The sequence below is a fragment of the Phocoena sinus genome, chromosome 15, assembly GCF_008692025.1.
Source record: "Phocoena sinus isolate mPhoSin1 chromosome 15, mPhoSin1.pri, whole genome shotgun sequence".
Taxonomy (NCBI): domain Eukaryota; kingdom Metazoa; phylum Chordata; class Mammalia; order Artiodactyla; family Phocoenidae; genus Phocoena; species Phocoena sinus.
In genome coordinates, this window is record NC_045777.1 from 57,166,045 (window position 1) to 57,289,034 (window position 122,990).

Below are 122,990 nucleotides of genomic sequence, written 5' to 3' on the forward strand. Positions count from 1 at the left end.
AAGCCCGGGACCAGACTTTTAACATAGGGTCCCTTTGAGGCCATTTGTGGCTCCTGCTTCCCTCCCCTGTTCTGCGTTCCAGTCACCCACAGCCAAGAGTGGCCCGTTCACCCCTTCACCCATGTGTCCAGACTCTTCCCCTGGCCTCTGGAAGGCCCTGCCTGCCCCCTTCTCTCTCCACCTATTCCTTCCAGCCCCATCGCTCACTCCTGGGTCTCTGTCACTTTCCCCAGGCCCTGGTGCCCCCAGGGCCTGGCGGGGACAGGTGAGTTTATGGGAGCTGGGATGGGGGAGCAAATCTCAAATCTCTGTGCCCAATTCCCAACAAGAGGTTTAATCCTTAGAATTCCTTCATGGCTACAGCACAGTAGCTTTTCTGTACTGCAAAGGCCGCTGTGCAGGAATTTGGCTAATGCAGGAATTTTGGCACTAGCTGCAGGACAGGAAGCCTCGGTTTCCACATCCAAACAGGGACCCATCTTAACAAGATTTTTAGGACTTAAAAGGATTTTTAGGATTTAAAAGGCCCCAAGTTGCAGGACAGGAATAGAGACGCAGACGTAGAGAATGGACTTGAGGATATGGGGAGGGGGAAGGGTAAGCTGTGACAAAGTGAGAGAGTGGTACTGACATATATACACTACCAAACGTAAAATAGCTAGCTAGTAGGTAGCAGCCGCGCATAGCACAAGGACATCAGCTCCGTGCTTTGTGACCACCTAGAGGGGTGGGATAGGGAGGGTGGGAGGGAGATGCAAGAGGGAGGAGGTATGGGGATATATGTGTATGTACAGCTGATTCACTTTGTTATACAGCAGAAACTAACACAACATTGTAAAGCAATTACACTCCAATAAAGATGTTAAAAAAAAAAAGGCCCCAAGTTGGCTTCTGAGCAGGATCCCTCCTGGGTACCATGTGGTCTGCCTGGGGGTGAGGCTGGGCACAGGATGGGCTAAAGGGCACACGAAGGGATTTTTTTTTTTTTTAATAATTTTTATCATGGGGCATTTCCCCTTGCTGTCTTTATCTTAAAAAAAATTTTTTTTTTCCTTTGGCCGTGCCGCAGCTTATGGGATTTTACTTCCCCGACCAGGGATTGAACCTGGGCCCTCAGCAGTCAGAGCCTGGAGTCCTAACCACTGGACCGCCAAGGAATTCCCCAAAGGGATTTTTTTTACTTTGCAAAATATAACAAATATTATTCCCTCATCTTTTCAATGAAAAGGAATTTCCTAGAGAAGGGGCAGAGAAGTGGGAGAATTAAGAGGCAGAGAAGAAAGAGTATGGCACTGACCTACATTTTATTCACTAAACCGTGGCAGCTGCTTCTCTGTTTTGTTTAGCGCCACCCGGAAGGGCAGTACGGAAGCCGAGGCCTGAGAGATGGCTGGTCTGCGTCCAGTAACTGGATGGGCAGCCGGAAACTAGGGTCGGCCTGCCCGGCAGCCTTCAGGTGGTCAGACCTGCTGCTGCGACGGCGCTGGCAGGGTGTGTCCCACCAGCCGGGGGAAAGGACCAGTCCGGGGACAGATTTCTCCAGATCTGAATGTCAGCCCCCAGAAGATGCCAGCAGCTGCCCCTCCACCCTGCCCCCATCCCCAGAGATGCCCCAGAGAACCGAGTGGGGCACTGACTCCCGAGGGGTGGCACTAGCTGCAGGACGGGAAGCCTTGGTTTCCACATCCAAACAGGGACCCACCTTAAGATTTTTAGGGTTAGAAGATGAAGCGTCTGACATAAACTAGGCATCCTGGGAACCAACTTCTCATTTGTAATAAATCAGAATGGGGCTCCAAGTGGACCCGTGTCGACAAGGCAGGTGGCCACCCCTCTAGGTCCCAAGTGTACTGATGGAAAGGGAGGTCAGGTGGGCCCACTGGCCACCACTCCCCAGAGGACGAGGTCTTGACCTGGGACTTGGCCAACCTGCAGTTTGGAGGACCACAGCCCTGCAGAAGCACCCAGGCCAGGCGGGCGACGGTCACGGGGCCTGGATGGCCCTGCCAGAACCGGAACAGGACCCGGACACGCCTGCAGAGCTCCAGTCCGGAGTCTGATTCTGCGCCTGCCAGGCTACTTGCCGGGTTTGACCTGGATTCCCAGAGAGGTCCACAGGCAGGAATATTCAGTGGCATGGCAAACGCAGTGCTGGCTGTGTGGGTGGTGTCCTGGGCCCTCCTCTACCGGTCTTTGTTCACCGTGGTCCATGCGCCGTCCACGAGGTCCGGCCCAGCTCCCTGGTAGCCCTCTGCGAGCCCACAAAGCCACCCCGGGCCACTCTGACTTAGACTGCCCAGCATCAGGAGAGACACTTGCCAACGTTTAAAAAAAATCCCGATTTTTGGCTTCTCTTGAAAACTGCGACGGTCCAGCTGCACAGGTCCCTGGTTCGGCAGATGTCGGGCTGTCCCCTTGGCCCGGCCCGTCCAGTTTCCATCATCCCAGGGCCTCCTCCTTCACTGCTTTGTACAACTTGACCTAAACCACCATTCCCATTTCGTAGCCTTGACGTCTGAGGCCTTGGTTCTGGGTCCCGAGACCTCATTGTAGACTCAGGCTGGGGCGCGTGGGACCGCAGCCCCATTCTGAGGCTTCCCCACGCTTCTGCTCTGTCTGCACCAACCTCTGGGGCTGGCCAGGAGGGCCCAGGGCTCCGGGGGAGGTGGCCACCCTGTCCCCCTCTCCCGCAGCTCTCATCTCAAAGTGGGGGGCCCCTCTTCCAGCAGGGAGGCCGGCTCGAATACCTGGAAAGAGGGAGCAGTGAATGTGGGTCTCAAAGCCAGCTCTGCACTCAGCAGAGGCCCTGAGAGCCCAGCCTGACAGATTAACTCAGAATCCCTGTCCTGGTCACTTGGGGTGGTCCGGATGCCTCACTGCCAGCCGCATGCGGTGTGCTCATCGGTGACAGCCACTACAGGACCACTGCCTGGCTGACCTGAGACACAGAACAGCTCCGCCGCGCCCCCTCCAGGAGTGGACGGGGGGTGTGACACGGCTGCAGGCAGGGCGCTGGGGACACCTCCCGCTGTTTCCAGCCTGGAGCAAGGTGGGCAGGGTGGCCAGAGGCGAGGAAGCGTCACAAGGCTGGGAGGGCACACAGGGGCCTGGCCGGACTGTCACCCGCTACCACCTGCCCGCCTGTGAAGGGGTGAAATGAACCAGCCCCCCAGCAGCAGCCCTGACCCTCTGCGGCCCTGGGTCTGAACAGACAAGGGCGCCTCCTCTGTACCAGTGGGAAGGGGGCAGGATTCAGCTTCAGGGGGGCTGAGTGTGGGTCCTCTCTCCCAACGTCTTATGACGAACTCAGAACATCCATCATACTGGGCAGGATCATGCCGTGAACACCCATCCCTGGATCTATCCATCAACAACGGTGCCTGCCCCTCGGGTGGGTCAGTGGCCCCTTAGAGCTGCGATGAGCTGCGACCCTGGGTCTGAACAGCTCAGCCCGCCCCTCCAAGGCTGCCGGAGGCCCAGGTTCCAGGCCTCACGGAATGAGCGTTTTATCATATATTAACTCGACAGCTCGAGGGAGCTGATCACTGCAAAGACACACAAAGCGAGGGAAATGTAGTTGGAACGCCTGAGCCACATGTGGCAATTTAAATCAGTGAAAACTCACTCTCTCTGCTACTTTAGCCACGTTTCAGGTGCTCAGCGGACACCTGGGGCTCGCGGCTCCCTCACTGGGCAGGGCCGACGGAGGACCCTCCACCCCAACGGCGGACATTCTATCGGGCAGTGAGCGGTCAGAACAAAAAGGCCGAGAGTGGCAAAAATGCCACAGCATCACCCACCCCCAAACGGGGGATCTACAGTTCCGTCTTGACATTTGAAATGTATGTTTGCAAATGCAGTTTGCTCTTACTTTCTAAAATGAGACCCTTTCTCCCAGCTTGCTGCTGCTGGTACAGTCATGACGAACCCAAGCCCCCCTTCAACGTTACCCTGTGGTTCTGGGGGCCTGAGGGGAAGACGCACCAGTCTTAGGGTCCAGAGCGAGCCGTGTGAAAGGCGGTCCTCTTCAGGTTGCACCCCTCCCACCACCCCCATCAGCTTTATGAACTCGGACTCCAGGCCGTAAGTGGGAAGGAATGGAAGAGTAAATCGCACACGCTACCTGCTGACCGTCCACGTTATGCAAAGGCCTTTGGGAAAAGCCATTTAATAACTCGACAATAAGTTTCCGTGACTTAAGACTATAATCAACCCTCAGCCAAAACCAAAACCTAAAAGAAATCAATACTTTAACGTTCGAAGTCGAGCACCCGGAGAATGACTTTCCGCGGGAGGGTGGGGCGGGTGGCGCTATGGTCACTGTGGGCACCTGGGCAGGAAGTACCCGCCGGGTGGTGAGCAGCCCAGGGACACAGTGCGCCAGGCGCGGGATGCAAGGCCACCTCCCCTGGGCCACGCCTTCCACCATTTCAGTATTTCCGGTCATCTTATTGTACTTGGCTCCTGCCCGGAAAAACTTTTTCTTAAGCTTAAATGGGATGAATCAGAGGCAAAAACAACCCCCCCCCCCCCCGCCAGAAAACCTCATTATAAACGAATAGGTTCCCCAGGCCTATTTGCAGGGAGAGCAGAAATCTCCCTCAACTTCCACGTCACTCACTGAGTTATAATTTTTATAGAAAATTTTATTCAACATACAACATTTTCCAGCAAAAAGGCAATATACAGGAAGAGTCGGTGTACACTGCTGCTACAGAAACAAACGAAAAATACTGGAAAAGGATGAAAAAAAGTGTCATCTGCTGATTCTATTTTACTGCACTCAAAACTAGACACGCAGCTGGCGTCAGCTCCAAAGGAAAAGGCCGGACTGAAAGAAAACTACACACAATGAATATCAACATCAGTGAAAGTCACTTAGATTCACCCGACAAAATGCCACCTCCTCCCAGTGGTAAATTGTACATGTTCATTCATTAAATATACAATTTCAATTTTCCTTTTTTTTTCTTTTTTCTTTAGCTTTTTTATACAAAGTCAACAGCTTGCTAACACCAGTGGGCATGCCCTCTTTGCTAAAAGGCCCTCCTTTCTTGGTTCCGCCTGTTCCGTTTTAAGGAGACAAGTCTGTTTATAATTTTTTCACCTGCTCGAACGAACTCTTGAGATCGTTAGGTTTGCCGAGAGGCAGCATAGTACACCTTAATTGTATTGAACAGCGTTTTCAATTTAATAAAAAGACCCCCGAAGTGTCTGTCAGGCCTGTATTCAGTGCATCCACTCTGCAAACGGGCTGCAGGACAGCGGTGGCTGACGGAAGGGAGACGAGTTTATTAAAAAGACCCAGGCAGCTGGGGAGACCGAGGAAGGGGCGACAATACACGAGTGAAGGAAAGAGCGCTATTTATTAGGTTGTGAGTTTCTCTGTTTCGCCTTTACAGATGCACAAAAAGTCATTGAAAAGTATAATTGAGGGAAAGACGTCAGACGAGCCTAAACAGAAGACTTACTAGCTGTGGGGCTGGCGGCCGGGCCCCGGGGCGGGGACAGACGAGCCTGTCCAGCGCCGCGCCGCACCCACCGGCCGTCCCCCGACACGCTGACAGCGCCTTGCATCGTGGTTACCATAAAATAACTCTCACTGGCATCCAAGCTTTATAAAAACACCTTCATTTTGCTCAAAAAGGGCATCAATAGATACAGAGAAGCCACACTGAACAGCCTCAACAAAATAAAATTAACACCAGCAGCAAATCCTCTTGCTGAAGACTTGGGACAGCGCTCGCACACCAGAGTTCTTGGCTGTTGTTAAAGGGCACACCCACCGCGGTCCGCCTCGCCCACCCGCCAGGGGAGGAAGTCAGTTATGGATTTTAATCGCCTTTTCCAGGTATGTGTAGCGACTCCTCTTTGGGGCTTTGTTGAAGTGGTCGAGCCCTAGCCAAGGCCGAGGATGAGACATGTTACCTGGCGGGGAGAGAAAGCAACTGAGACCACAGAGCCCAGGCTTGGGCCCCTGGAGCGAGTGCACCCCACCCCCAACCGAGGTCTCAGGGCTCCCAAGGGCAGCACCGTCTCCCCTAGGACCTTAGTTTTCTCGGCCATTGTGTGATGCCTGCCAAGTTCATCGGTCACAGGCTGCCGTTCCTCCCTGTTCTACAGATGAGGAAAACAAGGCCGACTCTCCCAGCTGGAGAAATACGAGGGCCGCCACTCGAACCCAGGGCTGCCGGCCTCCCGGCCCCTTACTACTTGCTTCTTCCCTGTGGGAGGGCTCTTACCAGGCTGAGGTTCAAAGTCTTTCAAGTTTACTTCATACTCATCTTCATTTATGTACTGGTGTCGGCCCATCATCACAATGGCAAATTTAAACTGAGAGACAAAAATCGAAAACGCCATTCATTCCAAATACTAGCAAAACTCACACGTCTGGCAAAAAAAAGTCAAGACTTTAGCATCCCGCCCGACAAATTACTCGCAAGTATCCAAGAAGCGCGTTACCTTTTCAAACTCCTTTTCCTGGATGTCTAGCAGACTCTGAATCCGCTTCATCACTTCTCTGAAATGCTCGCCCTGCGACGACAAAGGGCGCATGTGCTCACAAAGCTCATGCCCTCCTGTGCCGCCGCCTCAGGGAAGGAGCCCCACTGAGCAACGCTAACCCAGAGCGCGAGGGCCCAGGTCCCGACCCGAGACACTCCGTCTCTTAGCAGAAGGACGCCTCACCTGGTGTATCCTCAGCAAGAACGGGATCCCGAATGTCCCAAACACCTCTTTGTGGAAATGTGCCACTGTGATCAGCATCTCATTTTCCTTATCTATGTCTACCTGGTCCAAAGGTATTTCCTGGGGACACACATTTTTAACACAAGGGGTTGAGAAATTCAGTTAATGCAAACACAGTGTCACATTTTAATTCTTAATTCTGACTCACTCCTCCAACAAGGGAAGCTAGGTCAGATTTTTGCCAAAATGTCATGTTTGGGGCTTGTTAGAATAATTAAGAGTTTAGAGCCAGGAGAAATAGCTAAGCTTAAAAGAAAACTCTGGGGACTTCCCTGGTGGCACAGTGGTTAAGAATCCACCTGCCAATGCAGGGGACACCAGTTAGAGCCCTGGCCCGGGAAGATCCCACATGCCACGGAGCAACTAAGCCCACGTGCCACAACTACTGAAGCCTGCGCGCCTAGAGCCCATGATCTGCAACAAGAGAAGCCACTGCAATGAGAAGCCCACGCACCGCAACAAAGAGTAGCCCCCACTCGCAACCAGAGAAAGCCCGCACGCAGCAACAAAGACCCAACACAGCCAAAAATAAAAATAAATTTATATATTAAAAAAAAAAAAAAAAAAAAAAAAGAATCCGCCTGCCCATGCAGGGGACATGGGTTCTATCCCTGGTCCAGGAAGATCCCACATGCTGTGGAGCAACCAAGCCTGTGAGCCGCAACTACTGAGCCTGCGCTCTAGAGCCCATGAGCCACAACTACTGAGCCTGCGCGCCTAGAGCCCATGAGCCACAACTACTGAGCCTGTGCGCCTAGAGCCCGTGCTCCACAACAAGAGAAGCCACCGCGATGAGAAGCCCGCGCACCACAACGAAGACCCAACGCGGCCAAAAATAAATAGATAAATATTTTAAAAAAGAAAACTTTTTAAAAAAAAAACTATTTATTTATTTATTTGGCTACATTAGGTTTCTGTTGTGTCACGTGGGATCCTTAGTTGCGGCATGTGGGATCTAGTTTCTTGACCAGGGATCGAACCCGGGCCCCCTGCATTGGGAAGGCGGACCCTTAGCCACCAGACCACCTGGGGAGTCCCAAAACTCTGGGCTTTAAGAGACCAAATAACGAGTTGTTCCAGTTACTGTGGAAATCTCAGCAGTTTTAAAATAAACAGGGACCCAGTTTCTGACTAGATGTGCTTGATGATCCATACTTAAAATTAGTTTCTAAGGACAAATAAGTGAGATATCTGGAGTAGTAGAGAGTAGAAGGGTGGCTGCCGGAAGCTGGGGCGAGAGTCTCAGCGGAGCAGATGGATGGCGGTGAGGAATGTTCAACAACAGGAATGTGCTCACACTACTGAACAGTACATTTTAGGTTAGGTCTATTTTATCATAATAAAACATTCAATTTTTCAAAATCTGGCAGAATTATATTAACCTCAGGGGTCACTTCATCTACCGGCACACAAACACAACGACAGCCACCGCCAGGAGCCGCCGTGCTGCCTGAATAAGCTGCGGGCTGCCGCCCCACCTGCCGGGGCTCAGGAGCCCTTCCTCCCTGGTGCAGCCAGAGGGACGCTCACCTCTATTCGAAACGTTCGACTTGTCGCAGGAGATAAACATTCTAGGAGTTCGTCTTCTTGATGCACACCAATAATTTTGTAGCTTACGATTTCTAGCAGCCTGTGCAAAACAGGGAAGAGTGTGAACTATATACATTCATGTAAAAAAAACTTTCTAGGGCCTCCCTGGTGGTGCAGTAGTTGAGAGTCCGCCTGCCGATGCAGGGGACACGGGTTCGTGCCCCGGTCCGGGAATATCCCACGTGCTGCAGAGTGGCTGGGTCCGTGAGCCACGGCCACTGAGCCTGTGCGTCCGGAGCCTGTGCTCCGCAATGGGAGAGGCCACGGCAGTGAGAGGCTCACGTACCATAAAAAAACTTTCCAGAAAACTATTCGTCTGTCATTTTATTACAAAGCTATGAAGATTCGCTTGTCTTCTTATGAAGATTTGAAATGCAAAAGCAGGTATCCTTGGGGAGCATACAGAACACTGGCCAGGGACCCCCTCGGAGCATGTGTAAATCTTTCTTGCTATGGTTCCAAACTGGGCAGGGCTTGTGAAATGTTTCTCACTCTTTAGATAACGAAGGCCTCATTCTTTTATTAATTTTGTAAAGAAAACATTCCGGGAACCAAGTAGCCCCAAAGGCTGTTCCATCCTACGAGCTGAGTGTAAGACAAGGTGATAAGACTAGCACCTGACTCTGAAATAAAAACTGAACATCAAATCTGGGGCTTCTTTCTGCAGCTTGAACACTGGCGAAAACAGATGAGAAGTGACCAGATTTCTCAGACACAGTCAAGGCCCACGTTTTCCAGCTTCAGCTGATCAGTTTGCTTGAATCACTCTTCCTCTGCTTGGATTTTCTACCTGAATCTCCCTTTTGCACTACTGCTAATTAATATCCAGAGACACAGGGAGGGAAGACGGGCAAAAGAAAAGGATTAAATGTGAAGTATTTATATAAAGTGTTGCAAAGTATGGGCTGAAAGATGAGCATGGCAACTACTGCGGGGGGGGGGGGGGGGGGGGTTGGGGGCGGGGGGCACTGCGCAAGTACAGGGCTGGGCCAGGGCTGCCCCTGCCTCCACCTTCAGGATTTGGGAAATACTCGCCTAAGTTTCCCTGATGCCTTCTCGCCGAGTTCCACAGCCTTTTTACATTCCTCTAACAGGTCCCGGACACACCCGTGCTTGTCTGGATATAGTGTTATTTCCTAAGAAACGACAAGATGAAGGCTATACAGGAAACAAGACACACGCGGGGCCTGCTCGGGCCCCTCCCCGCCGACCATCACTCAGACCACCTGTCCAAGGCTGGCAGCCGCCCCACACCGCAGGGAGTCTAAGAAATGCCATTTTGAGGCAAAAAGCTCGCTATTCACAGGACAGCTTCTCAGGAATTTCTCCCCCCCCCCCCGAAAGGTCACTAAGAGGCTGTCCAATTCTCAGCATGGTGAGACAGAGGACAAGGACCAGGGTGGACTGTGTCATTTCAGCCTGACAGCTGCACACGGGTGACAACATGGATGGCAAATGTCCCAGATTTCCTCTCAATACCGGTAGAGCTAGACAGGTGAACGACTTGGGTGTCTGAGTAGGTACAGACTTTTCCAGAAGAACCACTTAATGTGAGGCTGTGTCGTCTGCAAAGGGCCCAGCGGAGCTGCCACCGGCTCCGAGGCCAAGCAGCAAGGTCCCAATCAGTCGGAAAGGGTCTCCCTGACACTGTCACTCTGCCTGAAGCCTCAGAGGTGGCGGCAGGGGCTGGGTGGACAGAGCTCCTCCCCCCACCGGGGTTCTCAAACTCTCGAGCCGAGCCGCTAACACACGCTACCGCTTAGGGAGCTTTCTTTGGTGGTTTTAGTTTTCAGGGTCTGGAGAAGAGATACAATACACAAGATGCAATAAAAATAAACACTCATACCATAGAAAAGACTCACCTCTTCCCTAAATTGGCTGTTTAACCATATACACTTAAAACTTCGCCTGTTCTCAAAGTCCGTGATTTTCATCTTAAGCTATTAAGAAAAGAGAGACTCATTTTAGATTCTCTTCCACAGAAACCCGAGCCTTCTCCTTATTACCCACGGTTACATTAATTTGGACTCATACCTGCTGATAGTAAAGTTTCTTAGGTTGTCTAGGCTTGAAGAACTGTAGAAGATCTCTTAAAGTACCTTCATAATTATGTCTAAGAGGATTACCTGGGCCATCCCTATAACTACACAAGAAAACAGCATATAAATAAAAGACTTGTTTATTTGCCTAAAACAAATATCCGTGAGTGAGCATAAAAGCAAACCTCTGGCCTGACACCTGGACTTGAAATTTGGACTCTGACTACTCCTGTCCCCAGGTCCTAAGTCCCTGCGTCTGTCACACCTGAACACTCTCTGCAAGGGTGACATGGCACACAGAAGCCGGGCCGGGCCAGGCCTAGCCAGACACACATGGGAGGGAGGTGTGTGGATGAGGTCTCTAAAGTAAGCCTGGCTTCAGATGAGGCTGCCAATTATTCTGACATCTTGGAGTAGCGTGGTCAAGATGTGAGTGGTGACAATTCTATATCTGAAACTAAGCAAGAAATGGCATGTCAGGTGAGGTGGCCGGCTACTTATTACATTAGTTCAGAGATGTCTGGATGAACTATGGAGCACATGCAGTCAAGACCAAACACTGGGCATCTGTGAGTGTGGCTCACCCTTGAGACTTGAAGAACTGGAGCAGCATCGGGTCGGTGTTGAGCCTCTGAGCAACTGTCTTTGCCACCTGGGGAGGGAGGGCCAGAGTCAGGGAGCAAGGTTCACATCCGGTGAACAAACTGCAACTTGCTGATACACTTTACCACTGATCATTTGCTGAGTGTTCTTAAAGAAACCTGTTATAAGCAGCCTGAATTTAAATGCCTGAAAAGTTACCATCTAACAGGAATAAACTATATTCCTTAGTACATCACCACAGGAACAGCGTATCTGAGGAAGAAAACCTTTTAAAGTGTTTTTCACTTTCATTGGGGAGGTCTGTCTGTAGATTTATTTCCTGAAGGCTTTTTTTAATGGTTCACACTTGGCATGTTATAACTGAAGCAAAGCTGCTGTTAAAACTATGATCTCTGAAACCAACTGATGCTAGGGGTCAAGAGGATTTCGAAGAGCAAGAAGACAGGGCAGTGGGTGGGGGTAGGCGAGTGAGGGGAAAAGAGCTTCCGATCCCCCGGCAACATCAACACCAACCCACTTGCATCAAGAACTTCCTCAGACAGTGGACTGCAACCCCTCCTCCAGAACCAAACCCATTACACAGCCTCATCAGCAAGCTTTGTAAAAAAGAACTGGGTCTCTCTGATATGGAATCTGAAGGGAAAAGAGCGTTTCATCAAATACCTGAAAATAATTCATTCTATTTGATAATGTAACCACAAATCCAGGATCATTGGGGATTGTTTTATCACAGAAAATCACGTCGACACGGTGGTAGAGATCTCTGAAATATTCCTTTGCAGTGGGTAATTCACTGTTATCATTTTCGGGGTCATCCCTGGGGGGAAAAACACAGACAATCAAAGTCCAGGCCAGGGTTCAGGCATCACCTCCCAAGTAACAGTGATGCTGAGCAGTGTGGATCTAAACTCAGGCTAGCATTTCCCGATGCTGGGAGCCTGCCCGGCTATCAAGCAAAGGCGATTGTGGACAGAGGTGTGCGCTGAGCCATGCACAGGGCTGGCTGCTTTCCGTTCCCGATCTCGCTCCCGAAACAGAACAGTGCCCTCTCGTTCCGCAGACAAGGGAAAGGACTCAGGATGCACTGCGGGGCCCACCCTGCTGGCTCTGCTGAGTCTACTCCCCGACCGGGACTTGATAGGTTATCACTTCCCTGCAAAGGCTGCAGGACCATGTCGCCGCTAAAATGTTTATTGCCTGGCCCTTAAACGAGAGGTCTGCCACCCCTGCTCTTGGCCACCGGGCCCTGCAGCCTCCCTGTGGTCAGTGTTCAGGGCTGCCCTGCCCTGGCAAAACGGTTTCAAGAGCAAGGAAAGGGCCGAGTGCGTCATCAGGCTGCCTTCAGACTGCACACCTGCCGGCTTCCACGCAGACAGATTAAAGTGATTACCCAAGTAGGTGCATTCTAAGAATTTCATGTTTTCAAGGAAAGAAAACAATCTTGCCCTTCCCTAAAGACCTCTGCCCTCCCGCTACTAGTTGTCATGCTCGCTGTAGACATTTTTGGGAAATGCATTCAATGAGGAAAATGCTTGCCACCCCTAATTCCAAAACCCAGAGAAGGCCAACTGCTGTCAACATTCTGTCAATGTCAAACAAAACGTGACTCAGGGTCTCTTCTGATATTAGTACAAAGAGATAACTTCAAAAAGTACGTACTTCTGAAACACTATAATGTCACCATCCATTAGCTCATCGAGGGCTTTATCAAGAGACACGTCATAGTCCTGAATTCTCTCTGTTAAATTCGGTTTAACTTCCTACAGTAAAAGAAAGGACATGGTTACAACGCAACGTCTGTCCAATGTTTAATACGGCCACACACTGTATGTATTTTCTCTATACCCAATTCCAACAGCCCTACAATTTTGAGTAAATAGTAGGAAATACTAGTAATAAGGATATAATAATCACTGACCCTAAAGAGGGAAACATCAGAAACGTACCGAGAAGATTCTGACTCAAGATCACCCGAGGCCCCATTTAGCTGTGGTCTTGACACAACAAATGCAGGGCTAGCAAAACATGCAGAAGTCGTCCTCCCCAAACCACTAACCATGTGCTGATTACAGAAAAATAAGGATCCAAACCTCATAGAGGATAAGACTAGTATCTTGGATAAATCCTGCTCTGTCACACATAACTGGCAGCAAGTCACCTAGGTTCAAGAAAAATGAAGAATTCAGAGCTGTGATACACTGAGACTTTGGCACAATCAACTCAGAAGGTGACTGCTGCCAGACTTACGTATTTTACATGATATTGGTGTGTAGATATGCCCACAGTAATTCAAGCTCCGTGTTTTGGGATCGTACATCTTCAAAAATAACATCACATCATCTACAAGGTTAAATAAACAGGCTTCGTTAGGATCTTCTGGCCAGTGCCATGTTAACAAATAGCAACGGAAACGACAACTCAGGGCACCTGAAAGTTACCGTGTGCAATGGAGCTTGTTAAGAGGCTGATCCTAGGTCTGAGGCATCATTTCTAACCTCAAACCCATGGGAAACACTGCATTTGAAGCAGGAAAGATGAGAATGCGTGCAGAGAATTTAGGAAACCTAGTTTTAAGACGTGGTCCTCACTAGCAGTGTTTTACCATCGAAGTATCGTTAAAGGTTGTGTCTAAGTCTCTGCCGGAGAAGTGACCACTTGAAGTAATACAAATAAGCAATCTTGGACCTACCTGTTTTGTAAATAAAGTTGCGCTGGAAGACAGTTCTTTTACCTAATCTCTGTAGCTGCTTAGTAGCTACAATAGCAGACCGAGGCGGTATGGCCCACAAAGCATGAAGTATTCACTATCTGGCCCTTGACAGCAACCCCTGCTCTACACCATCTGTCAAGTATATACAAGACCAGCGTGATTAGAAAAATGTGGAATGTGCTGGACTCCACGCTGCTGCCACCTTCTCACCTGCCAGGACGCTACAACCCACAGTCGGTTTGATTTGACTTCATCAAGAAGCCTTGAACACGGTGGATGTTTTGCGAGCATTTTGGGGATTAACAAGATTTCTTTGCAAGGGAAGAACACTTAACCCTGTGTGTTTAGAACGACACTCCGGGAATAAAACTCCACTCTCTGGAGGTGCTGGGCTGGGGGAGGAGGCACTCACGATCTTTATCAAACTTGGGTAACGTTGCTCCACTAGCAGCCAGCTCCGGATCAACTGTTTCCAGGAATATTGTCCAAGGGTTTTCATTATCACTGAGTTCAATCATCTATTCCCAAAAGAGATGCTGAGCTTAGAAGATTTTAATGGCTAAGTGAGAGTGAAAAACTATATTCAAGTACTGAAGACAAGATCCAACTCTATGTGACTGGACCGAGGGGGATACCGCAGGGCACACAGTGCCTGCCGCGCACTCCCAGACCAGACCAGACCGCCACACTCACCGTCTTGCTGCCGTCGGCCTCGTTATCCAGCATGGCCGGTCGTTTGGTGCCATTGCTCCTCGCCTGCATGGGCCACAGTCGAATCTGATCTTGAGGAAATCCCTGGAAATAATTAGTTAAATTAGTTGAAGCAAAATCAGCTTATATTTTAATTCAACATCAAGGAAATGATTCTATGATTATAAGGGGAAAAAAATCATGACTACAGCTCTCCCTGCTGGTGTGGACAACAGTGACCTGGCCTTCGGGATCTCTGATATCCCGGAAGTTCAAGCCCATTTTACCAAGGGGGAGGCAGGCGGAGGAGGGGGAAATTAGGGGAGATGCCAGAGGGCACAACCCGGAAGGGAAGGAACTCTGGTCCCAAGCTCACTCTCAGGTGGTGTCTGGACACAGTGCCTGCCTCCAAGGGCACGATCCTCCAGGGTCCAGTTATGGAAAAGGAGAGAGAACTATCAACAGGAGGACGGGTGCTCACCATGGTCTGAGAGAGGTTCTGGACAAACTCAGCAAGCGAGGAGTTTTTCAACACTTTGAACACAGTGTATTTCACTTTTTCTTCATCGTACATATCATTTCCTTGATGGCCACAAAACTGGTCCTCTGCAACAATCTGCAAATAGGGATGAAAATGCAGAATGGAGTTTACACCACTAACACACAAAAGAGAACCAGGTCAGGCTGATCGAAACCAAGGTTCAAATGCTAAAACTAAAAACAACTAGTGTTGGGCTTCCCTGGTGGCGCAGCGGCAGAGAGTCCGCCTGCCCATGCAGGGGACACGGGTTCATGCCCCGGTCCGGGAAGATCCCACATGCCGCGGAGCGGTTGGGCCCGTGAGCCGTGGCCGCTGAGCCTGCGCGTCCGGAGCCTGTGCTCCGCAACAGGAGAGGCCACAACAGTGAGAGGCCCGCGTACCGCAAAACAAAACAAAACAAACGAACAACTAGTCTTTTGCTTTGATGAACCTTCTACAGAAGACCCAAGCAGAAAAGCACCAAAATGACCAAGAACTAAATCAGGTACGAATATTTGGAAACCCTACATATTTCCATGCAGCCATTCTAAACTCATCCATAAACATCAACTAGAAATCCATCTGGATGGTGATCCCCAAACATGATAAAGCCAGGATGCACATGTACCTTTTTCTCCAGGTAGTCTATCAACTTGTTAGAACAAATGCCTGTTTTCCTAACTGCAACTAAATCATGAACCAAAACCACCTGGCAGTTCACCCCCCACCCCCACCCCCCCAGCTGCCAGAGCTCTCCCTGCCAGGCCTCATCTGGGTTCTGCTCGCCCTTCCTTCTCTGGTCCCCTGCATGCTTTATAAACACTAAGACACCGCTGCTCTGGCAGCCTGAGTACCTCTCACATCTAAGCCCATATCCTGAACTGGAAAGAACATTCCCAACGGTCAGGCAACTGGCCTGCAGTTCCTCAGTCGCACGCTCAGGGGGCTGCCCAGACAAGTCGCCGACGCCCTGGCCTGCGAAGCAGCTTCGTGCCTGCCCAGAGGCTGACCTGCACTTGCATGTAGAGATGGGCTTCCTGCCGCTCCTTCCGCTTCTGAGCCTCGATCCTTTTCTCTTCTTGTAATCGTTCCACCAACTGCTGAGGGATATCATGGTCGGTGACAGCTTGTAAAACCTCACCTGCAGGACAAACGCATCTTCCTTCACCTCTGTGCACTACGTCATCGCAAATAAAGCCACCCTGGGTCCACATCCAAACCCACAACCCCAATCCAGCTGCTTCCAGATGCTGCTGTAAGGCAGCATAAGCAGGCAAGTGTCTGGACAGGTGGCTCCAGCTTAGGTCCACTGTAACGTGGTATAAAATGCCCCAGCGGGCGAGGCTCAGGGCCCAGCCGCGAGCTCGGCACAGCCAGGGCACGACACACCCACTCCACTCACTGAGCTTCGACTCCCGGATGTAAACCAGCATGTAGGCGTTGGTGCAGTGCCGCACGGAGAGGTCGTCGTCGTGGCCCCCGTAGTTGTGCTCGATAGCCTCCTCTTTCGTACACCTGGACACCACGTCATCGTCAAACTTACACCACTGCAACGGGGAGCAGCAGAGATACGGCGCTTTGAGGAGCACACAAAGTAAAAGGCAGCATTCTCCGAAAATACATGACCTGCCTCAGGTGACCCTCACAAAACTCGCCAGCACTTCTGCCGTCCTCATCCCACATTCTGGAGAAATTGCTAATATCCGTCCATGGGCAATTTCTGTGATGTACTCAAATATCCTAAGCCTCAGCTTAGGCTCCATCTCTGTCCACTGTGGATGGAGTCGTTTTAAATGGCACTAACCCTACAGTTACAGGTTCCGCATCTGGTGCCACGAGGGCCCCGCCTTCAAATCCCCTCGGCATGAGCTGGACGGGCTCCACCTCGGCTCTGTTCCTCACTGGCCCTGTGGTGCTGGACACAGACCCCAAGACCCTCATCTGCTCCTCCTGGTGAAGATCACGTGATGGGATCCACGTGAACCAGGCAGAGACTGCGCATTACATCGCGCGGGGGCACGCGCAATAACACACAACCAATGCGGGCCCGTGAGTGCGGGCCACAGACGATTATTCTAAGTGGAAACTAAGTGCCTCATGTTAGATGTAAAGGGATCCTATAAGGTCCAACGTTCAATACTAATAACGGGATGTATATATCAAGTACAATCATAATTTACCAACCACCTTTAAAAGTATCAGGAACATACAGACACAGAGGCCAAGAAGGGATCCTTCACTATCAAGGCCAAGTCTGAAGCTGAGCGTAACTGAATCCCCTACACAGCATCACGTCCACCCTACCTCCTCCCCAGCACTTACTTTGCCATCCCCTTTAGGGTTTAGATAAACCACATAATGTCCACCATGATTATCTCCACTATGAACCAGGACTGCATGAAGAATATAATTTGCAGGGTCTTTAGGATCCGTTTTTTGCAAAAATTCATCAAGTGGTAGCTGTTCGGGGAACTCAAACCTATTTAAAATAAAAACATTTTAAGAGAAATCCAGGTTTCATTTACTCCTAAAATACTTCACCTTTAGGCTTTATTCCTTGTTAGATCTTCTAATTCATTGGCTCCTCTTTACTTGGAAAGGGCAGCTCCCACTCATCACAACAAATTATTCACACGTCAACAAAATCTGAAGCTTGATTTGAGAAAAATACCTATAAAGCACTGACACACCTAACGGAATTTTAAATTCCAGGATATTACATAAGTCAGTTTTTGTGACAAAAACACACTGACTTTTCTAGGCTGTGGATATTTCCGAATGTTGTCGTGAACGGGGGCGGCAGGGGGTGCTTGAGAGGCAGGAAGAGCGTGAGGTGGGTGCACAAGGACCGTGGTGCTGAGCAGAGCACGAGCCTGGGCGTGGAGGGGCAGCTGCCACCCAGCACGGCCCTTGGGAACTCAGGCCCGGCACTGCCAAGTGTTTTGAATGCCAGATGCCAGAAATCTGGACTTTTATGTGAAATCTCACGATCTGAAAAAATGTTGGCAACTAATTCCAATAAAAATAGAAAGAAAACCAAGGTGAGGACCCAACAAAGCACACCAGCAGGTTGGGCCTAGCTTGCAGGCTGCTCGTCTGTGAGGTCTGCTGTCTCAAGAGACCCCACGGAAAAGGGAAAGAACAGACGAGCAGGCCCGGCTGGTGGCAGGTGATATGATCGAGTCACACTCTCCGCCGAGTTTCAGGGGTGACTGACCAACCTCTAGGAGGCTGGTTATTGTCAGGCTGTACCCCCTGACCAAGGAGTACAAAGTTACTGCTCCAACTAATCAGGGTAAAAGTTCTGTCTCCTGAACCAGACAAAGCAGTGTGTGGTAGCAACCTTTTAACTGGTACTTTAAGGATCTATAAAACACCTGGAATGGGGGACACACCCACCTATGCCAGCATTCCTGAGGAATCTAGCTCATTCTATAAGCCTATACCAACTGAGAGATAACATATTGGAGAATCCTATGTAAACCAGTAGAGTAATAATAGCAAATGCCACTTCTGGGGAAAGCCAAGCCTATGCAGCAGAAAGTACCCTCTCCCCCACAGACTTCAGTCTGCCACAGTGTAGACAGAGGGGCTCCCTGAGGAGGAGATACGGAGGAAGCAGCCCCTGAAATTATCCCTTTAAAAGCACAGTTCTTGGGACACCTCGGCAGAGAGGAAATCTAAATACATCAGAGATGAGACCGAAAACAGAAAAACTAAACAAAGCACTGAGACTAACCCCCTAAATCAGGATGATGGGTAAATCTTAACTCTCACATCCCACTCTAGATTACCTATCGTTGATCTTGATATTTTGGTCCGTCTGAGGGTCATACATAAATCGCATCAGTTGTAGGTGTAACACTGGTGGCAACGTTAGGAATTTCACACCTTTCTCTGCTTCCTGAACATTGAAAAAGAAGCACAGGTTTAGTTTACCTCTACTTATTTCTCGAAGCAACAAAAGCAACAGCATTTCACAGCAAGGGTGGAACACGTTGGGAACTTCTGGTAGGGAGATGGGCACAGGGTGCCTTTAAAATGTTCTGTGTGGGGGATTTCCTCTTAGTTTGCATTATACTCTATCTTGATGTCCAGCGACAGGGGAACAGTGAAGTAAATTACAGCTCAGTCACTTGTTGCCCTATTAACACAGTCATTAAACACTACGAAAATTCTGGAGAAACACGGGAAAATCAAACGGAAAAGCAGAGGATTATGATTATGTGAATGAGGTGTGCCTATGGACACCAGAACAGAATAAGACGAGCACGGTCTGGGTTGGGAGAACTGCCTGTGACCGCCGTCCTTCCCCGTGAGCTCGGTCAGTGCTAACTGTTCACTCCTGCTTCTGAAGACCCCTCCGACTCGGTATCAGCAAGGCCCTCTGACCACCGTCACAGCCTCTGCCCAGGCGTCACCAGCCTCTGGGGCAAAGGACAGCCCCCAGCAAGGCCTCTGGGGGAGAGGCCCAGCCTCACTCCTCCACCCACCTCAGCCAGCTGAGTCCTCACTCAAATAAGCCTTCTCCAAAGCCAGTCACCACCAGGCCATTGGCGGCCCTCAGCACGGCTGTATTTCCTGTCTGGCCCTTCCTTCGGAGCTGTAAACCTTATTTCCAACGCTGGCTAGAACACACCCACCTGGAGGAACTGGTGTCCTAGGTGGCAATGTTCTCTGTTGTACATTAGCATGGTTAAGGAAACTGGGTAGTTCTGGGAAGAAAAACAAAAACCCAGGAACCTACTGCCACACAAAGGAATGGCACGGTTTTAGTACAACTTGAAATAATAATAGAAGAATCCTGTTTCTCAGCCACTGTCCATTGAGAGTCTGATTCTAAAATACATTTTGTTCACCCAGAGCCAAAAATATCCAGTGTGGATAAGGGCAATTCTGTGAGTTGACTCAAGTGTTTCCTAAGCAAACCAGTGGCATGTTTGCCAAGTAACTTACTGATCTACAAATCAGTGGCCTGACCAAGCAGGAGGACAGCAGGTCTGTGACCCACGGCAAAATGGGCTCACCAGCACCGTGTATTATAAATGTGCGAGCTTGGTAAACCCAGGATGGTCCGAAAAAAATCATAAATTAGTTGAGCCAGTGAGTCAAGGTTATGAGGCTGCAAGACAGACCTGGAGGGCTGGACCCGTGAGGATGCTGCTGACCCCCCAAGCAGCCTGACCAGGCCACAGTCCGGGCCCCTCTATCTGACCATGCACTGCCGCTTGTTTACAACACTCATTGTTCTGCCAGAGTTCCTGCGGGGCCTTGTGGAAAACAAGCAGGGACACCAAGTATGGAACAAATAACAGAAAATGCACTCCTCGTTCTGGAAGTCAGGATCCTCAGAAAACTGACACTCCACTGGGGCGGTGGGGGAGCAAAGCACCACCACCAGCCAAAACCAGAGTCCCAGTGACTAAGCAGTTCTATCTGTGACTAGGAGAAACTGAGGGAAGCTCTGGCACAGACACCAGTGAAGTAAGGGGCAGAGTTGTGGATGGAATTGGGGGGGTGGGGGTGGAGTACACGTGTCGGGTGATGGTTCTGCCTCTGGTAGCCAGGAGGCACAACACCTTCCCCACTCCTGCCTGTCTACACCAGCAACACGATCAGAGCTCTCTAACACAACGTCCAGACTGAGAAATAAAATCCTTCTGCGTTCTAAACACCAGCGGCATGTGAAAAGATACAAGTGAATGTTTAGTTCACAGTTAAGCAAAAGATCTGAAAACAAAGTTGAAAGATACAGCGGGACACTAGCACACAATATCTCCAAGTTACCTGCAAGCCATGCTCCCCGGCATCGTATTTATTGTCACCGTCTAGTTGTTCTACTGCCACGTAATCCACAAATGATTCAAATACTTTCAAGAGAGAAAGAGAAAAAAGTCAGCTGAAGTTATCACTAAAGCTTTGATTATAACATAGTCAATCAATCAATTCAGGCACACCAGGGAGGAATGTAAATAACTGTAGCTGTGAGCACAGGTCTGCAACTTCACTGATCCAGCAAAAGGTGTGAACTCTTAAGGCCACTGAGGGTGTTACATGATAACATGGAGTCAATGTTTTTAATAAACTTAAGTAATGTTAAAGTACAAATTTTAATCCAAACACTTATTCTAAAGTCGGTGCAGAAAGAGAGCAGGCATGTGGGAGGCTGAGGTGGGGGAAGAGGGAGAGTTTGGAAGGGGACACGGGCTTCTGCTGTGAGAGGGAGTAAGAGCGGAGGCTCCTGTGCACAGCACGGGGACACGGCTGATAACGCTGCCACGTGTAAGTCAAGTTCATTGACCAGAAGGCAGTCATGCTATCACAATACCTGAGCATACCAAATAACCATGATGAACACTTTAAACACCTTACGATCCTGTCACTTAAACCACAATAAAGCTGAAAAGGAAGAAGGAAGAATCCATCCAAGGATGATAGCCAATGGACCAGGAGGTAGAGTCTAGAAAGAGGTCTACACAGATGCGAAGGGCTCACTGCTGACAAAGGGGCAGCAGAGCACCTTTGGTCCACTCTGACCGTAAGCAGAAAGAAACTATTCTGGGTGGACTGTAAATAAACAGAAAAGAGAAAAAAGTAACAGATAAGAGAATTATCTTAAGACTTCAGGGCAGGTGTTCTCAAGACACAAAAAGCAAAGATTGATACCCTGGATTTCACTACAGTTATGACATTCTGTTAACCAAACGGGCGCACTGCAAGAGTGAAAAGGCAAGTCCCACGCTGGCGGAGAGCCCGAAACCCAGGCGAGCAGCAGCGAACACAGCCCGTGAAGAACTCGCGCGTTGTGGCCGTGAGGGAGTAACAGGAAGCGCACTCCCTCCCTTGCACTGGGCTCCATTACAAGGCCAACAACCGTATTCACACGCGGGACAACAGGCAGGACAGGACGTGGCCACTGAGAGCCCTCCAATGCCCCAGCTCACTGCGTGGACCTTCCAGGCTGCAGCGCAGGGCAGAGAAACCCCAACGGGCCCCAGAGTCTCCCTGAGACAGGGTGGGGATTTCAGGGGCCCGAGGCAGTGGCCACGTGCAGGATGGAGGGCCCCGGGGAGAGCCACGCAGGAGAGCCCCGGCGACATGAGAGGCTCCTTCTGGTCTTGAAGGAATCAGCTATCTCCAAATAACGAAATGTGCCCCAGAACAAAGGGTAAGAATATCCAATACCCAACAGGATAAAAATCACAACAGCTGGCATCCAATAAAAGATGACCAGACAGGCAAAGAAGCTGGAACTCACAGCCAGAGAAGGAAAGTGAATCGATGGAGACAGATCCAGAAATCACGGAATTATTGGACCAGGACATCAAGTTATTACGAACTACATTCCATATGTTCAGGAAGACACCCAAATTGCCAATAAGCATTCGAAAAGGTAAAATCTCCCCGACTTCCAGGGCAATGCAAATTGAACTCAAGATAGCACCATTCTCCCACCAAAATGCCAGTCTGACGACTGACGGCTCTGGAGTGGATGTGGAACAACTGCTCGCACCCTACTGGTGGAGCAGAAATGGATAAACTGCTTTATCTGCTAAGCTCGACATATACACACAGGCCCTACGAGCCAGCATTCCACTCACCGTAAATGCACCAGGGGCGGACACAAGACCGGCCAACAAGCCTCACACCTACCAGCCTCACACTGAAAACAACCCGAACACCCATCAAGGAAAGAATGGTTTCAAACATTTGTGTTATATTCCTGAAGTGGAATACTATAAAGCCATGAAAATGACCCATTACTGCTGCTCAATATAAGGATGAAGTGCATGGAGGCAACGCTGAGAAAAAGAAAAGAGAGAACAAGACACATACCCTACACGATGCCATCTACGTAAATAAATACCACAAAACACGCAAAAGTAACCAAGGAAAGAATGTCAGCAGGCCAAACACTGGTTTCCTGTGAGGAGGGGGAGGCAGTGACCAGGAAGGGCCACCATCTTGCTTTGCAAATGTTCTGTTTCTTGACCTGGGTGGGGTCACCAGACTGTGTTCACTCAGTACCTTCACCATTTGGGCAATTTTCTCTACACTATATTTCAATAAAAACCACTGTGTCAATGAAGCATTATACCAAACCAAATAATGAAAAGGTGGTGGTGCCATTATGTACACAGAACTTACTATTTTTCTTTCCTTTTATACTTAGCTGGATATCATAATAATCTTCTCTTCTATCAGATCGGTAGTCTACTTCTTTACACTGGATATATGACTACAAATAAGGAAAATAAGATGGCTTAAGCATTAACCGTCAAAACATTAGCATGTTTAAAATCTTTAAAAATCACTCTTTAAAACTGGTTATCACATACCACCATCTTGCCTCTGAATAATTTAGGTATGGTGCCTTCTACACACGTGCCTTTCATCTTATTTTCCACATTATCAAGCAACTGGAAGAGAAAGTTTTGGCTTTCAGAAAATGTTATGCTTAATTAACATACAGTAATTTGAAACGTGACTAGGAAATTTCAATGGTCAAAGAAATTCTAGACTATAAATATTATGACCTTTAGCATGCAATTATCAAAAAGATACAAAAATCTTCTTCCTTGGTTGGATATTTACAAAAATATCTACATGCAACAGTTGAGATTAACCCTCTACTATACAGCCTTTGGAATGAATTAGTAATCTGTAGTGCCTTTAGAAGCATTTTTTATATTCATTTTACCTCTGTGGAAAAGCATGTAAATTGAGCACTAAACTTAACTCGTATTGGTCCACACCAAGAGATTAATGAGGTTGAGCCTGTCAACAGGATTGACTGGTTTGTCCATGGATATTTAATGAACTGGATTCAATCCAGCTAGTGCTGCAAAAAAGAAAACACACCTTGCCCAGCCAATCACCTTGAATAGCCATTCCATGTTGTGTGTGAGTGTGAGTGTGTGTGTGTGTGTATGTGTGTATTTCTTTCATCACAACTGGAAGAGTGCGCGTCTGCTAGTGACTAGAGATGGTCTGGGGGAAGATGCCCCACACAGGTCTGCCTCAACCAGAAGTTCTGTGCCAAGGCGGGGTCTGGGTCTTATGCTACAGAGTAAGAACAGAAGTCACTATTCTAAAGTGAAGTGGGATCATCAGGACAGCTACTCAAGCCAATCTGTTGTTTCTTGGATTAATAACTCTGGTAATTATGCCAATTTAACACATTAAAAGTACACTACCTATACTATTCAAATTTAATTTTCCCTCACACTTCCCTATCGAATAATTTTTCAGTCTTTCTGGTTTTAAACTAGATACATGCTGTCTTTTCTTTCTAGCCTAGTTCTGGTCCTGAACAAAGATGGGCATAACTGGAATGATAGTGACTGAAGTAGGTCTGAGGTTTTACTTGGTAACAACTTCTGACAGTGCTTCAAAATATGAAATGTAAGTAGTAAACAATTACGGCTGAAAACTCACCACTCGACAGAGCTCTTGAACATCATGCTGCATGAAGCTATCTAACGTTTCCCACCTTAGAGAGAGAAGATGAATTTATATTTAAACTTCCAGATTTCAAACAAGAGTAAATTAACAAGCAACTCAGACTAAAAAACCAAACCATGTAATTAGTCATTATTCTTAAATTTTTATGAAGATTATAATTCAAAGACAAACTGAATTTTATCCAGACACCAAAATGTTCACAACTTTATACTGTTCTGAACATCTTACTGTAAGGGGAGGTCGTGTTTGCAAGTAAATGTACAGAAACTTGGAGACCATATGTTATCCTTTCCTTGACAGGTAAACCTAAGTGGTGAACTGCTTCTCAAGCAAAATTCTAAAAGCCTCCATTTCCAAAGAGGTCAAACAAAGGACACTGATAAAATGCCCTGACATACTCAAGTGCCTGAGCTCTGCTCTCAACCCTTCCCCGTCCACTAGCTCAGCCCTCGAGCAGCAGAATGGACAGGTCTCCCAACACATACCCGAACGACTTGGTCAGCTTCTTTGTTCCTACGGGCTTATCACTGTGCTGTAATTCATAGAACACTCTTTGCAATGCTAAAGGGACGCTTTTGGATGAATCGTCGCCCTCTGTCGGCATCATGTACACAGCCTAAAAGAATTGATTCAGAAATAAAAATGGAATTTTATGTGAAAGTATCATTTCTAACACCACAATGATGAAGGCAGTTGGGTAGGGCTTTTAACTATCCCCCCCCAAAGGGTCAAAAGGTCTTTTAAAAATCAAGACAGTGAAAAAAGAATTTAAAAAATTACTTAAGGCTCACCATCCAATGAGAACCACTTCTATTTCATACTTCTTAGAGCAGAGCAACATTTTTTAACTTAACGTGACTTTGAACAAAAGAGTTGATGAAACTTCAATGCTACTGCAATTAACCACACTCAAGTATCCCCAAGATATCATCCTATCTTGGTAATTAACGCTGCCTGGAAGAATGGTGCGAAAAGGACACGCCAGCAGACCAGCCAATGGTCCCCCCAACACCAGGAGTGTGTGCTGCCTGTGCTGCTCCCCTGCTTGCACGGCATTTCTAAAGGGCAAGTAACTATCCTCCGTTAGATTTTATAATTTTTAGAAGTTTTAGCTATAGTAAGTGAAAAATTAAGATTCCTGACCAGGAGTTTTTCAACTAATCAATTTTAATATAAAACTTTTCAAATGTTGCTGCTAATGACTTTCATATTTTTAAAAAAAGCTTTTATTATTTCTAGCCCAATAAAGTTAGGTTTGTCGGCTGTGGTAAACTTTTCATCACCTAAGTTAGCTTCACAAGCGTCCGAACACTGAGGAATAGAGCTATGTATAAGCATAAAGCAGGGGCCTCCCTGGAGACGCGGCAAGAGACAAGTCTGGTGATGGGGCTTTGCTTGCCCCTTAATACTTGAGAGAAAAGGGTGGGTGGAAGGTTGAGGGAGAGAAACACCATCCATTTACCTTTCGCAGTTGGTTTGTGAAAAATAAAGTCTGCAGCAGGCTGTTCATGTAACAAGTCGCTCCCTGATTCTTTAAACCGACATAGCCCGTGTGCTTCTTTGAATCCCACCTACAAGATCAGTTTGAGGTTGAGGGAAAACTGCACAGGACACCTCCTTGCTTCTGCAACGTGTGTGGGCGAGGGGACTGGGGGCCGGCACCTCACTGCTCTGCACCACCACCTCCTTCCCACCATCCTGACACGGGGTGACGATGGCCGAGCACCCGCCTCCAAGTGAATAACTCGTTGCCAGGCTGGCAGTTATCACACGGCTCCCTCCGGCAGTCACCAGTTTTGTCTGCTCAAGCACGTGGGCCAGTGCGAACTCAGCCCGGCACCGGAGAGGCGGCCTCCGCGCTGTCTGCTGACAGCAGCAGTGCCATCCTTTACCCAGAGCAGCACTCTCAGAGAGGAGTTCAAGTCTATTTCTATCAAACTGAGTCCCAGTGTGGCTCCCTCACACACACATCGGGTCACACGTGTAGTCAGCACAAGGCGGGACGGAAACAGCCGAAACCCCTCTTTTCTGTAGCGTCCCGTACACAGAGAAGGACAGGCATGCATACCGGCAGGTTCAGAGCTCAATTCCAAGAGCCGTTTCCCTTTACTCTGTTATACAGGTGGTTGGTTAGGAGAGAGAACAGTCTGTGCCCTCTCGCCCCCAACAGTTAACAGGAAGCAAAACAGCCCTCCCCAGCGCCATCCCTCCCCTTCTGTGCACGGTGCAAATGCGTGACCAGTGCTAGACATTTACTGTGAGTTCAGGCCAGCAGGACTCTGATGCCGGGGGTAAGAGGTTTTTTTAAGACTGAAACAAGATACCTGTTTTGATTGGTAAGTCTGAAAAACCCAATCTACTTTCTTAGTCAAAAGATGTATCATAAGCATAGGGGGAATGTTTTCTAAAGGAGGGGGAAAAACCCCACAAAAAGTTTAACTAGAAATACCACCTTTTTACCCCCCACTCCTGGTATCTGAATACAATTCAAGGGTATGTTTCAAAAAGGCTACTCAAGAAAAGCCTGATTCCTCTGATATCAGCCCAATGAATATGAAAACTAATCTTATTTGTTTTAAAATTTCCCAGGGCCACATGCAGGCCACCTTAGCCAGGACCTGGACTGAATGACTGCCCTTCTGGGCTGTTGGCTGCCCATCCCACCCGGGTCAGCCTACGCACTCATGCCAGAGGAGGGCCACGTGGGAAGAGAAAAAAAAACAGGAAGAGACAGGGGCGCCTACACTTGACTCCTTCCCACCTAGACTGCACTTTATTTCTTCGCTCCTTGGCCTTAAGAGTCCTGCTTGTCTACAACCTGATCCCAAGGCACCATCTCAGCCCTCTTCACACTCTCCTAGTGCCCCGCCCACCTCAAACTTCCCTGCCAGGTGTCCTTACTCACACCCTTCTCCCCACCTCCAATTCCCCGGTCGTTCCTTATCAATCAAGGACATCCTCAAGGACATCCGACACATTCTTCAAGGCCGACACCGTGCTCTTGCCCACAGACTGCCTGGACCCAGGGACGGAACCCTCTCCTCCCAGCGCCATCCACACCACAAAATAACAGCACATCTGCTGCTGCAGTTACTGCCGTCAACTCCTCTGCCCGAGTGGTCTTGGAGGTTCTTTGAGGACAGAAAACCATGGCTGCCTTGTTCAACATAATTATATTCCTAGAGCCCAGCAGAGTGTTTGGCACATAGAAACTGCTCAATAAATCCGCCACACAAAGGCATGAACGTGAAGCTGGCACACGTGCGTTGATCTGGTCTGTGTGCCAAGGGATGAGCACACAGAGGGTGCTTATCTGCTGTATATATGCACCTCTGCTCCTTTCACTAGAACTCACAACATCTCTTAATAGCATCCAATTAAAGGAAAACTTACGCAACTCCATGGGGGGCATCCGCCTGTACAAAGACTTCAAAAGTAACTTTGTCATCATCTATAAATCCTTTCTCAGGATCAGTCACTTCCTATAAAAAAAATAAGAATATCCAACTTGCATAAGAACCCGCAAATGCTCACTTCATTCCAAACAATTACCCTGTACTTACTTAATCGATTAAAATACTACTTTTTCAAAACACCTAAATTGTGCTTCTAGTTTTGCAGCGCTTTGGCTTGTTTTAAATAATGTTCTCTGAATGAAAACAGCAAAAGCTTGGATGTCTCCTGGAGGAATGGGAGGTGTCAGGGGCTCAGCATCCACTCATTAGGCAGGGTCTGGGGAGGCTGCGGAGAACCCACACGAGAGAGCTGAGCAGGGCGTTCCTAAGTCCTACTGGCTTCCACCTCTGCAAAAGCAGCCCAAACGAGGTGACTTGAGAATTCACTGGTTACAGGAAACCACCCTGCACTATGCCTGCCTCAGTATTATTTCTTTTAAAGGAAACCTAGCCTATCAGGAAAGCTATAAACTACCTTACAATGTTTGACCAAAACACTGAGATGAAGTCCTGTTGGCCGCTAAAAACCTGACGTAGGAAACGAGAAAACACGTTTTCAGTTACCTATCCAACTTACAAAGCAAACATTTTGATCCTAAAATGAATAGATGGATGTGAAGAATGGAGAATTAGGGAACAAAGAACAACGCTCAGATTATTCAGTCTGAGTACATTGTTACTTACACTCCAGGCCATGAAATTGGAAAATCCCCAATCGTTCTCTTTATGGAAGAACAAATGACTGATACGCCGGCTGAACGACTTCTCATCATCTCTGTAATTTATGATCTTCAGCACCGCTTGTGCGTGACAGGACCAAGACCTGTTCAGGGAGGACAATCTAAGCCTCAGTCGACAGATTTACCTGACTTTTACACAATTTTTAAAACAGCACACAAACCTCCCATATTTTTTCCTTCTATTTTTTAGATGGAACAAGGGGACACACATTATCTTTAATGGAGAAAAAAATGTGAAGAGGGTCTGGGGGTGCCCTTGTGTGGTCTGGAGTGATTTAACTCAATGCTTTATGTCTTTTTTTTCTTTAATTTTTAAAATTTTGTTTATTTATTTTTGGCTATGTTGGTTCTTCACTGCTGCACGCGGGCTTTCTCTAGTTGCGGTGAGCAGGGGCTACTCCTCGTTGCAGTGCGTGGGCTTCTCATTGCAGTGGCTTCTCTTGTTGCGGAGCACGGTGTGCTGGTTTCAGTAGTTACAGCACACGGGCTCTAGAGCTCAGGCTCAGTGGTTGTGGCTCACGGGCTCTAGAGCTCAGGCTCAGTAGTTGTGGCGCCCAGGCTTAGTTGCTCCGCGGTATGTGAGATCTTCCCGGGCCAGGGATCGAATCTGTGTCTGCTGCGTTGGCAGGCAGATTCCTATCCACTGTGCCACCAGGGAAGCCCCTATGTCTTTTTAATTTCTAAAAGTTTCACGTTTTTTACTGGTATCTATAAAATACAAGTGTTTGAACTTTAAATACTGTTCTTAGATTTCACAAGAGACAATAGCTTTTTGGTCATATAATAGTTCTAGTACCTAATACGGCTATTACTTGAATAGAAGAATGATGATAAAACTATTTTTTAGGTGAACAGACCTAAAGCTGTAGGCTCTACTAATAAGTGTCACTCCTGCCCCCCTCAGGTGCTGTGAGGCTTCCAGACCGGGCTGTATAGGGGGCTCTGAGCAAGGATGCCACCACCCAAGAATAACTGCAGGTGCGGTTGTTTGGGGCAGACCCCCAAAGGGCCCCTGGATCAACGTGTAAAATGTTTCAAAACCAGCTTAAAGTGAAGCTTTTATAAAGGAAGGTTTTGACTGAACTCATTAGACTGAGCTTTTTATAAAGGAATGTTTCGACTGCAGACTCATCAGAACAAGGGCAAGGGCAGTGTTGTTCCCGCGGGGATGCCGCTCGCTCGGGATGCCATCGCTGGACACGGGCTGCTGGATGTTTCCCAAACTACCGTTCAGGCTCAAGTTGTCTGTCAGACTAATAAAACCAATCCAGCCTCAACGCTCATCAGATCAGGTCATAATGTGAACTGAACACAAGAAGTAAAAACTTGGCCAAGGCCCTGACTGCCCCATAAAACTGGCTTCTTAAACACTCAAGTAAAGAGGAAAATGAAAGCTTTGGCAGAACAGCTGGAACCAGCGCCCTTTGGGGAACATCTTCATCAAGGGCGCCAAGGGCCACAATTGCGGTGGCAGGGAGACGTGGTCAAGGAAGTAGCTTTCCCGTGGGTTCATGGATGTGGAATGAGAAAGGGTGACAGTGATCTGGAATCCATCCCTTCAATCTCTCAACTGTGCTTCTGATAAACGTTGAACAGCAACACTCTGCTTTTTAATTTTAACTTTCTGAATAACCCATAGAAATTGGTTAACATACAGTGAGGATGTCTGCCTGAAGAATTTTCCTTAACTACAATTTCCCCCCCTAGCAGTTACTGGTAGAATAAGAAATACAGCAGTCAGCTAGTCCAGATAGGCCCTGATTCCATGTCCCACGGGCAGGTAGATTCTAACACACAAAGCTCAGTTTATTTGCAAGAAAAATATACACCTTTTCTAGTTTGGATATAGTACCTACCAGTGAGTTTTAAAGAGGGAATTGTATTTAATATAACTTAAAATCAAATGACTATGTAAAGGCAGAAAGGGAATTCAAAGAGAAATCCAAAATTCAAAGAGGCCAATTTGGCTTCCAATAATGTACTAGAACTACTTGCGGATTTGTAATTGCATCATTTAAACTGTCTTACGTGGAATCAGATTCAGCATTGCACTGGAGAAAGAATCCTACGCTTTTTTGGTGTGGTCTGTCTGGATAAAAGCGTGGCATCACCATAATCTTCCATGGCAGATTTCGCACAAAACACGGAGGGCTAAGGACCGACTCACTCAGTCTGCTGAAGCGCTCGACAGTGAACTGAAAGGTTGCCTCGGAGCGCCAACTCGTGTCTGCAAGAAAACACTTTGTCAATCACCAAGCCCGGCATTGTCAGACAACACTGAAAGCAGCACAAACCTGGGTTAACCATTCTATATTCAACTGCTAAAATCTAACCCTTTGGGGAAAGGATAGCATCATTTCCAATTTAGTAACAATCTAAAACTGTGAGATGACATATAGTTTGTGTAAATGAAATCCCAAACTCGGAAGGCTAGCAACACACACCTGCATTCCCCACCAGACGAGCTCAGTGTGATTAAGAATGTCTATTCTACTCTGTCTTAATTCCCAAGTAATCTGCAGTGAGGAGAGACTGGAGAAAAGGAGTAAAACTTCTCATGTCACATCTGTTCAAGGACAGGACTTGAGGAGGAAAAGAAAAGGGCTTGAGACTTGGGCTGAGTGTGGAGAAGAAACATGAATTTGCAGGCAAACAAGAACTTCCGAGGAGTGGGCGACAGCCATTCCTGGGAAGCGCAGCACTGTTTAGAGATAAGAAGATTCCTAAGAAGTTAGCTAAAAATAAATGTTAACTTCATTAGTTCACAATTTTGGTGAAATATCAGACTAGATTCTCTAAGGGGAATTATTTGAAAAAAAGAACGAAGAAACTGGCATTCCTTTTGACGTGAACAAAATGAACTATTAAATTTACTCAGCAAGACCAAAGGCCAATTTAAGAAATCAAGATTTCCTCCAATAAAATGCAAAGCACTGATACAAATTCAACTAAAAGTCACACTTGGAATTCCAGCTTTTTCTGTTGCTGACTATTCCTTTTAAGTGACCCAGGCTGTGGATTAGTTTTGACAAACCCAGCAGTGTCCATGCTTCTCCAGCTCTCCCCGTGAGGGGAGCAGCTGTCCCAAGGCCACCCGCCAACCTGTTACCGGCCAGCACTTTTATAAAATATAATAAAACTGCCGCAGGAAGGCCAAATTGCTATACAAGTTTCTAAGCGCTTCCTCTCTCTGTGCCTATCTCGTGGCAGATTGGGGACAGTTCACAGGCCCAGGGACCAAGGGCCACACTTGGTCTATAGAATAACAGGAAGGCCTTCTCTGGCTGAGAAGCAGGTGCTACTTTGACATCCCTGACCCCACGCACGAAGTGGGGTTCGCGGGTCTGTGCCCTCAGCCCGTCTCTACACTTCACTCAGGTCACTGCGGTGCAGACTTCTCCGCACACAGAACTGCCTCCGCTGTGACTGAATTTGTTCTTAAGAAAACATGTCCATCAGTCCTCATGAGAGGGTAGTATTCTTCACCAAAGAAATAAAACCCAAAAGGATGTGTAACAGCGCTTTTATCTTCGTTTAAAGGCTCTCCGTCCCCACCTTTTTTTTTTTTTTTTACTACCCGTAACCTGGCTCAGCTGCTAGCAGAGAGGCCCTCAAAGGAAGAGCAGCTGGATGGGTGCGTTTTGCATTCGAGGCTCCTCAAGGGGCAGGTATTACCCTCATCCCTTGCACGGATGAGAGTTCACGGAAAAGACAAGAAACTTGTTCCAGAGAATGAGGTCCAGAATGGCTGAGGAGAAGAGCGGGCCACTCCTCCACAGCCACACAAGTCATATTTGAGCAGCATCTAAACCCCACAAGGTAGGCAAGGGCAGGTGTTACTCAATTCCCACTTTACAGATGAAGAAACCGAGGCCTGCTGAGGTTAAGTGGCTTATCTCATCCAAGGTGTTAAGAAGTGAGCACAGGGGGTCTCAGTACCCAAGATCTGGACACTGAGCACAGTGACCCTGCCTCTGGTTTGTAAAACTGCCATCCTAGAGTTTAGGTGACCAAACGCAGAGCCCAATAAACCCGGCCTGCTGTACAGTGATGGCAGGACACACTCCTGGGACCTAAGGACATCATGTCGTAAGCCCCCCCCCCCCCAACTCACCTACTTGACTGTCAGTTACCATTTAGGTCTTTGTAGGATTACAGTTTTATACAGACAAAAAAATGATACACATTATAAATGCCTTTTTGCTCTTCCTCCCGACACTTTAGTCAAATTCCTCAATTAATCTTAAATATTAAATAGGACCACACGATGGTGAGCTCAGCACAGCAGGCATCCAGGAGCGGGCTAGCCCTTCAAGGCCAAGGCTCTGGGTCTTGAGCCTGGCGCCACCCTGGCCCCCATGTGCAGTTCACACTTGCTGAATCACACACTAGATGTGAGATTCTGCCTCATGTTCAAGGCACAGGATTATCTTCCAAAGTATGCTAATGAGGAAGTTTAACATGAGATTTCATGTGAATAAAAATGTCACCACCCCATAGCTCCAAGCTCTTCATACTGTGTGGCGTTGGTGGTATAGAGGTGAGCGTAGCTGCCTTGCAAACTCTTTATAACTAACTGAATAACTGAAAACCTGTATTAAATACCAGGTCAAGACAGGAGGGTCTACAAAAGAGAAGAAGACGTGAAACCCATCTCTGGCAGATAGGGCCAGCCTTGTTACCCTCCCCTAAGGGAGCTACATGAAAAAATGGGAGGAAGGTACTCGGGATTCCATGTACTATTTGTGCAACTTCCTCTGTATCTATAATTGCTTCAAAAGTTTTTTTTTTTTTGGTAATAGTAGTATACTTGGGATTATGAAGGATACCTTGTATCCTGCAGGATTAGTGTTTCATCCAAACAGAGACTCTAACCTGCCTGAACACCACAGAGCACTGACTCACCTACTCCAGCATCTTATCGCAAATGACAGGATGGCAAGCTCGTGCTACCTGCTGCCCTCAACACATCTTGTCAGAAATCTCGATAACCCACCACTTTAAGTCTTTTAAAAAAAATGGCGGGCCTGAGGTTTCCCCAAATGGTGCTCTTGCAGTAACTGTATCAAACATCGATTATTCATTCTAATACAAGTCTTTGCAAATCCTAGTTAATTCCCAGAAATAAGTTTTTTTCCACGGGTACCAACAATCACTCTCTACCTTTACTAAACATTTTTCCAACCTGTGTTGTTAGCCACTCAACTACTGTATAAGAAACTCCCCCTATAAGAAGGCCTCTCTGTACAAATCAGATTCTAACTCAGTGTTTCCCATACTGTGTGCCCTCCAAAGATGTTAAAAGGAGATTCAGCAAAAACAGATTCTAACGTTCAGAGGCTTGAGGAATCATTAACAAAAAAAGTCTTTTGGAGAAAAGATGTTAGGAGGCTGACAGCTTAGACGTACTTTAAGAAACATGCTTAAGCCAGCACTCCTCAAACTTCCTAGATTTCTGATCACTTTTCACAACGCACATATCCTGCCATTAAGTGTTTCAAAACACCTATCACTACTGGGAAAATGCTGCTGTAAACGAAGGCTTCTACTCCTAGAAACAGAACCATCTCCCTCCCGCCCCCCTTGCCATAGATAGGATCTTTCTCTCTCCTGACCCTGGGCCTTTCGAAAGGCCAGGAACAAAGCATTGCTGAAGATCACTTCTACTTTCTCCTGTAACGTGCTCTTCCCGTCTGGTAATTCGCAGTAGGAGCATTTCTACTTTTAGGTTCTATAGCACCCATTATTTACTACCAATAATTTAGTAAACTTTGCCTCAAAAGGCATTTTATGTACATTATGATCTCCTTATTGATTCTCAAATGAGGCAATCTGGGGCCCCCAGGAGACTCCTAGCCATGTTTAGAGACATTTTCGGTTGTCACGACTGCATGGGGGGGTGGGGGGTGGGTGACAGGTGACACTGCCATCCTACAAGGCACAGGACAGTCCCTTCCAACAAAGAAGGATCCACCAAAAAAGGCATCAGAGGCCAACAGAACCCTGCCCTTTTATCCACATCTGTCTCCTCCCAAGCCCTCCCCGTAAAAACACCTGGGGAAAAACGAGAATGAAATTGCTCTGTGGAAACCAGACCGGGAGGGCTCTGATTGGATTGGACCGCTCACTGCTCCAGGAGAGACTACAATCGATTCCTGACTCACGCCTGGTACATCAGACCTGGTCATGCCTTCCCAACTGCACTCTCTGAAACCTCTTTTGGCATCTCCGGGGTCTGAAATAAAACCAAGAGCCCAGCAACCAAGAGACCACACCCACACCGTTGCCCTCATCTGCGGTGGAAAGTGCACTCCACAGGTAACAAAGCAGCGGGTCAGACCACGCCTCTTTACCTTCCTCAGATATTGCCTCAGCCAGCTGCCAGGGGTAAACCGCACTGTGAGAGAACTCTCAACTACGGCTGCAGTTTCTCATGGAGGCTGAACTTTTGGCAGGAGGTCTGAACAGCAGTCCTTCTGGTGGTGCAGCCCGTGACTGATGGTTTCTTTCAACTGCCCCGTTACACCCCTGGGAAGGACACAACCCTCATGAGGATTGATGGACATGCTTTTGACAGAACATGGTTTCATATTACACTGCAAGATTCCAGGGGCTGCATCAAGTGATTACTGGCTGCTACCTTCTCATGATTTCGACCTGGCAAATGCACAGGTCACACAGTCTGATAAATTACAGCAAAGAAATAGCCTCGAAAGAAAGGCTTTCCTAGGCACAAAATGTCCATGCATGTACAAATGCATACACTTTCCACAGAGAAGATAAAGACCAAAAGTCAGTCTGGGGGACGAAGCCCAAAGCTCGATTCTGGTTTTGCACCTAACCGGAGTGGGGAGAGATTATTAGCTACAAACAACTGATATACTTGCTACAATAAGAATGCAATGGAAAGCCACGTTCCAGTGTCTAGAAGTATCGTGCTGCAGACGAGAAGGAAAGGACAGTAAGATATACTTGTGTTCTGAATACTAGGAGTGGCTGGAAAATTAATTGCAGGCCTGAGCAAATACCCATCTATTACAAACTCCTGTATTTCAACCTTCTCTCCTAGGCTGGGGAAAATCAACTTACCTTGAAATCTGTAGGCAACCTTGAAATTTGAAACCAAAACAGGCTCCTAAATTTTCCTCAGATACAACCTCCTGAAAACTAGCTACTCTTAAGAAACTCAAAGTACTCAAGGAAGAAATGTCTGTTTCCGACAGTTTTTTGCCCAATGCGCGTAAACAAAGCCCAGGTACTTACCGTCCTCCATGTCTTCCTCTGTGTTGTTGTGCCCATCACTCATGGCTACATTCCCGTTGATAACAGGGTTTTGAGTAATTCTTGGTGGGTCATCTGCATCTCCAGCTTTAAAGAAAACAAAGAAATTCCATGATTTTTACCTTCATGGCTTGAATTAGATTAAAAAATATATATATACTTGTACTTTGACAATTTCCAGTCACTATTAAGTTCCAATTGTGCCCAAATAATTGCACTTTAACCCAAAAAGTATTTACTGGTATGTTTACTAAATATAAACTTTTGTTTCTTTCAAAATGCTAAATGGGACTTGAAAACACATTACACCTCACAATAATCAGCTCCATTTGCAATGGCCTTTATTTTGACATAGGTCCACGGTTTAAAAGAAGAATTTAAAAAAGCCTTTGGCGGGATTTAGGATTTAAATAGCCTCTACTGCCCATACTTCACATTTAAATCCTGTCCTTCCAGCATGTCAGAATAGCTCACTGCAACTAATGCTGTTCTGTTTGCCTGTATAGTCGGCTTTCCTTGGCAAATCAGACACTCCAATAGAAATTAAGTGTCTCAACTACAAACAGGAGATGTGGTTTTTTAAATAGCTGCATAGTTGTGTCCTTGGACTCCAATACTCAGAGCCTTTACACCATTAGGATCAGCAGTCATTCTGATTCAGCACCATGGAGAGCACCCTCCCCTTTCCCCTCTAGACAAACTTCAAACTCCAATTGTCAGGTTACTTTTCTCAAATAATTCCTGAATATAAACCATCCGATTTTCCTTCTTAAGCATCTCAAAACACACGTTAGAAATCCTTGGAAGCTAAGAAACAGGTATTACTACTCAAATTTAGACCACTGCCACTCCTGATACTTTTGTTTTATTAAATATCAATATATACAGTTAATTAGCAATTGTGTTAAAAGCTGTCTATGAAAACATAAAATTTTAAACTGATCCCTCAACCATGACATCCTGACAGAAAAACTGGGGGAGGGAAGTAGGGAAAGGAGAAATTCCTTTTAACTAGCTTGAACTCTAAACTCTAAAAACTTATATGCTTAAAAAGCAAAATGAAACATTGGGTGCTTTGACAGAATTTCCACATTTACCCTCCTAAATTAACCATTTCAGGGAATTCCCTGGCAATCCAGTAGTTAGGACTCTGCACTTTCACTGCCGAGGGCCCAAGTTCAATCCCCGGGCAGGGAACTAAGATATCCTGCAGGCCTCGCGGTGTGGTGCCACTAAATAAACAAATAATATATATATATGCACATATATATTAACCACCTCAAACCATCACACAAAATATTTTATGAGGAAAAACCCTATGAAGGCCTTTGAAATAAACAGCACATTCCACCAACGGAATATTATGCAGCAGTTTTTTTTTTAAGGTTCTCAGTGTACCTATATGAAATGTTCTGAGTTATATTAAAGTTTTTAAAAATTAAGGTACCGAGCAATATATATCATCATATGCAACCCTTGCTATAAAAGAGACTATGATGGAATAAGAGTGTGTACATTCTTATTTCCCTTTATACCAATAAGCAAACACTGGGAGAACACAAACTAGTAAGAGGTTCTGTAGAAGCAGCCGTAGAGTGATTTTTCACTGCAGACACACACACACATCACATGAATGCACTATAAATCTTAAAGTAATTTGCTTGACGCAGGCCTGGTACTTTTAATTTAGTTCCTCAGTTCAAATCCAGCCTACGGCAAGAGCTTTAAAACATGGTCTATAATGCACGAATGCAAAAATGACAAAGGTTTCTCTGCAGGTGGCTCCTAAAAGGCAAGGCAAGTAGGGTTCTGCAGCTGAACCAGGTGCTCCTTAGCAATGTCCCATCTTTTACACACGATGGGTACACATTCCTGCTGGGCTGACCAATTTTCCACCCTTCACAGGCCTGGAGACGGTGGTCCAGGCTGGTGGCTGTGAAACTGCAAAAAGCTCCTGGTTGGCCCAGCATGTACATAAGGAACCTGTCCAGCAACAGGCCCTCCCAACCAACTGCCATGGGACCCTTGGAGAAAAGGTTGGCAACTCAAGTCTAGCTCCTAAGGGACTGAATATCCAGTTAAAAAAAGCTTCTCATAAAAATGAGTTAGTTCAACAAGAGGATTAAAAATTTAATTAAGACACGGTAAGTCCCTGGACCAGAATTAAATGATGAAAACGCCTGATACCACAATCTGTATTAAGCTTCCAGAAATATCCTAAATGATAAGGCTGTCTTTATCATCAAGGAAGAAGTGCAAGATTGGCACGTACATATATTTATCACTCTATATAGTGATCTTGTTCCCGAATTTTATATCCTGCCTAGTTGGAATTTTCCCAACGTATTAACTCTCATTTGGCCAAATATGAACTACAACACTAATTTTTTTGACACGCAACAGTTGCAAATACCAATGACAATATGGTATGCCTCAAACACAGAGACAAAAAGGTCTCTGATATACTTAAATGCCAAGGAGGGGAGGAGAGCAATTATCATTCCGAAATATATACATGACACCCAGAAATACAAAAGGAGTTCATTTCCATTACTCACGATTGGTAAGCCTTTTGACAACAACCTTGTGATAAGTACCAGAGGCCTATTTTAATATATATGTGGCACAAAATACCTTTTTTAAAGAGTGACTTAAGAAACACAAAAGGCTCCCTTGTTTAGTTACAAAGCCTGTATTTCCTCCTCTTTTACTGAGGATGCCTGTGCTTACATCCAGCTTTTCTCCCCACAGACTTCTGTTTGTGATGTCACAACCCAGAGCTACTGACCCCAAAGAACACTGGCCAATTGCTATGGAAATGATGTGGTGCTGATTTAGCACCTGAATCTCACTCCTGGATCAGAAAAATAGAAAATTCCAAATTGTTGGCCTTGACATTTTCTATCACTTCACAAAGATTTCTCAAACCTCTCCCCAAAAGGCTGGGTAGAGGGAACCAAACAACCCCATTAAACCCACCTCACGGTCTTCCAACTAAGAGTCTATATGCTGCCACCAGGAGGTACCTGGGCCACGAAGATCCAGCCATGCCCCAGAGTCACTCTCAACTCAGCCCCCCAGATTTCTCCTCAAAAGTCCCAACTAGTGGGCTTCCCTGGTGGCGCAGTGGTTGAGAGTCCGCCTGCCGATGAGGGGAACACAGGTTCGTGCCCCGGTCCGGGAGGATCCCACATGCCGCGGAGCGGCTGGGCCCATAAGCCATGGCCGCTGAGCCTGCGCGTCCGGAGCCTATGCTCCACAACGGGAGAGGCCACAACAGTGAGAGGTCCGCGTACCGCAAAATAAAAAAAAAAAAAAAGTCCCAACTAGTGATACAACCCAGTGAGCAAAAGCACGGCTCAGTTAAAAGGGCAGAACACATGGATTACCACAGAGGCCACGGGCCAACACTCGGTCCCTGAATTGGTCAAGCAGAGCCTAAGCAGCACATTTTCAGCCCCAGTCTACCAGTTCACCCTGACTTCCAAGTCAAAACCCCCAGACTTCTGCTTGGTCCTCCTCCTCTCCTCTCTCCTGGCATTGAATCCATTTTAAAGAATATTACATAAAATAGGGGTTATCAAGGTAAATTAGAACACTGATATCTTTCTGCAAGTCCAAATATACTGCAGAAGGAGTGTTCAGAAATGGCATATTGGTTCTGAAAATCCATCAGCGGTGTAAGGCCCCCACTCTGACCTCCTGATCCAAGCCCATGGTTCCCTGCCATGTCTGCATGGCTCTGCAGCAGAATCTTCTGGGGGGGGGGGAGGGTTCTCTTGGCCACATCAGAGTGACTGCACAGAATCTCCAGGAGCTCTCCCTCAGAATTCTTTTTTTAAAAAAAAAGCTCCCCACAAAATTAGGGCCAGAAGCATATTCAAACAACCTCATCAATTTATACGACCACCTTCAAAACAGAGTATCAGTGCGGGGGAAAGAAGTCTGGAGTTACTAGTTCCCTCACGTGTTGATGTAAGTTGCTAGTGGGGGAAACCAGGTGAGGGGTCCATGGGAACACACTCTACTAACTTTACTGTACATCTAAAATTAACCCAAAATTTCAAGTTTATTTTTAAAAAGAGAACATAAGAAACCCTCAAGCCTAAGAGGCAAGGAATATAGCTGCTATTAAACTTATACAGGAAAATTTTCGGCATGAAGCATCCATACAAGCATGTCTGAAATTCTCACATAATTAAAGGTAGAGAGAAAGGCAGCTTAGAGCTGAGATATGAAACAAAGTCTCCCACACAGACACTGGGCGGGTGCACAGAGCACAGCTCTTCAGGAGGGGCCGGCCTGGGAGAGAGGGCTGGCGTCTATGCTGGGGCAGGAGCAGCAGAGGAAACACTGGGCACGTGAGAAGGATCTAACGTCTGCTCCCAGGATTTCACAAATAAGTAACTCCCAAGTACTGGTCCCTATTGTGTGCTGGGCGCTGTATAAACATTCTCAGGCAGTGATCATAGCCTGGGATCAGGCAGAGTGGGGTGTTTACAGATGGACCCAGGGTCCCGGCTGGACTGAGAGGGATGTTGCCCTGGGCCTGTAATCTGTGGAGCAGCTACTCTCCTTGCTTTTCCTCCATGAGACAGGAGTGGCCCTTTCTTAAGGAGGACTGCTCACCCTGAAATAAAGTATGTTAGATGGAGCTCCTGAATGAAGCCAGAGGCACCAGTCAGGAAGAGATAAAGAAGGAAGTCCTGAGCAAAGAGGCACAATGCTGTGAAAAGTTCTTTAGCCACAAATACTTTAAAAATGCCTACTCTCACCCTTTTGCAAAATTATAGTGCAATATCACAACTGGGAGAGCGACAATATACTGACCCTCCTCCTATTCACTTGCATGCATTTCATGATGTGAGGTCTGTGTGTTCCCCGCTCAAGACACTGAGCAGCCCAGCACAAGGACCCTCAGGGGGTGCTTTTACAGCCACACCCCCCTCCCTTCTGTGCCCGCCCCAAACCCCTGGCAATGGCCAATCTTCTCCATATCCACAATCTGCCATTTGAAGAATGGACACAGCATGTGTAAGTAAGCTTACGGAGCACATTCTGACACAGCACAATTCCCTTGAGACTCACGTCAACAATGCATTCCTTTCTCCTGCTGAGAGGGTTCTGTGGCAAGGACATGCCACTATCTGCTCACTCAGATAGCGGCAACATCCGGGTTGCTTCCAGTTTGGAGGCATTACGTACGAATAAAGCAGCTGTAAACATTTTTGTACAGGTCCTGAGCAAAGAGACAGGTATTTTTACTTCAGGATTTTACAGAATGAATGAAATGCTCACAGAAGCAAGGCAAGGGGTGCAGTGATAAAGGGAAATAGTGACCTCCCTGCCTCTGAGTCTAAGTAGAAGGAAGGCATTCCCAATGTTCATGTACATACACGTGCACAAGGTACAAGCACTTTTACTATTCACAATACGCGGATCCCAATTCAGGATCCATACAGATATGCGTACATGGATTTGATTTCGAATAGCACCATACCATTATGTCATGATCTACTCACCCATTCCCCTACAGATGACTCTGCCCAGCCACCACCACCTCCTTTTTGGCCATCTGAGTGACACTACAAGCAAACAACTGTACAGTGATTTTGTCCTGCGGCATGCCGTAATAACTGTGTGGTCATCTGTCAGGGTCATCTCTCTCACACACTGAGCTCCCACAAGCAGTGCTCTTTCCCAGTGGCAAAGATCAACAACGCATCCAAAGCCACTACCAAGTGGCCCTGCACAGCCTCCTGCACCAAGTTCTCATGCTGCTCAGGAGAACTCTTCTAGCGCCATCACTTATTTTCAAGAATTCAGATATAATCGATTTCCCAATGTTCTGATCCTCAAAAAACCTGGCTCTAAGCTCAAAGAAGCAAAGAGACATCTGATAACTTGAAGGTGAGAGACAGAAGATGTACCACTCGTACTAAGCCCAGCTGAGAAGTAGAGCTGATTAGAGGGGGGGGGGGGGTGTCTGGTAAGGCTTCCACAAAAGCAAGGACCCACAGGTGTCAGCTATCACACTCCCCAAGAAACCAGAACCTCCCGGGCGTTGGGAAACAACTCTGGATGCCCCCAGAAAACCTACAATTCTGTGGGAGAACTCGATGGCTCTGTGTCAACTCCAGTCCCCTTTGGGAAAATCCTCAGGCAAAGCCAGGCCTTGCACAGACTGGGGAACAGATCCAAATCCAGTCCTTGGGCAGAACCTGGAGGGAACCAAGGATGCATATACCTTGTATGGAGCAAAATCGCAGGTCTGAGCCGTCTCTGCTCTCGCCCAGGTTTACCAGTCCTGGCAGCCGCTGGGTGGAAAGGAGTAGGTGCTGACCAGGCAGCAGGGCCCATTCGCCAACAAGCTCACCCCCGCCCCCCAGTCAGACAAGGACCACAGTGCCTGTGGGCCATGAGGAAGTGCCCAAGTGCTTTCCGGCCCTCAATCCCTCTGTGAAACCTCTTAGAAGTGGAAAACTGCAACTATGCTTCAAAAACATCATTTCTAATCCACTACTGCATTACAAGGATTTCATCCCCCACCCCCACCCTGGGCACACCGTATTTGCCTGCAATTACAGTAAGGAGGGCGACGTTCTAATGACTGTTTCCTAACACTGGTCTTCTCCACACACGACTAACTTGGGAGGTAGAGGCTGAGGCTGGGTGCCCTCTTCTCACAGGAGTCAGTCCCCCTACTTGCCAAGTGTCTTGATGTGTCAAAAGCAGGCTGTGCCCTGGGCTTCAGGAGGGAACAGATAAGCAGCCCTCACACAAGAGGGCTAATGCGACAGAGGGGAAAACAGCCACAGGCCTTGGACATCCGGGCCAGGACCAGAGAGTGAAGGGAGCCGGCTGGGCAGAGATCCTGAAGAAGCACATTCCAGACGGTTCCAGAGTGACCAGGAGCAAGGCAATGGGCAAGGGAGGAGGTGGGAGATGAGGCTCAGGTAGAGGGTGGGCAGGGCCTTGAAAATCTCCGAATGTTCACGTCAAGCCTATGTCCCACCAAACGAAGAGGAAACCACCGGTGGCCCTGAAAGCACTGTGACACTCAATAACAGGTGGGTCGGGGCTTCCCTGGTGGCGCAGTGGTTGAGAATCCGCCTGCTGATGCAGGGGACGCGGGTTCGTGCCCTGGTCCAGGAAGATCCCACATGCCGCGGAGCAGCTGGGCCCGTGAGCCATGGCCGCTGAGCCTGCGAGTCCGGCTCCACAACGGGAGAGGCCACAACAGTGAGAGGCCTGTGTACCGCAAAAACAAAACAAAACAAAACAAAACCAAAAAAAAACCCCAAAAAACAGGTGGGTCAGAACTGAGATGGTGCCGGTGCTTAGACCCTGGCTGCCAGCCCCAGGAAGCCATCTGATCAAGCCTGTCCTCATCATCACAGGCAGCAGAGCCCCATCAGAAGCGCCTCTGCTGCCCTGTGGAGGATGTGCGTGAGGTGTGGTTTTGGGCTATCTTGCCCCTGCCAAGTTGGCAGGGCTGCCTCCAGTGACTCTCTGAATTCCTTCGGTCATATTAACAATGAAACCGTCCGTGGCTTAATCAATACCACAATGGTGTTCTGGTTTTATTTTGATTTTTATATGAATTGGCTCCATGCCTGCCCCATGAAGGGAGCTGAAAGCCCACTTGCGGGTGGTGGTCCTGCCCTGGGGAGAGCCTGAGGATTCAAAGTAGACTCTGTATTGAAACCCGACAGTTAGCTCTATACTCTTAAATAATCCTGATTTAAATTAGTTATATGAAAATAAAGCCCCAAAGAAGGCCACGTATAAATCTGTGTTCCTTAAATAAAACTATTTGTTTGGGGTCTTCAGTTTGGCTTCATTATGTAAAAATCATCTGTTTTTAGAGGATCATGCTAACTGCCATCATGTCTGTCCCACAAACCATGACTGATGACTGAGTGAACACTGGCCGGGCATGGAGAGGGGTGTACACCCTGCACGACTGAGGAGCTTATAATTATGTCTGTGCTGCTTGCTTACACATCTGGTCTTATCTGCTATATTGGGTAGGGCAGTCCACTTGTGGAAAGGAAAAACAAGTCCCAGCAAGCCCAGCAGAGACGGCGCTGCACAGAAGCTACAGGATGAAGGCAGAAAGTATCAGCAACCCACAGGAGTCAAAGGATCAATATGCAGAACACACAGAGATCCTACAATCAAGAAGAGACAATGCAACTACAACAAGGAGAAATTCTTAAGAAATACAAATGACAAATCTGCTCAACTTTCCTAATTAACACAACACCACTTTTCATCTACCAGATTAACAGCCTCACATCACAAAATGGGTGGTGTCAAATGGCTAACGTCTAAATTTATAGTCAAATTATTCTCCCCAAAGGCAGTATTTACTAAAACCAAAGTCAAATATTCTTTCACTCAAAATGCCATTTCTAGATATCCATTCCAAAGAAACTAGCATACATGCCCAAAGATATATACAAGTATATTTCTTACACTGAAGCACCCATTTTTTACAGAGAAAAACTTAAAACATAAACGTGCATTAATTCTAAGGGCCATATATTGCATGGCGCCATTTATTCATATAAAGTGTCCAGAACAAGCACACCCACAAAGACAAAAGGCAGATCAGTGTTTGCGTAGAGCTGGGAGGGAGAGTGGAAGGGTGATGGCTAAGGAGTGCAGGGGTCTCTTTTTGGAGTGATAAATTGACTGTAGTGATGGGTGAATATATTTATTAAAAGCCATTGAATTGTATGAGTGAATTGCAGGATATATAAAATCTCAATAAGGCTGTATTTTTCGGGGGAGGGGGAGAGAGAAGAACTGGACAGAAATGGGCTATTCTGAGTGGGAACAAATAGTTCCACAAATCACAGCTGTCTGAGGGCCCGGCATAGTGAATGATGTGTACATTGAACAACTGAATCAGGTGTAAGTGTTCCATTTCCTACAGTATTTCTCTAAAAGTATTAAACCTTTTTAGTGTTTGAAAAACCCATTTATCTACAAAATTTATGTACATAAATTCACTCTACATTCATGTAGTTTTAAAGAAAGTAAAACTATATTAAGGAACAATGTCCACCAAGAGAGGAATCAATTAGCAGGATGTCCTTACAGAATGAAGGAAGCTGTACATGTGGACGGGATGAAAAACAGGACAACACCCATCGTACATTAAGTACATATGTTCACTGAGGGACGGAGTCTTTCTTGCCTTCTTGCTTCCATGTTGTTTTAATGTCTCAGTGAATATGTACTGCCTTTACAATAAAGGTAAAACCACCCACACACGCGAAGCAAAGCAAAGCACGATGCAGAAAGGCACAACCAAAGTACTGCGTAAGGCCTGACACCACCTCAAGCAGCCCATAAAGTCTGTACCAGTGGGGACTTCCCTGGCAGTCCAGTGGTTGAGACTTCGCCTTCCAATGCAGGGGGTACAGGTTCCATCCCTGGGGAGCTGGGATCCCACATGCCGAGACCAAAACAGAACAGAAGCAATATTTTAACAAATGCAATAAAAACTTTAAAAAAAAAGGTTATATCAGAGAAAGAAAAGGGTACAGCAGCTGCCCATTTGGGGGCAGGAGGGAGTAGGAACAAAAGGATCCCAGAACAAAGGGATTACCTAGATTATTTGTGACCTTGAAGGCCCTTTTACACCCAGGCAAATGGCAGCATCCTCTCTTAAATGCCTGGATTTTCTTTAGAACTACTTAAAAAGACAAGGAAATTTGGGGGCTGAGGATTGGGGTCAGAAGTAGAGGAGAGATTTTAAACATACTGTGACTGTGCTAACTAAAACTTTTAAAAACTAGTCAAGCACAGCCAATTTCAAATGAGTTCCTTTATTTGTATAAAGCCACAAACAGAACAGCCTAGGACAGAGGACTAAGCTGTTTCTGGTTGGTTGTTTTTCCCACGTTGGTGTCAGCAGACCACCAACTCAGGCCTTACCCTCCTTTTGAGGGGACCCACCTGGACTGTCAAGGAACACCTACTTTCAAAACCTTCTAAAAAACTAGTGGCCAAAGAAAGTGTTGAAAAGTTCCTGGGAGGAAGACTAGTTTCCCAGGTAAAGTGGCGGGAGCAGAAGACATATGGTGTTCAAGGGCTGGGAGACACAGCAACAGTGTCAGCTTTCCTGAAATTAATCGGTGTATTTGAACACAATTCCAATCACAATCCAGCAGAGTAAGTGAAACAATTTTGAAAAGAACACAGTTTGAGGAATTACACTACCTGATTTTGAGACTCACTATAAAGCTTCAGTAATCAAGATGGTGCTGTGTTATGTAGACACAGATCAATGGGACAGGAGAGTCCGCAAATAGGCCCATGTAAACATTACTACTTGATTTGTGACAAAGGTGTAAGTAATTCAATGGAAAGGGACAGCAGTCTTTTCAACAAACAGTTGGACATCCATAGGCAAAAAAAAAAAAAACCAAAAAAACCCCTCCAACCTCACACCTTATACAAATACTAACTGATAATAGACCGTAGATGAACATAGATTTAAACTTAAAAATTTTTAGAAGTAATCACGTGAGACATGGCCAAGAATTCTTAGACATAACACCAAAAGCAAGATGCATAGAAAAAAATTTTGATACACTGGACTTCTCTGGAAAGACACTGTTAAGAGAATAAACAGACATGCTACAGATTGGGAGAAAATATCTGCAAATCACCTATTGACAAAGGACTTATATCAAATATATAAAGAGCTCTCCAAACTTGACAGAAAAACAAAACAAAAAAACCCCAAATACTTGAACAGACACTTCATAGAGGGTATAGGGACGGCAAATAAATACATAAAAAGATGTGTGACTGTGAGCTATTAGATAGTTGCAAATTAAAACCACTACCCACCTACCAGGATGACTAAAGTGAAAAATGCTGACACTCGAGTGCTGGCGAGGATGAAGATCAATGGGGGAGTGGGAGAGGGCACCGGCACCTGGGAAGTACGTGGCAGGTTCTTACGAAGCATACCTCATACAACAACTCTACACCATCCGCTAGAGAAATGAAAACTCATGTTCACACAAAAACCTGAACACGGGTATTTATAATGGCTTCATTTGTAACTGCCCCAAACTGGAGACAACCCAGGTGTCCCTCCATGGAACAGAATGGAAGCAGCAATAAAAAGCAACTAATAAAAAAAAAAAAAAAAAAAAAAAGCAACTAATGATTAGGTTACATGCTGTATGATTCCATTTTCTCGACATCTGCAAAATGACAAACCTGTACGGGATGGGGAGCATGGCCATGGTGGAGACACGACCAGCACAGTGTGAGGGGAGGTTCTGGGTCCTGACTGGGGCAGTGGTTATGCAGACCACCTACACCTGTGCTGAAACTCAGAGCCATTCACCCCAAAGGCAAAAGAAAAACAACGAAAGAAAAACAAAGGAAAAAAACACCTGGAGGGCAGGGAGAATAAGAAATGATTTACTGACTCTTTAAATAAGCACTGCCTCGGGATATGGGTTCTGATCTTTAACCATTTGGGAAAAGAGAACTGAGAGAGCATAAAAGATATACAGGTCTGAGTCTTTTTGCCTCAGGACCTTTGTTCGGGTGGTCTTGTACACAAATGTGTGCATCATAGCTCCCGTTCTTTGAGGAGAGAGGGAGTCAAAAACGTCAAAAAGCCAGGAAAATGGGAGGTCAGACACACCCTTTGCTCCAGTAAACTCACATACATAAATAAGGTGTGCTACTTCATAAGCTACGTTTAAATTCAGACCAATTGAGCTTCCCTGGTGGCACAGTGGTTGAGCATCCACCTGACGATGCAGGGGACGTGGGTTCGTGCCCCAGTCAGGGAAGATCCCACATGCCGTGGAGCAGCTGGGCCCGTGAGCCATGGCCGCTGAGCCTGCGCGTCCGGAGCCTGTGCTCCGCAGCGGGAGAGGCCCGCGTACAGCAAAAAAAAAAAAAAAAAATTCAGACCGATTCCCAAAGAGTTCCTTCCAACTGTTCCACGCAAGCTACTGGAAAATGGAGAAAATGGGGGGAAAGACAAACAATAAACAAGTGGAATGCTGGCCATGATGGAGGAATAGAAAGCAAAATAATCAAAATCACAATTACCTCTGGTTTAAGCACGCTCTCCCTGAATTCTCACAAAATATCTGTTACTCATCTTAACAGGACCATCTTACATATACACCTTTAAGTGTGAGGGGGACCAGAGGACGATTTCCCATTGCAGGGGACCACTCAACACTGCCTGCTGCCCGTCCCCATGGCGTCAGCTGCTGCAGACAACTAGGCTGCCACTAGCTAATTATCATCCAACCATCTTCGTCCTCTGCCAGATAGTAGTAAGACTCTTAAATACAGGACAAAAGTCACTGCTCTCTTTGTGCCAGTGAGCTTTCTGGAGTTATAACTACAACCCTGTACCGAGTTAGGTAGGCTGTTACACACATGAATGTGGTATTTTAAGGACTTTTTAATGTAACTGTATAATGAAATATGCCAACATTTAAAAGATCTGTATAACTCTGTGAATCAGTATTTTCCAAATGACCAATGAATGGTATTAGAAATGCTCCATTCAAAGTACAAGACAACCCATTAAATTTTAATGTAACAGAGCACGTTAAGTTAATCATAGGGTTTCAAACTGCATGCTGTAATCAGCCTTAAGAAGCTACCAAATTTTAATGTAGTATGAAAGAATTGCCACAGTTACCTGAAAAGGCTATACCTCTGTAAGACTGGGTTTGCTTTATATTTCCAGTAAAATTTACACTGCAACTGACAGCACCAGATACGAGAATCCAGCTGTCTTCTATCAAGCCAGATAATAAAGAAATCTGCAAAATGTATGAACAATGCCATTCCTCATTAAATTTTTGTTTTAGAAAATATTTCCTATAAAAAGCATGCTAGGGACTTCCCTGGTGGCACAGTGGTTAAGAATCCGCCTGCCAAGGCACGGGGCAGGGGTTCGAGCCCTGGTCCGGGAGGATCCCACATGCCGCGGAGCAACGGAGCCTGTGCGCCACAACTGCTGAGCCTGTGCTCTGGAGCTCGCGAGCCACAACTACTGAGCCCGCGTACCTGGAGCCCGTGCTCCGCAACACGAGAGGCCGCCGTGATGAGAAGCCTGCGCACCAAAACGAGGAGTGGCCCCCGCTCGCTGCAACTAGAGAAGGCGCGCACAGCAACGGGGACCCAACGCAGCCAAAAATAAATAAATAAACAAAAAAAAAAAAAAAAAAAAACTTTCTGGAATCTTAAAAAAAAAAAAAAAAAAAAAAAAAAAGCATGCTAAATGTGGGAATGCCCTGGCGGTCCAGTGGTTAGGACTCAGTGTTTTCACTGCTGGGGACACGGGTTCAATCTCTGGTTGGGAAACTAATATCCTGCAAGCTGCAGAGCATGGCCCAAAAAAAACCCCAAAACAAGCAGTATGTTAAATGTGTTACTATGTACTGGTTTATTATTTTTAAATGAGTAACTAAGACTTTTAATTTCTAATTTGGCAAATAATGATAGCTATAACCCACCTACCCAGAAGCTCTTTGGGGTTCTCACCAATTTTAAAACTGTCCCAGGATCCTGACAACAAGAAGTGTAATAGGGACTTCCCTGGTGGTGCAGTGGTTAAGAATCCTCTTGCCAATGCAGGGGACATGGGCTCGATCCCTGGTCCAGGAAGATCCCACATGCCGTGGGGCAACTAAGCCCACGTGCCATAACTACTGAGCCCACGTGCCTCAAGGAAAGATCCTGTGTGCCGCAACTAAGACCTGATGCAGTCAAAAATAAAATTTTTCTAGAAAAAATAAATAATAAATACAAATAAAATTCATGGTGACTACTAACATTTTCCCACAAAGACTTATAGAAGGGCAGGTGCAAATCTAACCCTTTATAATGGTTACCAAAGTAGGTAAAATTAAGGTTATGTGGCATTGAACATGGTGGCATGTTCCAGTCCTATTGAAACTAAAATATAAAAATGCAATGCGTTCAATTATCTGGTAGAAACTGCTATTCAAGGTGTAGAGAATAGAATGCTCCCTGGCCTCAAAGTCTAAAGGGGAGAAGAGCAAAGAAACACAGTTCATTACAATCCATGCACATGGGCAGGAATCAGAGAGGGGCCTCTATTTTCATCTACCCAAAGGCCTTACCTCTGCCATTTTCACCTCAAATCCCCCAGAACTCAAATCCTAACCACCTGCTCCGGCCACTGCCAGTACTACTCAGGAGCCTTCCTGCTCCCCTGCCCCAGACATAATTGCTCTCCCCCACTTCCAGAGCCCTCTCTCTGCACCTCTCGTGGCATTCATCGCTTTCTATCCTGCATTAATTACATGTTCACGTGACCCATCTATATCCTGCTGACTCTCCCTCTGCAAAGACACCTATCACCTCTTCATCTCTGTAAACCACCCCCCAGCCCAGGGCCTGAAGCAGCGATCTGAGGCGAAGGGCCAAGTATGCGCTGTGCTGAGCCAGTTTGCGGAAACTTCTTCCCAGGTTTTTACAGAAGAAAATGCCTGGTTTTCTGTTATTCTGAACAATCCTCTCCAAGGCCGTCTTCTAGAAAGGCAAAGCTAAACCCAGTTCACAGGCTGGGTCTGGAGCAGCAACTGGCCGCTAGAACTTTCTGTGATGATGGAGAAGGTCTACAGCTGCGCCGCCCAATACGGAAGCCACGAGCCACAGGTGGCTATGGAGCCCCTGAAATAGCGCTAGTGAGACACAGGACCTGAGGGTTTACTTAATTTTACTTAAAATCACTTCAAGTCCCCAGAGACATGGTTTCTTGGCCCGTGGAGTAGGGGGTAGAATAGTCGCTTTCTGCTCTAATACAAAATTATGTGACCAAGAGCTCTCTGATAACATACCCAAAATGAAACCAGTATTTTAAGAACAAAAGGCCTTAAAAAGTATAGGACTTTTAACTTCATCAAAATAGAAATTTCAAATAATAGCCTCTGATTCCCAAGGAAATACTGGCTATACCAGAAAACTTCCAGATTTGTAGTACTGATTTTCCCTCTTCCCCGTAGCCCTCAAGGTAATTAATGACCAACTTGAGAATAATTCTGACGACTTTTGACAGCTCCCAGGGACCATGCCTGTAACATCACAATCCCCACGACCTGGGCATCCTGAAGGAGCCCACAGCCATCACAGCCACCACCAGGACCGCCTGTCCTTACCGTGTGCATGGCAGTGTATGAATCTGTGTGGCTGGCCGCCGCACATCTTGAAGCTGAACTAGTCACTTCTACGGATCATTTGCATTCTGGGTCGTCCCCCCTACTAGGATGCCCAAGAGTTACCTCGCTTATTTGCATCTTCTCCAGACACCCCAAATCCACTGGCTTGAAGGTCTCAATTTCGCCAACCCAGCGATGAATGCATTAGCAGTTTGTTTAAGTTGTATGTATGAATCTATCTCATGTTTTAAAACTCACTGTCAGGGAAAGAGGCCCAGAAGGAAGATATTCTGTGTGTGCCACAGAAACACCACCACGCAACTAGCTGGAAGTCAGTGAAGCGAGGAGACTGGCTGGCCTCTTAGGACCTCATTTCTTTCAACCCCTGCCCAGCTGAGCAATCCCGGGCTCTGGCACCTCCGACCCTGTTTTCCTTCCACCTTGTGGAAGCTGCTGTCTTAAGAAAGAAACAGATGATTTAGGCGACAGGGAGGAGAGGAATGCAGCTGGTCAGGACTTCAAGACACAGCAGGGGTACAGTCAGGTTGGTGCCATCTGTGTGGCCTGGAGGAGCCTCAGTTTGCTCATGTGCAGATGCAGGGTCATGAGGGTGAGGTGACAGGAGGACCTGAGGGGACAAGGTGCCTTGAGGTCTGACCCTGTAGCTCCACAGAACTTGGCCCTCTGAAATGCAGTATGCTTTCGCCCTGAGCCCTGGCAGACAAGGCTCAAGCCTTCTCAAGTTTAAATCTCTCCATATGCCCAGAGCCCTGAATGGTTTGCTTTAGGGATGATTCATTTCAGCTTAGGATCACATTACTGAATACCTGATTCTCAAAGAAGGGAGGCATCTACCTTTAAAAACACATCTATTTTGCTTCTGCCACCATATTCCACTTGCTCAAGTATAAGGTGGCCCCGGCTGATTTCGGCAGTGAGCTACTTTCTATATTCAAAGCATGTGGTGAGCCACACAAAAATCTTCCGACTGAGGAGCCCAACTGCAGCTTTGCCACTTGGGGTGGTGAGATAAGAAACGCGGGAGAAGGCAGCAGTTTAAATTAAAAAGCAGTAACAACGTCTTCATGACAAATAGTGTCCACTGACTATGATGAGACGCAAATTTCTGTGAAGCCACATGGCTTGGGTTCAAATCCCACCGCTGCCACCAACCCTGGGTAGGTTATTTAACTTGCTCAGCGCCTTGTTTCACTAAGCTATAAAATGGGGATGATGCTGCATCTACTTCAGAGTTGTGGTAAGGAGCCAATGAGTTGATACAGACACAGCCCTCACGTCCAGGGGCCTGGCCCAGGGAGGGGTAGCTGCCAAGCTCTCCCAGCCTCTACGCAGCTCTCTAAGGTTCAAGGCCAGTTTACTGGACACCCACCTACTGCTTCTTACCCACCTTCTTGGATTATTAGTTTTGTTGGCTGCTGAACAAATTACCACAAACGTACTGGCTTAAACACCACACACTTATTCTTTTATAGTTTTGGAGGTCACAAGTCCAAAATGGGCCTCACTGGGCTAAAATCAATGTGTCAGCAGGGCTGGCTCCTTTTGGAGGTTCGAGGGGAGAATCTGCTTCCTGGCCTTTTCCAGCTTCATTCAATGCCAGCAATGGCCTTCTCACATCACGCCACTCCAACCTCCCTCTTTCACGGGTTAAGGATCCTGTGATTACACTGGGTCCACCTGAGTAACACTGCATAATCTCCCCGTCTAGGGATCCTGAACTTAATCGCACCTGCCAAGTCCCCTGCCAGGTAAGTAACATAGTCACAGCTTCCAAGGGATTAGGACAGACATCTCTGTGGACCATTACTCTGGGGACCACAGATCCTCTCCCTCTAGATCCCAAGCCCATGATGCTGTTCTACACCTCCTGCCTCTGAGCACACCACCCCTCCCTCTTTTCAAACTTAGCTGTGTCCCCTCCTCTGTGAAGCCTCCGATGACCCACCCCTTCCCCACTGTAGGTCAGTACCCACCCCCCCCATCACGGCCCTCCCTGGCACATGTTTACCAAGAGCCTTCACTCAAGTGCTGGGGGCAGCCAGCCCTGTACCTGCCTGTCGGGAGGGTTTGCATAAATGTCTATCTCGTGAGCAGAAGCCCTGCAACAGGCTCTGAGAGTGCACAGCAAGTACAGCTCTGCTGCCACAAGGGTACAGTGGAGTCAGAAGCAAGCCATGAGGCCTGGTGCTGGGGGACATCCAGATGAGAAAGCAGGGGGCGGGGGTGGCAAAGCCCAAGGTGCCTGCACACAGCCTGCGAGCAGAGCAGGTGCCCTCTTCGGACCTGACCGAAACAGAGCAAGCGGGGAGACTTTGCAGCAACCTGACTTCCTGCAACACCCTAGCCTGGGCCAGTGGGTGCGCTGTCAAACTGGAGTGTGGTGTCACGTGTCCCGGGACCCCATTACAGTTTGTAAGAGTTTAGGGTTAGCTGGTTAACTGCAACCCAAGTCAATAGGACCCAGAACCCATTTCTTTCAACGAAACATAATTCAGATGTTAGTTTATAGGATAGAGTTGGAGCTGTTTATGGATACATTTTGGAAAACTGCTGGAAGATGGCTCCCAATCTCAGGGGTATACCTCCGCAGCACTGGACTCACTTGCATATTAGTAAAACGAACATCGAAATGACTTGGATCAACATTCTCCATGAGGAGCAGGGATGCCATCCATCCAAGCAGGAAGCACGATGATTTGTTACTTTAAAAAGTAGTGTGCAAATAAGGTTTAATACGGGGAATTGCTATTTCACACAAAACTGTTCAGTTACCATGGTGGAATGACAAAGTTACAAGTGCAATAGCACGTTCTCTTATATTAATGGTCTATACACGCTTGCAATGAACACGTAGTTTCTGCAAATCCTCCCTGCATGTTTGTTCTAAGCAATAACTGTTGAAATGTGACTTTAACAACAACCTGGGGCTTGCATTGTGTATGTGTATTTTATTTCATTTCTTAAAACAATTTGTTTACACTGCATGTCTACAAAATACAGAAAGAAATTGTCCACAACAGACTGGAAATTAAAAAAAAAAAAAAAAAACAAACTGGTTCTTCACCACAAATAACCGAAGAAAGCCTGCTCTGTAGCGTTTGCCCAGGAACTATTTATTCACTCATTTTAATTTAGCTTTTCCAGGACACATTGTATCTTTCCAACATCCAATGTGACACTAATGCTACCAGAAACACCCTCTAGCTAAGGATCCAACCAGACTGTTTCGGTGAACTCTGGCCACTAACACTGTCTGCCCTGTCGGACATGTGCTGTACCTGCTTGTCCAATGTGGTGGCCACTGGCCACGGGTGGCGACTGAATACTTGAAACGTGGCTAGTCCGTTAAGGAATGTGATTGCCACCATGTGGCTGGTGGTTACCTTACTGCACACTGCAGGGTAAATCCTTAGCATCCTCCTACCCCACATGTCTTCTCCTCTGCCCCCGTAAGAATACAAGCTGGCATTCTCAAGCAATCCAGGTCTCAGTAGGAAAAGAGACTCAGTTTGTCCTCATGGGTAGCAGCAGGAGACCTGGAGTGCTTTAGAGAACGGAGGAGCCCTCTGGCTAGCACAGGCAGGATATCACACAGATCAGAAGCCGCCGCTTGGCCACCACTGGGAGCTGGTTTAGGGTTCGAGCTCAGCAACCTCACTCCACCAGCTACTTCTTTGGACTTTCTGCAGGTCAGGCATTCCAGCCCCTATCTGTTCTCCTTCTTGTCCTTACAAGCTAAAGACAGAAGAGGAAAAGGCTGAGACTCTTGGGGGAGTATTCTTCCGTGCCCATCTATGATGGTTATAAAACAGCAATAGGGATTGAGGAATGTTTTTAACCAATTCACACACACTTTGTTTGACTGAATAATTTCTCCTCCTAGCTGACATAAACTACCAACTCTAAGAATCAAGCACTTCAAGATTACCTACCCATCAACTACACTTCAATTAAAAAAAAAAAAATTACCTGCCCTACATCATTTACGAGGAGGAGCTGGACTCTCTAACCATGCAAACAGGCTAAGGAGCATTACATGTCCTTACTTGAAAACAGCAATTGCACAGGGTCAATTAAGGGCCTTGAAATGTAATTTATTCCCCAAAGTCATATTGACAAAATGCACTTGCAACTCCAGGTGAGTAAGGTTAGTTTTCTCAGCCTATACCCTAGAGAAAAGCCCCCTCAACTCTTTCTGAAAGTACCATGGGGGGGGGGGGCAGGAGGGAGCCAAGAAGTCAGATCACTACCCAGACACTGGTGGCCACACCCTGGGTGTGATCACACTCTGCATTACAGGTCACCCCAACAATCTCATACAGCCCCTTTCCAAAGCAGAGGCCAGCTCAACAACTTACTGCAAGAGCTAGACCTTCCTCTGGTCAATATTCTGGGGGCTGGTACCTCGTACAGGACACTGCCCTCCCAGTATCAGGATGTCAGGGAAACCAATTAGTCACTAGCATGGAATCAGAACCCGGGGAGAGCTTGGGTTTCGAATATTCTATGCCAGGCAGGAAAATCACGTGGAACTGTTGTGGTCACAGAAGCGAATCTCCTGCTCTTTATCCTGCAGATTCTCAAATGACCTAAAAAAAAGGGAGGACCACCACCTTGAGACTGTGATACAGTACTCACATTTGTTAAGATAAACCCCAGGTGGAGCAGATGGCTTGGGCTCCTTGGAAGGGCACCTGGGCATCTCTGAGAATATTAACAGCTGTGCCCACACAACAGTGGTCCCAGCCGAGCTGGTGACAACGCAGCACGTGCTCAGCCCAGCGAGGGCCCAGCCGCACAGTCAATGAGCCCTCCAGTCTCGTCACCCCCGGAGCGTTCTGCTCTGCCCAACACCAAAGACAGTGACACTACTCCCCAAGGCGTGCCCCACCGAGGCCCCTCCGCCTCCTTACTCCCTGGTTCTTGCTAGCTCACACTAGTGTCATCATTAAGTTCTGGAAGCATTCACTCTAGTCCAGGTCGGTGTATTTCCCTACACAACAAACTTTCTAACTACCTCCATGTCCAACTTCCAAGTTTAAGTCACCAATGCTCCGAAGTAGGCCTGCTTCTCTTCAAGAGAATTTCAACACATCTGACTTCTCATTGGCCGAGCCATGTGTTAAGTTACTACCAAAATGGCATAACTTGACTTTCTTGCCTACGCAAGACACTTAAAAATCCTGCTTCCTCCAACTTGCCTAAGTCCAAATTAGTTCAGAACAAGAAGTTTCTGAAGCAGGTGACATTTGAACATTTAACCGTCACAGTACATGTCAAGAAATACCTTGTTACAACTCGGTCCCCAGAGTAAAATTCCTTTGCCTTGGAAATCAAGCAGAAGTACCCAGGCTACATACTATCCATGCAAAAAAACCAGAAACAGTAACAAATTTTAAAATACTCAATAGAAAACTTCAATAAGGTCCATCAATACCCTTGTCTGGAAAAGGAGCTTTTCCTTGCAAAAGGATCAAAAATACCACTTCAAGCAACTTACATTAAAGGCAATAAAACCGAATTAGCAGCTATCAAAGCAATATTGGTTTATAGCTTTGGCATTCTCTTTCACACACCACCCTGCCAGCCAGCCATCTCCTACACTACTGTTTTGCCTTAAAATTGCTGTTTCCTGAATGAGGGTCTCCCACAAACACATTTAACAAAAAAGGAACATAAGATGGGTATCTTCAGATGGACAAACAGTCCAGCGGTGAGGAAGATGAGTACACAAGAGCAACCCCACAAGTAGCTCATGGGGCAAGACATGGCTCTTATGCAAGGCAAGTGGCTGAGACCACCAGAAAAGTTTAGGGAAAAGGTGGCATCTCAATCATTTTCCTGGGGTCTCTTGTCCTGTCTGCATTCAAGGAGAAGCAGACACTACCTGTGCAAGTACAGGGCCCAAAAGCCAGAGTTGCACCCCATGCAGTGCAAGTGTGTGTGCACTCAGAGCCTGAAGCACAAAGCAGGCTGACTGAGGATCCTGATGGCAGAGGCCGGGCTGTGCGACTACCCATATACCTGCATGAGGAAGGCAGCATACCTGAGTCCTTCTAATAAGCAGGGCAGTGAAAAGACAGCTGTGTGGGGTCCAGGAAGAGTGGAAGCAGAGACCAGTAAGAAGGCTACTGCAAAGTTCCAGCATGAGGCAACAGGGGCCGCCTGGTTTAGGGTGGTGGATGGAAAACCGAAAGGGCTTTTGGTAACAGGATGTGGGATTTAGAGACAAGAATTCAGGGCCGACTCCCAAAGTCTGGAGGTTCGTGTAACCTGGCTTCCCTGCTACAACCTGATTGGCAACCTCATCAAATTCATTACTAGATGCTCTAACACTAGTGCAAGAGCAAGAATACTCTCATCACGAAGGCCACTGAGCTAACCAGGCTTCGGCAGCAGTGTAACAACGCACCAAATCCACTATCCACTCCTCTATCATCCACTACATTTTTCTTAAAATATTATACCATTAACCTTATATAGCTATTTAGGCACATAAGCCTAGGATTTCATAAACAATGCTGCTTAGATTGAGGCTGGTCAGTTTTCTTCCCAATCCAAGTCAGGATATAATTACCGTAGAACCAGGAAAGTCAACCTGCCCCACTGTGTGCGCCATGCTTGATTAACCTGTGCCCATCCCTGCCTCAGGTGCAACCCTTTTACCATCACAACACCATGAGTGAACACTGATGCCCCTATCTCTGTGCCCAGCACCTCACACATGCTTTGTGTTTCCACCCTCACAACAACCTTGTAGGATACGACAGACCTCCTTTTGAAGGATGCAGAAACTGAGGCATTGAGAGCTTAAGCAATGTGCATGAGGTCACACAACAATTAAATGGCGAAGTCCACGTTCAGACTCAGGCCTGGCGCTAAGCCTGTTTCTCTCACCACACTGCCCCACCGTGAGTTAACTCAGTGGCTTCTTTCCTCCTTTCCACAAAACTGATCCCCTCCACCCCACCCCCCATAAAACAAGATGAAGGTATACACTTTTTTCCAATATGTGCTGTTAACAATCTTTTGTTTACAGATAGTTAAAATCAGCAGCCTGGAAGAATCAGGAGGGCGGATGCCTTCTGGAAAGTAACTTCCAGTCCCATCAAAACCTGACAGGCTCACATCAGTCAGATGTTTCTAGGTTTGGCCTAATTTCTTCTATGTGTCTCTATCTTTTCTGGGTTCTCCAAGTTGATGCTCACTTTGTAGAGTTCTTTTACCAACCAAAGCTAATGTGAGAGGAAAATCAATATTCTCATATTATTTGATTTTTGTCTTGTTACAGCGCTATTTGAAAAGCAAACATGTTTTAGATATAATAAAACGCCCAAGTGTAGTTTATTTAGGCACACGTGTACAAGAGAACTCACTTTCCACTCCCAAACCTGCTTTAGCAGAAAAGTAACTTGAAACTCCATCTACCCACACAAGTTGGAAAGAAAAAGAAATCCACCACTGCTGCCCCCCAAACAAAAACCACAGAAGTCAGTGATCAATTCTTTTCAGAAACTGCAGACAACTCATTGATTTGCTCCCAGCTTGGTGTCCTGATAGCAGTGGTCTGAGTGCCGTACAAAAGTCAACCAAAACTGTCTGTGCCCATTGTCTCAAAGATTACACTCTGAAACAGAGACTGCTCACACGGGCGGCAGAACCACACCAAGGAACAAACATCAAGGTATTGACGTTTGTGCCAGCCCGCCTATGCAGAAGCCAGGCCTTGGGAAAACTACCTGTTAATTTGGAGGGGGCGTAACAAACCAGATTATCACCTCTCAAGTACCCGAGAGGGCAGAGGCCACTGCAGGTCCCTCCTGCAGCCCCTCGGGCCTGCGATGCCTCTGAGTTAGAGAGTGAATAAACTGTGGAGCACATTCATTCCTGGCCAGGCCGACAAAGGCCACCACCTCCATGGTGCTTTTTGCCTCCCAACCTGAAAACGTGCACGGGCCTCACAGGAAGGAAGCATGTGGTCTCAACCCCACTGAACTGCCACCATCCCCCACGCCCCCCCATCTTTTCCCTCTCTGCCCCTCACCCTTCATAACTTTCCTAACGGCTCAAAACAAGACATTTTTAAAATAACTAATCCTGAGCACTGTTATTCTCCAACAGATGTGCAAGGGCTGTGCAGGGATCAGTCAAAAGCAAATGTGACCCCTATAAAGCAGAGCAGGAGAGCAAACTAACACCGGACCCGTCGGTAGGAAAAAACCGCCAACCAAACCAGTCTCCCCGGCTCCTTCGAAACTGCCCTGCCCAGGAGGGGCGGGCAAATGCTCCGCATCCACAAAGCTTCCCTTCCTCAAGCTGATCAGAGGGAACCCTGACAGCTTCCAGCTGCTGAGTCCACAGGAACCAAGGCGAACACCAAGCAGGCGAGAGTCACTCACAGAGCCTGGCAGACGAGGCCAAGCAGAGCTGATGGTCACTAAATTCCACCCTTCTCGCTTTTTAATAGGAAGGATTTTCACACTTTCTGGTCCTAAACTACAATGTATAAACCTAACGCCACACTTTCGGAGTGGGAAGGCTAAGAAAGGCTGAAAGAGACTGCCTAAGACATGGGCAGCTCTTTAAACTGCACACCTGCGGCTGCTCAGAGGGTGCTGACGACCACAAGCCCTACAAAGACAAGGTACCCTCTGGATAACGAATCTGAGACCCACTCAAAATAAGACTGAAGTTTACGGAATCAGCAATAATAAACTACAACCTTTACCATTCAGTTTGAGATGCCAGTAAATTTGCAGATTACTGATTTTACGGGCGACTTTTCCAACGAAAACTTGGATATGAGGAGAAAACTCCATGAGAAAAAAAAAGTAGTCTTGAAAGCACGCATGACTTCTGAAAACTCTTCCTCCACTCAACACTCTCTAGTCTTATAGAAAAACCCTTGAAACTTGTGGACACGACTATTTCCCCTGACACCCAGTTCTGTACCAGAAATACACTATGCACCGGGGTCCATGCTGATCAGCTCTCACCTGTGTTCAAAACGCTTAAAAAGTGCTAAGACAACATAAGTGGGACACGGATATGCCAGCACTAGTGGATTTTTGTCTCGACTGGGGGATAACTTGAAAAGGAAACTGAAAAGCAATCTCTTTTTACGCGGCATTAAAAGGAATATACATAATTCTCTCAGCAATGTATTCCTTCAGCTAATTGTTTAATGACACGTGACAAAAACTCTACGAAGTTATTGCCTTTCTGGGGCCAAGTGAGACGGACAGCCTGGTCCTTGGCATGGACTGGGTTCTCCTGACCCCATTACTGGCCACTAAAGTACCAGCGAGAAGTGCCTTCCACAGGCATCTCCACCACTTCGCCTTTTGCCACCTTGCAGGCCATTTTTTTCACAGCACATCCAACTGTTGGCAGTACGTTACTCACAGGGGAGTACCAGTCATGGTAAGAGTTCCCACCAACCAGGATGTAGCACCCCACACGTGCAGCCACCCCACAGGACAAATGCTGCTTCACCTGAGCTTCCTTAGCACCCCCATTCATTTCCACACCCCAAGATCTCTGGCTAAAAGCAAAACAAGAACAGAACATTCAATGTCCCGTTCATTCAGGGGCACTCTTTTGACTCCTACCTGTCCGTCCCCCTCGAAATAGGTAAGGACTCTCTTTTAAGACTCCTTAGACTTTGCCCTTTTAAGTACTTGGGGCCACGAGAAATAAAAGATGCCTTCCAACTACCAAGTCCTCTTGAGGTATGTAAGCCCAAGACCCTTGCGCGCTCAGTGCCTCTGCATCAAACCTCTATTACCATGGCCTTGTATCTCAAAGCAGGATACCCTGAAATACTGCTGGCACATGGGCAGAAAATTAAGTTACCTCTGGAGTCAGGGTGGATTTAGAGATAGGTAGTCGTGGGGCGGGGGGGGGGGGGGGGGGGGGAGGGCGGCGGCTTTCACGTAGTTTCAAACACACACCTGACCGGAGGCTGACTGCACCGCACACAGCCAAACTCCCCCAAATACAGCTAACTCAGAAACGAAGAGCGCCTGACTCCGAACTCTGGGCCCGTCCAAAGGCTGAGAACATCTGCGCCCCTTGCAGGTGTTTCCAAATTAAGCCCAACGCCAGCAAGTGCTGTTATGGAACGATCTCGGGGTCCGCTTCGAAGCCCCGGTGGGCTCTGCCAGGGAGCGCGCGGGAGCAGGTGCGGGCGAGCCCCGAGCCCAAGGAGGTCTCCGGTTCCCCGACTTTACCGGCCAGAACCAGGACCCCGCGACGCCCGAACGGGGAGACGGTCCCCGGAGCCCGACTCCCCAACCCGGGCGCGCAGCGGCCGCCAGCAGTCCGCAAACGCCCGCATCCCTCCCGCCGGAGCGCTCTAATTTACAACTCCGGGCTCCAGGCGCTTTGTGCCGACGAGGCCGCCCGGGTCCCGCGGGCCGGACAATGCGCCGGGCGGGGGGCCACCGGCCGCCCCCAGCCCGCGGGCCCGGCATGACTGTGCAGCCTCGCCCGGCCCGGGCCGGCCGAGTCGGGCCGGCCAGGCCGAGGCCCGCGGCCGCCCGGGGCCTGGTTAAAGATGGCGAGCCCCTCGCGTGGCTCTCGCGGCTCCCCCCGGCCACAATGGAAGGCGCCCCCCGGCCCCGCCGCGGCCGGCCCCCGGGCCTCACCTTCCATCTCCATGTCCTCGGGCTCGCTCAGCTGCTGCTCGCCCGCTTTCTGCTGCTGCTGCTGCTGGTGGTTCATGTCGGCCGCGGCCTGGGCCTCGCCTGCGGCCGGGGGCCGGGGCTGCGGGCCCGGCGGGCGGGCGGCGGCGGCGGCGAGCCGGGGCGGCGGCGGCGGCGGCGGCGGCGGGGCGGCCTCCTCCTCCTCCCGCGCGTCGTCGGCGGCGGCGGCCCCGGGGCGGCCCGCGGCGGGCGGCGGCGGCAGGGAGACGCGCACGTACTTGCTCGCGATTCGCCCAATCTCGGCGCCGAGGCGGGCGGGCGGCCGGCGGGCCGGGCCGGGCGGCCTCGTCGCTCGCTGCGGCCGCCGCCGCCGCCGCCGCCGCCGCGGGGCCCGCCTCCCGCCGCCGGGGCCGGGGCTGCGGGGCCGCGGGCCGGCCGGGGGCGGAGGGCGGCCGGGCGGGGGCCGCGGAGTCAGCCCCGCCTCGGGCCGGGCGCGGCGGGCTGGAGGCCTGGCCGGCCGCGGCGGGCCTGCGGGACCTGGGGCCGACGGGAGCGGCGGCGGCGCGGGCGGGCGACGGGCCGGCCGCGCTCCAGGCGCTGCGGCCTCCGCCTCCTCGGCGTCGTCGTTGGGGCTCCGGCAGCGGACGCGGCGCCCGCCGGCTCGGCTCGGCTCGCTCTCAAAATGGCGGCGGCGTGAAGTGTCACATCCGCATGGGGGGCCCGAGAGCGAGCGAGCAAGCGAGGAGAGCGGGCGGGCGGCGCAGGGAGCGGGCGGGCAGGCGCCGAGCCGGAGGGCGGAGCGGGAGCGGGAAGGCGGTGCGGAGAGGCGGAGCAGGGAGCGCCCCGCCCACCGCCGCCGCCGCCGCCGCCGCCTCCTGGGTCCGCCCGCCTGCCCGCCCGCGGCCCGCAGCGCCGCGCCCCCCGTGCCCCTCGCCCGGCCCGCCTCGGCCTCTCGCCGGGTGCCCGTCCTCGGTGCCCGCCCGGAGCCTCACGGCCGGGCCCGGGGGCGCTCCGATGTGGGCGACTGGGTGCCCCAGCCCTAGGGGGCGAGTGGCCCGGCAAATGCCCCATGCCGGGCATTTGGTCACCCGGAAAGCCCCTGCGGCCGCCAGTGGTAGGGGCAGAAACCCTGCCCGCAGACGGGTGACCTCGGGCCGGTAGCTGATATCGCCCGTGGACTCCGGAGAAGAGGGCCCGGATCGGAGCGAGCGGCCAGCGTGGATCAGCACTTGCTGGCACTGTTATTTACCCCCTTTAATAGATCTGTAATTTATTCACCCAGTACCTCGCGTATGAGAACTTCTTTTCTCACTATAGCCCAAACCAGAAACCAGGTTTTGGTCCCTCAAAACCAACCCAAATAGCTCTTCCTTTGGCATTAATTTATCCCCTTCATATCAGCCCAGTCTGGCTAAGATCCTTCACCCAGGGCCTCCCTCATTCCCGATCCTTGAGAGACCGGTGATTGGGGTCTCAACTTTTTGATGAGAACCAAGGCAATGTGGATAAAGAAGAGAATGGAAGAAAAGGATACACATCTCTACATAGGTGCACCTCTAAGTGACCATCTCAAGGGAGAATATAATTTTGCCCCCAAATGACCAAGAAATTGTGATTCGTGTCCCACTTTCTATCTCCCTATCTCCTGTCCCTGCATTTTTCTCCAGTTTTCTCCACTTTATTCACTGTCTGTCTCCCCGTCCAGAAAAGAATGTTTTGTGCACTGTGGTATCCCAAATGCCTGGGACATAGCAAGTACTCAATACGTATTTGTTGAATGAATGTATGATTCAAGTGTGACTATGATTCCGCTCCCTTCCGCCCCCCCGCCCCCCAGCATTTCATACACTTAAATGTTTCCCATCAGTGAATTTCTTGCTGGACCAAAGCAGTGAGCAGACAAGAGGGAAGGAGCTACTTCACCAGGAATCAATCCCAGGCCCTGGGTCACCCCCAGATTCTGAAGAGGTGTTGTTATTCACACAGATTCTCACAAATGCTAATGAACAGTTCTCAGATGCAAAGGAATCCTTCTCTCCAGCTCTCTAGAGACTTGGGGGAGGGCAGAAAGGACTGCTCTGGCAAAGGAAGGGGTGGCAGGGAGTGATAAAGGTGCCTATCGGGTTCCACATTGGCCAACCTTATCTTCATCACTAGGTTCAAAACCAACCAGGGAATTAAAAAGAATAAGAGTAAAAAGAATACCTCGCACGATGGATAAATTAAATGTTGTACACCCAATACAATAAAATACTGTTTGGCAATGAAGAATGGATGAGGCTTGAAAACACTGTGCTGAGTAAAAGAAGCCAGACAGAAAAGATCTTATAGTGTATGATTCCAATTACATGAAGTGTCCAGAACAGGAAAATCAACCTATAGAGATGTGAGATAGATTAAGGACTGGACGGTTAAGGGTTTGGGAGTGACTGTTAGTAAGTACAGGATTTCTTTTGGGGGTGATGAAAATATCCTAAATCTGATTCTGGTGATGGTTGCACAACTCGGTGTATATACTAAAAACTATTGAACTGTGCACTTTAAATGGGTAAATTGTGTGGTATGTGTCAGATCTCAATACAATTAATTTGTTTTGTTTTTTTATAAATTATTAATTTATTTAATTTTGGCTGCATTGGGTCTTCATTGTTGTGCGCAGGCTTTCTCTAGTTGTGGCCAGTGGGGGCTACTCTTCATTGCGGTGTGCAGGGTTCTCATGCGGTGGCTTCTCTTGTTGCAGAGCACAGGCTGTAGGCGCACGGGCTTCAGTACTTGTGGCACGCAGGCTCAGCAGTTGTGGCGCGCAGGCCCTGGAGCTCGGGTTCAGTAGTTGTGGTGCACGGGCTTAGTTGCTCTGTGGCATATGGGATCTTCCCGGACCAGGGCTCAAACCTGTGTCCCCTGCATTGGCAGGCGGATTCTTAACCACTGCGCCACCAGGGAAGTCACCAACTAATTCTTTTTAAAAGATGAGAATGAGTGAGAAAGACCAGAGTGGAAGCTGTTCATACTCTAGATGAGAGTTGGAGATGGACTGGGGGTGGGGTTGGGGGTGGAGATGGAGCAAACGGGTTAGTATGTAGGCAGGTCAAATTGCTGAGAGCCTGGAACTGAGTGGGAGGGAAGAGAGAAGAATCAAGCATCGCTCTCAGATTTCTGGCTTGAGCAACTGGGTGAATGATGGTGCCAGTTACTAACATGGGGGAGAAGTCTGGGGGCGGCACAGGTTTGGAAGTAAAATTAAGAGTAAGTTTCTTTTGGCTTCATTTTGGGGAGTTTGGGGGGGTTTGTTGTTTTTATTTGTATTTTTGCTTTTTTTGGACTGTATTACATTTGAGATGCCAGTTAGACATTATCCATACAGAGGTGGTAAGGAGTTAGTTCAACAGGAGTCTGGGCTAGAGGTAAAGATGTGTGGAGATGGTATGAGAGCCTGGAGGCCACCTAGGGAGGTGGGGATAGAGCAGATTTGGGCCATAGTCAGAGGCTGATACAAAGAGGGACCAGCAAAGCAGACTGTCTCAAGTATAGGCCCCTCACCCATCCACCCAGTCACTCCATCCTGGGACCTGGTTTACTTTTTCATAGTACTTACCAGCATTTTCTTTCTCTTTCATTTAGTTTCTTTTCTTTTTCTTTCTCTGTCTCTCTCTCTCTCTCTCTTTCTTTCTTTCTCTCTCTCAGTGCAACTTGTGGGATCTCAGTTCCCGGACTAGGGATCAAACCTCGGCCCTCGGCAGTGAAAGTCCCAGGTCCTAACCACTGGACCACATTTTGAATAAGTGTTTACATAGCATAGTATGCAGAGTTCTACAAGGGACCTTCAACCTAGATCCTACTCCTACGATTGCATTCTATTACGCTGATGAAATTAAGGTTGGTAATCAGTCGAGTTTAAGTAGAGAGACCATCTGGTTTGGCCCAACCTAATCATATTGGTCTTTTAATAGCAGAGTTTTCTCTGGTGGCAGAAGAGGAAGGCAGAGATGTGACAGATGAGAGGAGGTTCTCTGTTATTGGGATGTAGGGAGCCACGTGGAAGGATCTGAGAGTAGCCCCTACAGGCTAAGGGGGCATTCCCAGCCACCAGCCTGAAAACGGGGGCCTCGAAACTAAATTCTGCCAGTCTGAATGAGGTGGCCCTTCCCTGGAGCTGTCAGAGAGCCCACCCCTTGGCTTTGGCCTGGTGAAGCCCAAGAGGAGAGCCCATTGGAGCTGGCTTGGTCTTCTGATCTACAAAACTATGAGATCATACATGGGTGCTGTTTTCCACCTCTAAGTTTGTGATAACTTATTCCACAGCAATAAAAAATGAACATGCGTAACTAATGTGTCCCCTCCTACAAGCATCTTGATGAGAGAAACTGTCTTTCTCACAGTTCTGTCCTCAGCACCTAGCACAGTGCCTGGCACATAGCAGATGCTCAATAAAGGTTGAATGAACGCTTTCACCTCAGCTGATGCTAACTGCTTGCTAGGAGCTAGGGGCTGTCTGGGATATAAAGGTAGAAAAGAGTGCCTGCGTGCTTTAAAGGCTTCTCAGATGGATTTTCATAGGGATTCAATAACAGCACTTATTTTCTCTTTTCCTGCCTTGCCCATCTTTCAAGGAGGAGTGGATAACGGGTGAAGTTATTCCTAGGCCACCATGGCTACTAGAAAAGCAAGACCGGGAATCCCCTGGTGGTCTGGTGGTTGTGACTCCACACTTTCACTGCCGAGGGCCGGGGTTCAATCCCTGGTGGGGGAACTAGGATCCCTCAAGCCAGGTGGCCAGAAAAAAGGGCAAGACCAGTGCACTTTGAGGCCTACCAAGAAGGCCCAGACTCAATTATTCCAGAGGGTTGTGCTAGCCTGTTTTCTTCTTCCCCTGGTGGAATTATAAAACCCATTTGCGGGCTTCCCTGGTGGCGCAGTGGTTAAGAATCCGCCTGCCAATGCAGGGGACATGGGTTCGAGCCCTGGTCCGGGAAGATCCCACATGCCCTGGAGCAAATAAGCCCGCGCAACACAACTACACAGCCTGCGCTCTAGAGCCCGCGAGCCACAACTACTGAAGCCTGCACGCCTAGAGCCCATGCTCCGCAACAAGAGAAGCCACCGCAATGAGAAGCCTGCGCACCGCAATGAAGAGTAGCCCCCACTCGACGCAACTAAAGAAAGCCCGTGTGCAGCAACAAAGACCCAATGCTGCCAAAATTAATTAATTAATTAATTAATTTTAAAAAAACCCAACCATTTGCACACAGAAGGGGTACTTGGGGAAGAACTCTGCAGAAGTGTATCAGCTGCGTAATGCCTACTTCCTGGAAGGTTTAATGCCAAGATGCCTCAAAGGATCTGTTAGAGAACTCCAAAGGGCAAGAGGATTTAGGGCACTATTTCTTTTTTATATAAATTTATTTATTTATTTGTTTATTTTTGGCTGCATTGGGTCTTCGTTGCTTTGTGCAGGCTTCTCATTGTGGTGGCTTCTCTTGTTGCAGAGCATGGGCTCTAGGCACGCGGGCTTCAGTAGTTGTGGCTCGCAGGCCCTAGCGTACAGGCTCAGTAGTTGTGGTGCATGGGCCTAGTTGCTCCGCGGCATGTGGGATACTCCCGCACCAGGGTTCGAATCCGTGTCCCCTGCATTGGCAGGCAGACTCTCAACCACTGCACCACCAGGGAAGCCCCTAGGGCACTACTTCTGATCACTGCTAATTTTTAGAAATTTCACAACCCCTACCCTGGTTCCAAAACCAGTGACCAGAGGAAGAGACAGAAAACTGGGGAGACAAGAACCGCTGGACCATCTGCCTTGTCATTAGGTAGAGCCAAGTAGGGAGGGGCGCCACCCTATCATTACTCTCTGAGCAAAACATATTTTGCTGCTCCCAGGGCCCACGCCATGACTCGGCATAAACAGCCGGTTCGTTTTTCTTCTTGAGACCCAAAATATTTATCTACCTGGAAGCTATGTTTTGGTCAGGGTCTAAAATAACTTAATGGAAATGGGAATCAGAGGCACTTTTTTTCCAGTATAACTAAGTTATAATCCATACCTGGAAAGACAACCTAACCCCCCAACCACAAGGTTAGTGAGGATGTGGGCTTAGAGATAAGGCATTTGTCCAAGGTCATGCCGCTGTAAACTGTTTGGGAGGGTAAGAGGCTTTAGGATGCAAACCAGATGATCCAGGTTCCATAGAGGGATCCTGCAAACTTGAACTTGGGAAATTGACTTAACCTCTTTGAACTCGACATTCTTATCAGGGAAATGGGGGCGGGGGGCAGTTTCTACCTAAAGTGGCTGTTAAGGAACTACTTTCCCATCCGGAAATTGTGAGATGGTTCTTGTAAGAGAGAGAATGAGATGAGACCCCAGGCCTTCCCCATTCCTGACCCACCATTGTTTCACTCAAAACGATTCCTAGGCTGAGCACCCACTATGTGCCATGGACAGGGATGGGGCTGCCTGAGGTTAAACAAATGGCAAAAATGACCACAGGGGTGGCTAATTAGGTCAAGTGGCCAACATTCTTCTAGGCTGTGAGCGGCAAAACCTTAATGTCCTTAAAGCAAGGTCTTTTCTAGAATGACTGCTCATGGTTAGCCAGGTGTGCTGTAGATACTGGGGTCTTGTTTACTTTTTTAAAAAACAGCTCAGGGACTTCCCTGGTGGCGCAGTGGTTAAGAATCCGCCTGCCAATGCAGGGGACATGGGTTCGAGCTCTGGTCCGAGAAGATCCTACATGCCGCAGAGCAACTAAGCCCGTGCGCCACAATTACTGAGCCTGCGCTTTAGAGCCCATGTGCCACAACTACTGAGCCCGCGTGCCACAACTACTGAAACCCATGCGCCTAGAGCCCGTGCTCCACAACAAAGAGAAGCCACTGCAGTGAGAAGCCCGCGCACCACAACAAAGAGTAGCCCCAGCTCGCTGCAACTAGAGAAAGCCCACGTGCAGCAATGAAGACCCAACACAGCCAAAAATAAACAAACATAAATTTAAAGGGCAATGAACTCTGTATTTGGCTAATATCAGGCTAGAAGTTTGTCACATAGTGCACATTCTTGACAGAATTTTCTTAGCACGAATTGTAAACCAAATAATAAGCACTCCTCAAAGAGCCAGGTAACATGCTTTATGTTGAGTATCTGAATCCCCACAACCAGGTTAAGAACAGTAGTAATTTCTCGTGTTTACTGAGCGCTTCCTTGTGGCAGGCACGGGGCCAAGGGCGTACAGCAACTCATTTGTTTAATCCTCTCAACTGCCCTGTGATCTAAAACCGTCATGCACCCCTCTTTACAGGGGAGGATACCAAGGCACAAAGAGGGCAGGTGCGCAAAGTCTCAGAGGTAATAAAAACAAGGGAAGGGTTTCTTGATATAGGTTAAGCATAGACTTAGCAGATGAGTGACCCAGCTATATACCCAACAGAATGGAAAACAGGTTCTCAAAAGCTTGTACACAAATGTTCATAACAGCACAAAGCACAATAGCTAAAAGGTGGAAACAACCCAGATGTCTATGGACAGATGAATAGGTTAACCAAAGGTGGTATATCCTACAATGGAATATTACACAGCCACTAAAAAGGAAGCGCTGATACCTGCTACAAAACGAATAAACCTTGAAAACATTAACACTGAGTTAAAGAAGCCAGCCACAAAAGGCCACATGTTGTATGATTCCATTTATACGAAATATGCAGAATGGTCAAACCCAGACACAGAAAACAGATTAGTGGTTGCCAGGGGCTGGTTATGGGGGTAGAGAGAGTGGCTACTTAATGGATACAGGGTTTTGGGGAGTGGGGTAATGAAAATATTCCGGAAATAGTGGTGATGATTGCATAACATGGTGAATGGATGACATGTCATCAATGGTAAATTTTATTTTATGTACTTTACTATAATAAAAAGAATAACAAGGTAAAGATTTGAGCCAGAGTATCCTCTCATCCCATAGCATATGCCTCTAACCACTATGCCATGCTTTACATTCTGTTAGAAGGTATTATTGTTCTCATTTTACAGGTGGGGAAACTGAGGCATGGTGAGAAGATGGTGAAAATGGGATTCACACTTAGCTCTGCCTGTCTCAGAAGTCAAGCCTAAGAGCTGCCTCCCAAGGACGGGGAGCTCCTGGCTTTGGATGGGTTCAGCACCACTGCCATTTAGGGCTGTCCTGTGCACTGTAGGATGTTTAGCTGCATCCCTGGTCTACCCACTGGATTCCTATAGCAACTGTGACAAACAAAAATGCTTCCAGAACTGGCACCGGGCTGTTCAATGACTCAACTTACTTTTCTACTAATAAGCCTAAAAATAAACTGCTGACTTGGAAAATTATTTTCAAAGACATTTGAAAACGAGGGTGGAGAATATCTATGTGTTAAAAGTAAAATTCATTTAACCTCACACTTAGTCATTCATTCATTCTTTCAACAAATATCGGCCAAACACCTTTCCTGGCCCGTATACTCAAGGTCTGGATGGAGGCAGAAAAAAAGAAATCTTGCTTTAAGGCAGTAATCTGGGTCCCCTGGCTGATGACGCTGGCTCATCCTTCCAGCTGGAAATGCCCTTTCTCAGAACCCCTCTCTCCCATCTCTTAGGACTCTTAGACACAGAGCACAGCTAAGCTACGGGGCTCTACGGCCGGTCAGGAAGTAGTTCTTTCCTTCCATAGCCCTTGCTCAGGAAATATTTTTGATTGAATCAATGAATACACGTGCTGGCAATAGGCAGATTTCTTGCACCACTGTTAGGAGTGCAGTAACTGTTGCAAGCAGCAACTGGATTTCATCTGCCAGATGGGAACTCAGGGAATTTAAATTAATTAAAATAATGGCATTTGATATCAAGGTTGATAGGGAAAGAGTCTCAGGTTCTGAGGGCAACAAACCAGCCTGAGAACACCAAGGTCCCTTTCGTGTTAAAGAAAATTACACACAAAAAAGGGACAACGTTTATTAAGCATTTACTACACACCAGGCACCCTGGTGAGTGTTCTACCTCTTTTTTTTCTTTAAATAGTCCAGAACCTCCAAAGACTTAATACAGAAAGATATCCTATATTAATAACTACCATATTTCTTTAGAAAGCAGTTTTTATTCACAAATAATCTCTGCTCCTCCCCGGCATGTCTACCAAAGTAAAGCAGAAAGGGAATTCTTTTTTTTAAATAAATTTATTATTTATTTATTTATTTATTTTTGGCTGCGTTGGGTCTTTGTTGCTGTGCGTGCGCTTTCTCTAGTTGCGGTGAGTGGGGGCTACTCTTTGTTGCAGTGCAGGGCTTCTCATTGCGGTGGCTTCTCTTGTTGCAGAGCACGGCTCTAGGCACGTGGGCTTCAGTAGTTGTGGCACACGGGCTCAGCAGTTGTGGTTTGCGGGCTCTAGAGCACAGGCTCAGTAGTGCTGGCGCACGGGCTTAGTTGCTCCGCGGCATATGAGATCTTCCCGGACCAAGGCTCGAATTGTGTCCCCTGCATTGGCAGGCGGATTCTTAACCATACGCCACCAGGGAAGCCCCTGGGAATTCTTGTCTATACTTCAAGTATCTACATTTTGAGAGAGCCTTTTGAATTTCTTTAAACATCAACAATAGTACTTTTAAGTGGCAAAGAGCAATGTGTTTCAGGATTTGGTGTTACTGAGATATTTTTTCTCACAATAAGAAAAATCAAGGCCTAGAGAAAAAGTGACCTTTTACCCAAGTCCTAATTTAACCACGTTGTACTTGTTTTTCATTTATTATTATTCAGAGGTTAATTCTGCTATTGACTTGAAGTAACTTGCCAAGAAAATGAGTGCAAGAGGGCAGTGGTAAAATACAACTAAGACAGAATTAAATTCTTAGATACTCTAAGAGTAGAAATTCGAAAGAAGAGGGCAGAGAAAACAAATCTTCAATTAATAAGTCTACATGATTGCTATAGCCCTGCTTCAAATGTTGCATTTAATTAACTGGGCCAAATTTAAATTGAACTGCCCTGATTCTCTAGGAGAATGACTGTCATTCCGGAGTCGTGTTTTTTTTTTTTTTTTTTTAATCAAACGATGCCACAAACATTTCTGGAACACCTACTAAGTTGGTCATTACCCTAAACATAGGAGCCATTTATGTTAGATCATTTCTATTGTTACTTATCGACTCTGATTTGCTTTATCAATTCAAAACCAAATATGTTTGTATCTCTGTTACATTCAAGGCATCGAAGAGGGTGGAAAGTGGTTTGGGCTTTTTCGGTTTCCCTTGAACTTATGATGTTACCTGGCTTGTTTTATTTCGCCTTCATGTAACAACTTGACTTTTGTGCGTTTAGCCACAATACTGTACACAAGAAAATTAACAGTGGTTTCCTTGGAGGAAGTGGGCAGTGGGATTCTGTGTCTACTTTCTTTTTTGTGTGTGTCTACTTTTGACTTGACTTTTCCACAGGAATTAGTAAACTATGGCCCGTGGACCAAATATGGAAGCACTTGTTGGTAAACATAACTTTTATTGCAGGGGGTAAAGTAGGGGAGGGATAAATTGGGAGATTGGGATTGACATATACATACTACTGTATATAAAATAGATAACTAGTAAGGACCTACTGTATAGCACAGGGAACTCTACTCAATACTCTGTAATGGCCTATTAGGGAAAAGAATCTAAAAAAGAGTGGATATATGTATATGTGTAACTGATTCACTTTGCTGTCGCCTGAAACTAACACCACATTGTAGATCAACTGTATGCCAATAATTGTTTTTTAATTTTGCATATTAAAAAAATAAGTTTTATTGGAACACAGCATTCATTCATGTATGTATTGTCTATGGCTGCTTTCACCCTATAAAGGCAGGATTAGAAGCTGCAATAAAGACCAGAGGTCATATGGCCCGCAAAGCCAAAAGTACTTACGATCCGGCCCTTAATGGAAAGTGTGTCAATTCCTGCTGTACTGTTTGAATTTTTTTTGAATCATGTGCATATAATACTGTAATAATAACATTTGGAGGAAATACACATCAAAACTATATAGCATTCGAGCAGAGCTACAGGGAACCTCTGAGATGAGAAGGCTGAGACCCCAGGGCTCAGGAGCGGGTCGGTGGTAGGGAGTCCAGGTGGCCCTTATCTGAGACTTCCATCCTTGTACCATTTTTCTTGGTTGTTTCGTCTGGTGCGATGGGTTCCCAGGTTCAGTCAGAGCTGGCGCCATGGAACACCTCCTCCTGTCCCCTTTCCCCCCAGGCTCACCAGAACTTCCCTAGCACGTTCTGATCCACGTTACACAAGTCACCCCAAAGCAGTTTCTCAGCGCATGTCCCAGGACCTTCAGCGTCACCATCCCAGGAAAGGCTTGTTAAACATCCTGCCTGGGATTTCCCTGACAGTCCAGGGGTTAAGACTCTCCACATCTACTGCAGGGGGCGCGGGTTCAATTCCTGGTTGGGGACGTTAAGGTCCCTCATGTCTCACAGTGCAGCCAAAAATACATCCTGTGCCAGGAAGACTCTTTCAAGTAGGTTTAGGGTGAGACTGGGGCTGGGCATTTTTACGTGCCCCACCGGCAGTGCTGACTCACACCCTTGGCAGCCTGTTGTGCTTTGCTTGGTGTCCAGCATCCCCACCCTCACCCCACGGTGGACAAAGTCCAGTCTTATAGTTACAACAGCTCTGATGTGGTGGGCACTCACGTGCCAGGCTCCTGAGTGCCAGGCTCCATCCTGAGTGCTTCTCATGCATTCATTTACATGTCCTGACAACCCCAGGAGTGCAGCCATGCTTGTAGTTGTCCAGTGTGTGTATCGTACAAAGCGTGGGGCAGCAGATCAGTGTCGGGCAGGGGCAGGGAGAAGGAGGAGTCAACTACGGAGCTGGGGGGATGTGGAAGAATTTTTAAGGTGTTCATTTTGATAGTGGGGGAGGGGGATACATGACCCTATGCATCTGCAAAACTGATAGAACCTCACCAAGAGTGAACTTTATTGGGGCTTCCCTGGTGGTGTGGTGGTTAAGAATCTGCCTGCCAATGCAGGGGACACAGGTTCGAGCCCTGGTCCGGGAAGATCCCACATGCTGCGGAGCAGCTAAGCCCATGCACCACAACTACTGAGCCTGTGAGCCACAACTACTGAGCCCATGTGCTACAACTACTGAAGCCCTCACGCCTAGAGCCCGTGCTCTGCAACAAGAGAAGCCCACGCACTGCAATGAATCGCTGCAACTAGAGAAAGCCCGCGCGCAGGAACGAAGGCCCAATGCAGCCAAAAATAAATAAAATAAATGTATAAAAAAAGAAAAAAGAGTGAACTTTATTGTACACAATTTTTTTTAAAAATCAAGAGGGATATTGGGGGATCCTAGGACGGAATGCAGACAGTAACAAGTGAATCTATATCACAAGTGTTCGACATAACCTCATTGAAGGGGGTGGGAGAAAACAGGAGCTGACACATGACTTTGGAAAATGGTATTTTTAATGGAAAATATAAAGCTAAAATCAAAGCCCTGGGGACTTCCCTGGTGGCACAGTGGTTAAGAATCCGCCTGCCAATGCAGGGGACACGGGTTGGAGCCCTGGTCCGGGAAGATCCCACATGCTGTGAAGCAACTAAGCCCGTGCACCACAACTACTGAACCTGTGCTCTAGAGCCCACAAGCCACAACTACTGAGCCCACGTGCCTCAACTAACTGAGCCCGCATGCCACAACTACCGAAGCCTGCGCACCTAGAGCCCATGCTCCGCAATGAAGAGTAACCCCCGCTCGCCACAACTAGAGAAAGTTCGCACACAGCAACAAAGACCCAATGCAGCCAAAACTAATAAATAAATTAATTAATTAAAGCACTCTACGTTAAAAAAAACAAAACAAAACACTGGGCTGAAATCCAGGCTAAGAACCCCTGGCCAAATTTGCTTCTAGCAACAAAGCCTCCCCTGCCCTGGGATGAGACGGGTGTCTGTCAAGAGAGGCACTTCTTAATTCGAGCAAAGGGTCTGTATAGGCTAGTCCTGGCCCTGCCTGTGATTGGGAGCTATTACCCCATTTTACAGATGAGGAGGCCAAGACAGGAGGTTAACTGGCCCAAGAACTAGTCCAATAAAGTGTCATTTCACCTCTGGAAACAACTCAAAATATCCATCAACTGATGAATGGATAAATAAAAGTGGCATATCCTACCATGGAATATTATTCAGCCATTAAAAGGAATTACACACTGACACACACTATCTTAATGAACCTTGAAAACAATACGTTGAGTGAAAGAAGCCAGACATAAAAGGCCACATATTGTCTGATTCCATTTATACGAAATGTCCAGAATAGGTCACTCCATAGAGACAGAAAGCAGATTAGTGGTTGCCAGCAGCTGTGGGGACAGGGAACAGGGACTGTTAGTGGGTATGGGATTTGGGGGGAGAAATGAAAATGTCCAAAATTGGCCATGGTGGTGGCTGCACAGCTCTCTAAATACACTACAAACACCTGAATTAATTATACACGTAGGAGAGTTGTATAGTATGTGAATTCTATCTCACTAAAGCTGTTGTTACTTCAACAAAACAAAACAAAACACTAATGGGTTGAGGGATCGGCGGGAGAAGCCGTTACGGGAACCAGAGCTACAGGATTCCCAGATTAAGCCTGATCAAGATGGCAACCTCCCAAAAGCACAGAGACTTCATGGCAGAGCCCATGGGGGAAAAGCCAGCCGGAAGCCTGGCCAGGATTGGCGAAGTCCTGGGCAAGAAGCTGGAGGAAAGGGACTTTGACAAGGCCTATGTGGTCCTTGGTCAGTTTCTGGTGCTAAAGAAAGATGAAGATCTTTTCCGGGAATGGCTGAAGGACACGTGCGGCGCCAACGCCAAGCAGTCGCGGGATTGCTTCGGTTGCCTTCGAGAGTGGTGCGACGTGTTCTTGTGATGCTCTCTGGGGAGCCCCGACCCCGAGCCCCAGCACTAAGTCTCCAGAGTTTGCAGCCAAGTGAGGACTCCTCCCCCATCCTCTACAAAGGAAAAGATTGCTGTTGTCATGCGCAGCTCCCATGTACTCCAGGGTCTTCGGGGAGTTCTCTCCCCTCACCTTTCAACGTTTTTGGAATTCTTTCCCTTGCATGCATCTCCCTTCGCCTTTCCCTGCCAGTTTTGTGACTGCAGTTACCAGCTTTTCTGAGTGATTCCTGGCCTTGTCCTCACCTGCCCCCTGCTCCCACCTCGGGTCTGTTTTACTCCATTTGGTCCTCTTTCTGGCACAACAGTCACTGTCCTTGTAAAGTTTTTTTAAATCAATAAAGTCAGTGGCCTTCCAAATAAAAAAAAAAAAAAACACTAAAACAGATTCCCACTCTGGCAGCCTCAGCCCCGCTCCATAGGAGGTCTTAAGAGTCACACCAAGTTGCCCTCACCCAGGCAGGCCTGTCAATATTTCAAAACCCACATCCAAGAAATTCCTAAATTAATACTCTGCCACTGAACTAATACAAATAGCCATTGTTTTGCCTGATCCACTCCATGCCAGCTACTTTCCTTATTTTAACTCCACTTTTTACACCAGCCGGGTAGGATGTATTCTACGCTCCCATATTTTCTGAGCGGGTTGTGTTCCTGAAGACTTGGCGACATTTAAAGCTAATCATTCAATGGCTTCCCTGGTGGCACAGTGGTTAAGAATTCGCTTGCCAGTGCAGGGGACACAGGTCTGAGCCCTGGCCCAGGAAGATCCCACATGCGGCGGAGCAGCTAAGCGCATGCGCCACAACTACTGAGCCTGCGCTCTATAGAGCCCGCGAGCCACAACTACTGAGCCTGTGTGCCACAACTACTGAAGCCCACAAGCCTAGAGCCCGCGCAACAAGAGAAGCCATTGCAGTGAGAAGCCTGCGCACCGCAACAAAGCGTAGCCCCCTCTCGCCGTAACTAGGGAAAGCCCTCACGCAGCAACGGGAGCCCAACACAGCAATCAATCAATCAATCAATTTAAATTAAAAAAAATAAAGCTAATCATTCAAGACTACCCTTGATAATGGAGGGTGGGTATTTCTGTTTACCTACTCACATGGGGTTGCCCTAGTTGTCAGTCTAGACACATATGGGTGCTTCAGGCCTCTTGGTCCTTTGTGCCTGGAGATTATTGGAGCCTTAAATTAACGTGGGGGGGGGGGTGTCTAAGGAATTTGTATTATTTCACATTCAGACAAAAACTGGGACTTGACTCCTATTTTTATGGCATTGATTCAAATTTGCACTGAAAATGAAACCATAGATGATGATCTTTTTATGGAGAGGTTGGCAGCTTGTCCAAAGTCACACAGCAAATAAGTGACAGGATTCTAAGTCTGTCTACACTCTGAAGCTGGGGCTCTACTGCCCTCCAATTATCCTGGTTGTTTAAAAATCCCACCCATGCAGGGGACATGGGTTCGTGCCCCGGTCCGGGAAGATCCCACATGCCGCGGAGCGGCTGGGCCCGTGAGCCATGGCCGCTGAGCCTGAGCGTCCAGAGCCTGTGCTCCACAATGGGAGAGGCCACAACAGTGAAAGGCCTGCGTATCGCAAAAAAAAAAAAAAAAGAAAAAATCCCACCCTCTGAGTTTAAAGTGGATAGCACTGATGGGATCCAGTTGGGCAAGGAAAGTGTTGAAATAGCTACACTCAAAGGGACATGGTATTCCTTTTTCAAAGTATTTGGTCTAGGGTGGAATCATTAAAGCTTTAGATTCACTAAAAACTTAAGTTTCTAAAACCTATAACAGTCTGGATTTGAATAAAAGCTTTTGGCTTCCATGGAATTGTTTGCTCTTGTTGGTTTTTCCTTCGAGCATCTGTGTGTGATGGGGCAGGACCCAGCCAGACTATGTGAGCTCCATGCCCTCACCTCCCTGAACCTGCTCCTGCATGTACTGAAAGTGGAGAATCATGCCTACCTGTCCACCTCACTGAGCTATAGTCAAGTTCAAAAGGGATAAAGCAGTGGTTGGCAAACTATAGCCCGTGGGCCACATTTGTCTGGTCTACTTCCTGTTTTTGCATAGCCCAAGAACTAAGAATGTTTTTTACATTTTTTTCAATGGCTGGAAAAAAAATCAGTGAATAGTATTTCATGGCATGTGAAAATTATGAAGGTTCACACTTCAGTATCCATTAATAAGGTTTATTGGAATACAGACACACCCATTCATTTATTGTCTGTGGCTCTTATAATGGCAGAATGAAGTAGTTGGGACAGATTATATGGTCCAAACTATTTACTATCTGAACCTTTACCAAAAAAAAAGACTGCTAGGGCTTCCCTGGTGGTGCAGTGGTTGGGAGTCTGCCTGCCGATGCAGGGGACGCGGGTTCGTGCCCCGGTCTAGGAGGATTCCATGTGCCGCGGAGCGGCTGGGCCCGTGAGCCATGGCCGCTGGGCCTGCGCGTCCGGAGCCTGTGCTCCGCGATGGGAGAGGCCACAGCAGTGAGAGGCGCGCGTACCGCAAAAAAAAAAAAAAAAAAAAGACTGCTAGCCCCAGGGGATAAAGGATGCTCTAGGTAAAATAGCACTTGCCAGGACTTCCCTGGTGGGGCAGTGGTTAAGAATCCACCCACCAATGCAGGGGAATCGGGTTCAAGCTCTGGTCCGGGAAGATCCCACATGCTGCGGAGCAACAAAGCCCATGCGCCACAACTACTGAGCCTACACTCTAGAGCCTGTGAGCCACAACTACTGAGCCCGTGTGCTGCAACTACTGAAGCCCGTGCGCCTGGAGCCTGTGCTCTGCAGCAAGAGAAGCCACGGCAATGAGAAGCCTGTGCACCACAAGGAAGAGTGGCCCTCGCTCTCCGCCACTAGAGAAAGTCTGCGCGCAGCAACAAAGACCCAACGCAGCCAAAAAAATAAAAATAACACTTGCCATATAAATATCAGCTACTATTTATTCTTCTTTATTAACCATGTTCCTAACACACCAATCTTTTTTTTTTGACATCTTTATTGGAGTATAATTGCTTTACAATGGTGTGTTAGTTTCTGCTTTATAACCAATCTTTTTTTTTAACCTGTATTTTAAATTAGTTTTATTTGTAAGCATGCATTTTCTTCTAGAAGATATTTTTTTTAATATCTATTGTTGGGAGCCCCCTGGCAGTCCAGTGGTTAGGACTCTGCACTTTCACTGTCAAGGATGCGGGTTCAATCCCTGATTGGGGAACTAAGATTCCACAAGCTGAGCAGTGTGGCCAAATTAAAAAAATAAAAAATCTCTTTTTGTTAACCTAACAAAGGACAAATCTGACATAGACAAAGGTTGGAGATCTTTCATGTGGAAAAGAATACTTTTTGATAAAAACAAAGTAAGATTGTAATCATTAATTTGGTCATAAAACCAGATAACAAATAGTGAACAAACAGAAGATGCTCAACCTAGTTGTTAACAAAGAAATCCAACTTTAAAACAAGATACTTTTCACCCAGCAAATAGGCCATAGTTAAAAATTAAAAAGATGAATACCCAGTGATAGAGAAGATACAGGAAAATGGACTTATACTGCATATATGGGATGTTGCCCTGAAATATAATTTTTCAGTGTTTTACTTTTTTCAATTTGAAATTTCTTTAAATTTAAAAAATATATAGATTTGAAACAAAAAAAGACATAAAATATTTTCCATTATTTGTTCAACAAATATTTCCTGAGCAACTACTGAGTGCCAGGCCATGGGAAAGAATTTACATATGATATGATTGGAACAGGGAGGCCATTGAAGTGTTTTAAACAGGGAATAGCATGATCAGAATTACACTTTTAAAAATATCTCTGGCTGCTGGATGGAGATTGGCCCTGGAGCAGGGAGACCAGTTAACAGGCTTTGGTAATTATCATCAACAGAGATGATGAAGGTATATAAAGTAAGATATAAAAGTTACAGAAGGATACCCTCTGCCCAGCATCGCCCTTGCCTCCCCATCACACCCTTTAGTATAAATTCTCTCCAACCTTTCATCACAATGCTTGGGACATTCTAGGCCAACTGTAGGATAATACGAGCCACATATGCAATTTTAAAATTTCTATGAGTCACATTTCAAAAAGTTCAAAACCAGTTCCTCAAAAAGTTAAACAGTTACCATATGACCCAGCTATTCGACTAGATATACATCCAAGAGAACTGGAAACGTAGGTCCACACAAAAGCTTGTACAGGGACTTCCCTGCCGGTCCACTGGTTAAGGCTCCGCGCTTCCAGTGCAGGGGGCGCGGGTTCCAATCCCTGGTCGGGGAACTGAGACCCCACACGCCCCAAGTGCGGCCAAAAAATAAATTAAAAAAAAAAAAAGTCTGCCTCCTCCATCAGAACAGAATGTGTGCTCCGTAGGGTAATAACTGCCCTTATCTCCTTCAAGTTAGAATCCACAGGAAAAGACTCAAATATCGACTAAAGGAACAAACCTATTCGTTTGTAGGTTTCTCAGAGCCGGGATTTCGGTGGCAGCTGTGGGAACTAGCAGAGCTTTGTAGCCGCCCCACCTACTAAGGTGAAGCCCCGCATCTTTCTCCAATGTTCCAACCTCACAATCGGCACACAACCCTCTCCCTGTCTGTGGGGTTCTGAAGGTTGAATTCTCTGTGCAGGTAAAGCAAGGAAGGGCATCCAATGTATGGGGAAACACAAAAACCATGCAAAAGAAAGCAGAAGACGGTGTTTAAATGTGGGCCTGAACGTCAATTACAAAGAGATGGGAGTAAGGGCTGCGAGCTTCAGATGAAACCAAGGGAAGAAAGGGATCTTACAAGTTTATGGAGATAGAACAAATGCTCAGTATTTTCATGTTCACTTACATGACTTCAGCTCTGGACTGGTGTGATTCTGGATTTGAAGTTGTTTTTTGTTTGTTTGTTTTGTTTTTTTGAAGGGGGAAAATGTTATGACATTTCTAAATACAACAGTCAATTCAGCTGTACTCAATAAGGTAATCTTGTTCCTTCCTTGGAAGATAATAGGTAACAAAAGTGATTTAAGGGATTTTCAAGGGTACTTAAGACTGCACTTGGGCATCTGTGCCCATCTTGGAGCCTGGGTTCTGTGGAGGAGCCCTTTCAACCATGATTCTGGTTAGACTGATAAAGCTCCCCTTTCGCTCTCCACCCTAACCCTAACCTCTGTCCCCCATACCCATCCTTCCACTAGCTGTTCAAAGACCCAACCCCATTTTGGTTGATTCAGTCAACTTCCAAAGGAGCAATGCCAAAAGCAAGAGAATGAAACACAGGCTCAACTGCAAAGGAAAAGGTCAAAGGCTTATTTGCAAATCACACGCTCACATACCTAACGCCCCCCCAGAAGAAACCAACCAGCTATGGAAGGCAATTCAAGATTTCTATAAGTTGGCCCATGGCAAGATCTACCTCCCCGAAATCAACAGCTTTCTTACAAACCGACAATCAAGTTGGAAAATGTGATTCTAAGAAACATACCTTGTTTTTGTCTTGTGCCCCTCCAGGCATCCAGAAACCACCTGCAGCGTAAGCTGGTGCCAGGGGTGTTAGGGGGACGTTGCCTCAGGAATTGGGGGACATATGCCCCTTTGGCCCTCCAGCTATACTCAGGCTTCCGTTTCCTTTTCTGAGGTGGCCTTGACTTTGACGGCATGGCGAATCCCAAGAAAGTAAGTTCTCTGGGAGCATGAAGAGCGTCTTGTGCTTGGGAGGCCCAGCAGTGAAGGGAAAGAGATCTGGTCCTACCCTTCTCAGCCTCCAGCCTATTGTAGGCTCCCTCCCACCACCACCCCTTCCCCACCCCTAGCTCTTCCGAAGGCTGGGTATGGAATCCTTGCTCATTTGCATAGCTTAAAGTTTTACGCAAGGTGTGGTTCCAGGACAAAAGAAGGACTACTCTAAAGTAATTTTGAAGCCTCTACCTTGTATTGAAGTACATGCAAAACTCCCTCATATTTGGACTTTCACTCAAATATTCGCTATGACATTTTGCCAGCTAGACAGATATAGATAGGTAGATAAGATGATAGAATCCATTTAATAATGGTCCAAATCAGTGTCTACCATTTAAACACTATGCATTTCACAAATGAACTTATCTACTAAACAGAAACAGACTCACAGACATAGAGAAGAGACCTTTGGTTGCCAAGGGGGAGGGGGGTGAGACAGGGATGGACTGGGAGTATGGGATTAGCAGATGCAAACTATTATATATATTGATAGAATGGATAAACAACAAGGTCCTACTGTATAGCACAGGGAATTCAATAGCCTGTGCTAAACCATAATGGAAAAGAGTATGAAAAAGAATGTATATATATGTATAACTGAGTCAGTTTGCTGTACGGTAGGAATTAACACGACACTGTGCATCAACTATACTTAAAATAAATTTTAAAAACCCCACAACACTGTGCATTTCATCTCACCCATTCTTTCCCTGAAGACTTAGCCCTTCATGGGTCCCAGAGTTAGCTTCTGCTGGGTACCTTTGGGGCTACAGAATCAAGCCCACTTTAGATAATATCCCCATAACCGTAACACATTATTTCATTGTTTAATTACATTACAGTACAGGTTCCTTCCATAGTTAAAGGAAACATAATTTCATATAACAGGGCTTCCCTGGTGATGCAGTGGTTAGGAATCTGTCTGCCAATGCAGGGGACATGGGTTCAAGCCCTGGTCCAGGAAGATCCCACATGCCATGGAGCAACTAAGCCCGTGCGCCACAACTACTGAGCCTGCACTCTAGAGCCCACGAGCCACAACTACTGAGCCTGTGTGCTGCAACTACTGAATCCTGTGTGCCTAGAGCCTGTGCTCCGCAACAAGAGAAGCCACCACAATAAGAAGCCCGCTCACTGCAACGAAGAGTAGCCCCTGTTCGCCGCAACTAGAGAAAGCCCACGCGCAGCAACAGACCCAACACAGCCAAAAATAAATAAATAAATTTATTTTTTAAAAAATAGAGTTTGCAACAATACTACAACTATAATTGTTGCAGGCAAAAATCATTAAAAAAGTAATAATTTTATATAACATGATTGCATGCCATACATACTGTACAAAATTGACGCACACTTCACAAAGCTCCCGTTAACGAGTTCGTTAATGTGAAGTAATCAGGTAATTTTAAAAGCTTTCTATTTTGCAGAAATCCTTACTAGGTTGTCATACAGGTGTTTGGGAACAGCCAAATTGTGTGTTTCTGTTTAAAGGCACCTTATTTAATATACGCTGTTGTGTCATGTACGTTGAATGCAGGGCCAGTAGCGCTACAGTTTGTGCCCGATGGAGCTTTTCTAACACATGCGTTTTCTCCTTAAAGTACATCACATCTTCTTGCACTTAGGAACATAGACAGCACCTCAGCACAACGCTTGGGGGCCGCTTTAAACAGTAAAATCCACAAAAAGTGCAAATGTGCAAAAAAACATGGCACTAAGTAGACCACGAAGGGACACTGGTGCTCTGTATCAGAGCCAAGACAAAGGTCAGGGTGTTGGTCGTCTTGTTTGACTTCAGCTGGGAATGTGCTTGTCGGGAGACTCAGATATTTGTCAAAGACTTCGGAAGTACTGTGAGTGTGCATTTAGGGGTTACAAACATATTTTAGTGAGTAAGTGAATTCACAAATACAGAATCCATGAATGATGAGGATAGGCTATTTTATAACTCAATGAAAAAGTCTTAAGAAAATAGAGTGTAGGCTCTTGCCATCAGAAAATTTGCTACCCTCTACATTTTTTAAAAATTATTTATTTATTTTTGGTTGTGTTGGGTCTTCGTTGCTGCGCGGGCTTTCTCTAGTTGCAGCGAGCAGGGGATACTCTCTCTTGCAGTGCGTGGGCTTCTCATTGCAGTGGCTTCTCTTGTTGTGGAGCACGGGCTCTAGACGCACAGGCTTCAGTACTTGTGGCACGTGGGCTCAGTAGTGGTGGCTTGCAGGCCCTAGAGCACAGGCTCAGTAGTTGTAGCACAGAGGCTTAGTTGCTCCGCGGCATGTGGAATCTTCCCGGACCAGGGCTTGAACCCACGTCCCCTGCATTGGCAGGCGGATTCTTAACCACTGCGCCACCAGGGAAGTCCCCCACTACATTTTCATGACTACACTTAACTGGTTGCCAGCACTGTTCTTAAATCTCTCTGTGTCTCTCCTTTTCTCCCTCTGCTGAGTATACAGTCTGTCTCCATTCACACCACAGACAAATATTGAGTGCCTCCTGAATGCCAAGGCACCGCCCTATGAAATCAATGACAGAATTCTAGGAAATTAACAACAGGCTCTTTGTGCAACTTCTCTACAAAATTGTAGTCGATTTTTTTCTTAAATAGAAAGAATATGGACACGTGGCAAAAAATCAAAATGCTAATAGTCTAGAAAGGCATTGAAAGAAAAGCAAAAGCTTCCCCTGTGATCCCGAGGTTCTTACACTGGTTACCTGAGCTGGCTTGATAGTAGGACTCCCTGACATGCCTCAATTTCTTCATATGTGACCAATCATAGTATTTAATTCAGAGGCTTGATCCACGTTTGCCTGTACATGAGAAGTCTGTCTTCTTTCCCTCAATAAACAGTTATGGAGCACCTGTTATAGCCCAGGTGCTCTTGCAGGTACTGGGGCTATAGCAGAGATCGAAAAAGACATATACACACACAAATCCCCCCCCCTCGAGGAGCTTACACTCTAGAGCGAGGGGGGCAAAATGAAACAAAACAAGTCTATCAAGTTATTAAGTCTATTAAAACATAACAGGTACTATGGAGAAAAAGAAAGGAAATTAGGGGACTAGGGGGTTTGTGGAGAGGGGTAGAGCATTAGAGGGAGTGGCAGCTTTAACCAGAGCAGCTAGGAATGCTAGGAGGTGACTTCACAAGGGAGCTAGCCAGGAGGCTTTGGGGAGAATAGCAAGTGCATAGGCCCTGAGGCAGGTCTGGGCAAGGTTTACTGGACAAAAGCAGCACAAGGAGGCACAGTGGGTGAGTGGAGAGAGCTAGGAGAAGAGTACACGAGAGCCAAGAAGTAGGGAGTGGGTGTGCTGGCTGCCGGGGGTCAGGACCTTGGCTATTACTCTGGGTGACACGGGGTACCAACAAAGAATTTTTGAGCATGGAAGTGACATTGTCTGGGCCCCTTCAGACAGCATGAATGATTTCTGGTGAGTCCTTTCAGAGGTTTGCATGTGTAGATAAACCAACACACAGGGCTGCCTTCATGGTTGTACAGCGTGTATGGTTGCACGTAGGCTGGTGCCCAGAAGGCCTCCACACTGGTTGCCAGCTTGAAACCCTTCATAATTTTTTCTTTTTTACATCTTTATTGGAGTATAATTGCTTTATAATGTTGTGTTAGTTTCTGCTGTATAACAAAGTGAATCAGCTATATGTATACATATATCTCCATATCCCCTCCCTCTTGCGTCTCCCTCCCACCCTCCCTATCCCACCCCTCTAGGTGGTCACAAAGCACCGAGCTGATCTCCCTGTGCTATGCGGCTGCTTCCCACTAGCTATCTATTTTACGTATGGTAGTGTATATATGTCCATGCCACTCTCTCACTTTGTCACAGCTTACCCTTCCCCCGCTTCGTAATTTTTGAACAAGAGGCCTGGCCTGCCCCTCACTGGCCTGGGGGCCCCCCCGGAGGCCAGGACAGTACCTGTTTGTGTTTATAGCCAGCGCCTAGCACAATGCCTGATGTGAAGGGTGGCCTCAGCAAAGGTTGACGGTTAATAATACTAGGGACTAAATTCCCACACTTTCATGCATACGTTTGCTCCTCCCACAAGCACTGATTGAGCACCTAGTATATACAGGACCCTGAACAATAAGTCTTCTGAATACAAACATGAAAGGTTTTTAATCCCCACCTTGCTTAGCTTCCAGCCTAATTTTACATATACAGGTAACACCCAATGACTATTTGTCATCAACAGTTCTCTTAATACAGGAACAGGTGCTGAACAGAGAGACAATTTGCCATGATTGCACCATCTTAGTCCAAACTACTGATCTGAAACCATTTGCTTTCTTTAAAAAAAAAAAATCTACTGACCAAATTATATATTCTGTACAAACCATGAAAAATGCTCAAAAATGTTAAATGACTAATGTACAGGTTAATCAAAATTTCCATGCATTGGGCTCTTTCCCCCAACTCCAGTTACCTTAATTTTAGTACCAGATGACAAAGGAGGGTTTTGCAAACTTTGGTCATTTCTTTCAACACTTCCTGAGGCTATTCTTTTAAAAGAGAGATTCCGGGGAACTCTACTCCATATTTTGTAATAACCTATAAGGGAAAAGAATCTGAAAAAGAATATATACATATATGTATGTATAACTTTGTTGTACACCTGAAATTAACACACCATTGTAAATCAACTAAAAAAAAAATCAAAAGAAAGTAAGAAAAATTAAATAAATAAAATAAAAGAAAGATTCTGCTTAATGAGAAAAGATTTCATTGCCTGGGATTTTTCCAGAAGGACGTGAGTGAGGGTTGATTTCAAGTTTCTAAATGAATAAAGCGTTTCTGAAAGTGAGTGTGTGGTTAAGGACATGCTCTGTACAGGCTGACAGCTTCGTTGCAGTCCTGATTCCACTGCCATCTAGCTGGGGGGGGCCACCATCTATCTGGGGGGCCTTGAGGCCTGGGCAAGACACCCTCTGCATCCTTTTAAAAAAACACTTCTCGGGACTTCCCTAGTGGTACAGTGGTTAAGAATCCACCTGCCAGCACAGGGGACATGGGTTTGATCCCTGGTCCAGGAAGATCCCACATGCTGTGGAGCAACTAAGGCTGTGCACCACAACTACTGAGCCTGCGCTCTAGAGCCTGCGAGCCACAACTACTGAGCTCACGTGCCACAACTACGGAAGCTCACGTGCTGCAACTACTGAAGCCCATGCACCTAGAGCCTGTGTTCCGCAACAAGAGAAGCCACCGCAATGAGAACCCTGCATACCACAACAAAGAGTAGCCCCCGCCCACCGCACCTAGAGAAAGCCTGCACGCAGCAACGAAGACCCAACACAGCCAAAAATAAATAAATAAATAAAAATTAAAAACCACTTCTCAAACAATACTGGCAGGGTTCTGCTTTGGTTTTTGGCCATGCTGTGCAGCATTCGGGATCTTAGAACCTGTGCCCCCTGCAGTGGAATCGCAGAGTCTTAACCACTGGACCTCCAAGGAAGTCGCTAAAACAGTACTGACGGTTTTCTAACAAGCATAAATTTCTCATCCAACCTGCCAGTCCACTCTTAGGTATCTACCCAAAAGACATGAAAACATGCGGCCATACAGACCTTTGGGTCAACATTTCGAAGGGCGTTATTCACAGTAGCCCAGAACTGGAAGAATTGAATGTCCATCAGCTGAATGGATAAATAAAACATGGTCTAGCCATACCACAGAATATTATTGAGTCATAAAAAGGAAGGAAGTACTGACACAGGCTACCATACGGATGAATCTTGTAAACATGAAAGAAGTGAAAGAAGCCAGATGCAAAAGGCCACAGAGAGTAGGAATTCCAATTATATGAAATGTCCAGAATGAGCAAATGCATCAAGACAGAAAGTGGATTAGTGGTTGCCTGGGGCTGATGGAGCAAACGGGATTAACTGTAAATGGACCCAAGGGATCTTTGAGAGTGACGGAAAGATTCTAAAATTAGATTATAGTGAAGGTGGCACACGTCAGGTAAACTTACTAAAGATCATTAGATTGTGCTCTTTAAATGGGTTAATTTTATGCTGTGTAAATTATGCCTCAATAAAGGTAAAAAAATAAAACCCTTCTAATGTTGATGTAAAATCTGCTGCAGATATAACCGCTAGTTAAATATGCAGCTACTTGAGTCATAAGTACTTTAAAAAGGACTCACTGGCCTGACAAACTGCTACTCCCTACAAACCCCCTCACACTTAGCTACCCTAGGTCCCTGGGGTTCCTCTGATGTCAGTTGCCGCTTTACTTATTTTTTTGTGTTTTATTTTTTTACTATTATTTTTAGAAAACTTTATACAGGGACCTCCCTGGCAATCCAGTGGTTAAGACTCCGTGCTTCCAATGCAGGGGGCGCAGTTTCGATTGCTGGTGGAGGAACGAAGATCCCACATGCCTTGAGGCCCAAAAAAAATTTTTTTAATGCAATTTTGAAAGTTTACTTTCCACTTACAGTTATTATAAAATATTGGCTGTATCACCTGTGTTGTACAATACATTCTTGAGCCTATCTTAGACCCAATACTTTGTACCTCTCTCCCGTCACTCCCCCATAGCACCTTCCCAACCACTAGTTGGTTCTGTGAGTCTCTTTCTCTCTCTCTTTTTTTTTTAGTGGTACGCGGGCCTCTCCCTGTTGTGGCCTCTCCTGTTGTGGAGCACAGGCTCGGATGCGCAGGCTCAGTGGCCGTGGCTCACGGGCCCAGCCGCTCCGCGGCATGTGGGATCTTCCCGGACCGGGGCACGAACCCGTGTCCCCTGCATCGGCAGGCGGACTCCCAACCACTGCACCACCAGGGAAGCCCTCTGTTTCTTTTTTGTTATATTCACCAGTTTTTTGTATTTTTTAGATTCCACGTATAAGTGATATCATAAAATAATTGTCTCTCTCTGCCTCCACACTTTTGTTCCAGCAGTTTCCATGGCCCACAGGAGATGAAATTCTGGACATTTTTCAGAGTCTTCCTCAGACTTCTGCTCTTTCTGAAGCCTTCTCCACTGACCCCACTCTCTACACTCTACCCCGACCCCACCCCCCAAGAATGGATTATTCCCCCCTCTAGCTTTGGTCTAACTCCAAGATGAGAAAGTTCCAGAGATTTGCTCTTCAACCTAGGTCCTGTAGTTAACACAGTGGCATCATGCACTTAAAAAGTTGTTGAGAGGGTACATTTCAGGGTAAGAGTTTGTACTACAAAAGAAGAAAAAGAAAAGCAAGGGACACAAGAATCTTCGAGGGGTGATGGATATGCATGTTCCCTTGACTGTGGCAATGGCATCACGGGTACCTGTGTACGTCCGAATTCACAAAAATGTATACATTAAAGGTGTGCCATTTTTGTATATTAAGTATACCAAAGCTGAAAAAAATAAGGGATAGAAAAAAAAATTAAATAGTGTTTGGTACATTACATTTTTTTTTTTTTTTTGGCTGCACTGTGTGGTATGTGGGATCCTAGTTCCCTGACCAGGGATCGAACCCAGGCCCCCTTCATTGGAAGCACGGAGTCCTAATCACTGGACCATCAGGGAATTATCTTAAAGGGAATTTTAAAAAATGTGTCTATCGAACCCAGTCATGTGAGCTGTGTGTCACTTTTAGTTTGTTATCCGAGGCTCTACATAAGTGCATGACAGCTAGTAGGGACTCAAACGTTGCGGAGATCAGGAAGGAAGGAGGGAAGGAGAGAGGAGGACAGGGTGGACATTGGGGCTACAATTTAGCCATGATGGAAGGCAAGACCCCAATGGTTTCGCTCATCCATTCATTTCCTCAACAGGTCTTTACTGAGCACCTACTATGTGCCTGGCATTGTGCTTGGCTCTGGGAGCAAGAGTGTGAACCAAGCAAGTCTAGCAAGGAGTTCTGTCAACAGGAGACCTCCCAGACCTGGTATGATGTTAAAGGGCTAATCAAAGTCAACTGCACTCATTTCTTTCTAAATACAATTATTTTCGGGTGTGTGCACCAGCAGGGGATGAGTCATCAGTACGCTTCCTTTGGCCCTACATTCTCGTGGAGGAGACGGATAAAAAATAGATCCGTCTCTATGTGCCAGGAAGAGAAGCAAGGCAGGGTAAGACAGGGTAGTCCAGGAGCGCCTTCTAAGGAGGGGCCGTAGGAGGTAAGCATTCAACAGCCCAGCTTTCTCAGGCTGTCAGCCCTGCTCTCTGTCAGGGGGAGGCCCCCCTGTGCCTCAGTGTTTGGATTCCGAGCAATGGAGATAGGGATGCTAGCCCCCGGGGTTACTCTGCAGATGGAACAAAGCAATGCCCAGAGAACCCGAGTGCTGGCTGTCACTGTCATGAGGACACCGGCCGGGCAGGGAGCCCTGTATTTCCAGGACGTCTCCTTCAGATTCTGATGTCCCAGTGCGGTCAGCTCACCTCTATACAGACTGTTCAAAAGAATAATAATAGTAGTGATCATAATCATAATAATGTGTTCCAACAGTTAATGTCCATCTCCCCACTTGACTGTCAGCTCCACGAAGCAGAAGAGCTTCCTCAGCCTGCTTTCCGTCTCCCCAAAGCCTGCATGTGATTGGGGCTCAAAAGCAGTTTGGTGAATGAATGAATGAATCCGAAGAACTCCCGTGTTTTGACCTTCTCTCCCTTCCCCTCCACTTGCTCCCATTTCCCCCCTCCCCTACACTTTTGGGAGGACTGGCATTAGAGCTGAGCCTTGAAGCTAGACCAAGGGGGAGGAGAAGGCAGAGGCTACATCAAGGAGGGAAAGACCAGGAGGGCAAAGACCTGGAGGCTGGCTTTGGGCTCTTTCTGAGTAGCAGGAAGACGGGAGGGGTCTGGGTGGGAGGGTGCGATCCGGTTTGACCTGCTGGGTGGAGACCGGATTAGGCTTCTAATCTCAGTGCTACTCTCACACCCAGGTTGACCTTGGGCCGTCTCTCCTCTGAGAAGGAAACCTGTCCCCCCTCTCCTGGGACAAGATGATCTTCAGAAGCCTGTCTAGGTCTGCTCCCGACCACTCGGGAACTTTCCCGTTTTTCTGCAGACCAAGCACCGCTACCTCCACCCAAACTCCCGCAGCGGATCCCTACCTGGCCCCCCACTCTTGTTCCTGTCCCATCTGCACGTGGCATTTGGGCTCCTTTCAATGGTCGGGTGCCTGATTCTTGAGCCCTGTTTGGGTGCCGGGGGCACTATGGAGACAAAAGTCTTCGGCTTGAGGAGCCTTCCTTCCTGAGGGGAAAGCCAAGCTGAGAAGTGAAATACACAGGGTCACAGGGGGTCTCTGGAGAGGAATAAAGCCGGGAGGAGGGCAGGCTGGGGGAGGGCACAGGTAGAGGGCTGCAGGGCAGGTAAGGCCCTGTACGGTGTGGAGGATGAGGGTGTGGAGAGGTCTTGCAGGAGCACTGCTTGGATTCCTTATTGCTGCCCGTGGGATGTCGAGGCTAGGGAGAGGTGGGCTTTCCTGGGGGTGGCGAATTAGGTCATGCTTCCTGGCTTCAACCCCTGAAAGTCCCCTATTACTCTTCTGTTTTTTTAATTTATTTTTTTTTTTTATTTTTTTTTTTTTTTTATGCGTTATGCGGGCCTCTCACTGTTGTGGCCTCTCCCGTTGCGGAGGACAGGCTCCGGACGCGCAGGCTCAGCGGCCATGGCTCACGGGCCCAGCCGCTCCGCGGCATGTGGGATCCTCCCAGACCGGGGCACGAACCCGTGTCCCCTGCATCGGCAGGCGGACTCTCAACCACTGCGCCACCAGGGAAGCCCCTTTAATTTATTTTTGGCCGCGTTGGATCTTTGTTGCTGCACGCAGGCTTTCTCTAGTTGTGTCGAGCGGGGGCTGCTCTTCGTTGCGGTGCACGGGCTTCTCATTGTGGTGGCTTCTCTTGTTGCAGAGCATGGGCTCTAGGCGCGCGGGTTTCAGTAGTTGTGGCGCACGGGCTTAGTTCCTCTGCGGCATGTGGGATCTTCCGGGACCTGGGCTCGAACCCATGTCTCCTGCATTGGCAGGCGGATTCTTAACCACTGTGCCACCAGGGAAGTCCCCCCATTACTCTTAAGACAAAGGCAAAGCTTCCCCAGGGGCAGCCTGTGTGGCCAGGCCCCTGTGGTCCTTTCCACCCTTGGCTTCCTCCATCTCTCCCAGCCTCTCCTCACCAGCCACACGGGCCCCAGGGCCTTTGCATGAATGGCTGCTTTCTCTGCCAAGAATGTTCTTCTCCTCCCACCTCCCTTCGAGGACTCCTTTCATCTCTCACTCCTGGCTTTGTCACTTCCTCCAAGATGCCATTGCCAAGCTCCCCTGACTGGTTCAGACCAGTTATCATCTCCTCTCCCCGTACGTTCCTTCTCAGCACTAGCCCAGGTGGTAAATGCACGTTCCTTTGGGAGAGTGTTTGAGGACTGTCTCCCTTGCTGTCTGTTGAATCCCCAGCACTTGGTAAAGGACCTGGCACATAGTAGGGGTACAACTCAAGTTTGTTGGATGAAAGAATAGAATGAGGAAAGGAAGAAGGGACGAGGGGGCGGAAATGGCACAGCCCATTGGGTCTTTGTGTTCACAACAGTGCCAAACATGCTGGGATAAAATCCAGGCTGAGCCACTCCCAGCTCTGGGACCCCAGGGCGAGCACAGGGGCTCTTTGAGCTCAGTTTTTCTCATTTGTAATAAAGGAGTGATCACAATAGCTTCTACCCTAGTGGGCTTTGTGTGTGTGTGTGTGTGTGTGTGTGTGTGTGTGTGTGTGTGTGTGTGTGGTGAAATATATATAACAAAAATTTACCATTTTAACCATTTTAAAGCACACCATTCACAATTTGCTGGCACTAAGCACATTCATAATGGGCAACCATCACCACTATCCAATAGTTCCAGAACCTATTGGGTTTTTATGAAGATTATATCATGCACCTAAAGCTTTCACACAGGCTCATGGATTTGGGAAGCGCTTGGAGAACATTATTAATTATTATGAGCAGTAATATTGACAATGGTACCAAGAAACACTTATTTCTCATTTGCTGTATCACAGGCGGTGAGTGCTCTGGGCCCAGACATACCTTAACTCATTCAATTCTCACCCTGACCCAAGGAGGTGCACGTTCTGTGATCCCCATTTTACAGATGAGGAAACTGAGGGAACAGAGCAGTTCAGTAACTTGCCCAATGTCACACAGCAGAACCAGGGATGTAACCTGGCTCCAGAATCTATGCTCTTGACCTCCGTGCAATGCCAAGCTCAGGTGAATCCAGAGCAGTGGGTGTTTTCCCAGAAGCAGGGAGGGGCAAGGGAGGAAAGTTTCCCAGGAGAAAACTGGGGTAGGGTTTTCCCTCACTCCAAGTGCCACCTGTAGGTGACACAAGCCTGCTGCTTGTAGGAAAGTAGGGCGGATGCTTGTTCCATCTGCCCGCCTTCTCTTTGATTCTCCTTCTACCATAGCTGTCATCTTTTCAGACTGGCGACAGGTCAGCCTTTTCACTGGGGGCCAGAGGGACCAGCTGTGACTTTGATGGGCTGAACTGCTAGAGTAGAAACCATGAAGCACCCATTTACTCTGGGAAGGCCAGGAGCTGATTCACACCCAGCCCTCAACTTCTGCTCTGCACATCTGCCATCAGATGGATGCCAGGCGGCAGCGTTGCCAGAAAGGAAAAAGAGCGGGCATGCCCGTCCCCACCGGCCTGCCTTATGCTGAGATGCTCGTGACATCCAAACAACAGACTGCAATTTTCTTCTCCCTCCAGAGGCTCTGTACAAAGAGAGGGCAGTTTTCAATATAATAAGCACAAGAATTCCTGGGGTGTTTTTACAAATGCAGATTCCTAGGTCCCACTTTCAGTCAGACTGGGCTGGGGCCTGAGCATCTGCTGTTTCCACCAGCCCCCTCTCAGCACCCGCCCCCCACATACACACAATGACTCTGATAGAGCTGGGTTTTGGACCACCCCTAGGGAAACCATGGGAATATAATAGGTATTTTTATTTTAAATGGGGATTGGTATAGAATTCCCTGACTGTCCAGTGGTTAGGACTCCATGCTTCCACTGTAGGGGGCATGGGTTCAATCCGGTCAGGGAACTAAGATCCAGCAAGCTGTTCGGTGCATCCAAAAATAAAAAAAAATAAAAAATAGAATAAAATAAAATAAAATAAAATAAAATAATAAAATAAATAAATAAATAAAATAAATGGGGATAGCTAAACTAAGTGTAAATCTCTCTGTCTTTATTCATGTCTGTACCAGCTGATAGGATCACCTGGGTCTAGAAAATGTATGAGCTCTTCATTACCTATCATTTCTATTGAGATAGTAGTAAAAGCAAGAGCACACATTTATTTAGGACCTACTAGGCAAATCTGCATGACATTTGCATTCACATTTGCATGTTTATCCTCCTAACACTCCCAGGAGACAGTACTATAATTACCATCTCCATTTTTCAGAGTAGGAAACAAAATAACTCATCCAAAGTCACACAGATAGAAGAGGCAGAGCCGGGATTTGAACTCAGGCTTGTCTGAGTGCTTCATAGCCATGCTGCCTTCATACACCAGATGCCCTAAATAGGCGGCAGGTTCAGAACGGACCATGAACAGGAAGTCTGTCCCGCTCCCCGCCCCACCCCCACCCCAGATGTTTCCCAGGCCATGGAGTTGGTATCGAGACCTCTTTTCCTCCAGCTGCAGCTGAGACTTCTATCAGATGTCCCTTCAGTTCCAAGGATGCTGTTGACAGTAGGAAGGGGAACTGGTTGGGAATTTGATGCTTGGGGCTGAGGTGGTCAGGACCACAGTTTGGATCTAATACGCACTATGTTTGTTTTCAGCATGGCGCCACCCACAAGAGGGTAGATTTATTGCTATAAATGTTCAGACACATAGATCCGGTTGGCCTGGGTGGGAAGACAATACAGGCAGCAGCATTGCTACCTGGTGGCCCCTCTCTCCTCTGCAGAGGTCAGAGACGTCTCAGAGAGATCATACTAATCTTGGTCTCTTCCGGTTTGTGACGGCCACGTGCACTGTGTGTGGCGGGGCGGCTCATGGTAGCCAACAGAGCCTGGACTCTGTCCGAAACAGATAGAAAGGAGACGATCTGATGTGTACCTGCCCCAGTTAGTGATTTCCTCAGAAGGAAGTGGTGGGCAGGATCGTGACCTCTCAACATTGTCCTTATTCTGACCCCTGGAATCTGTGAATGTTACCTTACATGCCAAGGGGGAGTTGAGGCTGTTAGTCAGCTGACTTTAAAATAGGGATTAGGGAGAATTCCCCGGTGGTCCTGTGGTTAGGACTCGGCGCTTCCTCTGCCATGGCCCAGGTTCAATCCCTGACCCGGGAACTAAGATCCCACAAGTCACGCGACCAAAAAATAAAATAAAATTAAATTAAAAAAATTTTTTTTAATTAAAATAAAATAGGGATTAGTATCCTGGACTATCCAGGTGGGACCAATGTAATCACAGCCCTTAAAAGAAGGACAAGGGAGGCAGAAGATTCAGAACTGGGGATGTGACATGGTGAGAATTACTGGACCTGCCAACGCTGGCTTTGAAGATGGAAGGGGCCATGAGCCAAGGAACGGGCAGCACCCTCTGAGAGAAGCTGGAAAAAGCAAGAAAACAGATTCTCCTCTAGAGCCCCCCGAAAGGCACATGGCCCTGCTGACAAGTTCATTTTAGCTTAAGAGACCCACATCAGACTTCTGACCTGCAGAGCTGTAAGATAATAATTTTGCGTTGTTTAAGCCACTAAATTTTTGGTAATTTGTAACAGCAGCCACTGGAAACTAATACTGGCACAGAGGGTCTTCCCTGGTGGCGCAATGGTTAAGAATCTGCCTGCCAATGCAGGGGACACGGGTTCAAGCCCTGGGCCGGGAAGATCCCACATGCCGCCGAGCAACTAAGCCCGTGTGCCACGACTACTGAGCTTGCGCTCTAGAGACCGCGAGCCACAACTACTGAGGCTGCATGCCACAACTACTGAAGCCCGCACGCATAGAGCCTGTGCTCCGAAACAAGAGAAGCCACTGCTATGAGAAGTCTGTGCACCACAACGAAGAGTAGCCCCCGTTCGCCACAACTAGAGAAAGCCCGCGCACAGCAACGGATACCCAGTGCAGCCAAAATTAATTAATTAAGAAAAAAATACTGGCACAGAGCATTACGCTGAACATGATGACTGTTAAGCATCTCTCGAAGGTGACTCCTTGAAGTCAGGATAGGTTGGGCTCTGTTGCAGTAACAAACGACCCCAAGAGCCCAGTGACCCCAGTGGCCTAAGATAACAAAGGTCTACATCCTGCTTATGCTACACATCCATTGCCAGGTATTGGAGGCTCTGCTCCTGGGACTCAGGGGCCCAGGTTAACATGGCCGGATTCAGTGCCAAAGAGAATGGGGCATGCTAAAAGAACACAGTCGTTTCCACTCATGACTCATTGGCCAGACTAACCACAGAGCCCCACACATCCACTAGGGGGCAGGAAGTGCCATCCCACTGTATGCCCAGGAAGGGGGAACAGGGACTACCTGGACAACATCACTAACGACCTTCATGCCACCCTTCTCACCCATAGCAACGAGTCTCTGGCAGCTGTGTGCAGCATGCACCCTGCACCACTTATCTGACTCATCTTGGGCAAAGGGGAATCCTTTCCCTGGGAATTTGGAATTGGGACTGAATAAGAATGTGGATTCTGGAGGCAGGCTGCCTGAATCCAAATCCAAGCTCCACTCCTTAACACCTGGGTAGTCCTGAGCAAGTTATTTCCCCTCCTGGGGCCTCAGTTTTCACATTTGTGAAATGGGAATAATTACAATAGTACCTACCTCATAGGGCTGTTGTAAGGAGAAAATGAATTTACATGTAAGGTGCTTTGCACAGTGCCTGGTACATAGTAAGTGCTCAATATGTTTGTTTTTGTTGTTATAAATTAGAGTTCTTCTGTTCTAGACAACATACAACTTTACTCTGACTATCTTAAGCAAAAAATAGGCATTTGTTGGAAGGAGAGAGGATAGATCAGAGAACTAAAGGAAAAGCTGAACAACCTAGACCCCAGTAAGGGACAAGAGCAGCCCTGGGACCCAGGAAGCAGGATCCAACAGTCTCTCTAGGCACTGCTGCAGGGTGAGCCAGCTCCAAGATTCAGATTCCAAGACAGGTCGAGTTCCAGCACATTCTTACCCTTTGGTACCTTGATTAACAAACCCGGCCCAGCTGCAGGTGGCTGAGAAAGAGAAGTTCCTTGAAGGGAAATCAGTGGCTGCTGTTGGAGGATGAGCTAAGATAACAGTTTGCTCTGGGCATCACTAATCCATCCAACATCTTTGCAGAATTAGAGGAAGACCTTCCCCGTGGGCGGATGCAGCTCTCAGCCTGGATGAATGGCTTGTTGAGCACAGGAGGGACTGGGGTTCACTCTCCAGGTGCTTCATTGCTCAGGGGCCCTTGTGCAGTGTGGAACCTGCCTAACCATCTGTGGCCACACTATCTCCTCTACCAGCCACATAGAGAGATTGAGAGAAAGACGCTGTGTGGCTAGGACTGAGCTCTGAAGCTGCTCCAGTCCTTGGAGTGGTCCAGGAGCAGAGAAAGTCAGGCTGGAGAGAGAAAGAAAGAACGCAACCTGCAGAGAGAAACAGAGCCAAGAGGCTCTTGAAATGCAAATCTGGTCTGCATTTCTGATGGCTTTCCATTTCTGGACCCTCCTGAGGCCTTTAGGTTCTGCGAGGCGCTCCATGTCCTTCTATCAAGCTCCCTGCCGCCCACCCCCCCACCCCCGCCCCTGCTTTTGCTCAAGCTGGCTGCACTCCTGCCCCAGCAGATTCCTGACAACAGAGGAAGCATTTGGTTACAGCTGTCATTCTTCTGGGTTGACAGGGAGACATTTTTGCCCAACACCGCTGGGAGGTGAGATTCCGATGACACCCAGTGTACAAAGGGGAGTGGTGTGGTGGTGCTGGAGTCCCTGAAGGTAGTGATGAAAAAAGACGTCGGATTCTCTGCACTTAATGGATGAGAAGATACCCACCTCCACCCCCTGAACTGTAGCTATTCTAGGAAAGCAGCACTGGCAGCACCCAGAGAAGCTTCCACAAGGCGGAGCCTCTGGGGGTAATATTCAAAGAAATCCCCGGGGCTTCCCTGGTGGCGCAGTGGTTGAGAGTCCGCCTGCTGATGCAGGGGACGCGGGTTCATGCCCCAGTCCGGGAAGATCCCACATGCCGCGGAGCGGCTGGGCCCGTGAGCCATGGCCGCTGGGCTTGTGTGTCCGGAGCCTGTGCTCCGCAACGGGAGAGGCCACAGCAGCGAGAGGCCCGCGTACCGCAAAAAAAAAAAAAAAAAAGAAATCCCTTTGACGAGTCCTGCTAGACAGTCTGACTCCAGGCCTTTCCCATTTTTCTGGGTCATAAGACCCAAGGTGATGAGTCCATATCCAGCGACATGATAAATGTGGCACTTTCTCCCTCCCCCACCCCGACCACCCCCGGGGCATGTCAGAGGAGGATTATTTTATAGCAGGTCTGTGATTTCATAATACTGATTGATCTGCTATGCAAATACAGGGTAACCCTGTATAAACTGAGATGTCCCTTCTCTGGGTCACAGTACCCTCAGAGATAACATGACGGGGATGGAGTGAATGATCGCAGTTCCTCCGTATAACACTGCGTAGTTAACCATTATATGTTTCCACCTCCCTTTCTCCAAGTTCCTCTGGGAGAACTTCATGAGGTCCTGGGCTGCCCTTCCCGTCTTCTCTCCACGTGGCGCAGGCTGGTCAGAATAGACCATTCCCTTGGCCATTGGATTGGCTCGTGACATAGGCATTTGACCCAAGCTGGGCCAATCAGAATCTTCTCTAGGACGGATTGACAGATGTTGGAGGCAAAGGTTCTCCTAATGGGGCTACTGAACTGGGGGTCTGAAGCCACCAGAGGTCATTGTTTCTGCTACGTAGCAAGAATATCCATGCAAAATAAAGCCAGGCAGCAACTCATAGAACAGACAGAGAAAGAGAGAGAGACAAAGAAAGAGAAAGAGCTCTTACCCACCTCTGAAGTTCCCAGCGATTTTCACCCATCAACTACCTCCAAGCTCAGCTCTATGAGTTTGGGTTTGTATTCAAAAGAGAAAGTCACATTGGGGCCTCCAGTTTATGTGATTTTGGAGTGGCCCTCCTCAAGAAAAAAAAATTAATTATGATTTTAAAATTGTTAGGAAACAAACAGCAGGCCAGATTTGCCTCGAGTGCTATAGTTGGCTAACCCCTGATTTTTTTTTGTTTTTGTTTTGTTTTTTTGGCCACATCACGTGGCGTGCAGGATCTTCGTCCCCCGACCAGGGATGGAACCCGTGCCCCCTGCAGTGGAAGCATGGAGTCTTAACCACTGGACCGCCAGGGATGTCCCTGCTTACCCCTGATCTAATGTACCAAAAAGGTGGACGTATGACTTGTAAACATAGCACCTAAAACACTCTAATGTCATACACTCAGTGCTTAGGAAGAGATAAGTAAGGGCCCCCCAAACTCAAGCTCATTACCCTCACACCCACTTAGCATCAGTCATTTCATTTGTTTGCATCTATTTTTTTTTTCCAGGATGTTATATCAGATTAAACTCAAGCACTGCCTCATGACCACATTAGTCTCTCGGTCTGTCTACAAGGCACCTGACAGCTGGCAAATGGTTAAGAATATTTATACCTTTTTTCTTTTAACTGTACAAAAAAAAAAAAAAAATCAGTCCTGCCAGTACTCTCTGTCCTCTCCTTTGGAAACCAATTTAGCAGTTCCCTGCACTCAATTCAGCTCCCACTAACACAGATAAGCTTAATAATAGGTGTGAGGCACCGTACTAAGTGCCTTAAAGACATTTTCTTATTTAATCTTCTTGATAACCCTGGGAGGCAGTGTGGGGGGGCACTGTTGATTTCCTACTCGGCACATCCAGTCTGGCTTTTCTTGAAATACAGAAATGCATGCGGCCCACGTGACTGAGGGCCAGCCAATCCCATCTCCAGCCCCATGAGTGGGGTCTGATTGGTCTAAACTTGGTAATCCCGTTTTGCTGCCTATGATTGGTTCAGGTAACCAGGCCTAAGCCTGTCAGCTTCAGGCGTTCCCCAGGGAATGGGTTCTCAGTCTTAAATTGGACCAACTAGACTGAAAGGAAGGAATTTTGTTCTATGATGGGGGGGGGGGTGACTCTTTGTTGCTCATTGGATAGGAACAACAAGGCATGTGGCTTCAATTACCACGAGAAGGGCTTCCCTGGTGGCGCAGTGGTTGAGAGTCCGCTTGCCGATGCAGCGGACATAGGTTCGTGCCCCGGTCCGGGAAGATCCCACATGCCGCGGAGCGGCTGGGCCCGTGAGCCATGGCCGCTGAGCCTGCGCGTCCGGAGCCTGTGCTCCGGCAACGGGAGAGGCCACAACAGTGAGAGGCCCAAGTACTTGAAAATTTAAAAAAAAAAAAATTACCACGAGAAGCCAGAAGCCATCCAGTAGCCACAAAAGAAACCCAACCTTAGCCTGAAGCTGAACCCCAGATAAAAAGATGGAAAGTTTCTGGGGCCTTGATACCAGATTCATCTTCCGGATTAACCGTTTCTGAAGACCACCCTACCTCTGGGCATTTTGCTATGTGAGGTGATACATTTTCTTATGGTTGATATAAATTTCTGTTCCTTACAGCCAAAAACATCTTGCTGATGCATGTAGACATTTACCTTTATTTTACATTTGAGAGAACTGAATTCACAGATGTTATGTAATGTAAATGAGTCAGTCAACTAGTAAGTGGCAGATCTGGGTCTGTCTCACTTACATGCTAATACCTTTAATCACAGGGGTGTGAGGATTAGCTGGTGCGCCAATGCCCCACCACCCCCGTTTCTGCAATGCAACTAATGACAGTAACAATAATAATAGTATATAATACTTGTTGAATATATCATACTACATGTCAAGTACTGTTCAAATTCACCTGCATTCATTCTCGTAAATAGTTACCATTTCCCCCATTTAACAGATGAAGAAACTGAGGCACGGAGGGTTTAAGCTACTTGTCCAAGGTCACATAACTGATGAAATTCCAACTGTAAATGCTCTTACTCACTCTGCTAAATAGAGAAGATGCACTTTAGTACCGAGTTCAGTTGGCTGAGCCTAGGAACTTGCTGCCATAGACCTCACGGTATTCTATCATCTTAACGCTCAGGCTGCTTCACTTATTTGCAAAATCAGCCTAGATCCTTTAGGCATTCATTAGAGTTTCCAAACCTTGGGGCATGGCGGGGAGGCAAAAAATAGTGGCCCTTATTTTTCTGTGCCCATTTATTTCCTGGCTTATTTTACTTGCTGGCTAACTTTTTCCAACTTGCTTCTGTATCTGTACCACCACCCACTTCCTTATGTTATGACTTTAAGTGAATTGCATTCTTGGAACATTCACCTCTCCTGTCTGAAGCTCAGGAAACCCAGCTGGCAATAGGTTCATCTCCTCCGTGTTTCTTCTTGCACATCATTAACTTAGGAGCTGAAATCCATTCCAAGTCTATAGCCAGTGTCTAAAGGACACCCACCACAGGCCCAGCACTGTTCCAAGTGCTTAACATACGCTCCTCGCGACAACCTCTGAGGCAAGTTCTATTATTATCATCCGCCCTTTAGGGATGAAAAAACTGAAGCCCAGAGAGATTAAGTAATTTGCCAAGGTCACAGAGCAGTATGAAACAGCAAAGATTTGACAATAAAAATCGACTCATCACTCATTGTGGTGAATCCTGGCATTACACTTGCTAGGGGAAGGAGGAAAATCTGTCTGGTATCAAGACACTTTCAAGATATTAGTTAATAAAATAGATAACCAACACGGACCTACTGTATAGCACAGGGAACTATACTCAATATTTTGTAATAACCTATAAGGGAAAAGAAGCTGAAATAGAAAATATCTATCTATCTCTCTGAATCACTGTGCTGTACACCTGGAATTAACATGACATTGTAAATCAGCTATACTTCAATAAAATTTTTTTAAAAGTGTCAGGGGAAATAAAGCTAAAAAAAGAAAAAAAAAAGATATTAGTTAAAGCGTGCCAGCCCCCTACTGGGCCAATCTTGTGTTTGCTGAAGATTCTATCAAGCGAGGACTTATATTTCTCAGATCCGATCTTCCCCACCCTGGTCTCTTGTACTCAGCCTGGTTTCCTGAGCATGAAATGCCCTTTGCAGGCTTTCTCCTTGGCTCTTTCATTTCTCCAGAGCTGGGCTGTCCAACACAGAAGCAGCCAGTCACACATGGCTACCAAGCACTTGAAATGGGGCTAGTCCAAATTGAGATGTCCCAAAAGTGTCAAATGCACACTGGATTTTTAAGACTTAGCATTAAAAAAAAAAAAGGCAAAATATCTGATCAATAATTTTTTTTTATAACTTTATTTATTTATATATTTTTGGCTGCGTTGCGTCTTCGTTGCTGCACGCGTGCCTTCTCTAGTTGCGGGCGAGCAGGGGCTACTCTTCATTGCGGTGCGCGGGCTTCTCATTGCAATGGCTTCTCTTGTTGTGGAGCACGGGCTCTAGGCGCATGGGCTTCAGTAGTTGTGGCTCACGGGCTCTAGAGCGCAGGCTCAGTAGTTGTGAGGCATGGGTTTTGTTGCTCCGTGGCATGTGGTATCTTCCAGGACCAGGGTTAAACCCGTGTCCCCTGCATTGGCAGGTGGATTCTTAACCACTGCACCACCAGGGAAGCCCTCAGTAATTTTTAATTTTCACCTGTATCTTCTTACTTTGAAAATGTGGTTACTAGGAAATTAGAAATCACATATATGGTTTGCATTATGTTTCTAATGGATGGCATCCATTTAATGACCCCTCCTCCAGGAAGCCTTCCTAAACCACCCTACCCAGAGTAAGCCCTCTCCCTTTAGCTGGGTTCTAACCACAGGTATTTATTTCTCTGTCGCCTAAAAGTCTGAAAGTGGGCAATACTGGGTAGGGATGGGGCTTCATGGTGTCTGGAACCCAGGCTCCTTCTACCTTGTTGCTGTGCAGTGCATGACTTTCATTATATGGTTAAGACAGGTACTCCAGAATTTTCCCATCCACCCCCTCTTTTGGGACACTTCCTGTAAGGTGCACACATCGCTTCAGCTTCCATCCCATTGGGCAGGACTCAGTCACATTGCCAAGCCTGCTGCAAGGGAGCCTGGGAAGTGCTGCATGGCCATGTGCCCAGCTACAAACTGGGGGATCTATGACTTTAAAAGAAAGAAGAGATATGGGAGGACAACCTGTCACCTCTGTTCCATCTCCAATAAGCAGCCTCCTCTTTATTTCCCAGAACCACTGGTCATAATCTGTTATTATTTTAGTTGCTTATCTGTTTCCTTTGGGACACACTCCCTTCTTTGAATATAAACTCTGAGAGGACAGAGACTTGTAAGTCTTTTTTTTTTTTTTTTTAAGATGGGCCTTGGTATCTTCTTCATTTTTCTAATAGTTATTTATTTATTTGGCTGCACTGGTCTTAGTTGCTGAATGCAGGATCTTTGTTGTGGCATGCGGGATCTAGTTCCCTGACCAGGGATCGAACCTGGGCCCCCTGCCTTGGGAACGTGGTCTTAACCACTGGACCACCAGGGAAGTCCCTGTAAATCTTTTCAGTTCTGCGTCCCGCTATCTGATGGACTACCTGGCACAAACTAGGCACGTAATAAATGTTTGTTTAATAGATCAATGTTTGTTAGAGCCAGATCATTTTGAACAAAGCCATCCTGCAGGTAATGAGTGGGGTTTGTAGCATTTTTCCCACCACAAAGTCAAGGTATTAAAAGAGATAATTTTCTAGCAGATCATCACTGGGTGGGTGGTTGGGCTGGCAGCGCCTCTAACTTCCTTTTAATACTAAACCAGTGTATGACCCAGGTGGACTATTTCCAGAGAGAATGAATCCTTTGGGTGGCTAGGGTCCTTAACAGTATCAGACACCTCTTCAAATGTTCCCTGGAATTAATATGACAACCCACCTAGACCTCAAGCACTGCTGCCAAATCCAGCTCCCTAAATGCTATTAGCTCCTTTCTAAAAGCCTTCCAGTGTTGTTAGCTGTTTGATCCAATCCAAATTCCAGTGACTGTCATTGGAGGATTTCTCTCTTTTCCGATTAGTACATAGAGGATATGGCTGTGGCATCCCACAGACCTGGACTCAAATCCTGCCTCCCGTCTAACCAGCTATGTGATCCTAGGCAAATTACTTAACTGCTCTGGCCTCCATTTCCTCGTCTGTAGAATGGGGATAATAATACCCACCTGATAGTGATGTTGGGTGGATCACAATGATTGTCATCAGGACAAAGCAGGGTGTGTAAACTCACCACTCAGCACTCACCACTGTTGGTCCATATTATTACTTTGGCCGTATTTACCCTTCCACCTGGCTAAACTGGTCTGATGACCATGCCCATTCTTGCCAATAATAGCAACGATCATGAGGATGATAAAAACAACTCACATTTATTGAGGCTTACTCTGTGCCAGGCACGGTCAGGGTCACATTATAACTCTTGTGGGACTTTCCTCTGTTAAAAAAGACTACAGTGGCGCAGTGGTTGCGAGTCCCCCTGCCGATGCAGGGGACACGGGTTCGTGCCCCGGTCCGGGAAGATCCCACATGCCGCGGAGCGGCTGGGCCCGTGAGCCCTGGTCGCTGAGCCTGCGCGTCCGGAGCCTGTGCTCCGCAACAGGAGAGGCCACAACAGTGAGAGGCCCGTGTATCACAAAAAAAAAAAAAAAAAAAAGACTACATTTTGTGACTCTATTGGTACAAAGGCAAATACAGGATTATATTCATTTTTTTCTTCTGATATTAAAATAAATTATTTCCATGGGCCCTTACACAACAGCATCCACAGCAGGAAGGGAGAGTCAGCAGCAAACAGAGCCACTTCCTCCTTATGCTTGTCTTTATATAAGGGTGGGAAAGATTTCCCAGACCCTGCCACCCACCCACCCCAGTGGACTTCCCATTATGTTTCATTGGCCAGAGTTGGTTCCCATCCCCAAGTCAATTCCTGTTAAAGGAGAACAGAATTGCCATGGCTGGCTTAGACAAGCAGTCCTCAATCTTATTGGGTTGGCCAACATTATGGAAAACCCCAAACGAACTTTTTGGCCAACCCAACAGCTGCCCGATAGAATTGCCTGGGTAGCTTTCAAGAAATACTGACGCCCTGTGGGACTTCCCTGGTGGCGCAGTGGTAAGAATCCACCTGCCGATGCAGGGGACACAGGTTAGAGCCCTGATCCGGAAAGATCCCACATGCTGCAGAGCAACTAAGCCCGTGTGCCACAACTACTGAGCCTGTGCTCTAGAGCCCACGAGCCACAACTACTGAGCCCGTGTACCACAACTGCTGAAGCCCACACGCCTAGAGCCCGTGCTCTGAAACAAGAGAAGCCACTGCAATAAGAAGCCCACGCACCACAACGAAGAGTAGCCCCTGCTCACCACAACTAGAGAAAGCCCATGTGCAGCAACGAAGACCCAACAACGAAGACCCAACGCAGCCAAAAATAAATAAATAAATAAATTTGTTTAAAAAAAAAAACAGGGCTTCCCTGGTGGCACAGTGGTTGAGAATCTGCCTGCTAATGCAGGGTACATGGGTTTGAGCCCTGGTCTGGGAAGATCCCACATGCTGCGGAGCAGCTAGGCCTGTGAGCCATAACTACTGAGCCTGCGCGTCTGGAGCCTATGCTCCACAACAAGAGAGGCTGTGATAGTGAGAGGCCCGTGTACTGCGATGAAGAGTGGCCCCCACTTGCCACAACTAGAGAAAGCCCTCGCACAGAAACTAAGACCCAACACAGCCAGAAATTAATTAATTAATTAATTAATCAAGGAGCCAGATCAAAAAATAAACAAACGAGAAATACTGATGCCCTGAGCCCACCCACAGATCAATTAAATGATGAGGCCTTTGAGTGGGGCCCAGGGTTTGGGCACCATTAAAATGACAGCTTCCCCAAATGATTCTAAATGTACAGCCAGGGTTGAGAACCTTTGACATAAACCAGGGTGAGCAAACTGTTCTACAAAGGGCAGATAGTAAATATTTTTGGCTTTGTGGGCCATGGTCTTTCTTGCAACTAGTCAGCTCTGCCACTGTAGTCCAAAAGTAGTCAAAGATAGGGACTTCCCTGGCAGTCCAGTGGTTAAGACTCCGTGCTTCCACTGCGGGGCGGGGGGGTTTGATCCCTGGTTGGGGAACTAAGATTCTGCATGCCCTGCGTGGCACAGCCAAAAAAAAAAAAAACAACAACAAAAAAAGAGTAACCAAAGGCAATCTGAAATAAATGGGTTTGGCCGTGTTCCAATAAAACTTTATTTATAAAGGCAGGTGGCAGGCTGTCATAGAAGAAAGAGGAGATGCGATGATGGAAGCACAGGTCGGAGTAATGTACTTTGAGGATGGGGAGGAGCCACAGGTCAAGGAACGTGGGTGGTGTCTCTAGAAGCTGGACACGGCAAGAAGAAGGATCCTCTCCCAGAGCCTACAGGGAGGAAGGCAGCCTGGCACAGCCTGATTTTAGCCCTTTAGGGAAACCTACTTTGGACTTCTGATCCCTGTTACTGTAAGATAATAAATGTGTGTTGTTTTAAGTCATTAAGTTTGCGGTAGTTTGCTACAGCAGCAACAGGACACTAATATGCCATCTCACGTCTGGAGCCTAGCGAGGGCTCCCTGTGAGCCACCCCTCTGGTATCTGCTCTCTGGGGCAGTTTCCTCCTACACTGAGTCTATGTGACCTGGGACTTACCAATAGATGATGATCTATGAGATGCTGTGTCAGCTCCATACCCAAGCATCAGAAGACTGGCCAGCTCCACTTTTGTGCTTTTGGGAGTCCCAAGATGCAGTAGATAAAGCTCGGCAGTCCTGCTGGAGGAGGGGCACATGGAAAAGACAGACCCTGAGGCGGCTTGGAGTGGAGCAGGTCCCAGACTTCCCAGGTCCCACTGAAGCCTCCAAGACGACTCCATCATTCAGACCGCAACAGCCTGAGAGACCCCGAGCAAGACCAGCTCTTAGAATAGCCCAGCAAGCCAACCCGCAGAGCTGGGGGGATAATAACATGGCTGTTTCAAGCCACTGTCCAATTTTATCTAATACAAGATGAGGTCCTACTATGACGGGTACTAGGGAACCATTATCTCATACCACTGTCCTGAATATCACCTCCACTTTCAAAATGAAGAAACTGGGCTTCCATGGTGGCGCAGTGGTTGGGAGTCCGCCTGCCAATGCAGGGGACACGGGTTCGTGCCCCGGTCCGGGAAGATCCCACATGCCGCGGAGCGGCTGGGCCCGTGAGCCATGGCCGCTGAGCCTGCGCGTCCGAAGCCTGTGCTCCGCAACGGGAGAGGCCACAACAGTGAGGGGCCCGCATACCGCAAAAAAAAAGAAAGAAACTGACTCCGGAGCCCCAGACCCTTTGCACTTCCCAGTGCCACCTGTCCTCAAGGCTCCTTAGACTTTACTAAGACGCCTGGGTTGGTCCCTGTTGCTGCCGTGGCCGCCATGTTGGTTGAAGCAAACTCATGGCTACGTTCCTGCCCTTTTCCTCCTCTTTCTCTCAAGTATCATCGGAGAAGCAGTATTACTTACAGTAAATGAAAACCAAGACTTGTACAGGAAGCGCAGCCTGATCCATTACAGGGTTATTCTAGCCTGTAATGTACCTGTGTGCGCTCAGACACGGCCAGACTGGAGAGGGGCTGAGAGGGTTTCAAGCTGCCCTGTGGCTGCTTCGTGGGGTCAAGTCTCAGGAATGCAGAACTGAGGGAGGGAGAGCAAAGACCCCTGAGGATGCTCCTCTGGGTCTCCAGGCACTACCACCCCAGACTGCCATCAGCATGGCTGGATCGGACCCCAACAGAACCTCTGACGCTGACGGCGGGGTAGGCGGGGAGGTTACCTGCAGCCCTAGGGCTTTGGAGAGCCTGCTGTTCGTTCCCGTTGGGGGCAGGGAGGGCCTCCAGTGCTGAATCACTAGACACAGCCCTGACCCCAGCTGCCTGAATTGTGCCAAGGTTCAGCAGCTGCTCGGGGTTCTTGCCCCCTCTAGTGGCCACGGCGAGAAAACAGCTGCTTAGCAGCTCAGCAGAGATTTGGGAGCTGGATCCCAGCTGGTGCCGAAAACACACACTCTCCTGTCCTTGCACTACCAGGTAAATAACAGAGACAACTCAGAAGAACGGATCCCAGTCAGACATCTCTTTTAAAATAATGATGGTGGGGGGAGGGATAAATTGGGAGATTGGGATTGATATATACACACTATTATATATAAAATAGATGACTAGTAAGGACCTACTGTATAGCACAGGGAACTCTACTCAATACTCTGTAATGGCCTATATGGGAAAAGAATCTAAAAAAGAGTGGGTATATGTATATGTATAACGGATTCACCTTGCTGTACAGCAGAAACGAACAGAACATTGTAAATCAACTCTACTCCAATAAAAATTAATTTAAAAAATAAAAGAATGATAGTGCTAAATAAACACAGATGTCCATGGCCTTATCGAATAAATGTGCCCCAGCCATGTTGGTTATAAAAGGAATCTTGAAAAAAAAAAAAAAAAAAAGGAATCTTGTTTTCTCATAAAAAAAAAAGACTTTATTGTGTCTTAGAGCCATTTAAAGTTCATAGGAAAAAAAAAAGGTTCACAGCAAAATTGAGGGGAACGTATGTAGATTTCTCATATACGCCCTGTTCATATGCATGGTCTGCTGGATATGTGGAGTCCTGTTGCATATGCACGGCCTCTCCCACTATCAAGACCCCCCCACCCCCTGCCAGTGGTAGATTTGAACTGACATGAACACATTATCATCACCCAAAGTCCATCCTTTACATTATAGTTCACTCTTTTTAAAAAAAATTATTATTTATTTAGGCTGTGCCAGGTCCCAGTTGCAGCACGAGGGATCTTTGCTGTGGCATGTTTAGTTGTGGCATGTGGACTCTTAGTCGTGGCATGCAGACTCTTAGTCGTGGCATGCATGTAGGATCTAGTTCTCCAACCAGGGATCGAACCCAGGCCCCAGCATTGGGAGCTTGGAGTCCTACCCACTGGACCACCAGGGAAGTCCCCATTATGGTTCACTGTTGTCCTTTCTATGGGTCTGGACAAATGTTTCACGACATGCATCCATAATTATACTATCATACAAAGTATTTTCACTGCCTTAAACATCTTCTATGCTCCGCCTTCTCATGCCTCTCCAGTCCCTGGCAACCACGCATCTTCTTGGTCCTCATAGTTTTGCCTTTTCCAGAATGTCATATAGTTGGAACCATACAGTATGTAGCCTTTTCACAGGCTTCTTTCACTTAATAATATGCATTTAAGGGCTTCCCTGGTGGCGCAGTGGTTGAGAGTCTGCCTGCCGATGCAGGGGACACGGGTTTGTGCCCCGGTCCGGAAAGATCCCACATACCGCGGGGCGGCTGGGCCAGTGAACCATGGCCGCTGAGCCTGCGCGTCCGGAGCCTGTGCTCCGCGACGGGAGAGGCCACAACAGTGAGAGGCTCACGTACCGCAAAAAAATAAATAAATAAAATCTAAAAAAATACGCATTTAAGTTTCCTCCATGTCTTTAAAATATTTTTCTTTTTATTATTTTTTATTGAAGCATAGTTGATTTACAATGTTATATGTTTCAGGGGTACAACATAGTGATTCAATAATTGTATAGATTTTTAAAAATTTTATTTATTTATTTATTTTTGGCTGCATTGGGTCTTCGTTGCTGTGCACAGGTTTTCTCTAGTTGCGGTGAGCGGGGGCTACTCTTCGCTGTGGTGCGAGGGCTTCTCATTGCGGTGGCTTCTCTTGTTGCACGGGCTCTAGGGCGCACAGGCTTCAGTAGTTGTGGCTCGCGGGCTCTAGAGTGCAGGCTCAGTAGTTGTGACGCTCGGGCTTAGTTGCTCCGTGGCATGTGGGATCTTCCTGGACCAGGGATCAAACCCATGTCCCCTGCATTGGTAGGTGGATTCTTAACCACTGCACCACCAGGGAAGTCCAATTGTATGGATTATACTCCACTTAAATTTATTATAGGTACTTCCCTGGTGGGGCAGTGGATAAGCCTCTGCACTCCCAGCACAATGGACCCGGGTTCGATCCCTGGTCAGGGAACTAGATCTCACATGCATGCCGCAACTAAGAGTTCGCATGCCACAACTAAGGAGCCCACGTGCTGCAACTAAGGAGCCTGAGAGCCACAACTAACACCCAGGGCAAACAAATAAATAAATAAATATTTTAAAAATAAACTTTTTTTTTAAGATTCCATATATATGTGATAGCATACGGTATTTGTTTTTCTCTTTCTGACTTATTTCACTCTGTATGACAGACTCTAGGTCCATCCGCCTCACTACAAATAACTCAATTTTGTTTCTTTTTATGGCTGAGTAATATTCCATTGTATATATGTGCCACATCTTCTTTATCCATTCATTTGTCGATGGACACTTAGGTTGCTTCCATGTCCTGGCTATTGTAGAGCTGCAATGAACACTGTGGTACATGACTCTTTTTGAATTATGGTTTTCTCAGGGTATATGCCCAGTAGTGGGATTGCTGGGTCATACGGTAGTTCTATTTGTAGTGTTTTAAGGAACCTCCATACTGTTCTCCATAGTGGCTGTATCAATTTACATTCCCATCAACAGTGCAAGAGGGTTCCCTTTTCTCCACACCCTCTGCCCCATAGCACAGGGAGATCAGCTCAGTGCTTTGTGACCACCTAGAGGGTGGGATAGGGAGCGTGGGAGGGAGATGCAAGAGGGAGGAGATATGGGGATATATGTATATGTATAGCTGATTCACCTTGTTATAAAGCAGAAACTAACACACCATTGTAAAGCAATTATACTCCAATAAAGATGTTAAAAAAATTAAAGCTTATCATACTAGTAAGAAAGAAAGAAAGAAAGATAAATTATTGGATCTATTCCCTGTGTTGAACAATATATCCTTGCAGCTTTTTTTTTTTGCGTTACGCGGGCCTCTCACTGTTGTGGCCTCTCCCCTTGGGGAGCACAGGCTCCGGACGCGCAGGCTCAGTGGCCATAGCTCACGGGCCCAGCTGCTCCGTGGCATGTGGGATCTTCCCAGACCAGGGCACGAACCCGTGTCCCCTGCATCGGCATGCGGACTCTCAACCACTGAGCCACCAGGGAAGCCCTCCTGCATGGTTTTTCATGGCTTGATAGCTCATTTCTTTTTAGTGCTGAATAATATTTCATTGTCTGGAATATTATTGATCCAGTCACCTATTGAAGGACAGACGTCTTGGTTGCTTCCAAGTGTTGGCATTCATGAATAAAGCTGCTATAAAAATCTTTGTGCAAGTGGTTAAGAATCCGCCTGCCAGTGCAGGGGACACGGGTTAGAGTCCTGGCCCAGGAAGATCCCACATGCCGCGGAGCAACTAAGCCCGTGTGCCACAACTACTGAGCCTGCACTCTAGAGCCCGCGAACCACAACTACTGAGCCCACGTGCCACAACTACTGAAGCCCACGTGCCTAGAGCCTGTGCTCTGTAAGAAGAGAAGCCACCGCAATGAGAAGCCTGCACACTGCAACAAAGAGTAGTCCCCACTTGCCGCAACTAGAGAAAGCCTGTGTGCAGCAATGAAGACTCAACACAGCCAAAAAAAATTTTTTTTTAATAAAAATAAAAATCTGTGTGCAGGTGTTTGTGTAGACTTAAGTTTTCAGGTTTTTTGGGTAAGTACCACGGAGTGAGATTGTTGGATCATATGGTAAGAATATGTTCAGTTTTGTAAGAAACCACCAAACTGTCTTCCAAAGTGGCTGTAGCATTTTGCATTCCCGCCAGCACTGAATGAGAGTTCCTGTTGCTCCACATCCTCGCCAGCATTTGGTGTTGTCAGTGTTCTAGATTTTGGCCATTCTAATAGGTGGGTAGTGGTATCTCATTGCTGTTGTATTGTTGTTTTTCACACAGAATTGAAGATGGACTCTCATGAGTAAGAAATAAAACTCTTAGTTGACTACCAGAAATACTTTTCTTTTTTTTTTTTGGCCACACCGCCATGGCTTGTGGGCTTTTATTTCCCTGACCAGGGATTGAACTGGGGCCTTCGGCAGTGAGAGCGCAGAGTCCTAACCACTGGACTACCAGGGAATTCCCAATGACTTTCTTTTTTTAAAGTGGTTCCCCATCATCTGAAGGTTTTCTTAACCTGGAACCCACGGACCACTTGAGTCTCCACATACAGGCCTCAGAAATAGAATCTGTTCAATTGTTTGTGTGTATTTGGGAAGAAAGAGGGTCTATAACTTTCATCGGCTACTAAGGGTGTCTCTGACTCCAAACCCTCCAAAAACTTATGAATCACTGAAAATTCTTGTTCCTTAGCATGTCCTCAGCCACCCTCATGATCCTACATCTGTTCACCTTCCAAAAATAAAACAAAAATGAACAAAAGCCCACGCTCTCTTTTGTCTGCTGTCTTAATGGGGATAGTCCAACTGCTGTAAATCAACCCCACACCTCAGGGGCTTAAAACAATAGAACTTTATTTGTGGGAGCTCCTGGCTAGTGAGCCAGCCCATCAGTCAGGGACCCAGGCTCGGTCTGTCCCACGGCTCTGGTTTCCTCAACGTCCTCTCCATTTGGTTGGCGAACAGGGAAAGAGCAAGGGGATCGGACATTGGAGGTTTCTGTAGGCCAGTCTTGCAAATGGTGCCAAAGGCATCTCTTCAAGTTCCACCAGCCAGAAGCCGGTCACGTGGCCGCCCGGAGCTGGAATGCGGTCCAGCCCGAAAGAAAGAAGCGGATTTGGAGAACAGCCAGCCAATCTCTGCCACACCTGGCTGACTTCTACTCATTGGTCCAGCTCCCGTGTCGTCTCCTCCAGGCAGCCTTCTCTGACCCCCACCTACACCTCAGCCTGCCTCCCCACTGATTCGGTTAGATTAATACTCCCCAAACTTTAATGCGCGTTCAAATCGCTGTGGGCCTTTCTTAAAATGCATATTCTGATTCTGTAGGTCTGGGGTGGGACTTGGGATTCTACATTTTTATCACCTGCCAGGGTGATGCCTATGTTGCTGGTCCGTGGAGCACACTTGGAGCAGCGAAGAGTTAGATGCCTCTCATCTCACTTTCACAGCGCTCTGTGCTTTCCTCCATCAAATCGCTGTGCAGCTGAGATGGCTCATTTCTGGGGCTTTCTCCTTGGCTCCGTGAGACCAGGGGACTGCATTTGTTCACCATCGGCCCCCTCCAGTGCCCGGGAGTGGGAAGCCTGGTGAATGTCAGTGAATGATTGAATGGGTCTCTCTTCCTTTGTTATTGGGATGCCCCCTCCCTGCCCCATGGCTGAGCCACACTGAGTTGGTGGGGGGGGCAACTTGAAACTGACAAATTGATCAGGGTCAGAGCTGGCCCCCTTAGGCAAGAATATGGCATCAGACGGACTAGGCAAAGCCTCTCCTCTCAGGATCCATGGTGGCTTTGCAGCACTCCCCCTCCTGCCTCACCCCAGGATTCCACATCTTGGAGCATCCTCTGGCCCCCAATGCAGTTTCTAGCTTCTGTTGATACAGCAGTGACTCTGACCCCTAAAGGGATACCCCCTCCTCTTGATGGTTAGAATATTTATGCTCAGGAGAAAGCCTTTTAGCCTCATGCTGTCTTAGGTTCCATTCTCCAGAAGCAGAAGCCGTGACAAAGTTTCGTGGACAAGTATTTTATTCAAGAAGGGCTCCTAGGAGAAATTGGTAAGGGTGTCCCGTGGGGAGCACCTGCCTTCGGCATGTAATTCTGGCCTCAGATTCCCTGGGTTCAAATCCCAACTCTACTCATTGTCTGTCCTTGGGCAAATCCAAACTCTCTAAGGCTCAGGATTAAATTAATATGTGAGAAGTATTTAGCTCATGGTGAGCGATAATGAAGATTAGCTGTAATATGTGTGGCGGGGACACTGTTTGGGGATGAGAGTAGAAAGAGAATGAACTTGGAAGCCAGACAGACCTATTATCAGCTGCGTGGGTGTGGGCAGTCCCTTCAGTTTCCCGGGCCTCAGTCTTTCTATCTGTAAAGTGGAGCTGCGGTAGGAGGTAATCAAGAGAGTGTGTATAAAGCAATGAGAACAGTGCCTCACGAGCATGGAAAAAGTGGTAGTTGTCTCACTATAACTTTTTTGAAGGATAACTGACATATAATAAATGTCACATATTTTAAGCGTCCATTTTGATGAGTTTGATGTACATATACACCTGTAACACCATCACGACCATCAAGACAGTGAACCTCTCCATCTCCCCCAAATGTTTCCTGGTGGCTTTTGTAACCCTCCCTCCCTCCCTTTCTCTTCTTCTGCTTTGCCCCCCCATCTCCGGGTGACACTGATCTGCTGTCACTGTAGATTCATCTGCATTTTTTAAAAAGTTTTCTGTAAGAGGAATCATGTGCTCGATCTTTGGGTGGTCTGGCTGCTTCCATTCAGCATAATAATTTTGAGATTCAGCCAAGTTGTCGCATGTCTCAGTTCATTCATTTTTATTACTGAGTAGTATTCCTTTGTATGGGTGTGCCACGATTTATTTATCCATTCTCCTGATGATGAACATTTGGGTTGTTTCCAGTTTGAGGTTATTAAAAAATCATTTTCTTATTGTGGTAAAAACACACAATATTAAATTTACCATTTTAACTTTTTGTGTCTGTGTGTGTGTGTGTGTGTGTGTGTTACGCGGGCCTCTCACTGTTGCGGCCTCTCCCGTTGGGGAGCACAGTCTCCGGACGTGCAGGTCCAGCGGCCATGGCTTATGGGCCCAGCCACTCCGCAGCATGTGGGATCTTCCCGGGCCGGGGCACAAACCCGCGTCCCCTGCCAGCAGGCGGACTCTCAACCATTGCACCACCAGGGAAGCCCCATCTTAACTATTTTTAAATATACACTTGAATGGTGTATTCACATTGTTGGACAATAGGTCTCTACAACTTTTTCACCTTGCAACACTGAAACTCTGTACCCATTAAACGCTAATCCCCCTCCCTCAAGCTCTTGGTAACCACCTTTCTGTTTCCTATTTCTAGGATTTTGACTACTTTAGATACTTCATATGACTGAACACAGTACTTGTCCTTTTGTGACTCCTTATTTAACTTAATATAATGTCTTCAAGGTTCATCCATATTGTAACATGTGCCAGTATCTCCTTCTTCTTTAAGGCTGCATGATATTGCACTGTATGCACGTACCACATTTTCCTTATCCACTCATTTGTCAGTGGACATGTGTGTTGCTTCCATTTCTTGGCTACTGTGAATAATATTGCAATGAACATAAGTGTGCAAATATCCCTTCGAGATCCTGCTTTCAATTCTTTTGGATATATGCCCAGAAGTGAGATTGCTGGATCTCATGGTAATTCTATTTTTAACTTTTTGAGGAACCTCCATACTATTTTCCATGGTGGCTATACTATTTTCCATTCCCACCAGCAGTGCACAAGGGTTCCAACTTCCCCACATCCCTGCCAGCAGTTATTTTCTGTTCTTTTGATGGCAGCCATCCTGATGGGTGTGACAAAATCATTTCACAATACTTTAAAAATGATACACAGTCTTTGAAACAGTGCAGAATGTTATAAACTTTTTGAAGGATGATTGACATACAATAAATGGCACATATTTTAAGTGTACATTTTGATTTTGAGTTTTGACACATATATGTATATATACCTGTAAAACCATCACCACAATCAAGGTAGTGAACATACCCATCACCCCCAAAAGTTTCCTGGGATCACTCTGTGTTCCTCCTACTCTTTCCTCCCTCCCCGTTACTTCCAATCTCCAAGCAACCACTGATAACTACATGCTGTAAGGAAGAAAGTAAAACATACCTGCATTGGCTGCTATAGGTAGCTGTGGGTCTATATCATCACATGACCTCCCAGGGGTTGCTGGGGTTTGGGGACCATTTATTTTTCCTTTTTTAAATTAATTTATTTTTATTTTTGGCTGCGTTGGGTCTTCATTGCTGTGCGCGAGCTTTCTCTGGTTGCGGCGAGCGGGGGCTACTCTTTGTTGCGGTGCGCGGGCTTCTCATTGCAGTGGCTTCTCGTTTCAGAGCACGAGCTCTAGGAGCGCTGGCTTCAGTAGTTGTGGCACGCGGGCTCAGTAGTTGTGGCACGTGGGCTTAGTAGTTGTGGCACACGGGCTCAGTAGTTGTGGCACGTGGGCTTAGTTGCTCCACGGCATGTGGAATCTTCCTGGGCCAGGGCTCGAACCCGTGTCCCCTGCATTGGCAGGCAGATTCTTAACCACTGTGCCAGCAGGGAAGCCCCTTTGGGACCATTTGTAACCTAATGACACTCCTGACCATCTGTGTCCCAAATCTGGGTGCATTGTTCCTTCTGTGGCTTTTCCAGGGTCCCATAAATACTAGATTGTAGGATATGAAGTTGTTGATATTCAGCTATTTTTGAGCCACAGAACGTGAATTTCATATGATTCAGCTTAAAATCCAACAATTCATGTATTTACTTATTCATTTCCCCAATGGGATCTACAGAGATTCCTTCCTGAAATATTATGACCCAGAGCAAGTAAAATGTTAAAATAAAGAAGAAAGACTCACCTCTAACCACTTAAAAGGAAGACAGGCTAATTGCATCAGGAACCAGAGAGGAAGCAGTCAATGAACTTGATAGTCATTGTACTGTACTTAAGTTTAGCTGTTTCCAGGAATCTGGGGTGAAAAGGGAAACACAGAGTGTAAGCTTTTTGCTGTCAGATAAAAGGAGCTAAGTTCAGAAGGGAAGCCAGATGTCATTCTCAGCCCAGATCTGGAAAGAAAAAGGTCAAGTCTGGGTGAGTCATCATCTCCTAAACCTCATTTCTGAGAAAATCACATTTTTCTTTAAGTTGGAGGCGTTAACAGTGGCTTTTGGTTCCAGCTGGGAGGCATCACCATAGCAAAAGGCAATTATTAGATCAAAGCGACAATTTAATGCATCTTTAAAGGCCACTAATTTGATGCAGAGGTGGCAATCAAACCCTGCTCTCATGACTGGTTTGCTTGACCTTAAAATAAACTTGTCAGTTCTGCTCCATGCTTTACATTTTCAAATAAATACCTCTTTTATTCTCACAGCATTAAAACATAAACAAACAATGACATAGACGCAGAAAGCTTCAGGGACTGAGAAGAGGGGATTTCATGCAGGCTCTCCCCAAATCACCTAAAGACATGGCAATGGGAATCTTATCTTCAGAAAAAACTAGATTCAGGACCCACCGACTCCCTTTCTCCACTGCTCCAGCCTGTAATTATCTCACAGCTACAGGTTTCTTCCTTTAGGCCAGTGGTTCTCAAATGAGTCAGGAGAGGGGTGATACACACATTTTGGCAATGTTTAGATACATTTTGGGTTGTCACAAGTGCTGTGTGTGTGTACGTGTGTGTGTGCGTGCTCTTGGTTTCTAGTGGGTAGAGGAGGTGATGGGGGGGAGGGAGGATGGTGAGAGAGATGGAGAGGAGGAGGAGGGTAACTGTAGCTAGAAAAGAGATGAGAGGGAACACAAAATGAGACAGGAGAAGAGGGAAGAGATGGGAGAGGAAAGGCACCAAGCCTCACATGGGTGCTGGATCCAGCCAACCTGACATCTCCGCCTGGACTTTCCAATGATGTGAATCAATCGCTTCCCTATTAGCTTAAGCCCGTTTCAGACGAGTTTCACTCATTTGTATCCAAAAGGCTCCTAAGGACTTCCCTGGTGGTCCAGTCGGTGAGACTCCGAGCTCCCAATGCAGGGGGCCCGTGTTTGATGCCTAGTCGGGGAACTACATCCCGCATGCATGCCACAACTGAGAAGTTCGCGTGCTGCAACTAAAAAGATCCCACGTGCTTCAATGAAGATCTCACGTGCCGCAGGTAAGACCCGGAGCAGCCAAAAACAAAACAAAAACAAAAGAAAAAACAAAAGGCTCCTAGCTAACACAGAAGGGCATTACTGCTTAAGGGTGCTTGCTCACATTAAATAGGAAGTTACCTGCCCGTGGGTTGCTGTTACCTCAGAGCACTCTCAAAGCCTGCGTAACATTCTGCTGCACATCATCAACTTGGGTTTATGGGGTGATGTGGGAAGGAAAAGAGGGAGACGGGGTCCCTGGGTACGTGAGAAGGGGCATCAGGCACGGGAGCCCCCAGCTCCTGAAGAAGCAGGCTGCAGCTTGGCAAACCTTAAATTTGAGATGGGAGCCCCACACTGCCTGAGACGGGGACATCCTTATTCGGATGTTAAAAGGAAAGGGTGAGTCCAGAAGAGGAGAGCCCTTGGGGCCACCTGCGATCCCTGGGAGGCGGAATTGACGCATGCGTGCACGGCAGCTGGGAGCCAGTTTGTTGGTTCTCCCTCTCGCCCCTTCCCCTCACCCCTCCCAGGGGCACATGGTGGGCTGGGGGCGGGGTGCGGAGGAGGTGAGGGGGCGGTGCTCGGGCGCGCGGAGGCAGCTGCAGCAGCTGCCTGCCCTCCTGCGCCGCGAAGCCGGACTGTTTTTTCTCACCTGATGGGAGTCGAGGTGGAAAAAACAAAAGACCAACGACAACAAAAAGCAAACAACACGAGGGAGAATGCTCTCAGCTCCTTTTCTTGCATATGGGATGCTGAGATGTGGGAATAAGTCTCCCAGGCCTCCTACTGCTGAGGAACTAGCAGAACTGATCTGCTTTGGCTTCCGCATCACCACCGCTCCCCACCTTCCAGAAACTTCTTTTTTTTTTTTTTTTGACCCTGCCACGCAGCATGAGGAATCTAAGTCCCCCCACCAGGGATCAAACCCATGCCCCCTGCAGTGGAATCGCAGAGTCCAGGGAAGTCCCCTTAGAGAAACTTCTGATGCTCACAATTAAGTAGGTATGATGAAATCCCATCCACCTGGACAGGAGGAATAAGGAATTCAGAGTCACCGGAAAGTGTGCTGGGATATAGGAGGATCACCCGCCCCCCACCCCCGCCCGCAATTGTTCTCAATCCTGACTGCATGTTGGAATCACCTGGAAGCTTTAAAAAAAAACAAAAAAAACCCTGATGCCTGGACTCCATGCTCAGGATTTAATGCAGAGAAGAAAACAAACAAAAACCCTACTGAGCAAATGGAAACTTTAAGCCTGGAAGCATCCTATAAACCTGGGTTTGAGTCGTCACTTCACAGACCCTGACCAAGTTTCCTAACCTCCCTGATCTTTAATTCCACGTAACACAGGGAGGGTGGGGCAGCTGCCTCCTTTCCTGACACTTCGCTTGCTCTTAATTCTCCAGCCACCCTGGACTTCATGTCCCCCATGGCTGACATCTTTCAGGGCTCCATGCTTCTACCCAGGCTGTCCTCTTTGACAGGTCCACACCTACTCAGTCTTTAATACCCAGCTCAAGTATCATTCGCTCTGAAAGCCTTTGTATCCACATCCAGTTCCCTCTGCCTGCAACGTTCTTCCTGTTGTTTTTGGCAGACACCACTAACTGTCCCCTAATACCCATTCTCCTCTTATTCCTTTAGTATCAGATTCCATTTTTGGCAAGACTACCTCATCAGGGTGGTGTGTGTATTTGTATTGGGAGGCACACAATCTCAGGTTGTCTCTCTTTTCGTCATGTTGGAGGCGAGTAATGCTCATTGCCTTGACAATTAACTTATTAAAAGGTGCAAAGTGGCAATGTTCTGATTCTATCTATTCTTTCTTCCTGTATTAGGTGGAATCTTCCCTAAATCAACTCTCTGGTTATCCTGAGGTACCATTTGGAGAAGGAAGGCAGAACAAATGCTCGTTTCTTTCCCTTTGTTTATCAGATTTCAAAGTAATGAGTTGGTTCATTAGCATCCTCCAAGGCGAGACTTTCTTAAAAAAGTATGATTATGAGTATGGATTTAAATATATTTATTATATTTCAACCCATTTCAGTTATCTTTATTAACACTCAAATTATCCCCTCTTTGGCCTATGAGACACTCTTGAACTTGACACCTGATACCATTTGATATGACCCTGGTAGTCTTTGATTGGGTGGGCCAAAAGGTTCATTCAGTTTTTTCCATAAGATGGCTCTAGTAGCACTTAGTTGTCTTTAATTTCATTTGAAACAATTTTGTTAGATTGTATGTGATAGCTGTCATATCAGCGTGCATTTAAAAAAAGACGTCAAAATTGGTGAATTTTCGTGTAGCCATTTTAATATTGAAGATGGAAGAAAAAAGCAACATTTTCAGCATATCGTTCTTTATTATTTCAAGAAAGGTAAAAATGCAACTGAAACGCACAAAAAGATTTGTGCAGTGTATGGAGAAGGTGCCGTGACTGATCTAACATGTCAAAAGTGGTTTGTGGGGCTTCCCTGGTGACGCAGTGGTTGAGAGTCCGCCTGCCGATGCAGGGGACACGGGTTCGTGCCCCGGTCCGGGAAGATCCCACATGCCGCGGAGCGGCTGGGCCCGTGAGCCATGGCCGCTGAGCCTGTGCGTCCGGAGCCTGTGCTCCGCAACGGGAGAGGCCACAGCAGTGAGAGGCCCGCGTACCGCCAAAAAAAAAAAAAAACAAGAAAAACCAAAGGCACTTTTTGGCCCACCCAATACTTTATCCCCTGCTACGTCTCTCCCCTGAGGCAATGAGTACTAGGCTGACTTCAGTGTGAATTCGGGGAGAAGGAAGGGAAAGACGTGGGGAGAAAACTCAGAGTATGTAAAAACTCATGGCACATTAGGTGATCAGATAAATGATTAACCTCATCCTTCTTATTCGTTCTTTCCTCATATCTTTAAAAATATACCTTTCAATCCAATAATTCTTAGGAGTATTAACACAACAACTTCTTATTGGTGAGGGGGAAATGCACTGAATCAAATCTGCAGTTAGATTTTAATGCATATTGCTGAGAAATTCCTTCTCTAGTCTCATACAATTCAGTGCATGCCAAGAATGCTGGCTGTTTGGGGATTTGAAGAAAACAGCAGTTTGTCCATCTCCTGTTTTTCAGAGCCTCCCAGAGCTCTCTTTCATTCCCTAACATTTACGATTATAGCAATGATGCAATCTGAGTCCTAGAATCTCCTGTGTTCTCCATCCCCCGCCCACCACACCCTACCCCCTCCCTCCTCGGCTTGTCAGCTTCTGACAAGTGCTAGCAAGAATCTAAAGTTCAAAAGGGTAAGTTCATGTAACTAAATGCCAGGGAGAGTTGAGTAATCTTTCTTTGCATGATACAGTACTTAGGTTTATTTTTCAAATGCCAAAAAGTCTTCTCTCTAACTTTCCCATTTTTGATAGAGAAGTGGGTACTGAGAAATATGGCTCTGCTGGAAGAAAAACAGTAACTCAAATGATAAGTGTGTTTGGATTTCATCCTCAGCACTGGAGGGCAATAGGGAGGAGTAGAGACTGTGGCAAACTGGAATCCCAACCCTTCCCTTTTTAAAGGGGCAGCTACTGCTGAATTCCAGTTGCTTGTTGCCAGGGTAAGTGTAAGCACAGTGTTGCCATAGCTTAGGAATTTTCAAGAGAAATGTGGAATTTGATGTTAAAACAATTTTTTGAGTTTTATATAGTAACTTGATTTTTTTTTTATAGAGCATTTTTTTCCAGGCCACTTTCCTAGGCTAAATCCTGATTTCAGGCCACCACTTTGCAATCCTCTTTCCTTAAGTTTCCTGAGCAATCTCTCTAGTCGTTGAGCAACAGCCACTGTACTTTTCTCTCCTCAAGACATTCTGATGACCCCTATCCCTCTGCTGCTGTCCCAGGGATCTCTATCAGTCTGTAATCTCTGTGCATGTGTGTGTATCATTTTTTTTACACACATTAACAAGCACTTATATAAGATACTATATAAGCCCTTACATACATTATTAAATTTAATCTTTACAAAACTGTGAGGTAGACACCTATATTAATTGTTTATGGCTACATAACAAATAACCCTATTGCCCTATGGTTATAAGGGGGTATATAGGAACTCTTTGGGCTATTTTTACAACTTTTCTATAAACCTAAAATAATCTCAGAATTAAAAGTTTTAGAAAATTACTGATGCCTGTACCCTATCCTTATAGATTCTGATTTGATTGGTCTAAATTAGAGCCTGGATGTAGGGATCTTTTATTTTTTTATATATTTTTTGGCCACACCCCACGGCTTGTGGAAATTAGCTTCCCGACCAGGAACTGAACCCAGGCCCTCGGTGGTGAAAGCGCAGAGTCCTAACCACTGGACCACCAGGGAATTCCCCTCGTCTTTTTTTTTTTTTTTTTGCTGTACGCGGGCCTCTCACTGTTGTGGCCTCTCCCGTCGCTGAGCACAGGCTCCGGATGTGCAGGCTCAGCGGCCATGGCTCACGGGCCCAGCCGCTTCACGGCATGTGGGATCTTCCCGGACCGGGGCACGAACCCGTGTTCCCTGCAATGGCAGGCATACTCTCAACCACTGCGCCACCAGGGAAGCCCCCTCGTCTTTTTTTTTTTTTAATTACTTTTTTAATTGAAGTATAGTTGATTTACAATGTTGTGTTAATTACTGCTATACAGCAAATTTTTTAAATATAAATTTATTTATTTATATTTGGCTGCGTTGGGTCTTTGTTGCTGAGCACGGGCTTTCTCTAGTTGCGGCGACCAGGAGCTACTCTTTGTTGTGGTGCGCGGGCTTCTCATTGCGGTGGCTTTTCTCGTTGTGGAGCACGGGCTCTAGGCGAGTGGGTTTCAGTAGTTGTGGCACGTGGGCTCACTAGTTGTGGCTCACGGGCTCTAGAGCACAAGCTCAGTAGTTGTGGCACACGGGCTTGGGTACTCTGCGGCACGTGGGATCTTCCCGGACCAGGGCTCGAACCCGTGTCCCCTGCGTTGGAAGGCGGATTCTTAACCTCTGCGCCACCAGGGAAGTCCCTATACAGCAAATTGATTCAGTTATACATATATATATACACATATATATATATTCTTTTTAAAAAATATTCTTTCCATTATGGTTTATCATAGGAAGTTGAATATACTTCTCTGTGCTCTACAGCAGGACCTTGTTGTTTATCCATTCTGTATATAAAAGCTTCCATCTGTTAACCCCAACCTCCCACTCCATCCCTCCCCCAACACCATCCCCCTTGGCAACCACCAGTCTGTTCTCTGTGTCCGTAAGAATATTTTTAGTCTTGTGTTTCTAATTTGCAGTCAAGATTGAGATTCAATGTCTAGATACTGAATCATTATTAAAATTATTTCACAAATTATTCTTAAGATTCCTTTAAAAAAAGATACAGCAAAGAGGATATGTCATGCCATCCTACGTGTTTTGGTTTCTAGTTTGAGGTCCTTTGACAAAGATAAAAAACGTTGATGAAACAACGTTATATGACTGAGCAGTTATGGAACGTTAGCTACTTAAAATGTGGAAACGATACTTCTAACCCTAAAAACTACATTGATCAATTTCATGGTCAAAAGGAAATAAAAAGGGAAGTGTCCTGTCATCTTTTCCCCTTCCTT

At 47.1% G+C, this 122,990-nt stretch overlaps 2 protein-coding genes across 3 annotated transcripts; one reads left to right on the forward strand and one right to left on the reverse strand.

The window, feature by feature from the left end:
- Positions 1 to 4,625: 4,625 nt before the first annotated feature.
- On the reverse strand, positions 4,626 to 62,422 carry USP7 (ubiquitin specific peptidase 7). 2 transcript variants are annotated; one of them, XM_032605214.1, is made up of 31 exons: positions 61,708 to 62,422; positions 35,823 to 35,927; positions 30,588 to 30,786; positions 28,504 to 28,642; positions 27,758 to 27,846; positions 25,827 to 25,935; positions 24,850 to 24,980; positions 24,338 to 24,392; positions 23,239 to 23,319; positions 23,048 to 23,138; positions 20,687 to 20,769; positions 18,694 to 18,803; positions 17,222 to 17,378; positions 16,302 to 16,446; positions 15,910 to 16,040; positions 14,861 to 14,995; positions 14,383 to 14,484; positions 14,102 to 14,207; positions 13,227 to 13,319; positions 13,070 to 13,137; positions 12,639 to 12,739; positions 11,643 to 11,796; positions 10,961 to 11,028; positions 10,372 to 10,480; positions 10,200 to 10,277; positions 9,373 to 9,473; positions 8,278 to 8,377; positions 6,688 to 6,807; positions 6,463 to 6,534; positions 6,243 to 6,333; positions 4,626 to 5,928 (listed from the first exon to the last, which is right to left on the reverse strand). In XM_032605214.1, the coding sequence occupies exons 1-31, from the start codon at positions 61,781 to 61,783 to the stop codon at positions 5,822 to 5,824; spliced, it is 3,306 nt and encodes a 1,101-aa protein (XP_032461105.1). In that variant the 5' UTR covers positions 61,784 to 62,422; the 3' UTR covers positions 4,626 to 5,821. The 2 variants fall into 2 exon arrangements, with proteins under 2 accessions (XP_032461105.1, XP_032461106.1); XM_032605215.1 differs by lacking the exon at positions 61,708 to 62,422 and adding an exon at positions 34,913 to 35,087.
- A 12,916-nt stretch (positions 62,423 to 75,338) lies between these two features.
- Positions 75,339 to 76,000, forward strand: LOC116740770 (barrier-to-autointegration factor-like). Its single transcript, XM_032606678.1, has one exon. It carries the CDS (start codon positions 75,349 to 75,351, stop codon positions 75,616 to 75,618), a length of 270 nt encoding a protein of 89 aa, XP_032462569.1. The 5' UTR covers positions 75,339 to 75,348; the 3' UTR covers positions 75,619 to 76,000.
- Positions 76,001 to 122,990: the final 46,990 nt, after the last annotated feature.

Coding starts and splice junctions, on each gene's coding strand:
- USP7 (XM_032605214.1), bottom strand. CDS start 61,783: ATGAACCACCAGCAGCAGCAGCAGCAGAAAGCGGGCGAGCAGCAGCTG. Junction 30,787..35,822: donor AGAGGAAGACATGGAGGACG/GTAAGTACCTGG, acceptor GTTTTCTTGCAG/ACACGAGTTGGCGCTCCGAG. Junction 16,447..17,221: donor ACCCTAAAGGGGATGGCAAA/GTAAGTGCTGGG, acceptor TCCCCGTTGCAG/TGGTGTAAGTTTGACGATGA.
- LOC116740770 (XM_032606678.1), top strand. CDS start 75,349: ATGGCAACCTCCCAAAAGCACAGAGACTTCATGGCAGAGCCCATGGGG.